Consider the following 140293-nt stretch of genomic DNA (forward strand, 5'->3'; position numbering starts at 1 on the left):
GGCCCCCAGGCGGTCGACATCACTGACCTGAGCAAGACCCAGGAGCAGGGCAAACGCTTCACGTTCATCCGCTCAGACAGCGGCCCCACCACCAGCTTCGAGTCGGCCGCCTGCCCTGGCTGGTTCCTGTGCACGCAGCTGGAGTCCGACCGGCCCGTGAGCCTCACCAACACACCTGGGGAGGCCATCATCGTCACCAAGTTCTACTTCCAGCAGGACTAGTGGCACTGCCACACTCCCGCCCGGGTCCCCAGCTGTCGTGGGCTCTGAGTGGCAGCCTCAGCAGGCAGACTCTCAGAAGGGGCTCCAGGGACCCTGGTATCCAGGCCCCTCAGCTCCCCAGCCTCCATTTGCCCCACGGTGGTCTTTCTGTAGTGCAGCTCAAAGCCCTTCACTGTCCTTCCAGGTGACACCCAGGCCATGCGGCCAGCCTTCTCTACTTCCGGGCTAACTCTCCACCCCAACCCACTAAGTGCCTTCATTCACCTTCTACCACATGGCTCCCAAACCCCAGGGAAGCAGCATTTCCAGGGTTTGTAGCAAAATGGAAAATAAGGATTTCATGATGTTTTTTAAAAGCCCATTTTATCGAATTTGAAGGAAAGTATTTTACTTGGACATGATGTCCTTCTTAGAAGTGGGTAGGGGATCAAAATATCCCTGTATTTGTGAAATGGTGGTGAAAGTCAGTTTTCTTTTTTGTTTCTCTTCCTTGTTTTTGTAATGCCCTAACCTGTAAAAATGAGAAGTTAGCAGACCATGTTGGTCCCTCATTTTTTGTTTCTGAAATGTTCCTTAAGTCTGGACCCTACCACCCCGGCCCCAAGCACAAGCTCCTCTCCAGACCTTCCACAGCTGCTGGCAGTGTCCCCCAGCTCCCAGCCCCCAAGTCACAGCAGCTGCCCTCTCCCCCTGCCCTGTCCCCCTGTCTCCCGAGGAGTGACTCTCTCCTTGACCATTTCAGCACTTGTGACACTGAAGCTTATTTGACAGATGCATGTACGTCTGTCTGTCTGCTCCCAGACTGGAGCAGGGATGTGACTCCATGTGTCTCTGGTCGCTGCGGGGCTGAGCACGTTCCTGGCCCTTAGTCGGTGCTCACAGGGCTGTGTTGTATGTGAGTGGGAAGTTTCCTGCTCTCCGTGACTCACGCTCTGGTTTACAATAAAGCCTTGAAAATGCCTCTTCATCGCTGGCTGTGTCCATGGCCCCAGGCTCAGGGCAGTGAATACCGGGGAACGGCGAGGCCGAAGGCTTCCTCACCTTGGCCAGTCCAGGCATCTGTCCTCTCGGCCTGTCCCTCCTGGGGCTTTCCTGTCCCCAGACACACTAGAGCACATTTCCCTGCAGGAAGATGTGTAGCAGCGTTGTCCCCAAACCAGAAACACCCCAGGCCCCTGTCCCAGGAGAGGAAGTGCCTGCATCGCGTGTGTTAACACAGTGCAGCTCAACAACAGACATGGGGAGCTCAGGCTGGTGGCAAAGTGGGGACTGTCACCCACTGAGGCAGAGAGCACAAACAGGCAATGCTGATGGGACAAACACAGGGACTAAGAACGTGTCCTCCCTGAAGGCTGGTGGCAGTGACTGGGGGACATGAAGGGTCTGGCAGGGGCACAGACAGTCAGGATCCAGGCAGCATGCTGCTTGTCGGCATGGATGTGGCACTTTTGTGTGTGTGTTGTCTTTCAGATTCTGAAATGTTTCACAAAAGAAAAGGCTGCCCCTGGTATGTGGGGGAGGAGGCATCTTGGAGATGATTGTATGGCAGGGGACATTGCATCTGGCCCCACGAGGTGGGTGTGTGAATCTGCAGGAACCACTGTCATTAGATGTCCCTCCCCCAATGGCTTGGAGAGTGGGGATGCTCTCCTCCCTCCTGCCCAGAGTCCCAGAGTCAGGCTCCCCGGGGCCCTGAGCTACCCTGAGATCATCACCACGGGGCTTCTTCTGGGCCGTGTTGGCTGAGATGCCGGATACAGAGTGGACCGAGCACAGGCAGTGCCCTCAGCCTGCTCTGCTCCCCATTCCCAAACTGGACGGCTGCCCGCCTGGCTTTATTAGAGGACAAGAGCTCTCTGCTAAGAACAAACTACATCAAGCAGGTTGCAAGGCAACAGACGGGGAAAGCGTCACTGTCTTCTCTAGATTGTGCACCCTGTGATGACTGTGTCAGCCCATCTCGGTGTCTCTTCCTCGTGTACAAAGTGGAAGCAGCCACGCCTACTCCACGGGGACCATACAAGAACGAAATGTGATGATCCAGGGGACATGTTGCGTGTAACAAAGAGGCCCAGGTGACTGATGTTTCCTCAGTCCTGGTAAAAGGAGGACATTTAAGGCAGGAAACGCTTCAAGGCTGACTGGTGACAACAGCAGCAAACACGTGATTCTCTGCAGCCACCAAGCCAGTCAGACACTTCATGTGATGAGGCCGCACGGTCACTTACAGATAAGTTCCAGGCTCTGGGACTCTAGATCCACTTCCTGTTTGCTGTGCGCTCCCAGATGTGACCAATCCGGGGAGTCTCGGCTTCCTCATCACTAAAGGCAGGTAACAGCTGGTGCAAAGGGGCCAGGTTACCTCATTAAATCTTTGCAGTAACTTCCTGCTGGTCATTAACATTATTTTTGCTGTCATTGGTCCTGGAAGAGTCAGACCTCAAAAGAATGCACTCCAAAGTCAGGCTGCTTTGAGCAAGGTCCCCAGATCAGCAGCAGCATGTGGGACCCCAGGCCTCCTACCGGATTCACTGACTTACCAGGTGGTTCCAGCTCCCTGAGGACACGACACCTCCCTCAGGGCCTCCTGGCTGGGGAACATGTTCTTCAGGCCAGGATGCCTGCCCCCCACCCGCTGCCCCCCACACACACTCCCAGGTTCCCATGTTTCCTTCTGTGATGCCTCATGAGCTCCCAGACCAATGCTCCATGCCTGCTGGGTGCTCGAAATGTTTGGTGACTAAATGAAGTGACCACTGACATACCAACAGAGGCTAATGTCTTACCTGGGTCAGAAAATTTGAGAAAATGGGGACTCAGGCCAGCAGAATTTTGAAAGAAGCTTAGAGAAAAGGACAGGCCTGGGTGTGGGGAGTTCCCAGGGTTCAGGGCTCTCAAGGAGCAAGACACGAGCACAAGCTGTGGCACACACAGGCTTAGTGGGTGACAGCGTGAGGGGCCCTGACAGCAGCAGACCGCTCAGTGGTAGTTGCTGCTCGGGAGGGGGGCAAAGGGCTGGGGAGTGAGATGGGAAAGGGCTCCTGTGTCTGGTGACGCACTCAGTAGTACAGTGAGCTCTTGGGCACAGAGATGCCAAAGGACAGCAAAGCTGGGGGACAGCAGAGCTGGCCTGGGCTTCTCCATAGCTGGCAGATGTCCGGTATGTGAAGCAGGCAGGCTCTAACAGCTAAAAATCTGCTCATTTGGATGATGTTTAAGACAAGGGATGTGGACATATTTGAATGTGGCATTGCGTAGGCTGCTGAAGAACTCAATCCCCCAGGGCTGGTGGCAGAGGCCACCTTTGGCTCGTTGATGGAATTCGAGGTCTGGATATAGTTTGGGAAGCCTGGCCTGGGCAAGACATCCATATGATTCAGAGATGGTGTGCAAGGAGGATGAGAGGTGGGGCTCAGGTGTGAAGGGAAAGCACTGGGGGAAGGGGGAAAGACTGGGAGGAGCGTGGCTTCAGACTCAAAGGCTGAGTCAAGTCCCCCCAGCTGGCTGTCAGCGCGAACCTACCTGGAGCTCAGCAGGAGCAAAGGTGGGAGATGGCCCCTCACCTTGCAGAAATGCTCTACCAAGTCACGATGTATCCCAATGATATTTTAATTTCGGTTGAAGGTAGAAGTTTTCTGCTTTTTCAGGCACAAGGCTGGTTAAGACACACTTGAAGCTTCACTTTTCCTTTATTGGCATAAATCGTGCTCTAATAGTTGGTGTTAAGTTGGGGTAAAATTCTTGCAAATCTTGAGGGAACCAAATAATTTTGTTTTTTCCCCTCATATAACTATTAAATCTCTAAGCCATAGTGGCAAATCTCAACATTCTTTATATTAAGCCCAGTGCTCAGAAAAGCTTGGAGAGATAGTGAAACACATCTGTGGGGTTCTCAGCCTCAAAGGGAAAAAAGCTTAAATAGAGTGATGTCCAGCTTCCAAAAGCTCCTGTGGCCTCTGGGTCTCCTGGGGCGGCAAGTATGAGGGGGTAAAAGAGCAGTTCAAGAAATAACCACCAGGGGTCAGCATCTTCCCGACGATAATCCACACGCCGGCCTTGATCTGTGGCCGGCTCTATGGCCCTGTGCCTGGGTGATTGACATGTGGAATTACCCCTACACTCGTGTCTGGGGGAACATTTGCCCCAGACCTTCCCCAATTCCCTCCTCCCCTTGTTCATCGGTGTCTGCGCCAAAGGCCATCTCCCCAGATAATCTCTGAGCCTCCGTGCTCAAGGTGCCCCAGTGGGCTCCAAGACAGGGAAAGCATAGTTCCTCAGCTCAGTACCACTAGGTGGCTGCTGTGTCCCCAAATAGCACTCAATGCTGCCCTGAGTCCCCGGTGAAAAACTTGCACTTGGATCGTGTTTCAGTGAGACACACACTCTCAGCAGAGGCAACAGTGTGCAAGCGAGTGAGTCCCACCAATCAGGGAAGAAACACGGAAACTGTGCAGAGATGCGTCCCTCGCCTCCGGTCCGTGCCATCCACGCCGTCCACACTGCCCTCCCCATCCACGCCGTCCACACCATCCATGCCATCCGCAGAACAACTCTCCACTGCCTGCTTTTGGGATGATGGCTTTTGATTTGTAAATGCATAATCAAATGTCCGCATTCTGTGCCCAGCACAAAGGACCCACCTGCCCCAAATGCCTTTCTAAGTGCTCATCTTTCAAAAACAATAAAGTGGCTTCTTGCTTTGAAATGACAATTGCCCACTCAACTCTCCACACCGTGTTTTCCAGGAGATTGAGACGGGGCTGGTCTGGTCTGATTCCCAGCCTCCGAGCTGGGGGCGTCTCCTCCTCCTGCTCTGTGACAAGGAGGTCCCCCAGCAATGCAGGCTCCTCAGCCTGTTTTACCCCTGACCACCTCACACTGCTCAGCCCTCTTTCCCCAGTCAATCAGGAACAAGAGAATAACATCATATTTATGACTTACCCCTTGGAGGGTTTCAGATAGATAGAATCTGTGGCATTAACATCCAGCAACATGTCTCTTTTCTGTCTTGGAACGTAAGGTCATTTAGTTATCACCCTCAAGTCTGCATGGCAGTTACCACTCATGGTCTCCTAGGGACGCGGGGGCGTTAGATTCTGAGCCATCAGAGCCATTGAGGAGTTCTAAGCTAAAAGCTGAAAGGACTTGGTTAGCACTTTTGACTGAGGTACACTTTACAAACAGTGTCACTCAGGATTTATACATATTCAGCCTGAGTTCTGACAAATACAGACGTTTGTGTAACTACTGCCTCACCAAAAATGCAGACTGTTTCCATAACTACTGAAATCTTTTTTGTAACTGCTCCCCCAGGGCCATCCTGCACTGATCTTTACCCCACAGCCTTCCCAGAAAAGGACTCAGACCAAACGCTCTTTTCTCTGGGTTTCTTCCTCTCAACACAGCGTTTCTGAGATTGACCCACGTTGTTGGGGGAAGTCAGAGAGTGTCTTTCTCATGCTGAGCCGAGTTCCAATGTCTGAGGATGTAACAATTGCAGCTGTGGACTTGGGGGCTCTTGCCAGTTTCATGCATAAAGCAGGTGTGGACATCCTTTCGGGGAGTCTTCTGGTGGATGTTCATTTCCAAGTCTTTGGGTAAACAGTGAGTAGTGGAGCGTCTGGGTTAAATGGTAGATGCGTGTTAGCATCACAAGAAATTGCTGACCGCTTTCTAAAGTGGCTGCACCGTTTTACATCTGCAGCAGTTTCTCCATTTCCTCACCAATGTTTCGTATCACCAGTGTTCAAACTGTAGCCTTTCTTGTGGGGTGAAGTGGGATCTCACTGCAGCTTTATTCTGCACTGATGAGGTGGGGCATCTGTCACGTGCTGATTGCCCATTGGTTCATCTGTTCCTGTAACGTGCGGTCGAGTGTTTCACCATCGTTGTAACTGCGTGTTTTGGTATCTATTATTGGTTTGTGGCAGTTGAATATAATCTGGATACGATTCTTTCATCAGGTATGTGTTTTGTGAATATTTCCTCCCAGTCTGGGGCTTGCCTATCCATTTTCCTAACGGGGTATTTTGATGGACATAATTTAAAACATTTTAAAATAAAATCCAATTTATCAATTCTTGTTATCAAGTTGTAAAAAATCTGTGCCTCCCTCAAAGTTGCAAAGATTTCCTCCTGTTTTCTGCTAGATATTTTGAAGTTTTAGTTTTTATTTTTAGGTTGAATTCGTTTTTCTGTGTGGCACAATGTTCGTTTTTTCCTTTTGAAACAGGCTTATTGAGATATCATCAGTCACATGCTGTACAGCTCACCCATTTAAAGTGTACAATCCTGTGGTTTTAGCTTTGTGATGTCAATTTCAAGTGTCCCGCAACGCGGCTGAGGGAGGCCTGGAGAGCTGGCACAGGATCTCTGGGTGTGTCTGGAAGAGATTAGCTTTAAATCAGTGACAGAGTGAGCAGACTCCCAAGGTGGGCCCCTTCTACCCGCTGAGGCCCCAACAGCATGAAAGGAGGAGGAAAGGTGGTTTTGCTGTCTTTGCTGGAGCTGGGACTTGGGGCCTCTTGCCAGTTTCATGCATAAAGCAGTTGTGGACATCCTTTCCACATCCTTTCTCCTGCCCTGGGACACTGGAGCCCCTGGTTCTCAGGCCTTTGGACACAGAGTGAGACTTACCCCACTGCCTGTCCTGGTGAGCCAGTGCCTATTGCATATGTGCATGTGCCCTCCTGCTCTATTTCTCTGACCAACCCTGACTAATACAAGTATGTTCATAGGTTTGTGCAGCCCTCACCACAATCAATTTCATTATTTTTATCACCCTCCCCCAAATAAAAACAAAAACTTTATCTTTTAGCTGTCACTCCCCATTTTTCCTCTACCCCAGTCCTAGGCAATCGTTAATCTTTCTGTCTATAGATGTGCTGAAACCAGACATTTCATGTAGGTGGAATCATGCAATGTGTGGTCTCTTGTGACAGCACAATGCTTTTGGAGCTGACCCGTAAGGTAGGTAGTATCGGTTTGGTGTTATTTAGCCATCAGCTGATGGACATTTGGGTTGTGTCCACTTTGGGCTGTTCTGATTAATGCTGCTGTGAACATTCATGCACATATTTTTACATGGACATGTATTTCCATTTCTCTTGGGCACACACCAAAAGTGTGCTTGCTGGGTCCCGTTACAGTACTTGTGTGTTTAACCCCTGAGGAGCTTCCTACTGTTTGACAATGGCTGGATCCCCCTCACCCCACCTGCAGGCTGCGAAGACTTCAGTCTCTCCATGCCTCCGACACTCACTGTTCATCTTTTCACTAAGGTCAGCCCAGTGGATGGAAGCCTGACCTCACTGTTTTGATTTGCATTACTCTGATGGCTAAAGATACTGAGCAACTTTTCACATGCTTACTGGTCACTTGTATGTCTTATTTGGAGAAATGTCTATTCAGATCCTTTGCCCATTTTTCAGTTGGGTTATTTGTCTTTTTTTTATTGAGTCAAAACATTTCTTTATATATCTGGGTACAAGTCCAGGATCACTTTTTACCATGCAGATTTCTACGTGTTCCAGAACCATCTGTGGACTTCCCTTTCTCCATTGAATTACCTGACATCTTTGTCAAGAGATGCCAATTGACCATGCATGTGTGGATTTACATTTAGACACTCTGTTTATCTATCTTTACATCATTTCAGATTGAAGCATAGTGGTGCCTTGGTTTTCAAACGTAATCTGTTCTGGAAGACCGTTCGAGTTCTGAAACATTCGAAAACAGCTGACAGCGAGGCCTCAGGATCTTGCACTCAGCAGAAGCCACGTGATATGTTCGATTTTGGAGGCATATTCGAAAACTGAAGCATCTACTTCCAGGTTTACGGCGTTTGTAAACTGAAATATTTGTCAACAGAGATGTTCGAAAACCGAGGTACCACTGTAGTTCCTAATTTTCCCTGTGATTTCTTCTTTGACTCATGGGTTACTTAGAGGTATACTGCTTAACTTCCAAATATTTGGGCATTTTCTAGATGAAATACTGTTGTTCATTTCTAGTTTAATTCCACTGTGACTGAGAAAATAAGATCTATATGACTTCAACCATTGGCAGTCAGATTGTTTTTAGTCAGTCTGTGTAGCTGGGCTTGGTCAATGTTCCACGTGCACTTGAGAAGAATCTGTATTCTGCTGCTAGGGGTATAAGATGCTAGAATGTCATTTTAGTAAAGATGACTGGTAACATTTAAATCTTCTACACCCTTACTGAATTTGTGTGTACTTGTTTATTAATTAACGAGAGAGGTGTTAAAATATTCAACGGTATTATGGATTTTATATTTCTCCCTTTGGTTCTGTCTTTTTCTGCCTGATGTTTTTGGAAGTTCTGTGGTTAGATTCAGGCACATTTAAGATTGTTAGGTCTTCTTGATGAATTGATCCTTTTATCTTTGTAAAATGACACTTTATTTCTGGGAATACTCCTCATATTGAAGTCTACTTTGTCCCAAATTAATATAACCACACCAAGCTTTGTCAGGCTTACTGCTTACATTGTATATTTTCCCATCCTTTTCCACCTGTCTGTGTTTTTGTATTTAAAATGTGTCTCTTTGAAACAGACAGGTGTGTCTTCTTTTCTTAGCCATTTTTACATGCTCTGCCTTTAAATTGGAGTGTTTAATGGGGTCACTGATCATTTTCAACCTTGCTATTTATGTCCCCTCTGGTTTTTATTCACTCTTTTCTTACTCTCCTGTTTCTTCTTTTCAGTAACTATTTTCATATGCCATCGTGCACATTACTCTGCAGGGATGTTATAAAGCTGTATGGGAAGAGCCTCTCAGCAATGTGCATGCCTTTTCCTCTCCCTCCCATGCTATGTGCTTTTCTGGTCATATACCTACTTCCGCATGTGTTGTTATCAACCCCCAACATGCTATTGTTTTTTATTTAAATTGTCAGGTGACTTTTAAATCATTTAACATGACAGTCTTTTCTATTTACCCCTCTAGTTCTTATTTCTAGCTTTCGTTGTTCCTTTCTGTAGATTCTTCACTCGTCTTATAGTCTTAAGTCTTAAGTTCTTCACGCGTCTTATAGTCCGGGTCTGCCAGTGGCAATCACTCTCAGATTTTGCTTATTTGAAAATGTACTTATTTGGATTTCTATTTAAAATATGTTTTTAACTGGATACAGAACTGTAAATTGATAGCTTTTTTCCCCCCTCTGTCAGCACTTTAAATAGGTATCCCATTGTCCTCTGGCCTACATTGTGTCCGATGAGAAATTAGTCACCGTTCCTCTCACTGGGTCCTGGTATGCAGTGTGTATTTCCCCCTTGTGTTCTCATAAAATTTTTCTCTTTATATGTGTTAAGTCAGGAAATGTGAAAGGACCTGAGATTTGATTTTTCTCTGCTAGTAAGCCAGTGAGTTGGTGTGTCACCGTTTTCATGTCACTGGGAGGAGACCAGACAGTTTATGACCCTTAGCAATGGCAGAGCAATTTCATTGCATAGGTTCCCTACACCAATTCCCACAGGGCGATGTGACAAGGGCCAGATGTCACCTACACGGACAGTGGGCCATGTTGCAGCAGAGGAACCCCACTATTGGGAGGGACACTGACAAACTTATCCGTGTCCTCTACACAGGGGAATCTTGAGGCGTCTCTTCATTCCAGGGTAACGGAGAGAGGCAGGAGAGGGAGATTCCATTCCCTGGAGCAGATTTGTCTACATTCCACTTAGTTGTTTATTTTTAAAATAATGGTGATTATATTTCTGCTGAAATTCCCACTATCTTCACCCATTATATCCATCTTTTGCTGTAGGCTCTTTCACAGCTTTGTCATGGTTTTCATTTTTAATTCTTTATCCTGTGATTCTAACATCTTACTTGTCTGCAGGTGTGATATTGTGGTATAACAATAAATATACATTTGGTGTTTGCCCCTGTTCCTGACAGAGCTCATAAACACCCTTACAATTTCATGAGTGAGGGGTGATAGGGGCATCTTTTGTTTTAATATTTGGTTTTCATTGTATTGTAAACATTGTGAATGATACAATGTAGATGATCTTGGTTCTGTTATTTTCCTCTGAAGAGTTCTAGCAGGAAGTTAAAATACTGGAACCTCAGCTTGGCTTTGTGGAGCCTTGGTTTTTGATTTTGGATGATTTTCTTTTGGCTTTGTCCCTAATTTTAGGATATATTCCTTAATACTAGGGCATAGGCTTTACTTTTTATGTGTGGCTATTCTGGGGTCTCAGCGGACAATCCAAAGTGTTTACAAAGCCCCTCTTAGATGGCAGGACTGGAACCCCAAATTCCCCAGCTGTAGACCACTCACAGCTCGAATGTCCGCCCAGCTGCTGTTTTCCTTCTGATTGTTCAGATTCTCTCCGGTGTGTTCACTCAGGAGGCAGCAGAGCATCTGCTGGCCTCGTGTGCAAGGGGAGAGCCTCTCCCTTTGTGGCTCCCCCCTTTCCAGAGTTTTCCCCCAGGGAGCCCTCATCCCAGCACCAGTTACCTCACACCTGTCGGCCTCATTCCACCCGACAGGGCCTGCTCAGTGACTGACACGCACAGTAGGTACACGACAATGCCTGTAGAGTGAACAAATGAATTGCTAATAAGTTGCAGGATTGCTGACCTAGCATCCGGGCCCATCTAAAAAGGACAAAGCGTCAGTGCTGCGTGGTGACAAAAAGCATGGCCTTTGACAGACTGACCTCGTGGGTGGAAGGGTGCGCGGGGTGGGGACGCGGCAGGGGGGATGCTAAGGAGTCAGCGGAGACCAGCCCCGGGTGGCCACGGTCAGACCGGTCTGACGGCTACGCCCCGCCCCGCCCCTCTTTTCTTTTCCCCTCCCTTCCCCTCCCCTCCCCTCCCCTTCCCGCCTCTACCGGCGCGGGAACCAGTACCTCCCGCGAGCGCACCGGCGAGCTGCTGGCCCAGCCCCCGCGGCCGCCGCCTGCAGCCCTTGCTGCCCCCGCACCTGGCAACCTGGGCACCTGGCCATGAGGCGCCCGGGCGGATGGGCAGCCGGAGCAGGAGCCTGGCGGAAAAAGGGTAAGGCGGTGGGGAGGCCGGGCTGGGGGGCCCACCGGCCCTACGGTGCGGTGCACCGAGCACGTAGTGCCCGGCCTGGAGCATCGTCCCGGGCTGGGCCGGGACGGTGAGGGCAGGGAGCCGGCAGCCCGGAAGAGCCGGCAGAGGCTGCAGGAGGGTCTAGGGCGAGTGGCAGGTACGAGGACAGCAAAGGACGCTCGGCTGTGCCCCACCGGGAGAGTCGCCCCAGGCCCGGGCGCGGTCCTCCGCCAGCTCCTCCAGCTGGGCCTGGTGGACCTGAGCACCCAGCCTGCCGGAGAGCAGGGGCGTCCCTTAAGGCCACTCAGTGTTGGACCCGGGTCACCCAGAGGGCTTGCGCCTGCCTCCCTGCTCCCATTGTTGGTGCCTCAGTGGCCCCAGCCGGCCATGACCAGGCCTGCGCCGAGGGCCCCTGCCTACTGGGGGCCTGGCGGGCAGGCTGCCCCCCAGGAGAGCATGGGATGGAGGAGAACCCCTCTTTCCCACCTCCCTTTATGCTGCCCCTGCCCTTGGCCCTTCTGGGTGTTACTGGCCACAGACATTGGAGACATTCGTAGGAAGATCAACAGTGTCTGCTCAGCTGACAAACTCACACACCCTCCTGGGGCCCTTTCCGGTCCCAGAACTGAGTCTGGCTTGTCCTTTCAGGGGACCATGGGGCAGCAATGTGAGTTCCTGCCCTGTTTCTGCAGGCTGCATGACGGATTTTGTTGCTCTGGGCAATGCCCTCACCCAGACTCCTGGCTCTGCGCATGTTTAGGTCAGGAGGCCAGCATCAAAGTGAAGGCCTGGGCTGCCCTTGAACCTTCCCCAGGCGCAGAGTGATGGGTGTAATTAGCAGCTAATTGTGTGTCTCTGAGCCCCTGTGCATAGAAACACCTAGATGAGTGTAGTCCGTGGATAGTTGTGCGACTCATTCTTTTTTCCAGACGTGGTTTTTCTTGTGTGGAGGATATGAAGAAGAGTCATTCATTCATTCATTCATTCATTCATTCAGCAAATATTGACTGCAAATACGCAGATGGCCCATCATTTCAGAGCAATAAGTGCTATAAAAATGAAACAAACAGGGTGGTGGTGGGCAGACAGTGGGACAGGTGACAGCACCTGGCCCTCAGCTGGAAGAGGCAGCAGGCAGACCTTCTGAGTCAGGCAGGGATGTGGGACCATCTCAGCCCAAAGCCCTGGTCACAGCGTAGGAGGATGTCTTGCCACTGTCAGCAGGACGCCGGCTGGCTACAGGGGGCCGGGAAGCGGTGGTGGGCCGTCCCTCTCTGTGTCCCGAGAGTGTATTTCCTGTTGGGGGCCTAGTCTAAGGCAGACATTTATGCTTCCCCAGAAAACATGTTCTGTTTCTCCTCGCTCATTGTTCATCCAGGTACTATTGATGGCCTAGGTGTTCTAGGCTATATTCCAGGTGTTACGGGTACAGCAGTGAACCGGACAGCCCTTCCCCTCACAGAGCTTATTTTCTGGTGGGGAGAAATGACAGTGAACAAGAACAGCAGTGTTAATGTCATGGCAGATATGGCATTTTATAAATGCTATGAAGAAAAGCAGAGCACCTTATGGGGTTTGAAGGCAACTGGGCTGTTGTGTTCAGTAGAGACGTCAGGATAGACTATGCTAGGGGACAAGATTTCAGTGAGCAAAGCACAGTCAGGTGACTCTGGGGAAGGACATTCCAAGTAGAGGGAACAGAATGTGCAAAGGCCCTGAATTGAGAACAAGGCATGAGCTGTGCTAGAGGAACATGACAGAGGCCAGCAGGCCTCTCAGAGCTTCTGGTTAGAGGAGGCAGGGGTGGGCTCAGCCTGACGACCACAGGCACCCAGGAGAGCAGATGGTGCTCCCAAGCAAACTCAGGGTCAGGCCTGCTGCTTGACCCCCAAGCAGGGGACAGTTGATCACCAGAGATGCAGAGTGTGTCTCTAGGCAGGACACTTGCTTTCCTCACACCCAGCATTATGTGCCAACAGGGAGAGCTGAAGTGGGGGCAGACCTGTGCTTTTCAAATCAGTAAAGACACTGGAAACTGCTGATGGGGAGAAGAACTGTTGCCTCCTAGGAACATCCCAGTAATTTTTCATTCTTAAATTGTTTAGGTGATCTCATTAGTCAGCTTGAAGGGAAGACAGGACATTTATTGAGCATGCACCGTGTGCCAGCCTCCCACCAAGTGCCTTATGTGCAGACACATTGCCCTCACAGCACGTCTGTGCAGGGTGTACCAGCACTGTCCCCGTTTCACAGATGAGAAAACCGAGGCCAGCCTTCACACAGCTGCTAAGGGCGGAAGTCAGGTCACAGTCAGGTGGCTTTAGAGCCAAGTGCTGGGAGGGAGAGACTGGGCTGACAACGGACTGGGGAGGTTTGTCCCAGGGGAGATGTTTGTCCTAACGCAGGGGGGCAGGGGTCGTTACAGAGCCAACAGGGGCTCTAAGCCTGGTCTACTCCACTTTTCATTCTTTTTCAAGGTGATATTTGCATGGGTTACAATTTGTTTTAAAAATATTTTTAAAGGTAATATTTCCATGTGTTAAAAATGTTCTGACAAATGTTACTTTAGACAGGCCTTGGGCACACAGCGAACCATCTGACTCCCTCCTGTCCTCGGACCCCAGTTCTCTGTTCCATTTCTTGAGAAAATGCCCCAAATGATGTGTTTTTAAACAAGCACATGTGTGTATGCACACACCCCTCCCCTTTCTCTTTCTTACACAAACGGTGCTAATACTCGGGTCTGTACTTTGTAATTTTAATATACTACCATTCTGAGTCCGGACGTACAGATGTACTTCATCCTTGCTGTGTAAATGTGCCAGCTCCCAAGTGGAGGTCAAACAATGGGAGGTCCTCAGAAGCCTAGGGGGTCCTCTCTGGCTTTCGGGGTTTTGTCCCCATGTTTGTGTGTTTGCAGTAACAACAATTTTTGGAGCTTACTTGTACCTGTGTACTCGCTCACTTCTGCATCTGCCTCAGCACGAGGAAGCCACAGATGTGGAGTCATTATTGAAAAGCCATGTGTGTTTTAGCTTTTGGCTGATCTGCTTTCTGGCTTTCCAAGACAGTGAGACTTGGTCCTGAGTGGTTCCTCGGGGCTCCACCAACTGTGTGTTGCCACTTTCTGCTCCTGCTGGTTTGACAGAAAGAAACGGCGTCACACTCAGGTTTAATAGGTGTTTCTTCATAGTGAGTGGCATCATGAGTCTCACAGAAGTTTTAAGCTATTTGTCTTCCCCTTTCTGGGGCCTGTTCATATCCTTGGACTGTGGTTTAAATTGGGTTGTTGTCTTGTTCCTTTTTTGTTATTGAGTTATAATCACCCATCATCTCTAGCCCCACTGACTGCCTCTCACTGCCGCCCCAACCCTCACAGGCGGCGGCCACTCTGACACAGTTAGGATGCATTTATCCTCGGATCTGCATGTGCGTTCGAGAAGCAGCTTTGATTTACATGTGCATGCTGAACTTGCACACATGGCATGGAGCTACGAATCATGGTCTTGTTCTTAAAGCTGATGCTGTGTTTTAGAAGGACCTCTGACCGCTGTGTGAGCTTAGAGGGCGCAGGGCACTCCATGGTTGGACTTACTGTGTCCTCATCTAACAGGTGATTGTCGTTGGCTTAATCGGAAAGGTCGGAGAAATGGCATTTGGGGCATGTGCCTTAGAGGATGGGGAAAGGGAACGGAGCTGAGCAAGTGGCAGCACAGGGACACGCTGACTAAAAAGCCCTGCGACACTCAGGAAAGCCCCGGGGATGCTGGGGTCACTCAGGGTGTGGGCATGTGGGCCCAGGAGAGGCTGGGTGGGGGAATCTCAAACGCCAGGATTGGGCTTTGCCTAAAGGCACCAGGGGAGAGGCAGTGGGGCTGGGGATCATTTAGCAAAGGTTTTCAAGGGCCAGAGTGGTCTCAGGAGGAGACGTGGGGTGGACTGTGGACGTGGACCCTAGAGGCAGGAGGTCCCTGCAGTCTGCAGACGGGAGAGGAGCAGGTTCTGAGAGTAGTGGGGCCAGGCGGGCCAAGGTTGCTAAGTCGGGAAACCCGGTGGTGTGATGGCACAGACAGGACCTAGGCATGGGAGGCTCACCCTGCTGGGGGATCCCTGTTGGCAGTTAGACCTCCTGCAGGCTGCAGAGGGCTCTGTGAACCTTTGCTGACTAGATAGGACGTGACTATGTGGCAGTGGGTGAGGTTGCCCAGGGACAGAGCCCAGGCATATATGCAAGAAGTGGATGGACAGGCCCAGCCAGCCAGGGACGCCTGGTGCCCCTTCGAACTCTGCCCTCTCCTGGCCGGAGGACCTCAGGAAAGCATCCTCTCAGCAGGGCCCCGGCCAGGGGTGGGCTGTCCTTAGAAACAAGGATATGAAGGACGGTCCCTGGCCCTGGTTTCTGTCAGGGGCCTTGGAGGATGCGTAGGAGAGCTAAGGCAGACGGGAGATGAGTGGCTCAGGAAGCACAGGCAGGTGGGCTCTGTTCCTTGGGATGAGCTTAGACTGGAGCGTGCTGCTCCCTTGTCCCTGTGGGTGACTTGATCTGTAGAGTGAGGATCAGCTCCTGCAGGCACAGAGAGGGCACTGGCCTGGGGCCTTGTTGCTACAGGCCGGGTGAGTGTGGACACCCCCAGGGGAGTGCGCTGCCCTTCAGCTGTCCCAGGAAGCGCCCGCTCTGTGTTCTGTCTGCCTCCTTCCCTGTGTCACTGTGTCAGCACACCTGTCCTCTGTTTTGCGTAGCACCTGAGCCTGGCTTTCCTGCTAATTGTGAGCCCGGCGTCCTGTTCAACACTTAACGACAGGTCACAACTGATGAGCATTATTAGGAAGACTCAGTTTTTCTTCCAAAGGAGTAAATGCTTGGCACAATTTTTGGCACAGTTTTCCACCTATACTGTTTGGCACATTTTCCACCTTTATTATTTTTCCTTGAATACACACAATTTGAAAAAATAACATAAAGTAGCATGGTCTTAAGCAAATAACTTAAATGTACTTTAGCATGGTCTTAAGCAAATAACATCTATGAAATCATAGGTTGGCTATCTTGGTTACTTTAATTTTTTAAATTTTTTTAAGGAGGGCACAGCTCATAGTGGCCCATGCGGGGATCGAACCGGCAACCTTGGTGTTATCAGCACCATACTCTAACCAACTGAGCTAACCAGCCACCCTTATGTCGATTATTTTTATAATGCAATTCAAATAAATGTTTAACTATTAAAAATATTTGTTCTGCATCCCACACACACACTCAGGCAAACCCAGCTGTGGCTGCATAAGAGTCACAGAGGAGGTAATCTCTGCTGTGAAAGACAGGAAAATCTTTTCCTCTGCCCTCTTAGATTTAGTTACTGGGGACTGTGAATTAAACTGACGAAAGACAGATGAACAGTACAAAAGGGTTTATTGGCATATATAATCGACCAACCAAAGAAGTAGCTGGGTTGTGACATGGCTAAAGGCCATGTACCTAACTCAGCAGGGGAAATGGAGGGACAGAAAAGGCTCCCATTGGAAGACAGATAGGTTTCTGTGGGCCACACGAGTGGGTTTCTAGAAAAAATGGGTGCTAAGAAAGTTTGCGGGGATGTTTGTGTCCATAGGTAGGCATGCTCTTTCAGTCCCTCTGGGCCATAAATGTCCCCTGGAAGAAGGATTGAGGTGGGTTTCATTGAGTTCCCCACAGAGAGTAGGGCTGCTCTGAAGAGGAATTTATGGCAACCTGTTTCCCAGAAGTTGCTATTTTTATCAGATAAGGGAAGCTCTAAGAAGGCTGCTTTTTGCATCTGTCAAATCTCAAATGTCTTTGCCTTAAATAGTTTTCATACTAACTCTGGAGCTCCAAGTGAGCCCCCACACCAGTATCAGAGAGGTCACACTGGCAGCCACGTGAGAGGTGGTGACGGTGAGGGTCCAAACAGTGACTGCCTGGGCAGACCCTCTCACACTTTTCCCGTCCCATATGGGGGCTCAGCCATCACTGGTGATGAGGACAGAGGTTGGCATAGAACCTTCCAGCCTTTGAAGTGAGCAGAAATATTCGATCAGTATTTAATGTAACAAATATAATTTTCTAATACCTTTTTTCTGCTGATGATAAACATAATACATATTTATTTTAAAAAATTGGGTACATACCAAAAAAGCATAAAGAACTTAACTGTGTGTACTGTTACCACACACAGAGAGCCACCATCAACCAATGTTTAGATATTTCATTACCTAAATACACAAACAAGTTTTTAAAAGTTGAGATAATACTGAATATGTAATCTGTTTTCTTAATAATATACCGTGAGCATCTTTCCAGTTTACTAACTACTCTGCAGAAACTGGGTAGTCACATGGCTGTGTGGCTGCAGCACCGTCCCCTTATCTAGTCCCAAGTGGCTGGTATTGTCCAGGAAGCGTCCTTCCATTGTAAGTACTTTCACGTACGTATGTTTCGGCAGATGTTTTGCGAGTGTCTTCTGGATGCCAAGGTGGCTTGGGGACGCAGGTGAGTGATTCTAGAGTCCCACAAGTGGACAGACCCTTAACAAGTGGCTGCAGGTAAGGTGCCGATCTAAGAACACACTGAGTTGGGAGGGAGCCTAGAAAGGAGCTGGGGCCAGGGAGCTGTGGCCTGGGCGTTTGTCCACGGTCAGAGAAGGGACAGCCCAAGGTTACTGTGCCTACCAGATGATTGGGCAACCAGATCCAAGAGACAGAAGCTTGCTGTTCAGTTTCAAAATCACTTCCTGCCCCAGGAAAACAAGGGTAGCGCCAGTGCCTAATGTGTGCCGGGAGGCTGTGATGGTTTGTGCAATCAGAGGCTTTAGGGGTGCCGTTGGCCCAGGCCGTGGGCTTACGTCCCAGCTCTACTCCATCCCCAGGGAGCCCACAGTCAAGTTGGCCAGTGGGACTATAACCTCTGACCTGGCTGGGGAATATTGGGAGGCAGGTGTCCTATCTGTCCTCAGGCCTGAGATCTGAGAGAAATGGGCCTTTTCTGGAGGAAGCAGCATGTGGCTGCCCTACGTTCAGGGACACGGAGCCCTTTGAGGAGCTTCTGGCCTGGCTGTCATCCTGCCCGCGAACTGGTGCCCTTAAAAGGACAATGGTGAGCTTGCTCAGCTCCAGAATTTTATACGTTTTAAGTTGGAAGAAGTGAGTTCAGACTACACTGTCAGCAACCCTGTGGACGTGGAGGGAAGGCTGCTCCTTCATGCCCTCTGGACGCAGAGGGCAAAGGGTGAGGCAGTCCCAGTTCAAGTCCAGCCTGAGTAACTGCTCTCACGCCCAGTCTCCTCACCCATCTGTAGTGTGGTGATAATGACAGCACCCCACCCAGACTCACAGGAGTGGAGAGGCTGCTTGCAAAGGGCCCCTCGGTTAAGGCCAGTAACCAGCCAGGCACCCTTCCTTTGCTGCCTCTTGGAGGGCAGACCTTGTGCTGAAACTCCCAGAGCCCCTACCCCGGGGAATCTGCTCCCCTGCTGCTCTCAGTTCTAAGACACCACTTCCTCACCTATGCCCCGTAGCTTCCTCTGCAGGCAAACAGGAAGTCTCTCACCTTGAGGGTGCAGGCGGCAGGCAGGGCTGCCTGGCAGGGCTGCCTGGCAGGGCTGTGTGTCCTCTGGGCCCTGGGAAGGGGAATGCTGGGTGGGTGTGGAGGGGCACAGGAGATCTAAGCTCACCACTGGCAGGGCCTCGGGCCGGAGCCAGTTTCCCCTTCTGTGCCCTCATTGGAGCCACATACCAGCCGTCCTTGCGCCCAGGGTCCCCCAGCCAGAGCCATGCACCTTGCAGTGTGGAAAGGAGATACAATTCTAAGAACCAGAACAGAGCTGACAGCTGCAGGAATCTGGACATCTCTTCCAGAAGTTTGCTATAAGCCATGTCATAGCCCCCAAACACACACACCGTCATACCCGAGGCCAGGGCCTGGAGCAGAGAGAGAGATGGGTCCCCTTCCCATGCGTGGGTCTGGAAGTGGTCAGGGAGCAGGAGGAGATGAGGGCGTAGTCACTCCTCGTGGCTGTGGAGCCAGGCTCTGCACAACCTGGGTACTGTCAGGTGGGGGACCAGTCCTGGTCTTTGAGACATTCACAGTAAAAGGGCAGGTGGACCCCTGACCCTCGCCTGACCAGCCCCATTTCAGCCACAGGGAGCGAGGACCACGGGGCCTGTGGAGAGGCTGGAGTGAGGCGGTGGGAGACTAACCCCCATGCTCAGCTCATGGCCGCCTGGCTCCTGCCCCGTCACAGCCCCTCCCCGCTTGTCCATAGCTGCCCTGTGGCCACGTTCAGTGGTCACTTTGACTGCGTGGCCCCTAGGCTTTGCAGTAGCATTCGGTAGACCAACCACATCCTCTTTAACCTCACCTCCTCGCATCCTCTGTGACGACATTGTCTTCATGTCTCACTCTCCTCCTTGACAGTGCAGCCTGCTGCTGGGCAGGGCCCCTGGCCCTCAGTGTGGACCCCTTTCTGCTGGTTTCTGCAGCCCCCCCTTCCTGTCCACTCCAGCCATGGTGTCCAGTTGCCTGCTGAGTATCTCACAGGCATTGCAAACCTAGTATTTAAAAAAATCAAATTTGATTTTTGTCTCGTAAGCCTCATCTCCCCAATTGTGTCCCATTCCAGCATAACCCATCGGCACCTATCGTATTGCTACAGCCACAAATCCAGAAGCTGCGCCTACACCCCTCTCCTTTGCTCTCTACAGTCCCGACGTGGCAGATCCTGCCAACCACCCAATATATACCCCGAGTCCTCTGTATCCCCTCTAAGCCCCATCTGCCTCCCCAGCTCACTGAGCCCCTGTCTTCTCCATTCAGCAGCTGACCACCTTAAACACTAGCAGAAATGCTCTCCGACCTGTCATCTCCCTGATGACCACTGGGGACCTCAGGACCTAGCCCTGCTGCTCCTGCCCTCCCCAGGTGCCCAGGCCAGCTGCTGCAGCCACACTGCCACTCCTGTTCGCTTAATTCAGGGACCTTTCCAGCTTCAGGTGACGAAGTAAACTGCAGTTTCCTCTGCCTACGTTGCCTGCCCCATGCTCTCCACACGTGGGCTGCTTCTGGTTTGTAATCTGTCATTGATTCATTCATCTACTTGTTTAATTCTGTCTCTGGACGCTCTGTCTGGACTGGACGCTCCTTGAGGGCAGGGGTCTCACACAGGGACCATGGAACTGAGTCCACAATCCAGGCCCGAGGGGGCCTTACATGCTGGCCTCGGTGACTGAGTCTGGGCGTACATGCTGGGCAGTGTTGTAAGCGCCCAGACAGAAGGAGCAGCTGGGGTGGGGGTGGGGGTGGGTAATGATCCAGGTTCCACTGAGTTTGAGGTGCCCGAAACATTTTCCAGTCCAGAAAAAACAATGGTGGTCCTGTCCAATATGGGGTACATGTCCAGGTTATAACCACAGCTGACACACTGTCTCATACAGTGTGTCCTGTTCTACCTCCCATCATAACTAGGAATCAGGACTCTTAGCCCCCCAGGAACATGGCCAGTGCAGAGCCCACCCCAGCCTCCACCCCCACCATGGCCCCTTTCCCTTCCTGTTTGCCTCCCTACCCACAGGTCCCAGCCCCAGGTCTAGGGCTGCAGGGAGCAGCGAGGCTGTGTCCCCGTGGGAGGAAGAGGCCATATGGCAGGGAATCCCAGGCTCCTGGGGCCCAGAGTGTGTGGAGAAGGGCCTGGTAGTCATGGCCCTGTGGGCCTGCCTAGGGGGTGCAGCTGGAGAAAGGCTGGGGTCACCACCCAGCCCTCTGCACTGAGGGCCATGTGGCCGGTCTAAAGGCCCTGTGTGTGTGGAGGGTCTCCTGGGAAGTTAAGAGTTATGAGGACTGGAGCAGGGGCGGGCAAGTCAGTGGTAATGAGGCTGGACTGGTAACCAGTGTACAGGGAGACGAGACAGCATGTGGCCCCAGCCCAGCTCATTTTCTGCTCACCTGTGGCCTGTGTCCTACAGATGTATGTTGGGAATTCAGCACAAGGAACATACAGCAGTTGGTTCGTGTACTCAGAGGCTCTGAGCTCTAATCCAGCTGTGCACCCCTGGGCAGAGGCTCGGCCTCTCTGAGCCTGCCTTGGGAATTGTGTGATGGGGACCCTGATCCCTCTCCAGGAGGTAAAGGGAGTGGCTGGGGTGCCACTGGGGAACACTGTGACTACCAGACAATTGTATTAGGTCAAAAAATCGGACTGTTGATTGCCCGAAACAGAAAAGAGCAGTTGCCCCACCCGATCTCCTGTGTCCCCCGGGGTGCTCTGAAGGGAACTGAGAGCCGGGAGGATGAGAACCTGGTGACAGAACCACAGCAGGAAGGGGTGGGGCCTGTCACAGCCCAAGGCCTGCACCTTCCCCTTTCTGTCCTAGGCCTTGGGGAGTGAAGGGCATCGTTGGCGGGTTCTCTCTGGCCCAGATGGGGGCCCTGGAGAAGGGGCTTGGGGGCACAAGCCTGGGAGCAAGGCTTCTACCTGTGGGCAGGAAGTAAGTGTGAGGCACAGAGCAGTGGGGAGCCACGGGGAGGGGTGAGATTCTCTGGGGCAGCAGGGAGCGGAAGTCGGAAGCTCCCGCACCACGGTCACCACGCTTACCACTCTCGGGCAGACGGTGCAGGGACTGCTGCTGGGCAGCCAGATCACCCAGCCTTTCCTGGGTCCTGTGCAGGTGAGCAAAGTGGGCCTGCTGGGGTGGGCATGGGTGGGAGCAGGGGGAGCAGGGCTTGGTAGGGTCACTTGTGCCCTGGTGGCAGTGACAGTTGGGCAGGAAGGGGGCAGCTGGGGGCCTTGCTGTGCACTTTCCCACCCCCTTCTCTCTGTTCCCCTCCCCATTTGGCCTTCCTCGGACTCCTGCCCAGCCTCCCCAGAGCGGTTAGGGTCTGCAGTAGTTAAGATAGGGGGCATGGTGACTGCTGTGGCTGGATGTCCAGTGGGTGCTCTTGGGTCAAAGGCCTCAAGTGAGTCTTGGCCCATGACCTTTGAGGGCCAGAGGTCAGACAGGCCGGGTTTGTGTGTGGGATGCGGTCACTGCAGGGAGCTTTGGGGGGCTCCCAGCCCCACTCAGAGAGGCTGCTTGGAGGCTGGGACCGGTTTATGCCTGCTGATCTGAAGGGCAGCAGGGCTGGGTCACTCTGTGTCCCTGTGTGGGGCACTCTGAGGCTTTCAGGTGAGGCCAGTCTCCTGGATGGAAGCCCCTCACACTGCCCCTGTTCTGGAGCCTGAGATGTTGTGCTGAGAGTCACTCCTTGGCTAAAAGGCTGAGAGGGGCGACCTGTCGTTGCCTGAGGACTGTGGGGCCTCGGCCAGTTATGAAGGATGGACCTCAAATGGTTTTTGTCTCCCCAACTTCCTGGGGCATCTACAGACAGGGTAGATTCCCAGCTCAGGGATCACAGCTGCTGAGCTGTTGGTGGAGTTTGGGGAAAGAGGTTGTCCAAGAAGGGGTGGGAAGGTCAGCCTGGCCAGGGCCCTCCTGGTGATTCTTGCCCTTCCCCGGCTACAGCTGGTCTGAGACCTATTGGTGTTCTGCCCCCATCCCCCTGTCCCCATCCTCCTCCCCCCATCCTCCTGTCCCCATCCCCCTGTCCCCATCCTCCTGTCCCCATCTCCCTGTCCCCATCCCCCTGTTTTCATCCTCCTGTCCCCATCCTCCCTGCCCCCATCCTCCTGTCCCCATCCTCCCTGCCCCCATCCTCCTGTCCCCATCCTCCCTGCCCCCATTCTCCTGCTCCCCATTCTCCTGCTCCCCATCCTCCTGCCCCCATTTCCCTGTCGCTGTCCTCGCTGCCCTCTTCATTCTTCCTTCCTGCCTACGTCCTGGCTGATCCCACCACTGGGTCCTCAGTACCTGGGAGCCCCTCCCTCCCTGTCTTCCTCTCTGTGCACATTTGCCTGAGGCTCCTTCGTGTGGCAGGAAGTGGGCCTACCCTAAAAGTGTCTTGCAGTGCTCAGGCCACAGGTTCAGGCAGGGACATCAGTCTTGCAGCTCCAGACGCAGGACTCAACCCTTGGCTCCTACTCTCTGGGATGACATTCTGGTTCCTGCCAGGGCCGTGCAGGGAGAGGACAGGTCACTCCCTAAACCCTGGACAGGCCAGGAAGGAAAACGTTTCGAGGGCAAAGAGAAGGAATGTTTACAAATGTGGAAGCTTAAAGGGTGAAAGGGACTTGGGGCAGCTCTGGAGGAGGCTGAGGGCGAGAGTCCCCGCAGGGCTGCCTGTGCTGTCAGGAACCATGTCTGCGGGTTTCTTTTTGCTTCTCCGCCTGGACCTGCAAAGCTGCAGAGAGAACTGGGCGTGGTAATTCTGAGAGCAGATATGGCCCAGCCCCCACCCTGGCGCTCAGACCCATTTCCGTTTTACAAGCTGTGTACTAGCTTACTCCATCTTATTCTCTTATTTTACAGACGAGGAAACAGGTGGGGTTTCTGAGCAGACTCAGTGGCTGGTCAGTTGTAGTTAGGATTTGAGTCCAGTCTGTGAGCCTCAGATGACGATGTTGAGCGGGTCCTCCAGTCTCGTCTGCACCCAGCTGCTCCTGAGAGGGGGAACCCTCATGAGCGTTTTTGGCTGCTGGCCTGGCAGGAGCACCTAGGGACAGCTCTGCCTTCAGGGTGTTGGGCTTCCTGGGAGGAATGTGATTGGCTTAAGGGCAGCCTGGCCCTTGGGTCATAAGGTTAGGATGCTGTTGCCTTTTCAAGGTCAGGCTCCCCAGGCCTTCAGGGAGGTTGTTGAGGCTGCTGGGCTCCTCCCCACCATCCTCCTCCTCATTGTCACAAACACCTCTCAGTGCTGGCGGGTGAGTCTTAGGGGACAGTTGGATCTGAGGGACTCCTCATAGGGAGTTTGTGACCTCCAGGGAGGTACAGTGGTGGGAAGAATAATGCTGGAAGAGCCGTCTTCCCCAGGCACCAAGTGCTCCCTCTCTGGTATCCAGAAAAAAGCTACTGCAGCTTGCCCACATTCCCCCTTCACTCCCTGGAAGGACCCTGTTTTCGTGGGAGGGCCTAATGCACATCTGGTGTAGAAGTAGCACGGACCCTGTGCACATACACACGCTCAGAAGGACATGTTTGCAAAGCTAGACGTGTGGCACTCCCTCTTAGAAACTTGCAGGATGCCCTGCCCCCTTCCCTGCCCACTATGCCCACTCCCTTATTGGCACCTGAACCTTTCCTGTCACGCAGGGGGTGATGTTGTGTCGTCCAGACAGAATGCACTGACCCACAAGCCCGACACTTTCCGATGCAGGTGTGGGGTGTAGAGGAACAAGGACCATTGGGAAGGGGTCCGGGAGGGGACAGCGCAGCCTGGGGAGCCCGTGTTCAGGTCCTCATAACCCGGGTGCTTCTCCCCTGAGCCCTCATCTCCTAAATGGAGTTGTTTTCCTAGTGTCTTGGTCCCCTGCGGGCTGCTTGCTCAAGGAGGCTGCAGTGGGGACATGCCGCCTGCTCCCACTTGGTCACCCAGTGGGCGAGCGTCCACTCTCTAGGAACCCAGGCCCAGCTTAGAGCTCAGTGGGCACCTTGACCTGCTTTCCCTGAACCAAGCTGCCGGCTGTAAAGAAGGACTAGCCGGCTAGCCTAGGGAGGGACGCAGGCCCGAAAGACAGGCGCCTCAGGCAGTGGACGTAGGCAGGCGGTGGCCTTCTTTCCTGGGTGCCTGCTTCTCCCGCGGAAGACTGTTCTTCTTCACTCTAGTCTGTGTCTGTCTGGTTGCCACATGCGTTGGTCTATGTGTCATTTTTGGCTTGCCACTGATTTCATGCTGCTTTAGACTGCCAACCACCTCCACCCCTCCAATCCAGCTCCCCAAGAGGAGGTCCGATTCAGCCAGTCCATCTTTCTCAGTAAGCCACTTGGGCCACCTTCAGCCCTCAGATGAGTGAACGGTGGAGATGGTGGAGTCAGAGAGAAAACATGGTGCAGTCCCCCCTCCCCCCTGCAGGGCTGTAGAGAATAGTGTCCCCCAGCAGGGGCCATGGACGTGGCAGGCACTCCCAAACTCGTCTGACACACTAGATGTGAGCTCTCAGGGATGGCAGCCCTTTGCTGACCTTTATTTGCTTTGGGCACTTCCAGGGCACAGTGGATTCCAGTTGCCCCTGGCCAACACACCCTCTGACGCACACCATGGGATTCTGAAGACGGACACTCCTGGGCTTCCACACCCTTGTACTTTGTGGATGATGGGTGATGACAGACTGTCTGAACACCCCAAGCCCATGGGACTTCTTAACATCTGTTTAGGAGATGACGTGCAGCCCCCTCCAGGAGTGCACCCAAAGGGAACACCCCAACTTTCCTGGGAACATGCCTGGGCATCTGCCCCCACTGATCTCACGAGGCCAGGTGCCCCTCCCAGTGGCTCCAATGCAGAGCCCACGGACCTGGGGGCCAGCCCGTCCCCGGGGGACCCAAGGCAGAACCAAGGCACGTCCACGCAGGTGGTGTTCTGGGCGGGCATCCTGCAGGCCCAGATGTGTGTCCTGGACCTGGAGGAGGAGCTGGAGAAGACCGAGGGACTCAGGGCTGGGCTAAGGTCCTGCCTCCCCATGGCCCCTGTGGACTTGCCCCCCTTTTCCTGCAGCCCTGCAAGCCCTCGGGACTTGGGCCTGCTCCCTAGTCCACCTGTGGAGGAGGCCTCAGGGGAGGATAGCAGTGAGCCTGAGGGTGAGGACCAGGACCTGCTGTGGCCAGGCAAGGGGATGCCGGGCTCCTCCCTGGAGTGGGGTGCTGAGGAGGAGAGTGTGTTCTTTGACAACCCCCTCTTCCTGGAGAGCCCCTGCTCAGACTCTGCTCCTGGAGCCCGCTTCTCCTGGGAGACCCCAGACGCCTGCGCTGCCATGGGGCTTGACAACCCACATACCCCTGAGCCTCCTGTCCTGGCCCCGGGAGATGGGGCGCCATGGGGGCTGGGCGAAGACCCGGATGGCAGGGAAAGCATTGCTGACTCCAGCGGGCACACCACCCCTCCATTCTCTGTGCCCACCTACAAATCCCACTTCTGGGCCATGGTGGACACCACTGACCAGGCTCCCACAGCACCTCCTGGCCGGGGGGACAGTGAGGTAAGCCGGGCCTTGGGAACAGATCCAGGGCTGTGCATGGGGACATGGATGAGCAGGCCTTGTCCTGCACTCCACAGTCACTGGGCCCAGAACACTCTTCAGATGCCCGGGCCTTTGGGAACCCTGGAGTAATAGAGCTGGAAAGCCAGCCCAGTGTGGCCTTGAGAACTGTGGGAAATTCTATGCAGGCCATGATGCCAACTGAACACGATGGCCCTTGCGTCCATAGTGTCTCTGTCTCGCCAGCTCTGAGGGCGGTGTCTGAACACTTGGAACTGGCAGCTCCTCCACTTACAGTCTGTTCCCGGCCTTTCTCAGACGCTACCCCTCCTGCCTCCCGACTGTAGCTGCAGGGTCAGCTGCCAAGGGCGACCTCTGCCCCTGACGGGAGATGCCCGAGAGTCCTGCCCTGTCTTTTCTTAGCGATTTCAGCATTTTGCTACTTTTAACTCACCATCTTTTATTCCCTGTCCCTTCCCAGTGTCAGTAGATCAGACCCATATGTGACAATGGTAGAGGTCCTGGATATCAGCTAGGACAAGTTACAGGGACAAGTGTGGGAGACAGCAAGGAGCACGGTTTTCCCAAGGAGGCCTCTGTGATGAGATAAGGGAACTTAAGATGGCTGAGCAGGGCTGAGACTGTCTGGTCTCCTGGGTCCCAGAGAGCAATGCAGACCTGTTACTCCAAGATCAGAGGGGCTTCTGACTGGCTGGGGTCTCAGTGTGAGTGGGCCCTGGAGCCCTTGGCTCCTCAGAGGGAAGCCTGGGAGCCCCGCCCAAGGCCTCGGGCTGTCACTGTGCCCTCTCCCCCTGCCATAGCACAGCCCCTCCTTGGGCACAGCCTCTCCTTGACTGGTGCTGCAGGAGGCAGGGCCACCTGGAGGACTGGCGAGGGAGAAGGATGGCAGAGAAGATGGGTAGTCAGTGGACATGGGCCTCGGTGTGGGGCGGTGCCCCACGTCCCCGCTGTCCTCCTCTTCCCTCCTCTAAGGCTCCTCTGGCGGATGGTCTTGACCCTGCAGCATCCAGTGTGGACAAAGCCTCAACCTGGGAAGAGCGACCTGTTGGCTCTAATCCTGACCCTGCCACCCATCATGTGCAACCTTGGGCAAGTTACCTCCCCCCTGAGCGTCACCCCCATCTGTAAAGAAGGAGCATGAGCCCATGATTCCAGGGCCTGGCCTCAGCACCCCTAGGATGTGGGCCTTCTCTGGCTTAGGGCCCAGGCCGGATGGGAGGACAGCAGGGTGGGCTCTGTGTTCACAGCCGTGTTCCCCGCTCTCTGCATCGACCCCCTCACCTCTCAGGGCCTCCAGGCCTCACGGACACCCTGTGCCTCTCTCAGCAGGCCCTGCCCAGTGCCGAGGGCTGGCACACAGAACAGGGTCCTTCCTTGCCCGAGGTGCCTCTCATCTCCCAGGACATAGGTGAGACATACCGTGGGGTCTGGGGAATTGGGTTGTGGGAGGATTTGCATCTGTAGGGGGACAGAGGTCATTCTTGGATCCCTGGGTGTCATTAGGGGTCCCATTGTACTGTGTTGGAGCCAGACAGACTTGGGGTTAAATCCTGCTTCTGCCTATGTGACGCCATCAGGACCGTGGGTTTCAAATACTCACTTTGCAGAGTAAATGAGGAAATATGCAAGAGTGGTTTAGTAAGTCCTAAGCCCTGGTTGCCTGAGGGCTGGAGTCCTGGGAGCTCTATGCAGTCTGCCTCTGCATGTGGGAGGTCACTGCCCAAAGGAGGGACAGGACTTGCCCAGCACAGGGAGGAGCCCCACGGAGAGCGCCTGGCGGGTGGGCCGAGGACTGTCCTGGCTCTCTAGGATCCTTGGCCTTCAGCCTGCTGTTCACCCTCCAGCCTCACTCCATGCTCTTCCGCAGGTGACAGACACGCTGAGTGTCCCCAGGAGGCTGCTCCCTGCACCTCAGCCCTTAGCCCCTGGGGGGGCCCAGCCCCTTCCCCAGAGCCTAGCAGCCCTGAGTCTGACAGCAGAGGCCCCAGCTCCAGGCCCACCTCCGAGTCCTCCCCAGAAGGCAGCCCACAGCCCTGGGGCCAGCACGCCGGCAGCATTCTGCCCATGTGGACACCAGATGCTCCCCGCCCGTCACTCCTGGAGAAAGGTGGGGCAGAGCCGAGTTCCCTGGAGAGAGCAGCTCCAGAGTCTGGGGAGGATGTGAAGAGTGAGGGGAGCAGCCAGCCGGACGTGCACCGGACCTCCACAGAAGGGTGAGTGTAGGACTGGCTGGCTCTGGCTGCTGCTGCTGGGTGTGTCTGGGAGGGCCCTGACCTGGGAGCAGGATAAGTGTGCACTGGGACTGAACACACCCATGTCAGCTAAGCCTGGGCTATCTGCCCGGCCACCAGCAAGGTTCTGAGGGAGACGGGAGAGTTTGAAAGCACCAGAAACCAAAGAACAGACAGTCACACACGTGTGCCGAGGCAGGGCCCTGCGAGACCTGTCCAAGGCTGGACAGCAGGGGGGCAGTGCCCAGAGTGATGGCAGTCATGCCAGGTAGGTGTGAGGCGTGGGAGGTCAGAGCTTGTGGCATGGAATCACATATGCTGTGAGTCTGAGGAGGTGTCCGGGAGAAACTCATGCCAGAGCCTGGGCCCAGGCTGCTGGCTCAGATCTCGGGAGGCCAGAGCACCAAGGGGGTTGGACTAGGACCAAGGGATAGGGTCTGGGGCGCAGGTGGGACCAGGCCAAGTGGGAAAGCAGCTGAGGTCTGCCCCCCGGATGCTGCGTGGAGACGTCAGCCCCTGGGGTCTCCACATGGGGAGGGGCTTTGTTCTTGGGCTGGCTGACAAGGGGTCACCTGATGCTGCAGTGACTCCCATCGCAGTGTCCCTAGGTAGAACAGAACCCATCAGTGTCAGGGTCAAAGAGCTGTCCTCCTCGTGCATCTGGAAAAGTGCTGTCTCTGGAGACAGCTGTTCAGAGGCAGGGTGGTCAGAGGGGTCTCTCTGTATAGACCCAGAGTGTTCATTGTACCAAAAGTAAAGTTAATTCAGCCCACAGTGAAATAAGTAAAGCCTCCTAAAATGAGAACCATACTTTCAGAGTAAATGATATACTAAATATTCTATAAATTAATGTACTTAATCTTATGTTTAATATAATATTGGAGGTTTAATTTTCCTTGCACGAGCTTGCCCAATGAGAGGCTTTCATTCACACTTGACTTTCACAGTGAGATCATAAAGGTCTTTCTGATTTTATTTTAATAGCAGCTTTACTGAGATAAATTTACACACTGTACAGTTCACTCATTTGAAATGTGTAATCACATGACAATTTATTTTTGTTTAGTGCTTTTCCCCCCAAAGTGCCTCTCCACCTAGATGCCCTTATAGTAACGACAGTAACCGACGAGGTCATTTTTGTAAAGGTGTTCAGGGCTTCGTCAGCTGACCACCCAGACAGTTCTCTCTGGAGGCGCGCGCGTCCTCCTCACGCCCCGCGCCCCACTGCTCCTGGGAGGGGTGCCCCCAGTCCCCCAGCCATGCTTCCTGGTCTCACAGCATCACTCCCATGGACTTCATGAAATCGTAGGGACTTTTTAAACAAGATTTGTAATTTTGCTCTTCCATTATGTTTGTTCTGCCTCGCTGGGTGTGTCTGAGTCTCAGGACGCAGCGAGAAGTTACCGGCAAGGACACTGACCCCGCCAGGCCAGAGCCGGATGTGTTAAGTGGAGAGGGCAGTCTGTCAGTGAGCATTCTCGTACTATGGTTTCTGCTTCTCTGCACAGTTGCTCACTATGGCAGTGTGGACAATGACCATCCAGTAGACAAGGGTGCCTGGTTGTGATGTCACAGGGCAAACCGAAGGGTTGAGTAGAGATGGGACGCGGGGACTTCTGAGGTAATGTGTCTGTGGGGCTTGCCAGCTCACTCCTGTCCCGCAGTAAGGCCCTTTACCACAGTACAAGAAGGAAAAGGCTGGAAGCCACCTGAAGCTCATCTAACTTCCCATTCTTGCCTCCTCCACGTCTTTCTCAGCTCCAGAGCTAGCAGTGGGGGCTGGGGCTGGAGGGCAGGGAGTGGCAGGCAGGGACCCTGAAGGCCCCTCCATGACTTGACCAAGAACCCTTTCATGTCCATCCCAGTGGGAGTCTGATGACACCGACGGACTTTCCCAGGCCTCTGGAGAGCCCCATGCCCCAAGTGCAGCTCCCAGAGGAAGGCCAGAGGCCACAGGCTGGAGACAAGCTGGCTAATGGCGTTGGGACCGACAAGCTGGCCTGGGACCTGGCCTCTCGCCTCTATCGCCTAGAGGGCTTCCGAAAGTCGGAAGTGGCAGCCCACCTGCGGAAAAAGTAAGGGTCTCTGAGCCTGAGCAAGGCCAAGGGTGAGGCAGGACAAGCTCCCTCCACTGGCCACCCCTCCCTGTCCCTGTGTCCCTCCAGCTGACCTCTCACCCCATCATGCCTGTTCTGGTATCACCCTTTCTCATACCCGTGACCCAGCTTGGAGCCACTGGACTGGCAACTTTGCCTCTCTGCCCTGATCCCACGTATCTCTCCTACCCAGGAGACCAGACCCTGGTTGATCCTTGCCCTCTCAGCCCCCTAGACCCACCTGTCAGGCCTTGGGATGTGTGCAGACCTTGGGGCCCCTCTGTGCCTGTGGCCCCAGCCCAGCCCTGACCCCACTTCCCTCCACAGTGACGACCACAGCAGGGCTGTGGCTCAAGAGTACCTGTCTTTCTTCCAGTTTGGAGGCCAGAGCCTGGACCGTGCCCTCCGGTAACGCTCCGCCCTTTGGGGGTGGGCTGTGGGCTTGGGCCATGCCCTCCGGTAGCGCTCCGCTCTCTCTGAGGTTGGCTGCCGGTGACTGGGCTAGCAGCCCACCGGGGCCTGACTCTGGCTTCCGTGCAGGGGCTTCCTCCAGGCCCTGGTGCTCAGTGGGGAGACCCAGGAGCGGGAGCGAGTGCTGTACCAGTTCTCCCGACGCTTCCACCACTGCAACCCTAGGCTCTTCTCCTCAGTAGGTAGGAGGGCAGGGTTCCTGGGTGCGGTGGTTTGTTTGGGGGATGGTGAGAATTCTAGCATTTGGGGGTTACCCCACCCAGTGCGGGCAGAGGAAACGCGGGGTCTGGTTGTAGCCGCTTTCTCTCCACTCGGGGCAGATTCGGTCCACACCTTGACTTGCGCCATCATGCTCCTGAACACTGATCTGCATGGGCAGGTGAGAGGGTGGGGAGGCCGGGTGGGTCCCAGAGTGGCTGGCTGGAGGGTGCCAACTGTCCTTGTCTCCATGACCACAGAACATTGGGAAGAGCATGAGCTGCCAGGAATTCATCAGCAACCTGAATGGCCTGCAGGATGGTGGGAACTTCCCCAAGGAGCTGCTGAAGGTGTGACGCCCACTCGGGCCTGACTCTGCCTAAATGGCCTTGAGGGACAGGGCCTGTTTAGTGGAGGGACTGAAGCGTCTGCTGGGGTCTGTTAGTGTGTGCACGTTCTGTTCCCAGTGCCTACCCTGGACTCTGGGGCTGGGCCTGAATGCCCATTGAGCTTCTAGCCCTTCCCACTCTGTCAACCCCCAGCAAGCAGGACGGCATGTGGCTGATTTCATTTCCCTTGCAGAGAACTAGTTCAGGCTTCACTCACCTCAGGCTGGGACTACAACCGCTGTGGTCATCTTGTGTCTCCAGCTCCCCCCACAGTGCACGGAGCTCGGCAAATGCTCCATAAGTTGTCACGTGTGTGGGGAGCGCGGATGGGCTCCTTCCTGCTCAAGGGAGGAAAGCAGACCCCCTCCATCAGATAAAGTTGGGCTCCTCGGTCCACCTGTTTGCTTCTGTTTCAGAGCCTGTATTGGTCTATCCGAAGTGAGAAGCTGGAGTCCGCGGTGTAAGTGAGAGCCCTCCCCAGCCCTCCAGGACTCTGGGCAGTGCCTCTCAGAGTGGGGTGGGGCCAGTCTCAGAGTGGGTACAGCCCAGGTGACACCTGGGGTTGCTGGAGGCGGAGGCTTGGGGGCATGACAGGAACTGATGGGTTGGCTTGGAAGGACTCCTTCTGGGTACCCTGGGGTGTGGCTCCCCAGCAAGACAGGGTGGGGTTGCTGAGGCAGTGTGCACCTCCTGGTGGCCTCTGCACAGTCAGTACCCCAGCCAGATTGTCTCTGTCCAGGGACGAGGAAGACGCGGCCAGACCCGAGAAGGCCCAGCTGAGTACCCTGGCCGGCAAGATGAGCAACCTCTTCCTCCAGCTGGCCCATGACCCCACAGTGCCCACGTACAAGCAGGGCATTCTGGCTCGAAAGATGCATCATGACGCAGATGGCAAGAAGAGTGGGTGTCTGCTGTTGTGGGGGCCTTTGTGTGGGGAGGGTGTGGGGGGCAGCATTGCTCAGGGACACCTGCTGTGTGCACGGTTGAGGACAGGCAGCCCACGTTCCTTCCTCGACGGTGACTGTGTACTGTATAAGGCGCCTTGGGGGAGGGGGAGTGTGCAGATACAAGAGGGGCCTAGCGTTTCTATCCCTAGAGCCCTGTGGTGAGGCAGGGTCTGAGTGGTATCTTGGGGCTAGTCAGGTATGGGGTGTGGAACGGGGTTTTGTTTCGGGTGGGATGTGGGGGGCAGAATGGTTACGGCGTCTGGAAAACAGTGGGATCGGGGCTGAATCTTAGAGGGTCTGGGTATTGGAGGTTGAGCAGAGGGCGTACCCCACAGAGAGGAGCAGGCAGTTTGCTGCAAACATGGGGTGTGTGAAAGAATGGTGGGAGATGCACAGAGCTTCACTGCAGAAGGCTGGAGGCTTTAGAGCAGGGCAATCATGGAGTCCCAGATGGGGCTGGTGGACACCAGCCAGGGAGTGAGCATTCCACGGGCCTGAGCGAGGCCAGGGCTCACTGCAGGGAGACCACCTTCTCCTGCCCAAGGGCATGAGGCTAAGGGATGGGTTTACAAAGTGGAGGTCACCTTGCAGAGGGACCAGAATGATGTCTGAGCAGCGCTGTGCTTGTGGGTGGGTAGAGGTGTCCGGAGAGGGGATGGCCTGCCTGAAAGTCACATGTGTTGTAAACAGTTCTAGTCTGTTTTGGTTTCCACGTGACTGCCTGTGTGAGATATGGTCCGTGCGTGTTTGTGACTGTGTGTGTTTTTACATCTGTGTGTTTATGTGCACTTGGGTGCTGGGGGGCTGAGCTGGTGTGAAGGGTGGGTGGAGGGCCTGGGGGTGTCTGGGTGGGGTGCCCCCACCCACCTGTGTGCTCTCCTGGAGCAGCGCCATGGGGCAAGCGCGGCTGGAAGATGTTCCACACCTCGCTTCGAGGGATGGTCCTCTACTTCTTGAAGGTAGGAAGGGGGTATACACCCAGATGGGCAGGGTGGGCAACTGATGAACAGCTCTTTCCTGAGTCGCTGTGCCCTGTGGCAGGGAGAGGACCAGGGCCCTGAGGGGCAGATGGACGAGCCTGTGGGGGTGCACCACTCACTGGCCACACCGGCCACCCACTACACCAAGAAGCCGCACGTCTTCCAGCTGCGGACTGCCGACTGGCGTCTCTACCTCTTCCAGGCACCGTGAGTCGGGTGGGAAGCAAGCAGAAGAGCCCCGGCTTCCTATCCCTGAGCCCTGCTCACCTCTGGTGGCTTCTGGCCTTGCCCTGGTGGAGCTGCCAGTTGAGCAGCACACCTCAGATGGGCAGCGAGAAGGGTGCCGCGGCCCACCCTGCCAGTGTGTCAGTCTCCTCCTTGCAAGCCCACGTCAGTCAGCCTGCCATTCCAGGAAGTCACTAACAGTTGTCATGCTTTGATATTTGATGTAAAATCTGTTACCTTCCCTGATTTTCCTCTTTGGTGGATGAGCAAGACCATTGGCACAGGTCAACCTCTCTGCCAGCTTCAGGGTTCTGGGTTCTGAACCGCTGTGAGAACACGAGAGGTGGGGGGTGGGAACGGCGACAGCTCCGACCCCAGGGCCCTGGGGACACACGGCCTCTGCATCCACAGCACTGCCAAGGAGATGAGTTCCTGGATCGCACGCATCAACCTGGCCGCGGCCAGGCACTCAGCGCCGCCCTTCCCCGCTGCTGTCGGCTCCCAGCGCAGATTCGTGCGGCCAATCCTACCCGCCGGCCCGACCCAGAGCTCCCTGGTGCGGCCTTGGGGCGGGAGGAGCACGGCGGGAGGGTGCAGGATGGGTCGCGGGGTGCAAACGGACCGAGGACAGAAGCGCGTGGCTGCGCACCTGGCCTAGGGAGGGGGAGGGGCTGCTTCTCCCACCGTGCCCCCCCCTCAACCCCCTCCCGCTCCCAGGAGGAGCAGCATCGATCCCACGAGAACTGCCTGGATGCCGCCGCCGACGACCTGCTGGATCTGCAGAGGAACTTCCCGGAGCGGCGGGGCCGCAGCCGCGAGCTGGAGGAGTACCGCCTGCGGAAAGAATACCTGGAGCACGAGGTGCGGTGCTGGCCGCGTCCGCCCCCTTGTGGCCGCTCCCCGCCCTGCAACCTGCGCTTGGGGCCGCTTGGGGCGTGAGGTGCTGTGTGCGCGCAGGGTGTGTCCTCGGGTCCGGGGACACTGAGCAGCCGCTTGTCTGAAACACTCTTAGGGACTTTACTTTTATAATTTTTTTCCTCCTAAGTTGAACGGAAAAACTATCTTAGCTGAATTATTTCTCCTAATGCCTATCTAATAGTAACAGGCTGTATTACTTGCCTGGATTACCTTGTTAAAATATCTAACAACTCTGGGGTAGGGACTATGATCCTCATTTTATAGATGAGGAAACCAAGGCACGGAGAGATCAAACAAGTGTTCCAGCCTGGTAAATTTACGTGCTTCTCCAGTCATTTGCAGTCTTGACTAAGAAATGACCTTTATTAGCTCTATGACCCATGCTGCGATGTTTTAACCCCTCTCCCCCACTCAAATTCTGCTTTGGCCTGACGTCAGTCATATTCTGGGACCTGAGCAGGAGGGGTAGGTGAGGGGCAGTGTGACAACAGAGGGGTCAGAGGCGATCCAGAGGCAGAGAAGGGAGCATCCGTGTTGCCTGCCGGCTGTGCCCACTGAACCCTGGGACTGCCCTCTCCCTTCCTGGCTGTTGCTGTCCTGTGCCCCACCCGACCTCCCAGGCTGGGATGGTGACCCAGTGGGATGGAGGGAGGGAAAGCACTGAGCAAACTGGGAACCAGATCTGGGGGGGTGCTCGTGACAGAGGCCTTAGGAGTGCTGAGCAGATGAGGGCAGTTGTCATCACATTCTCCAGATGCCGGTTGTCAAAATGCTGTTCAGGGCAGATGGCCGCCGTCTATATAGCTGCACAGATCTCAGGCCTGCTGGGCCATGGATCTCTCCGTGCCTGGGAGCTGTTACGTGTTTCCCCGAAAATAAGACCTAACCAGAAAATAAGCCCTAGCATGACTTTTCAGGATGCTCGTAATATTAAATAAGCCCTAATGTGTCTTTTGGAGCAAAAATTAATATAAGACCCGGTCTTATTTTTGAGGAAATACAGTAGGGCTTATTTTATATTACGAGCATCCTGAAAAATCATGCTAGGGCTTATTTTACGGTTAGGTCTTCATTTCAGGGTAACACGGTAGTTCCAACGCTACCCCATGTGGGCTGATCATATTATAATCCTGTCCAGGGAGCGGCAGGTCTGTAACACACCTTGCTGTGTTCTGTAGAAGCTGGTTGCTCAGGCATGACACAGACACTAGCCATCGATCCAGCTGTCTTTCTGCAGAAGTCCTTACCTCCATAGCTCCCTGTGCACCTGAGCTATCTGTCCCTCTCAGTTCCCGCCTCCTCCCCTCCTGGAGCCAGGTGGTGCTAAGGTGGGGGTGCCTGTGTTGCAGAAAACCCGCTATGAGATGTATGTGCAGCTGCTGGTGGCCCGTCTGCACTGCCCCTCGGATGACCTAGACCTGTGGGAGGAGCATCTGGGGAGGGAAACTGGAGGCACGCAGGAACCCAAACCCAGCCTGAAGAAGTCCCACTCCAGCCCGTCCCTGCAGCAGGATGAGGCCCCCAGCACAGCCAAGGTGAAGCGCAACATCTCAGAGCGTCGGACCTACCGGAAGATCATCCCCAAGCGGAACCGCCATCACCTGTGAAGCAGTCACTGCACAGACTGGCTCTGCTCTGGGGCACCCCCGGGATGAACCCTGTGGGGAGCCCTCAGGGGCCCAGGGTGGGGTGAGGCCCCTCCCTCCCTGAAGGGCAGCTTCCTGTCTGAGCTTTCCAAACATTGCTGTGCTTGCGCCCTCCGCGTCAGGTCCTCAGCTGCCCCAGGCCCTGGACACTCCCGAGGTGGGAGGGATGTCAAGGATTGGGTTGCACTCCTGCAGTTTGCCCATGTCACCCTCCACCCCTCTAGAATCCAGAGGGCCCCCGGTTCCTGGGCCTGGGGGCAGCTCAGCAGTTGTTTGAGACTTAGCATAGTGGGCCCTGAGCTTCCAGGAGAGCCTGGGCATCAGAGGCCATGAGGACGGTCTTGCTCTGGGAATCAGGTGACCTTCTGGGCAAGGCCCTGGAAGACCACAGCCAGCCTCTTGTGGCTGAGGGAGCAGCGTCATTCAGGCTTCCCATGGAGGGGACAGCTTTCTAGGCAGGGCTCAGTGAGGCTAATCTGGAACCTGGGCCTTTGTTTCCTCTTCTGAACTACCATGGTCCCTGTGTGCCAGCGGCAAATGGGAGAGGCCCTGCCTCCCATGCCCAATTGCTAATCAACAGAGCAGAGCCAAAAGCCAAAAGGTGGGGGCTCCGGAGCTCTGCAGGAAGCCCTAGAACAAGGGGCCTTTGTGTCCCCAGAGCCAGAACGGAGGCCCAGACCCCCTCACACACACCCCATCCCTTAAAGCTCCATTCCCCAAGGCCACCAAGCCTCCTGCCCTGGGGGCCCCTTCCCTCCTGCCCTGCCCAGGCGGGAAGTCCCCTTGAGCTGCCCTCTGGCTGCTCCCAACTGGACCTACTATGGAGGGGGATGGCATTCAGGACACTTGGATCTGCGGCTGTGCCTGTGGGAAGGAGGCTGGGCTGAGGAGCAGCCACCATTGTTTCTGTTCACCCAAGTGTGCCTGCAGGCTGCCCGCCGAGCGGGGCCTCTCTGCTGCCCACCTGCCACCTGCTGGCGGATGCACTGCCTCTCTAGCCTTCCTGCAGGCCCTCCTCCCGTCCTTGCTTGTAACCAGCCCTGGGACCTGGAACTCCACCAAGAGGGGCTGGCCTTGGGGGGCATGAGAGGTGTCTGACCAGGGACTGGGGCTGCGCAATGCACCCAATGGTGTGTAATAAATACAGACCAGTGAAAGAGGTGTGCACAAGTGTGTGGGGAGGGGAGGATCAGGCAGCTCTGGGCAGCTGGGGCCACCTGCGGGTGTCAGGTTGCCTCCCTGTGCCCTGCGGGCACACGTGTGTCTGCATGTGTGTAGAGCACTGTTCGTGTGCAGGAGTGACATTTACGACTGTCAAAGCCGGAGGGGACCTCAGAATCATTCACCCACTCCTTTAGTTACTTCACAAATATTGGCCACTTTTCATGGGCCGGTACTAGGGGACTCAAAAATAAAAGGAACATGTCCCTGGCATACCAGAGGTGACAGTGCTGCCCTCTGGTTCTCAGCTGTTGGCACACTCGTTTTGCTGGGGCGGCGAGCTGAAGACACAGGGGTTTGGATCTGTGGTCTGGGTCCAGGGCGGGGCATGCGCTCCTCGGGCCTCCTGGGTAGCTGTGTGTGCAGTTCGCGTAACAGCCCAGCAGCGTCCGACTGCATTACTGAGTGGACGTGACTTGGCCCAGGACTGGTGCTTACAGCTCAGTGGACTTGAGTGAGTTATTGGCCCCCGCTGGCCACGTAGCCTTATTTGTAAAACTGGAATAAAGGCAGAGGTTTGTGTGCATGCGTGCATGTGTAACACTCGATGCTTCTTTGCTCATGTACGACTGGCACCTCTCTTCATCTGGGCATGTGATGCCTGCAGAGCCAGGGATGGTGGCTGCCAGGCGCCCTGCTGAGCCTGCAGCCTAGGCGGGCAGACTGTGTTGTTGTGCTGCAGTTATGACAGGTGGCCACTGGGTGGCGGGCTTGCACCTTTCTAGCTCGGAGGCCCAGGTGTCCTGCTGCCTCCTGGGCTCTGGGAGCGCAGCTCAGTCTATCCTGATACCGCCAGAACCAGTAGTGGCCTAGGCCCGGCCTGCCACATCCAGACACGTCTCTACCACACAGAGGGAGGGACTTCAGCATCTTCATGCAGATGAAAGCAAAAATGTTTCTGGAGCCTTACGGGCCGAGGCTGGACTCTCCCACAGAATTGTCCCAGGTTATCTACGAAAGTGAAAATAGCCCCAATCCTGGGTGTTGGGCGGGTCAGACCCACAGGCCTGGATCTGACCTGCTTGCCTCCCCACCCCTTTTCCTACAGGATATGGGTCGGTCCATCTCTGCAGGAGCAGACAGCACAGGTTTTGGAGATGAGCTTGGTTCCAGGGCCCTGCGCCGCCCGCCATTACCTTTCCTGGTCTCAGCATCTCTGCTCGGGCTGGCTTTGTGCTGAGGGCAGCATCAGTCTGTTATTCACCAGGCACCAGGGAAGAGTAGCCAGTCACTAAGGCCCAGGCCTGGGTGCACCCTCTGGGGGCTCAGACTCAGATGCAGACAACAGGTAGGGTGTATCAGAGTTGGAAGGAGCTGGGCTGCAGGGTGGAGGGAGGCGATGAAGGGGTCGCGGGGGGCTGAGGCCAGCTGGGAAGGGACCTCGCATGCAGCTCCCCTGAGCTTGGTTCTGAATATGGCTGGAGACCATCTATGCTATTAGTGCAACTCTTCTATAAGTCAAAATAAAAAAAACGAAAAGGGGAAAGAGACAGTGGCTGGGAGCCTCGGGATGAGCTGGCAACCCCACAGCGGGCTGCCTCCACCCTGTCCTCCAGGCGCTCGCTCTTAGGGGTTTCCTGAAGGCCAGGCTCCTTGCGATCACTCCTCCCCCTGTCCTCTGCCTCCATCTCTTCCTGGTGCCCATGCCCTCACCGTTAGCAATGGCTTGTACCTTTACCTATCTGCTTCTCATCCCTCCTCCTGCCTGCACCTATCTGCATTGCTGAAACTGAGCCTGCCTGCTGCTCTGCCGCCACGTCTGTGCCCCTCAGGGGTCCCGGCTGTGTCCATGTACTGTGCACCCCCTTCATCATCTTGCCTTGTGAATACCTTCAGGTGTCACCACCACGAAGGGAAAGGTGGTCTTTCCAGCTGTCTCCTTCCCTCACCTGGCTCCTTGCTCCTGCTCATACCTTGCAAACTGGCTTCCTCCAGACCCTCCCTAAAATGCCACCACCAGAGAGGAGCCACTGATGACCTTTCATCATCAGATCCAGTGTCTTCTCAGCCTTCAGCCCATCCCCTTTTGGTGACCTTTGGCCCTATCAGCCACATGACCTGTCTGAGCTGCACAAGACTAGTGTGATGTGGCCTCGGCAGTAGGCCCTGGAGTGGATGGCCTGGGAGCGGTCCCAGCTGTCCCTTACATCTGACCAGTTACTTAGCCTCCTTTGCTCGTTTGTTTTTCTCTGTGAAAGGGAATGATAACACTGCTTATGTTACAGGGCTCTTGGAGGATTAGGTGGGGCTGTGCATGTAAACGTGCAGGAACGATGTGGGCGCGGGAGGAAAATGGGCAGGCCAGCTGGCAGCACACAGCCTCTGGACCTTGGCTTGGGCTGCACCCTCGGATATGTGAGTCCCCTTCCAGTCTGGTGTCTGTACTCAAGTCACAAGTCTCAACTCAGATGGGCTTTAGCAGGAAAGGACCTTCATTGGTTCCAGTAACAAGACAAACTGCATGCAAGTGAGGCTTACCCCAGGGCTCCTAGGCCAATGAGGCAGGAGCCGCCTCCTGGTCCAAGATGGCCCAGCAACTCCCAAGACCTCCTCTTCTGGGCACAAATCCAGTACACAGGCAATATCTACTCCTTCGGGATTGCAGAAGCCAATTACTAGGGCCAAGGGCTTCAGCCAGTCAGAGCCCATCTTCTGAGATGGGAGTAGGGTGGGGAGGAGGCAAAACCATCAAAGGATAGGGACTGGGACCAGCTGTGGAGAAATTCTGAGTCCTACTAGGAGCGGGAGGGGGAGAAGCCACAGATACCCAGAGGCGACCTCCTCCAGGAAGCCTTCCTTGAGCTCTCTTCCCAGTTACTATCTATCACAGCGAGTCTGTAAGTCTTTCCATCCGTCCCCTCCTTTCTCATTTCCCAGGAGAAGAGTCAGGCTGGTTTCCACAGCATCCCCAGGACCTTGTTCGGGACCTGACACCTAGAGTTGAAAACCGTGAGCCTCAAGCTTTGTTCTCCCCAGCCCCCAGCACTTCTGTCCTGCATGTCTATTTCCTGTCTTTGCTCTCAGACTCCTGAACTCAGACTCCACAGGTCTGGCTGCCTGCAAGACGCTGGGAAGCTGCGGGGGACTCTCCTAAACTGAGCCTTCCATCCCATGTCTGTTCTGACTTTCAGACCCGCAGTTGTAACTGCCTGCAGGACTTGGCCCCTCGATACATCCTCCTGGAAATAGTCAATTTCTGGACAGATGTTACTTATGACACCTAAGTCTGAGCTTGTACTGATTGTGTGACAGCTCGCCTCCCACTTTGACAGACAGCACACCAGGACAGTGAGGGCCCTGGAGGCAGACAGGCCTTCTGTTTTCTGGTCTCTTTGTCCCCATCTGGTGTGACTGGCACAGGGTCGGGAGGCCAATGCACAGAGAATCAAGGGCTCCCTCAGCCAGCACAAGAGCCGGGCCCGCAACCGGACAGCCCTTTCACCTGGCCACCGAGACTCAAAGCCCATGTGCGTCCCCTCACAGTGTCACCCCGGTCCTGAGGCTCTGTCTCCTATTTGTACTTTGCTGATTTACTGCACTCCCTGTAAGCTGTCCCAAACTCCCCATGGAATAAGGTGGGGAATGCATTAATATTTACGATAACATAAACAGAATGTCAATGTGTGTGTGTGTCCTAGGAGGGACATTCCTGAAGTGCAAGGACCATGTTTGTTTGTATAGTGCCTGGCACGGCGTCACGCTGAGGCTCCACAAATGAGTTTTGATGAAGCCGAGAAAGGGACTGGGTTCATGAAGACACAGAGGGGTGGGCCTCCACTGGGCCTCATGCAAATCTCCGAGCAAGGGCCGCCCTGCCCCCGCCTCCCCCTGGCCTCCACACACTGCCCGCACGGCGCTCTCACACGCCCCTCCTGCCACAAGTACCCATAGCCACACTCACACACTTCACCTGACACACCCACCGCCCGGCCCGCAGGCCTGTCTGGGGCCTGGCAGCAGCACGTGGTGTCAGGAGATGCCAGCGGCTGAGCCCTTGGAGGTGTTGTCCCCAAGCGTGCCTTGGCGCTGTGGGGGCCTCCAGCCAGGCGGGGACCAGGCAGAGGGAGGGGGAGGAGAAGCTGCAGAACTCCAGATGCCGTAGTTACAAAGAGGACAGAGGCAATGATCCTTCAAATTGCCACATCTGTATAATCTGCCTTTTATTTTCTGCTTCATGAAGTTTTATTTCCTATTATTTATTCACCTCCCCGCCCTGCCCTCCCCCACCTCGTTCCTCAGCAGGAGACATGCTCAGATGGGCCCTGAGCCCTGGCCTGGGTGGGCCACCCCCAGCCCAACCCCACTTGACCGCCCTTACTCCCCCCCCAGCTGACTGCCTGAGAAGGCTCCTGCTCCCCTCCCTCGTGTTTCCACCCCTGCAGATCCTCCCTCCTCCCTCCAAGTAGAGCTGGAGGAAAGGGGGATGGGCAAGGGGTCAGGCAGGGGAGCCTTGTCCCCAAAGCCCCACCATTGGCATCACCCCTGAGCCGGAGCTTATGGGGAGGAAGACCCAAAACCTGGAATTCAGCTTCTTCCCTGCCCTCTCCGCCCAGGACCCTCCTCTCTTCCTCCAGCTCCTTGGACCTGTGGTCAGGGAGCTGGGCTGGCCCCAGCCTGGTGAGGGGGCTGGTGAAATGGGAAAAGGGTTACCAGACACCACCCTGCGGGGAGGGGCAGCTTCTGATGTGGTTTGAGGCCCTGACCCCGACCCCGCCCACTGTCGAAACAATGAGCAGTTCTTGTCTGGGGGTGCAGGCTGGAGGGGTGGAAAAGGACTCACACATTTTGTGTCTGCTTGCCTAGCACCCTCCTCATGACCCCCTGGGACACAGAAACACAGGAGAAAAACCCTTTCCCAGGAAGAGGGTCCCACTTCAGGCCCCAGGCTGAGGGTCTGCGGTTGGTCCCCAGCGGCTGCTTCTTGGAGGAGACAGGGTTCCCACAAAGGCCTGGGAGGGCGAGGGGTGTGCACACAGCCCCCCACAGCACACAACTCACTCCTCTGTGCTCATTCGTGGCTTTCCCACCTGGCTCTGCAAGTGACTGTCATGAAAGCCTCACATCTAAGCTCTGCCGGTTTTTAGTTTCTTTTGTTTTTTTGTGAGGGGTGTAATCCAACTGGATTCACCTTCTTATCTCCTAGGTGCCTGTCACAGGGTCTGGCGCACAGGAGGTGGTACATGAAAGACTTTCGAATGAATGAGTGTGACTTCTCCTGCCCAGCCTGTATTAACTGTGGCTGGTGAGCCCCGGCTCTGCCCCAGCCTGGCCACCTTTGGACGCGTGCTGTAGCTCAATGAGCTGAGACAGGACCCCAGGGCCCCCACCGCACCCCAGGGACCGGATGCCAAATGTGAGAACGTGGTTTGCCCGTGGTGTTTAGCGGAAAGTTACTTGGGGCGTTGGGAGGAAGAGGGCTTCACGCCTGACCCAGTCAGATGAGCCACATTGCCGTTCCCTGACACAGGCGACTGTGGGATCAGTGTTAGGACTGGACGTCACCCTGGCCCAAGCCTGGTATTTCACAGCTGAGGGAACAGGGTCCCCAAGAATTGTCAGTGGGGAGGCAACACCCCAGGCCCAGGCTCTTTAGCAGAGGGGTGGGGGTAAGGGAGATGACCTGATGACCCGGGCTGGTTAGGAGGGCAATAACTAATAGGCTCCAGTGACCCCACCCCACCCCCAGCTCGGGCCCTGCGGGGGCTAGCCGAGCAGCCGCCCTTGTCCTGCGGGTCCTGGCTGCTTCCTCCCTCCGTGCCTTTCTCTTTTTCCCTTTGGTAGGAGATGAGTTTCCATTCAGACCGAGCTCATCCCTTACGGAGAGTTTCTTTCCTGCTGCACTGAGGTCCCTGGGTGGTTGGTAGATTGGGGTACATGTAGGGGAACCGATGTCGCCCCCACGAGGCGGAGGCATGCAAAGGCAGCTTGCCATTGGTGGAGAGATGAAGAAGCCAGAAGCTGAGTTCCCAGCCAGGTTCCCAAGTTCCCAGACTGTGCTGCCTATCAGTGCTCCCCCTCCCAGACAAACACAAAACCAATGCACAGACATTTATTTATAAATGTGCTCATCTCCCATCCCAGGCAGCCCCTCCGGATTTCAGATTTCGGGGGCAGCATCTGTGTGACTGTGGCACGTGGGCCTGGGCTGGGGGGAGGAGAGGAAGGGGGAGGGGTCTTGGTGCAGTGGGGTGCTAGCTCCATGGTGGCGCTGGTTTGATTTATCCCTAATGAGCTCTCAGCACTTGGCTGCTCCCGGCCTCCCGCGGCCCAACCCCCGACTCCACAACAGCCCCTGGATCAGAATGAGCCAATTTCCACACTGCACAGTCCACTTCACTCACGGGAAGTCACATTTCCCTGGTTGGGCTGTGGGCAGCGTCTCGCTCCCCAGGCTGGCCCGCTGCCACCGGCACAGACAGAGGTGCTGGGCCCCTATCCAATGCCCCACTCCCCCTCCAGGAGACCAGAGTTCCCCCACGCCCCCAAGTCTCCAGGCACCTCCCTGTAGCTTGGTCCTGGCCCCTGCTACCTGGAAAGAGTAGGAGAAGGTGCTATCCAGGGAGGAAGCTGACTGGAGGGGACACATCGGCCCTCCCTGCTACCTCGAGCTTTCTCCAGGAAGCTGGGTGCCCAGCTCCGTTTGAGCGGCTTAGAGATTGGAGGTGAGCTGATGGTGGCATGTGCCTGTGTGAGAAGCGTGGAGTGAGTAGGTCTCTGCCATGAGAAGGTGAAGGTCCTGTTTGTCCCCAGTGCCTCAAGGAGCCGAAGGAAGAGAAGAAGGTAGTGAGGACACAAGAAGTCAGAGAGAAGGGGATAGAGAAAGGGCGTTTCCTGAGCTGGGCCATTCCCACACCCTGGGGACACAAAGACCTCTCAAATGGTGGCAGCAAAAGGAATAATTGCTTTGGACACAGTGGAAGAGCGACTGGGATTAGAAACAAAAAGAGGTTAACAAAGGAAGGAGAAGGCGGTGAGAGAGGAGGTGGCCTCTGTGAACAGGGAGTGTGCCTTCACCAGAGTCACGAACACGGTCAGCTCAGTTCAGTCATTGCTGTAGGAAGGTGACGTGCAACCTGGGCACAGGGACATCAGGCCTCCTTCAGATGGGGGCTCTTCATGACCCAAAGGCTGGAGAGGGGAGACTTAGGGAGGTGTGGGTCAGCCTGGCACTCCTCCTCCAGGATCTGATGCTGACGTGTGGGCCTCTCCTCCAGGACAGCTTGCCTGCTGGGCTGGGAGCAGGTGGCAGTGCCCTAGGTGGCCAGTAACTGTCCCCACAGGCGCAGTGCCTGAGGCCTCGGCACAACCCTGGCCATGTCCAGACACTGCAGGCCTCAGGCAAGGGTGCAGATTCGGCCTTAGGTCAGGGCTCAGTCCTATGAATGACCTTGAAAAGGTCATCTCTCATTCTCAGTTTCCCCAAGTGTAAATGGGGCCAATATCCAGAATCAGGAAAATGGATATGGACAAGCTTTCCAAACAGAAAGACACTTAGGCGATGTGAGGGCTGTCATAACTTCCAAGGGTGAGGGAGCCCCAGCCCGGGAAAGGTGTGTGGGGAGGGAGCAGAGCGGCGCCCTCCGCAGGCCTGTGTGGGCAGTGGCATTAGCTCCCCTGCCTGAGCTGTCCCAGGGTTCAGAGTGTGCCTGGCACAGGAGGGGCAGGAAAGGATATACTGAACCATGTCATTCACAGCACAAGCGCTGCCCAAGTCCCTTTGCCATTCAGCATTGGAGAGGGCCAGCCCCGGAGGCTCCCTGGGTGCCCTGCATCTCAGTGATTCATGGGTAGGGTTCCCTGTGGCCCCAGGAGTAGGTGGGGGCTGCCTCAGGGCCTCAGATGCAGAGGTTCAGGAGTGCAAGGAGCCTCAGGCATAATGGGGTCCAGTGCCACTGCCAGGCTCGTAGCCAGAGGGGAGTCCTGCTGTTAAAGGACCAGCCTCATCTTGCACCCCCTCAGAAGAGACAATGACCAGCTTCCTCTGTGGGAGGGTCCCCCCACCCCGTGGCTCCATGCTCTCATTGGTGAGCACCCTGGCCTTTCCTGTCTCCCAGCTTTGCAGTCCCCGGGGTGTTGTGTGTGCTGGGGGTGAGGACGCCTTCCCTCCGACTCAGCCTGCACACACCACCAGCTTACAGCTGCCTCTGTGCCCCATGCCCAGGCAGGCGGTCACCGCCTCCACACTGATTCTGTTTGGGTGGCTACAACTGGCTGGGACTGTCCCTGTGCTTATTTTATACTTGCATTTTCTGCAAGTATACAAAGCTGCAGGACACAAAGCATGGGCTAGGGGGAGTGCGGCGTGGCACAAGTTACAGCGGGGGATCCAGTCCCAGGGATTCCCAGGCAACCCCGGAGTCTGAAATGGAGTCGTGGTTTATTGAGTTGAGCGGCAATGGTGGGCAGGATTTCAAAAAAAGAAGCAGCGAGGAGAGAAGCCCAGCACGGCAGAGGGACAATTCACTGAGAGGCCCAAGTGCACAGAGGGAAGCGGCCCACACAGAGCTGCATTTACAGTATTTACAATCAGGCCTTGGGACACGAGTCTGGGCAAGTGGGGCAGAGAGGGAACCTACATCGCTGGCTGGGGTGATGGGGGTCTCCTTGCTGGGGCCTCCTTGGTAGGGCTCTGGGGGCCACAGGGGGTCTGCGCCTGTTCTGCCTGGGCCCTTTGGGAACTCTGTCTCCCGCCGTGACAAACCCGTGCTCTTGGCATCCCAGCAGCAGACAAGAGGAGGCCCCCTGACCACCGCTAGAGCTTCCGGTTGACTAGACCCAGCACTCAGCCTGTGGCCAAGGTGGGGGGCAGGGGTAGGAGGGGCCAAGCAGGCCAGAGCCTCAGCTCTGGGGCAGCCCTGCAGGAGGGACCCTCAGGGTGGCTGTGACGTGGGATGGACAAAAGGACAGCTGGGGCCCTCAGCCCACTGTGGGCCCTGCTGCCATACGTCTGGAGCTCTGGGCCGTACCTGTCCCCCCACATTTCTCGTTCTGTGTCTTTTGGGATGGGACTCCTGCCCTCACTGGAATCTTGGAGGAGAGTCCGGCCTTCTCCGAAGTCGTCCTGTGTCTCATGGTTCATTAAGTCAACCACACAGGGAGTGACCCTCAAGGCTGGACTTGTGATTTTCATGTAATAAATAAAGATTCCTTTCGGTGCCGCTCTGGGGCCTGTCTCAAGCCGGGTCCTCTTGCTGCCCCAGTATTCCCACTGTCCCCATGGTGACTACAGATGGTCAAAGGCTGTGGCGGTCGTGGGTGGTGCACTTGGTCTCGGTGTGGAACTGTAATAATACGGGGAACCTGGACACGGCAGAAAGTAACAGCAATGCACTGATCAGAATGGGCCACGGCTCCGCAGCCACCAGGCTCTGCGGACCTTTTAGACACCACGCTAACCACTGACCCCACCTGTCCCAGAACACAGCCCATCTCCTCTCCACTGGTTTCCTCCTCTGACCCAGGCCCCTAAGACTGCTGTGACCTTCCCTGCCCTTGTTTCAGGGAGATAGCAACCGAGAGCAGTGATGTCTGGATAACCACACACACTGGGGGACCATAAGGGTCTCCCCAGCTTTGCTCAGAGGCCACAGAATCTTCCTCCTCAGAACCAGAGGGACTGAAACCCCGACTGGTCAAGGGGACCATGGGTTTGAGGGTCTCCACAGGGAAGGGGGGCTCTGTGAGGGGTGCCTGACCCCCCATGTCTCAGTGCGCTCAGCACTTATGGCTAAACTGGACAGAAAGGTGGCTTGGAGTTGAAGTCATCTGGCAAACAGAGCCCAGGTCAGCCACCACCTCTGCAGCCATTTCTGGACTGCCAGGAGGTAAGGGGAGCGAGGGAGGGGGAGGGGGTCTTGGGGGACGAACAGTCTTGCCAGGCCTGTAACCATGCCCACAAGGTCAGCCACACTCGCACGCTGCTTCTGTGGGGCCCAGGTCAGCTCGAGGTCACCACCCGGAGGGCTGAGTGCGGTTCCCCAAGTTCCCCATTTCTGGGGCTTGGTTTCCTGAAGAACTTCCCTGTGCACCTCAGGCTCTGAGTGAGAAGGGTGTAAGCAGCTGAAGCTCAGCCTATGGGCCTGGCCCCTGAAGCTTGTCCCCATCTCAAGCCACATTCCAGTGCTGCAGTGGAATAGAGGACTTCTGTGCACAATGGGCATGTGTGACCACTCGCTGCCATCAGCATGCTCCCAGGCAGGGGCCCCGCCACTGTCTGCTGCTGCTGGACTGAGAGCCCCTGAGGGCATGGTGTCCACTGCGAGACTTGCCATCCACCCAGACCCCCAAGGCTGAAGCCCTGGATTCTACTCAAAGCATGGATCTTGCAGACGGCAGCAGGGGGAAGAAGGGTGCAGGGGAGTCTCCCTTCTCCAAAGAACCAGACACACCACCTGCCCACCAGCATTATGTGTCACCCTGTCTCCCAGGTACCTCGGCTAACCTAGGCCCCACCTGTCCCTGCACAGCCCCAGGGCACTTACTCAGCAAGCTGGAGTTGGGGAAGCGCCAGGCCTCGCTGTAGGAGGAGTAGGGGGTGTGGCCATAGGCGTTGCCAGAATAGTCACTTCCTGTTGGAGGCACACAGGTGAGAGGTGAGGTGAGCCCAGCACAGCAGGGCTGGGCTGGGGGCTGTGCAGGGCTGGCACGGGGAGCCCTGGGCACAGGTGGAGCCAGGGCAGGACGTGGGACCCTTGGGACATTTGGAAGGCCCTGCCCTGACAAGCTTGGCCCTCACAGGAACCGCAGGAGGTGGGTGTCACTGTGATGTGTTTTCCAGGTGAGGGACTGAGCCCTGGGGTCTGCAGGTGCCCACAGTGCAGTGTGGGAGCTGTGACTCCAGGGCCCAGGTTCCAACCACTTCTAGTGACCCTGGACCGTCTGCAGAGGGACCAAAGGGGGCGAGGTGGACGCCACAGCAGGAACCGGTCAGTGTGCAGACCCGTGTTTTTTAGGGATAGCTGTGCACGTCCCATCAGTGTTCGCACTGCCTCTGAGAAAGTCATCACTGTCGGGAGCTGAGTGCCTCTGCAGCTCCTGGTCTCCTTCCCAGAACCAAGGGAGGCTGGAACCGCTTGGCCTGGGGTCACGTCCCTGCTCCCCACTTCCTGGCTGTGTCACCTCGGACAATCCCTTACCTTCTCTGAGCCTCGGTTTCCTCGTTGTAAAAATGGGGCACATTGTGGACCCTGTCTCCTGGGGTTTTCATGAGGGTTGAATTAGCTAATGTACATTAAATGCTCATTGGTATGTAAGAAACACTCAAGAAATTCTAGTTTTTATTCTTCTCCCATTAAGCAGGTGCCAAAATACAGTGTCAACACCTGGGTTAGGGTCAGTGGGCTGCTTCCTTGCCTGACAAGAAGGCACTTGTACAGGAGGGATAGAAGCCAGGGCAGGAAGGCAGGAGCACCGCCAAGGGCAGTGACAGCAAGCCCTTAGGGGGTGGGGATGTGTCCATCCAACTCAAATCAAAACATATGTGCAAAAGAGGGAGGGGTGGAGAGAGAGGGGGGAAAAAGCAAAGGAAAAAGAAAACGAGGAAATGATCTAATCCAATGATTGGTTTCCCAAATGAAGAAACTGCTACGAAAAAGGGAGTGACAATAGCCCAAGGCCACGTGTTCCCTGAGAGCTGGTACTAGAACCCCCAGCTCCTACTGCAGTTCTTCCTTGCACCCGGCAGTGTGCACTGCCCCATTTACCGCTGGTGTAGCCCAGACCCCCGGCTACCCAGCAAGGGCCCCTGCCTCTGCCCCACCCCGTGCCAAGGCTGCTGGCTCCAAGAGACAGGAAGAGAGGTGGGATGCAGTTTGCCCTCTCGTGTTGTCACTCACTCAACACACATTCACTTATGGAACACACATCTGCCTGCCCAGCACTGTCGGCTTCAGTGAAAGGGATGCTGGGGTCAGGATGGGGCCTCGGAGGGGACCAGCATCTTCCCACCACCAGGTCTGTGCGTGTCCCCCACCCACAAAGGGCCGGCCATCCTGTGTGCTCTGCATCCCACCTCACTCACTGTCCCAAGGACTTGGCCACTACAAGGGAGACCTTCTCCTTTCTGCTTCATCGATCTCTCCCTTTCTAATTCATCAGTTTCTTCAGCCAGCAAAACATGCTCTGCTATCCTCTAAGAATCCTCATCCTAGCCCACGTCCATCTCCAGCTCCCAGCCCCATCTCTGCTCCATGGTCCCCACCTTCACCGCCACACCCCCTGCTTTCGGGCTGATGCCTCACACCCCACATCCTCTACCCAGCCACTCCAGTGGTCACTTGTGTCCACTACCCCGTCTTTCCAGGTGTGCATGCTGACCCACTGGCCTATCCACGTTACCCTCCTTCAGGTTCCTTCTCTACGAGAACTCTAAAGGGTGGAGAGCCGCAGGGCTTGGCATGGGAGCCTTTTGTGACTCCACATCCACAGTCTCTTTCCCAGGATCTTGTCTGATCCTCCGCATTAGATAGCAGCTCTGAACAATGGCAGACATGTACACCTCCATCGGAATGTTTTCCTGACTTCACACCTATGCCGCACCTACTCACTTCTTAAACAGGGGGGATCTTACGTAGGGGGGATCTCGATCCTAATCTGGCCCAGTAGAACTCTTGACCCCTACCTGTCATACACTCTACCTCCACTTCTCCTAGTCTCCCCCACCCATAGTTGCCACAACCACCCAGGCATCTTCCCAAGCCCCAAACATAGAGATCATCCTTGTTTTCTCCATTTTTGAACCCCTATAGCCAATTCACCGTGGATAGAAGATGGGTGGGTGGGAGGATGGATGAATGGATAATGAAAAGATGGATGATGGAAAAATGAATGGACAGATGGATGAATGGATGGGTACATGAATGGTTGGATGGATGGAAGGATGGATGGATGATGGCTGAATGGACGGAAAGATGGTGGATGGATGGAAGGATGGATAATGGAAAGATGGATGATGGAAAAATGAATGGACACATGGACAGATGGATGGATAGAATGATGGGTAGGTAGAAGAATGGATAGGTGGACGAATGGATGGATGGGTGGATGGAAGATGAATGGATGGATGGATGGATGGATGGATGGATGGAAGGATGGATGAATAGAAAGATGGTGGATAGAAGAATGGATAATGGAAAAATGGATGATGGAAAAATGGATTGACACATGGAGATGGATGGATGGAAAGATGGGTGGATAGAAGGATGGATGTGTGGATGGATGGATGGATGATGGATGGACAGAAGAATGGATAGAAGGATGGGTGGATGGAAGGATGGATGGATGGCTAGAAGGATGGATGAGAAGTTATAAGAATGTATGGAAAAATGTGTGTAAAGATGAGTGGATGGAAAGATGGATGGGTGGATGAAGGGATCAAGCTATCTGGAGCTGTTGGATCAGCTCCAGAACTGGTGTGAGGGTCATTAGTTGTGTCGATGTAGCAGGAACAACGACAACGAGAAGACAAAACAAGAAAAGCCTGTGTCTCAGCCTGCTCCTGTGTTGCTGTCTTATAGCTGATGTGGTGGGAAGCAGTGTGGTGTAGTAGGAAGGTCCCTAGGTTTGAAATCAACACAAGTAAGCCACTTGGTGTGGTTATGACTCTGAGCACACCACTTGGCTTTTCTAAGCTTGTTTCCTTATCTGTGTAAAACCAGGCTTATGGGAGAGATAAATGAGAAATAAAGTTAGATCTGTGAATGGTCAAGCATACAGAAGTGCGTAATAAATTATCTCTGCTTTCCTTCTATGACTGACTGAAGGCCATCATTGGCATACCTTGCTTGAAGGATTTATTATGTATGTAGCACATAATAGGTGCTCAATGAAGGTTTATTGATCTTAATAAAAGGAACACCCATTTGGTCAACTGGGAGATTGTGGTCAGTGGTAAGAGATGGACAAATAATTATCTACAAAAAACTTAAGAATTCATTTACTCCATGGAGTTCCTAGAAATCAGGTGAAACATTTAAATAGCATTACATTTTCTGGAAATGAATTTGCATGTAACTTATTGGGAGCCAACCCAGCACACAAGGCTAGGCCCCTCCCTTTTGCAATCCACTTGCTGTGGTTCTGCTGTTTTTGTCTTCACAGCACCACTCAGGGTGAGGGCTTTCTGGAAACAACCGGGGGGCCTTTGGTGAGAGACCCGTGCCTTCCAGCTACCTCACAGGCCAGACTCTGGGCCCTGGGAACCCTTGGCCTGGGCCTGCCCCTGGGATGATTCCTAATCAAGAGGGAAGCCTGAGCTTTAGCTTCCTCCTCCCTCTAAGCAGGCAGCAGGGGAGGTGGGGAGGAGGCAAGGGGGTGGGGAGCCAACTGGAGCCCGGGATTCTGATTGAGAGGCCCCATTATCCACACTCTTGGAAAAATAACCGAGTCTTTTCCTTTTTTATCTTGACCAATCTCATTTCACGCTCCAGAAGAGGAAGGGAGGGAGGGAAAGAGTCTCGGCCAGGAGGGAGAGGAGTCGGTATTCTGTATTTTCAACGCTGCATTAAGCACATTGCCCTGGTAACCAGGCAGCAACAAGTGCCAGCTCAGCAGGTTCCCAGGGAGCCAGAGCACCTCCTCTCCCTCTGCCCAGCACAGCCCAGCCCCCGCCTCACACAGGGCACCAGACTTGGTGGCTGGCAAAGACAACCCCTGGGTGGAGGGCAGGGAGCAGGCCTGGGTGAGGGCACTGTCTCTGGGGTCAGGCCAGGGAGGAGGGCCCAAGGCTGGCATGGGGGTCAGAGCCCCTTCCCCCACTTCCCCTCCCCCTCCCTGGCCAGTGGAAATGGCTGGATTCTACCCTGTCCATCCTTCTTATGTGGCTCCTAGAGAGACAACCGCCCAAAGAGAGTCTCCTTGTGCTCCTCACTTGTCCAGATCTTAACACCCCTGGGGAACCATTGGGTGATGACCATGTTGGCAGACAAAGAAACCCAAATGACGCAGGCAGGACTGCAGGACAGCCCAAATGACGATGGACAAACGCTCCCAGCTGATGTCACACTTGGGTTAGTTGGGACATGGGTCCCACCCATGCAGGGTTGAGTGAGTGTGGGGTATGAAGGGGGCTGTATTTCAGCCATCGTCATTATGATGGTCACCAACACCATTTCTATTTAGATGTTTCAGAAGATAAACTGAGGCTAAGCAGAGTTAAGTGACTGGGTTTATGTTTAGCCCCCAGCGTTTTGTGGCCCCAAGAGCCCTCCAGTGGGGCTCTCCATGGATGGAGGGGTGGGCTGGGATCTGAGCAACCATCTGCCACAGTTGCCCCCTTTTCATAATGGCGGGATATGGGAGCATCTGGGAAGGAGGAGGCCAAGCTGGGGACAGTGAAGGAGGCCTGGTGGTACTGGGGCCTCTTCGCCAGGCCTTTACAAGGAGATCCCTCTCAGGTCCACCCTGCAGTGCCCTTCGGGAAGCCTGTGCATGGGACACTCGCCCCCTCATCCCCTCTTGCTCCACCTTTGGACAACACTTCATCTTGGCAATGCCCCCTCCTCACATCCCCTCCCTTACCTGCCACCATGCCTGCGATGGCAGAAGAGGCATAGCTGCCCTGCCCACTGGTGGGGATGTGGGGTGGGTATCCGGGCAGCGTGGGCCCCACCATCTCTCGTCCTGGAAAGACACAACAAGGAATCATTGGCTGGGCCCCTGTACTTCCTTCCCCTCCCCTCTCCCCTGCTGCATACAGGCTCCACCTCACAGGGAGCACTTGCTATTGCAATTCTGTGGTTATCCCCTGTTCTCATGATTTTATCTCCAGGAATCTCACTCACCCACAAACACATCTTTGATGAGGAGGCTGGGGGCTGTGTCTTCTGGGTCCCCCACACCCTCACAGCATCCAGCATAGCAGCAGGCACTGCTGGCCTAAATGAATATGTTCTAGCCCACTGGACTGAGAGCTCACACCCTTTCAGCCCCAGCTCTGAGCAGAACCAAGAGCAAGGCCCTATGGAGGGTAGCACAGGGCTGGCCTGCCGGCTCATTGCTAGCCTTCCTTTGGGACTCGTGTCAGACAGCGCTAATCAATCACTGAGCCAGAGTGGCACTCCTCCTACTGCTGGCCTGACCAGGGATACAGCCCATCAGATTTACAGGGGACAGGAGACCACCTGGCTACCCCGACCCTGAACAGGAGACGCAGGCTGAGAGCTATGCAGCATTTACACATGGCCATGACCCACACATCTGGCAGTCCCATTCCTGAAAAGAACCATTTTCAGCAGAACAGACACCAGCTCTTTGCTTATCTGTTGGTGACACTGAGTCAGCTCCGTGGGGTCCCATGTCCCTGGCTTCACCTGTGCACCTGTCCATGCTTCCTGTTTGGAGACCCTGCCTGCCCGGGGGTGTGTCTCTCCCCTGCGCCCTGCTCTCCTTCTCAAGTCCTGCAGGCCCAGCTCAGGCTCCTCACCGAAGAGTCTTGCCAGAGGGATGACGTGCTGGCCAGCCGAGGTCATGGCCATCGCCCCAGCACATTGTCCGGAACACACCTTCCACTCTCAGAATGCCCCAGTTTGGAGGATGAATTATTTGTCGTGTTTAAGGGTTTCTCAGCCTCAGAACTGCTGACTTCGGGATCGTCCTCTGCATTGTGGGGTGCTCCCATCCTAGGCCTCTACCCACTGATGCCAGGAGCAGCTCCCACCCAGTGTGACAACCAAAATTCTCTCCAGATGCTGCCATATGTCACCTGGCTGCAGAATGTCCCCTGGCTGAGAAGTGCTGTGTTAGAGTGTGACCACTGTACCTGATGCCTTCTGCCTCTGCCACCTCAGGGGCTGCATTTCCAATTAGGACTTAACATGGGCCCCCTGAGTCCCTGTCAACCAGCTTACCAAGTGCGTCCCCTCTATGGTACTGCCGGACCGACCTTCTTCCCACCAATGCCCATGACATCCTTCGTACCTCAGCCCCATCGGGGTTGTCTGGTGATGACGGAAGGTAAGGCATGTGCCATAGACCCTATAAACCATCAGCGGAACAGTCACTGATCCCTCCTCACCTCTCTTTCTGGAGAGTCCCTGAACACAAGCTGCTAATTCAGGAAATGCTTATGAGGAAGTATGATGAACCGGGCACTTGTGGGAAGCTGGAATGCCAAATTAGCAAGGCCAGGCCCTAAGTCAACAAGGGGCATAGATTAGGGGGAGAGGGAGAACTGGGAGCCAAGCACCAGGGCTCAGAATCAGGACCAGGCCTACTGGACTTATGCCCTTTCTCTGCAGGGGGTCATGGAACCCCAGGACCTCAGCCGGTCTTACCCCACTCCTGTGGCTCGTTTCTCAAGTGCCCTAAGACCAGGGTCTACATTCCCAAAGCCTCAGTTTCCTCACATGTAAAATGTGAAAACAAAGTGGCCTTAGGAACCTTCTCACCATTGCCGTGATATTGTCGGTGGAATTCAGAGCCAGGGTTTCATGCTCCAGGTGGACGCTGATTAGTGACATCAACAGATTGTATAAATTATCACTTGTCACGGGAGCCCTTACATAATAAATCCTATTTGAAATGAGTCGTCTGTGTTCATTATTTGGAGCTGTGTGACTGTTGATAAAAGTGAACACAGCCTCTGAGTTGCTTGACCTTCAATGTCCAGCTGTGACTGGTGCTAGAACACACAGAGGGGACCCGCTGGGGTTCTACAGATGGGCTCAGCTCCCTTGACATGGGATGGGGACGCAGGTGAGGAGAAGGGGACTTCCTCATATTTGGAGTGGCAGGAGAAGGCTGCACAGATTACCGAGCTACAGCCTGACATAAGGGTACTTCTCAGACTGAGCCCTCAGGCCTTGGGCCAAGTGCCTGGTCAGCAGCCTGCATGAGAGGGAGTGACGGGCATGTTTGAGGGCCAGTGGCCCGAGCAGGAGAGTGACCAAAGAGGTGGTGGCCGGCCCAGCTGGACACCTTCTCCACCCCTCCTCCCTTGAGGGGGTCTAGATCTAGGTCAGGTTGTGGCTAAGACACAAGACACTTAAGCTCTCTGAGCTACAGATTCCCGTGAGTCTCATGAAGACCTGAGCTGGGTGACAGGCTTCCCTTACTTTTTGACTGAGTGCCAGGGGCTCCCCGGGTCACTGTGTTGGAAAGGAGCCTGAGGCTGCATCTGTGTGACCACAATGGGGCTGGGGGTGAGCAGGCAAGTCTCGGTTCTCAGGCCATGGATCTCCAGGGCTGCCCCTTCCCCCTGGTCTCATCCTGCCCCCTTCATCTCCTGAGCCTGCTGCTTCTTCAGGCAGCTCATTGGGCAGAGCCCAGGGGACAGGCTCCCCTGAAGCCACAACTCAGTTCCACTACAGTAGTGCCCTGAGTCAGCTCCCATGAGAACTAGCTCCCAAATTTCTCTTGGAAATTGAACTCGTAAGCCTCACGGCCCTGTATTCTCAGGTTTTAATCTTCATTCCTCTCAGTCACCTAATCTCATCCCCGTGGGGCAGAGACATCTGAACCAAATGCTGGCACAGACCACAAGGCCTCCTCGTGACCTTGGCCTCCTGGACATGCCGGTAAGACTCCCTTTAGGGCGGTCCTCTCCCAGACTGTGGACATAAATGTTCCTGCCAGTCCCACAAAACTCTTCATTTCAATTCCTTAAATACACGGTTTCTTCCCCAAGAGCCAAGAACCTTGCATCCTTCATAGAAACGAAGCCATAAGGTGGAGGCCCTCCACGGCGGCCTCGCCATACCCTTTCATCCATTTGTTTCTAAGGCTGTTCACCATAAGTTTATCTTTGGTTTGTAATTCCGCACACAGAAATACACTTCCAGTATGGTCCTATTTTTAAGAAGTTGGCCTAGGGTCGACAGGTCCGCGTCGACTGGCTGTGAAGTGGGGTTTATAAGCCAACACTAGCACCCAAGAAAAATGTTGGCAAATTGTGTAAAGCCTGCTAGGAAGCAGGATCAGAACACCATGAGGTGGAGGAATTCAGAGGGCAGAGTAGTTTCAGACCATTTTATTTGCCCTCTTTGATGTCTGCCCTCTACCTGACCCTTTTCAATTCCTTATCTTGTTCCGATAGCAAGGAGGATTTATGGCAATCCTGAAATCTCTCTGGCAGGCTACATATAATTTTGCACAAAAGGATGGAGGCGGGTAATGGACTCTTTGATGATAAAACCAAAGTCAAAGCCAGCAGAGCTAGAGCAGCCAGGACCAGGTACCTCCAGAGCACTCCTGGCAAGTATGTTGGGACCCCAGACGGGGCATCTGAAGGGAGTGGGGAGGAATGTGGGGTGATCCTACATTCCCCAAACCCGGATACTGCTTGGTCTTGGCTGGTTGGGGAGAAGTCCGGAGCCAGGAAAGTCAGAGCTGCCGGGCTGGGAGAGGAGTGACCTGGGGACTCTGCCAAGCAGCAACGATGGCAGGAGGTGGCAGCACGGTCCTTAGGCAGCCTCAGAGGAGGAAGGTCCCCACAGGTGGGGGCTGAGCTGGCCATGGAAAGAGCAGTCACCAGCTCCCTCCTTTCCCCTTGGCCCTGGCTTCCTTCCCTTTCTTTCAAACCCACTTCCTCCTCCCTTGAATAGGTGTCCAGCCCCCACTTCCCAGCCTGCGGCCCTCCCTTCTCTCTGGGCCTCCCAGTCCGCTCACCCTGGCTTGAACACATGGCAGGTACTTAGGTCCAATCTCAATCAGGGCCCATAGGGGGACGGTCTGTAAGGATATCCAGGCCAACCCCTGGGCTCGGCATGGGCCCCAGCCATCACCGGCCTTGTGCCCAGCCACAGGGCTGTGAACTATGGCTTTTGGCCACCTGCCTGGACCCAGTCCCTTGAGGCTGGGCACCACTAGCTCCTCTCAGAGCCCCTGCCTCTGTGCGGGCTGGGCCCTGTGGCCACCATTGGTCCTCATGGGGTTGACACCCTGCACCTCAGCACCACTGGGCCTGGCTCTGGGCCGCCGCCTGAAGGACACCTGCCGGTGCACACCCTGCGGCTGGTGTGGGGAGTGGGCGTGTCCCCAGACTCAGAGCTGGTACAAGTCGGAAGCGTCCCTGATCGGACTGAGTTTGATGGGGGCGCTTGAAGCCCTGAGGAGGCGACAGGGAGGGAAGGAAGTGTGGGAGCTTTGGGGTAAGGCGTTTCCCTGGGTTGTTCCAGCTACACTTCCTGCCGCTCCCCAGGCTGTGCTCTGAGTCCTCTGTCCTCCCTCCTCACCCAGCTGGTCTCATCGCGCTCTCTGTCCTCTCTTCTCATATCTGCATCCGGCCCTCCGGCCCTGCCTGCCATTCACACGAGGCCCACAGGGAACAGGGCCTCTTCAGCCACCTCCCCCATTCCATTTTCTCTGGCTGACGTCACCCCATGCAGCTCACAGACTTCTCCTTTCATCACTTTGGTCAAAACAAGTGACCCATCTCCACTGACTTCACCCTCTTTTGAAATCCTGAACTCTGAGTCAACACTTTCTTCCTTGCTTCCCGCATACGGGGCTTCCCGTACTAGCCCTTTGCCTCTGTGCCTGCCTCCCCCAAGACGGCCTCCCACATCACACGTTGCTCACGCAAACAGATCCCAGGTGTGCAGTTGGTTCTAAAAGGGGAACAAACTCGGCAGTGGACAAGCAGCCGTTTCCAAGGGAAAGCTTTCATTTCCAGAAAGAGTGGTGAGGCCCAGCACGTCTGAAAACTACTGGTCAGAGGGCCAAGCCCCTTCCTGCTGCCCTTTTGGACCTGGTTCCATGCCCAGCCCACGCCTGAAGCAGCGTGCTCCTGCTGGAGGCCCCTCGGGTGTCTGAGGGCAGAATGGGACACTGCCCCCACCATCATTCCGTCCAACAAACACCTCGTGCTTTCAGCCACTGTCCTGGGTGCACAGGCCAAGCGTCACCTGCCGACACCAGGCTCCCACTCAGGGCCTCAGCCAGGCCCCCTCCCCTGCCCTTCCCCTCTCAGTATAAAGGGGGTTTGCTCAAACACCCCTCAGGTGCTTCCAGCCTGGAATGCTTTGAGGTCATCGCTGACCGTGCCCCACTCTCATCTCCCAAGTGTGTGAGTCACTCTGCTGAGTGTCCTCTGAGGGTGGCACTGTGAAGCCTGCACCAGCGGAGCTCCACCACATGTGAGGACCCAGCTGTGCCTGGCCTCTTTCTTCTTCAGAAATCTGATACAGAAACTGTCTCCAAAATCCAATGACTCCAAAGTTTTTTTCCTTTTTCCCTCTCTTTTAAGTGTTTTACCCAGACCAAGGGCTCATTGCTTCACAGTACCTGGCAGCTGGCCTCAAGGCCAGATTCTGGAAATCTTCAACGCATCCCAGTTCTATGCACCCCCATAGTACCTGTCCCCCAGTGGTCTGAATCTGCTGCCTGCAGACCGGCATCCTGGCCCCTCTAACAGGAAATTTGGGAAGAGGCTGATGGTGGCAGGACAGGGGCGAGAGAGGAGGCTGGACTCCCTCAAACTGGGGGACCGGCCCTGAGGTCCCTCCCCCCACCAGGAAACGATGGCTGCAGGCCCGGCCCTCCCTGTCGTACCTGAGAGGAGGGCCTGGCCCGCGAGCTGCCCGTACACGGAGGCAGCGTGGGGAAAGGCATTGAAGGGCGGGACCGAGGCTCCCGCGGGGACCCCGGAGCTGGCTTGCTGCAGGTCCAAAAAGGCGGAGCTAGATAAAGAGGAAGGGGTGGAGCTAGAACTGGACACCTCGGGGCTTTCCTGCTTTATGGCGAAGGGTGAGTGAGGATCTGTGGGGGGGAGACAAGGACAGAGGGTGAGATGAGAGTGGGGCATGCACAGCCAAGCCATGAGATGGGGGTGCGGGGTGCAGGGCGGGAGGGTCACCCTCTTGGGTCTGGGGATGGTGGGAGGGTGCTCCCCAGGCTGAGAGAGGCAGGGAGCAGCTCCATCTCCCTGCGGTGCCTCTGCCAGGGTAGACAAGGGCCGATGTGCCCACCTGTCCCGCTATGGGGTTGCTGAGCAGACAGTAGGACCCGCGTGACCCACCAGGAGGCCCAGCCGCACAGCCCCTGTCCTGTCCAGGCCCAGAGCCCTAACTCCTTCCTCCTCAGGCCAGCCACTCCCTGCCCTCACCTGCCCTCCAGCCCATCCTCGGAGCTGGGGCCACAGGGCCCAGGAGGCTCCAGGCACCCTACCTGCCACCACGGGGTAGGTCTGATGAGTTGAGAGGTTGCGCCCCAAGGGTGTGTTGGATGGGGTCAGGGTGGCCTTCCCATCGTCCAGGGTGCTGTTAAGCAGGGGCAGTGGGTAGAGACCCTGGGGAGAAAGAGAAGTCAGCTCAGGGGCACCTGGGGTGAATCTTACCTGCAGCCACGTCCTGGAAAACACTCCCTCAGTGTCCCCTGCCCCCACTCACTCCACTTAGCGGGTTCAACAGGTCTTACTGTCCCCCACAGCCCTGCCGTTGTCCCAAGCCCAGGCTCACAGGGCTGGTGGAATGCCAGATGGAGCGGCTCCTTCCTAGGACCGCGCTGCTGGACAGTGGTACCCCTTCTTTGTCTGCTCACAGGGTTTGAACCCAGCCAGGACAGGACGTGGAGTAGAGCCCTCGGCCCGTGGACTGTGCTGAGTGCCTCAGTCAATTCATTTGTTTATTCCTCTCCAGTAGGAAACGCAGGCACAGAGAGGGCAAGACACCTGCCACTCTCCCATAGGGGCGGAGCCAGGATTAAACCCAGGGTCTGGCTCCAGAGCCCTGAACTGGTTAACATCACCACTTCCTACATTTGCCAAGGGCTTTGCCTCTGTTGTCTGCTCCGTCTCCTGGCAGTCATGTGATGTGGGTGAGCCTGGAGCCTCGAGGTCCCTGGCCCTGCCCCAGGCCCTCCCCTTCAGTCACTTGACAGCTGTAGGTCCCACCAGCACAGGGGGGCTCCCTGCCTCTGTCTCCATATCCAGCAAACAGAAATGCTCAGCTTCAGTTTGAAGATGAAACAGGCCTTTCTTCTTTCAACAACATTTTAGAACTCACCTCTCCCCCTCCCTCCCCCTGCTTTTGACACGAGCAGGGCCATCTTCTCAGGTGCTCCCTCCAGAAAGAACTTGTTCAGTTAAAGGTAGGCATGCACCACCCCTCGCCGTGACCCCTACCACCAGAGGCCGAGGCAGCACACAGCACACACACGTCACAAACATGCCATGAGACACTGTGTAAAACAAGTCACAGGTCGCTCCCGGCTACGCAGCAGACAGTGATGCCCACTGAGCCCACTCTCCAAGGAGCCGGGCACCTCCGAAGGTCACCAGGGCACCGTGTGGCTGCACTCACTGACTCAGTGGTGCTCTGGTCCCAGGCCTTCTGAGGGCCTGGCTTCAAGGCAGAGGAGGTGGGGGACAAACTGACAGCCCAGCTTAATGAAACCGAATGCAACACCTAATTTCTAGAGTAAGGAAAGTGTAAAATGCCTTACAGATGTCGCTTCCGTAGCAAAGTACCTGCTGAAATCCTATAGCTGCCCCCAAATCCAGTGGAAATCCCCAAACTTATGTCGTCAGACATTTTGGTGATGCCGCTCAGAACGGCTCCGCCTCCCAGGCTTTCAGGCGGGCACTGCACTGGCATTGGGCACAGAACTTGGCTGAACCCTGGCTCTGCTCCGGCAGCCAAGTAGCTTTGTGTCCTGACCTGTCTGGGCCGTGAGTTTGTCACCTGTGCAATGGCTGGCAGGGCCTGCTGCATGAGGCTGACGTGAGATCTCCATGCACATGGGGCACTGAGCCCAGAGTGCTTGGGGACACGCGTGGTCAGTAAGCAGTTACGACAGGACAGCTGTGTCGGCCACGTGACAGGCTCTCGTCTCTGTCACCGTAACGTTTGCAATCTGTCGGCCTGCTTCTTAATACACTTGAAGAACAGAGAGACAAGCACTGCACACTCCTAACTATACTTGGGAGTGACACTGGCCGCTTCTGCCCCAAAGATGGCATATTTTCGCCCACCCCATCCAGACAGCCTCACCATCCAGGTGGGAGAACACGGTGCCCCTGGGCGGCACCGTCAGCCAGCAAGGCAGGAAGGTACCTTACCAGGGTTGTCCCTGCCCCCTCACCTGAAGCCACGTGGGTGGACGAGGAGTAGATGACTGATGGGGGGACCCGGATGGGGGGACATGCTGGGCCTCAATGTCCCCACCTAACAACGGTGACAGTGGGCCTGTTGGAGTGACACCAGGGGCTCTCCATCCTCCCTGGCCCTGGCTCATTTCCACACAAACGGAGACACTGGGCCCGGTGGTCTAGAGATCCTTGTAGCTGTGACTCACTGCATGATTTCCTGTGCACATACCAGCGTGGTAGGGTCTTGGTGTCCTTGTCACAGAACAGGGTGCCTTGGGGGGCTCAGGTGTGGGCCCAGCAGGTGCCCAGGGCCTCCATGGCGGGCTCCGTTGAAGCCATGTGCTGGCCCTGTCCCCAGCTGCTGACAGTGGTTCCCTCTGCACCCCTTGCCCAGGCCGACTGAAGGACTGATGCAGGTTGCCTGCCCAGCTGTGGGTACTGGAAAGGGCCAAGCTGCCAGATGGCCACGAGAAAGGTTCAGCTGACGGTGGCATCAGCGCCATTGTCCTACTCAGATCTTAAGGGAGTAAGGGCTTGCCTCACTCCTGGACAATGACAGTGTGAGCAAAGAAAAGAGAGCAGACAGCACCCTAAAACTGCTGAGGTGCTGACCAGCGGGGTGTGGGGGTACTTGTGGCAGCTGGCAGATCGTAACTACCAGAGGCAGTGTCCTGGGTTCTCGGTCAGAGTGGAGGGACTCTGCTGGGCCATCTCTGCCAGCCTCACAGAAGCCAGCCCATGACAAGCTGTCACCTACCCTGAGCTGCAGGTGACAATGGCCTTGGAGCTTGCAATTGTCTATGGGTTTCTCGGCTCGGCCGTTGAAACCACCCTTACAGAGCATCTCTGTCAACGGGCACAGGGCTTGGTGCCGGAAATTTTAAGTGTCCCAAAATGCTTCCCACTGTGTTGTCACACCTCTGTCCACTGGATGACTGCGATCCAACATGAGTAGTGACCAGGAGGGAAGGGACGCACTGATGGGCAGGGTGGTGCTTCGGCTGAGTCATAATGGCCGAGCAGTATTTTTCCAGGAAGAGCAGCGGGAGGAAAGGCACTGTACACCAGAGCACGCAGTGTGCCAGGGCAGGGAGGCATGACGAAAGGGCATGCTCACATCCTGAGTCACGCGGGGTCATGGGGGGCAGGCCTGAGTGGCCAGAGGTGGGGCTGCAAGTGCCAGCTGAGGTCACCGTGCAAGGCTTCGGGCGGCAGGACCTGACCCTGCGTTCAGGAGGGGGATGGCACAGCCAGGTGGCAGGGACCCCTGAAAGGGCTGAGATCAGTGTGGCTGAGGGAAGGTGAAAGGCCTGGGGGGATGAGGAGGGAGTGCCAGCACCCACATAATAGCTCATGTTGGGCTCAGAGCCGCACAAATCTTGTGCCGAGGAGCCATTGAGGGGACTTCTGGCTGCTTTGATGGCAGAACCATAGGCAGGTTTGGGGTCCTCAGAGACCTGCCAACCACCCGGCAAACTGCACGGCCTCTCACCTGCTCGCCTTTGGTGTGGCTGGGGGAGGCATAGGCCTCGGGGTAGAGCTGTCGCTCCAGGGGACAGTCGAGCGGCTCCAGGTGGTGCTGGCTGAAGGCGTCCGTGCGGAGGTGTTTGCGGGAGTCCATGCTCAGCCGGCAGCTGTCCTGGTCACCTGACATCCCCGGGCAGGGAGAAAGCTGTCAGGGGCCCCACCCACCTGGGCCAGAATGGGGAGCAGACTCAGCTGCACAGGGACGAAAGGACCCATTGCGACCTTGGGCCGCAGGGCTGTGGCCAGCTCAGTAAGCTGCACGCTGCAGGCCCCTGAGCCTAGGAAGTCCTGGGCCGAAGGGGGGCCTCTGCACCCCAACCTTCCCTCTGCACCCCACACTCACTGTCGTCCATCTTCCTCTTGCCGTCGCTGCTGGGCTGGGCAATCCCCAGCAGCCCATTGATGGAGTAGGTGGAGCCCAGAGAGTCTGACTGGGGTGACTCCGGGGGTGTCACGGCTGAGCTCGGGACTGTAGGGTGTGAGAGGGACGGGGTCAGGATGTGGGGGAGCCCCTGCCCTGAGAGCCCCTACTGCTGGTGGGAGGGGCTCTGCAGTCAAGGCTGCAGGACGTGCTTTCACCCTGAATATCGCAGTGTCTGGTCCCTGGGAGCCTAGCGGGCTCCTACCCCATGGAAGGGCTCGGTGCAACCATGGTGTGTGTGGGACCCCGTGTGGGCACCTACAGGCCCCGTGGCACTCACTCAGGGTGTGTCCTGGGCTCAGGGACTTGGTGGCCACGCAGCTGTCCATGGGGAGGTTGAACGGTTGCTGCACTTTGGTCCGGATGATTCTGTGAGGAAGGGAAGAAAGGCCGGTGGGGACATGAGGAGGAAGCAGGACTGCTGGCTGCCCCACCCACAGCCAATGCCTTTTTGAGCCCCCACGTGGGTGTCTCAAAGGCACCTGACACTCAAAGCCCCACGCTCCGCTCACACCTGATCCATCCTGGTGCTCCCATCTCATGGCGGTGCCGTCGGTCAGTCCGGGCAGAAATGCCTCCCTGCTCCACTGTCAAACCACCATCTGACCCGCTTCCTGGCCGCCAGCACCCCTGTGCACCACCACCCACCGTCCAGGCCATCCACCACCACCCCATCCACGATTGGCCTTTCTGTCCTCTTCTCCCTGTAGCAGACAGACTGGACTCTGAGAGGCAAGCCAGTCTCCTGCTTAAAACTGCCGTGGCATTCTCGTCGCTCGAGGGTCAGCGGCAAGGACACGTAACCTGCACCCCGACCCCACTGTGTCCCCTGCACGGACAGACCCCACCCAGCGGCCTTCACTGGCTGCTCCGTGCCAGCCCACCTCCTGCTCCCCTGCTCTCTGTCACTGGCTGTCTTTCAGCTTCTTGTATAAGAGCCATGGGGCCTTTGCATGTGCTCTCTGAGAGCTCTTGTCCCTCCCTTCTCAGCTAGTTAACTCTTATTCATTGTTTCTTACTCGGGCATCTTTCCCCAACAAGTCACCCTGTGGTGGCCTGCATATCCTCGTGTTCCTGTCCCGAGCAGGACTAGAGCTGCAATTTTGCAACTGTGTGTGTGGGTTAGTGTGTGTCTCCCCAGGTGACTGTGAGCTCAGGCCAAGAATTGTGTGTCCCCAGGGCCTGGCATAGGACAATGAATTGTGTACATACGAATGAGTGTGAGCAAATGATTGAGTAAGGTGGTGACTGAATAACCAAATGGCCAAACATATGAGTGAATGCCTGAATGAGGGCCAGGTCTGCCTAAGAAAAAATCAATTGAAGAAGAGGGCTTTTTCACTGAATAAAGAGACTGTGGAGTGTAAGGAGGGGGAGTTCAGAGAGCACAGCCCGGCCTGTGACACCTGCCCTGTGCCCGGGGCTCCTGGCACGAGGCTCCTTCCCAGCGTTGCCCATAAGCCAGCGCCTTCCCCTGGTGTCTGTCATAACCCTCAGGCCCCTGGCTGCGGTCTGCATGTCACCTGTTGATGGAGCTGACACTAGGCACAGTGTCGTTGTCACAGACACCCTCCGCCAGGAGCCGGTCTCGGATCTCCCAGGCAAACATGGTGGGGTTGTGCCGCTTGTAGTCACCAATCTTCTCCACCACCTTGGGGGTGGCCACCTTGGGCTTGGAGCCGCCAATCACCCCAGGCCGGATGCTGCCGGTCTCGTAGTACCTACTCCATTGGAAACCAAAGATTACCCAGGAGGCAGGAGGGTCTCGGGACACGGACTAGCCCTCGGTCCTCATCCTCTGAGGCTTCTGGGGGCAGGACGTCACCCAGGGCTGGCCTTGGACACTTGCCGTCCAGTGGCTGTGTCTCCTACATGGGCAGGTTGTGCTGCTGCCCAGCCAGACCTCGCCCCTGGACGCTTGCTTCCCCCTTTCCCTCCCCTCCAACCAGCCTCCTGTGTCTGAGGCTACCATATGTGGCAGAAGAGTCCCCTCTGAGAGAGAAAAAGTTCACGTTGATGCTCTGTGAATGCCGTCTCACCAAGGCCGTTTCCTCTGTCTCACTTCTTTTGGCTACAGCGTGACTCACTCTGTCCTTGAGGGTCCTGCTTTTAGCCCTCACCAGGAGGTCAGCTGGGGTGGCTGGGCCCCCTGCCCTGTCTGCCGGGTCACCTTCGCTCCCTGTCCCCCAACCCACGCTGTGTACCAGGTTACATGGCTCAGGTCGAGGCCACTCCTCACGGACTCTGGAATGCTAGCCACGTCTGGATTTCTGGCCATGTCCAGCTCCTTAGGCTGAGCCTTGTCTCCCTCCCAAGCACCTGCTTTGTCTGATCCATGGCCACGTCAGGATACCCTCCCCTCCTTGGTCTGGAAACTCTGGTTTCCTCTACAAGAAATAACGTCTGCTCTTGACACTGTTGCCACTCCCCAGAACTCAGCTCCTCTCTGGGACACGTGGGCCAGCCTGGGTCCCCTCTCCTGACCGCAGCAAGAGCCACACTCTTCCTAAGTCCTTCAGTCAGGAAGCCAGAGCTCCCAGGCTCAAGCAGCTCAAGCCCATTTGCCCCTCTGAACCGGAGCACCTCTGGATCCTCTTGTGGGTTGGGGAAGGGAGGCAGGTCCCCCGAATTGACTGGGGTCCCAGCACTTTGCCTCAGGGGCCGTTCTGATGGGAGAGGCTGCATCAGCCTCGGGCTGGGCGGGCTTTGCTGTTCCTAGTTCCCCAAACGTCTGCTCAGTGGTTCTCAACTCTCTATAAAACCTGGGACCCAACCCCTAAGGTTTTGCTTTGAGGGTGTGGTCGGGGCCCTAACCTTGACTTTTTATTTAGTTAAAGCTCCAGGTGGTGCTAACATGCGGGGAAGGCTGTGAGATACTGCTCTGGGTTAGTGTCCATGAGTGTCACCTGTCGTCTCATTAAGCTCCCAGCATTCAGGCCTGTGGCAGGTCTGGGGGAGGGAGGGTCCTGGGGGTTGCGTTCCATCAGGCTACCTGGTGGCTCTGTGGAAGGTGCTCTGGGGGTTACAGTCTGAGAAGCAGGAACTCAGATGCCCCTTGTGCAGTGGTTCGACTTGGGAGCCACCTGTGATCGTGTGTCCCCTGCCTAGTGACTCCATCTCCTTTGGTCTCCACAGGGGGCAGGGACTTTGGGGACAAATGTCCTGCTTTGGGAGCAGAGAAGCCTCTGGAAAGTGAGGCACAAGGTGAGCAGACAAGGGGATAGGGAGAAAGGAAAGGGTGGGAGGGAGGGTCACGGGCACACCAAAAGCAGCGGCCGGTTCCAGAGGCACCGCACACCCTCTCTGGTCCCGAGTCCCGGGAGGGAGGTGGCTGTGTGGCGGTGGAACGTGCGGGAGGTGGAACGTGGTGAATCTCGTGCTTACCTGCCCAGGATCTTGCTGACACAGCCGTGGCTGACACGGAGCTGGCGGGAGATGTCACAGGGCCGCACGCCCTGGTGGGCCAGGTCCACGATGCGCTGACGCACCACTTCCGGCAGGGGTCTGCCGTTCACGAAAGCGCCTCCCAGCTGGTTCAGCCCCCCGTGGCCTGAGAGGACAGCACCATTGTCAGGCTGGCGGGCCACTCACCCACCTACTCAAACACAGTCTCAGGTGACCCATGCCCCTGCCTCATGGGTTTATCAAAGTGGGGCCAGACCACCAAGAGCCTATTAACACATCACGTGACCGCTGCTGGGGTGGGGGGTGTGCAGGGGTGTGGACCCACAGAGGGGACCAAGCCCAGGCGCAGGAACCACAACAGAGTTCCTAAAGAAGTTCACACTGAGACTGAGAGTAGGGAGGGAAGAGAGGAACTGAGTGAAGGGAGAGGGACCAAGGCATTTCGGGCAGGGGAACCCCAGGCTGAGGCTGACAGGGGCCGAGATCGCCATTCTGATGAGGACACCGAGGCTCAGAGCGTTTTAGTGGCTCGACACAGAGGACCATGTGACTCCGCATGTGTATGTGGCAGCCAGGCCCAGCCAGGACCTATGGCTTCCACTGGCCCTACTGCCTGATGTGGGTCCTGCTCAGAGGCCACTGGCAGCACGGTCTGGACATCAGGACATCTGTTCTCAGCAGGCCAGGAGGTGGTGACTAGCTGCGATGGTGGGGTCCTGGGGGTGGCAGTCGGGGAGCAGGCAGGCGGGAGGAAGGCAAAGCCAGGCCTTCTGCATGAGCCCGTTAATGACTGTCGATGGCCTCTGTTGGGCACACTGTGCCCATTAACGCCCACTGACTTAGCACATTCAGAACTGCATGCAGCGTCTCCTCAGGGCCCAAGCTGTCTTCAGCACGACACTCAATTTCCCTTAAAAAAAAAAAAAGCCAAAGCCTGTGGCCTGGGCACTAAGTCAGAAGGAAAAGCCCTTCGGGCGAACATAGCAGGAGGGACACAATGACCCGTCTTCCTGGGGAGCTTGGGCACAGTTTCCACCTTCATGTTCTAGGCAGCTTGTCCCCATCTGAAGGGCTGTCAGTGCCACCCAGATGGCTGAGAAGTGGCCCGTGTCCTGAGCGCATCCCACTGGCTCCTCACTGGACAAAGCTGGTCCCTGAACAGTGGCTGCAGCCATTTGACCCTCATTCCATCCTTGTTGCCTTTTGGCTCTTTGGGGTGCACACACTGAACACAAGGGGGCGCCAGACGGCCACCCGAACCCAGACCAGCCGCCGCGTGTCCAGTTCTGTTCCCATTTCCCAGAGCGGAGGCCCCAGGTCACCCAGCTGTGCTTAGGTGTTTGTGCTAGGGCTTCTGTGTCAGGGAGCGAGGCTCCCACAGGTGGGGTTCTTCATCCCTAGATAGGCAACAGGTTTTAAAAAACAAACACTTTTGGGTGGCATGAAATGGGTCTTTTGCCTTTAAAATTATCTCCCCTGTTTCTCCATTGACGCTGTAAAGGCCAATTTCTTCTATCTTCTAGAAGGGCTGACCAGGACCCTTAGAACCCAGCCGCTGGGCCCCCCACAAAAGTTGTTAACGGGGTCGGCTAGTGTGGGTGTGAAGGGGAAGACATGCTCGCACCACTGAATTCCGAATTCTCGGTGCTTTGCTTTGTTTTACCAGCTTTGTAGTGACTTGTGCGACTGTGCGGAGAGCGGGGCCAGATTCCTGCACTGACGCAATCTGTTTTAATTTTATCATTTGGGAAAGCAGGGTTTTTTTCAGCCTTAGTGTTTTCATCCATTGAATAGAGCTAAACAGACTCTCTGGCCATCTGCTAGCCCATAACAGCTGCTATAGGAAGATGGAGGTGAGACGGGACAGTGTGTGCTTAGCTGAAAATCTGGTATAAGCACAAAGGTTTTCTAATTCAAGTAGTCACATGGTTGCGTGTTACAGCCTAAGCTTGGCCCTACCACTGGGGCAGTGGCCCCGTCTTTGATAAAAGACAGGGTGCTGAGCACAGTGAGCTTCTGAATCAGAGTGTCTGAGGTGTTTCCAGGCGGGGGACGCGCCACTGGTCTGAGGCCACGGATGGTGAAGAAAATCTAGGAGAACAAGCAGCCACTTGTATACCTCCCCCCAGGCCCACCTTCTTCCAGAACAATACTTCTTATTGTTTGCATATTACAATCCTCATTTCTTTTTATCTCAACATAATGTACCCAGTGCTCACCCTGAATCAGGCACAAAGCCCTGAGGGTGCCAGAAACCAGGCCCGTGAGGGAGTTATAATCCTTGGTGGGGGGATGTAATTCAATAGTTGGGAGGTCTTCTGCCAATATGGGCGCCGGAGGTAAGTCCAGAGGCTCCGGCACCCATAGTGGCAGGATTACCAGGAGGTGAGCAGTGGAGACATCTGGTCAGGAAGGAAGCCCATGCACAGGGTCTTGGCGCTCTTGAGACATGGAAGATTTGCTGCGGCTGGGGACGCGCAGGAAGGAGAGCCTGAGCCAGCCTCTGGCTGCAGATGGAGATGGCCCCTCTGGCTTGAGTCCCTGTGGTGGAGGGACGTCTGTCTCTCCTGTGTCCGGTGTGCGGGAGTAGGCTCCTTTGGGTGAGTCACACCAGATGCCCAGAGGTGGATGCCGCCTTCCTTCCTGCCTTCGTGAGGGCCGCCCACCCATTGTACTGACCACCTTTCTACGCAGCTGTGGATGGCAGGGCTTTGAGGCCGGAAGCGAGACATGAGTGGGAGCCCCTGGTTGGGCCCAGGGACGGTGGGGACCAGGACGAGGGCCTCAGCAAAGGCCCTCTGCATGGTCCGGCGGGTCGTGGGCGTGAGGAGGAGGACACGGTGTCTGGTCGGGCGCAGAGGGCTCTGCGTGTGGAGGTCCTCAGACAGGTGCTGCTAACTTCCCGGGGCCGTGAGGACTCACGCGCCCCGCGGTGAGGGCATGTGGGCCTCTGCAAAGCTCTTGGTGCAGCCTGCCGTCCCGATATGTACACTTAGCAAAAGTGACTATTTGGGGACATCTTAGGACTTTCTTTGATAATTTCTTTACCCCTTACAGGCCCCGAGGTGTACTGACAATGGAAGGGGAGAGTCTCATTGCCCAAAATCCTTGTTACAGTCACTGACACCCAAGCCCTGAGGATGTGGTTATGGTTTTCCTGTGCCCCACAGTCCTTTGCACAAGTGTGTCATGGCACTGGTGGCAATGAAGTGGCCTTATCTGTTTACATTCCTGTGTGCGTTCTCCTGTGTACCCAGCACCTGTCACAAACTGTAGGTAATGCTTCAGTGAATAACACACATGACAAACACTTCACACATGTGAGGGTACTGCGGTGCTGGTGAGGGGGTCCCCACATGGGACCCCCGAGTCCTAGACTCAGTTCTTTTCCTCTTGTCCCTGCTGTCTGGCTTCTCACGCACCTACCCTAAAGTGACAATGGTCCCAGGTGTTGTTCTGTGAAAATTTCCATGTGACTACCTGGGGATTTTTGCTTTAGCTCCAGAGTGTTGTGGTGACAGTCTGAGTCCTGACAGGACGAGGGTGGGAGCTGGGGTGTCCTTTAAGTCATGCTGTGCCTTTGGCCCTGTGCAAATGCGTGGCGGGCACAATGCCACCTGTCTCTGGCATCTCTGCCTGTGGCCTTGTGTCCCCAGCATACTCACTTGTAGGCTGTGATCTTCCTATGTGACCTTCCAGCTGTCCCCCTTGGCATGAACCTAGTGTTCCAACCTCTTCCACCTTCCAGCCCAGGTCTGCGCCCTGGGCCCTCCCGCATCCGTGAGGCTGTGGGTCACCCGGCACACAGGCCCTCGGATGAGGACAAAGGGACTAGCACCCTGAGAGCAGCACCCACGTCTGGCTTCAGCCCCGACCGGCTGACCCTCTGAAGGGAACTGGAGAGGAAACGGCAGCCCTTTCTCATTGCCCCCTCATCCCGTGTGTTCTGGAACCGTTCTCCATCAGCTGTCCTTCACTCCTGTCACATGACTCACCTTCCCTTTCTAGGACTTGCAAACACAGTGAACCCCCCCTGTGCTGCCGTCCAGCCCATACGCACAACACACACACACACACCCCTGCCTGGCTAGTTTCCAACCAGACTTCTCAACAAGTCTTCCTACCTGCTGGTCCTACTTCCTGCTTCCTACTTCATATCCTCCTTGCGATGTGGTGGTCACCTCGCCGTGTGCCTCAGGCTGAGCATGTGCTCAGACGCTTGGTGACTCGGAGGCACTTGGTCCTCCCTCTCAAAGGGCTTTCCATGACAATGTGTCTTCTGGTTCCTTACACCTTCAGTCTTGCTGTGGATTCCTTCTAATGGCTTCTCTGCCCTCCTGTGTCCCTTACATCCATTTCCTCGGACTCCTCTTAAATCTCAGTGCTGTGGACACTATACACAGCTGCCCTTGGTGATCCTGGCCACTTTTACGTTCCACTTCCCATCAGAAACCTCCTCTTTGCTAATAAACAGGCACCTCCTCTCCTGCTGTGTGTGTCCCCTCCACCTGAATCTTGTCCCCCTGTCTTATCTAGTCACCTCCTAACCACCCAGTATCGTTCAGCACGGTCACTTCCTGCAGTGTCACCGCACAGAGCAGGTTAGGGCTTCCGCCCAGGTGTTCTCACAGCTCCCATTGCCTTTCCTTGCATGGCACGCTCACATTTCAGTTTCACGTTTATTTGCATGGCTATACGTACAAGCAGTGACTCTACACTCACCAGGCTGAAAGCTCCACGGGGACAAGACCATGTCTGTTAAATTATAGTAATTACATTAGGTGTTCAATAAATATATACTACACGAATTAACTAACTGCCTTTAGCTTCTTCTCCTGTCCCCATATGGAACACTCACCAAAGCGTGACATTTCACCTCCTAAACATCTACCTAAGCAGCACCGTCCAGCCGTCCCATCATGTACACACACGTGCTCGTTTACCCACTGGACGCTTGTCTATGGCGTGTCTGTTCCTGGCCAAGCACTTTGCTTGAACTGATGACGTGGCATTGATCCTGCCTCGTGGAGCGATCAGTCCACACACACGAGTAAAAGCCATTCTCAGTCGAATAGGGGCTGAGGACAGCAGGGTGTGGCATTAAGGAATGTGGGTCCTGCCTCATCCTAATGGGTGAGGATGAGAGATGGAATTAGTTCCAGGTGACCAAAGTCTAAGTGATGTACACTCCGGGATGCCGATGAGTGGGGGCTGGCTAGACCCCTGCACCCAGCCTTACATGTACCCCTAAAACCCAACCAGAGCATGTCACTTCCCTGTGTAAGAAACTTTCGGGACATGACCCGTCACCTCGTGATGAAGTCCAAGCTAGCAAATCCGGAGGAAGGTGCCCGCGGCAGCTAGCCAGGCTGGCCTCATGTCCCAGCTGTCTGAGCCTTCAATCTGATGGGGGAGCGTCTGACTCTTCCCCATGTCCTGGTTCGTGCTTTCCTCTGATCAGAAGCCGATTCGATCGATTTATACTCACACTTGAATTAGTTCACGAAGTTGCCTCCTACAGGAAAGCCTCCCTGCCTCTCCTGACTATTGTCTCCGGTACTTTATTTTAACCACGCCAGGGCACATCTCTCCCATTACATGTAGCAGAATGCAAGTGTGTATTTATTCTGTGTGCCCCTGAGGGGTGAGGGGCTACTCCATCTTGGAACCCTAATATCTAGTGCAATTCACAGTAGGAGCCCAGTAAATGCTGGTTGTTTACTGAAGGGAAGGAAGTCGGTCCAAAACAAGTTCAGTGGAGCCCACACATTCTTTGCCCTGAGCAGGACTCTTAGACAAGGGCTGTTTACAGAGGGGTGCAGATGTCACTGCCGGGAGCAGAGGCTTGCCCTCCTACAAGGCCTCGGGGGCACTGATGAGGCTGTCCTCTTGGTTCTTCCCTCAAGCTCCAGCATCAACACTACATGTGTCAGGCTCAGGTCCTGTGAGGAGCCATATAGGCTGCGAGGAACCGCCTCAGCTCCCAGAGGGCTACCCTCTGAGTCCTGGCCAATCAGAGAGTCCCCTGGGGTCCTGGGAACAACAGGATAAGAAGTCTTCTTGGATCAGTCCAAGGGTGGAAGGCACGCACCACCGGTCTTCTGTCCTGAACAGTGAGAGTGCTGATGGGGGGAGGTGCACAGAAGTGGACAGTGCACCTTCCTCTAGGTGGCTTGTAGCTGGGAAGCAACCAATGTTAGACAGAAAAGAAGAGGAAAGAGGGGAAAGGGGGAGGGAGCAAGGCTACTATCAGTATGCAGTCCCCTCCCTGTGAGTCAGCGTTTAGAATGCACACCTGTGGCCAGGTGTGGGTGTGCCCACGCTGGAGCCAGGTTGGATTCTCCTAACAGTCCTTGCAGGGGGCACACTAGGCTTACTTCACAGGTGACACACTGGGAACCTGCAGCAGCTGTCTCTTCAAGCCTCCACCATGCGAGCTACTTTCCAAACAAAGCCTACTTCAAAATCTTCACCAGGGTTCATTTTTCTGGGCCCTGATTTTCCCTTTTTCTGATTTCCTTTAGTGAGAGAACGGACCTATTTCTGTTATAGTTGCCCCTCTTCCGTGTTGGTTTATTCCCACTCTCCCCACCTTTGCCCCTGGTTTATCCTCTGTCCTGTCTCTTCCAGTTGCCTTGCTCTCTTTGATTTCCACCCCTGCTGATCTCCTTTCTCCCCCGTGCTCATAGCCTCCCAGCCCCTTCCCTTCCCAGTCCCTGCCCAGCCACACATACCAACCCTCCCACCATGTCTCCCACCCTTCACCCCACCAAGATTTCTCTTCCCTCTGCCACTAACTGTCTGTCCGCTCCCAGCACTGTCTTTATTGCCTGCATGACTGCTCAGGTTCCTCTCCCCTCAAAGGCATTCACAGCTCGCTGTTATTCTTGTATTAGCATTGAACCCATTAAAGCTAATTTGTTTGCCCTAATCTCCATTTATTTTTCCCTAGTTGATATTAGATTTCCGTTTCCATTGCGGCAGCATGGTTTTCTCTTTGTCTTCCTAATGGTCTGCCCCCCTCTCTCTTCCTCGATTAATCTGGTTGGCTTCCCTGGTTTCAAGGCCTTTCTCCACCTCCCCCAGCCCTTAGATTAACCCTGTCACCTCCCTCTCAGGATGCCTAAGCCCAGTGGATTTTGGGGGATGGAGCTGCTGCAAATATCAATAGGCCTGTGAGCCCCTTAAGCAAAGTGTTCCCTGAGGAGAGGCCCTGCCTTGTCTGGACAACTCAGGGGTCACCAAGGCCAAGGGTCCCATGGCAAAGTTCCCTTTGGGGCAGTCTCAAAGATTTCTGGAGGCCTCTGCAAGCTTTCTCAGATCCTATAAATTATACCAGTAGGCCAAGCCCAGGATGGGCCACTTTCCTCTCTGTCCCCATTTCCCAAACTGGACATATTCCCTCCCCCCTTCCTGAAGAGGTGATGTGGCTTTGTGGGTGGCTAACCCTCACCCTGCACTGTCCCCTGCACGCACCCCAGAAGAAAAGCCTTCCTGGACCAACTCTCAGAACCCCCACTGTCCCCCTGCCCCTCCCACCACCCTGAACAGCACTCCATCTGAGTCTCATTACCAAGGCCTTTTTCTGGGCCAGTGCTCTGCCTGCCCAGTGTCCCTTCTGACTCCCGCAGGGAGGAGAGCTGAGCTTCCCCCCTGGCTGCTGCCAGCATCACCCCGGGGCCCGGCCAGTGTCACTTTCTACCTCTCATCAGGTCCACCAGAATCTCTGGGCATGGTATCCCCAAATCTGAATTTTTAAAAAGCTCCACTGCTGGTTGCCCAGAGTTTATATCCACTCAGTGGATGGTCAATAAATAAATAATGAAAGCATTAATTGATTGATTAAACACCGACTTCCATAGCTGGACGGAGGTCCCTAGAGGTTGTCCATCCCGGCTCCTTCCCACTGAGTTCTGGATGCCCCAGACTCCAGCCCAGGCAGTGGGGCCCCTGAGTTTGGGGGACAGTGGAAGTGGCAATGCAGGTGGCAATGCTACACATGCACTGAGGAGCCGAGAGTCTGCACAGACCACTCTTTCTGGGCCCAGAGGCCTGAGAATGCTAATGCTATTTTTCAAAAAATGGGCCTATACTGAAGCAGTTTTCAGTTCATTAGATGTCAGTTGAGTGAGCACCTTCGCTGTGTCTAATAATATTCCAGGCTGTGCGTGCAGGTGGCTTCTGAACAGATGACACAGTCCTTGCCCTTGAGAAAGGTACATGTCAATAACCTTTGAGAGTGTCTAAATCCACTCACAGGCACTGTCTCCTGCAGCTCTAACCCCATGGAACACCCACGGTGTGTGTGTGCGTGTCTGTGTGTGTCTGTGTGTGTGTTTGTCTCTGTGTGTGTCTGTGTGTGTCTGCATGTCCACGCATGTGTATGTGAGGTGCAGAGCCCTCAGGGCAGGGAGTGGGCAGGGGGCCTGCAAGTCCTTAGGAGTGACACAGGAACAAATGAAGAAATGCTATTTCAAGCCCAACACATCGAGCAAAATCTGTGACAAAACTGCGCATCTGTGGTTCCCACACCTGTTGAAGGCACATTCCTGGAATGTGGCACCGTTGCAAAGAGGATTATACTTAAAAACCTCTTGCTGCTGCCCAAGGAAGCTGGAGGGGACAGAGGGGGACGGACACAGCCTGCAGGACAGGGAGATGACCCATCTAATGGCACAGCTCAGGCTCACACTATTTGACCTCAGTCCCCGTGTATTCCACATCCAGGGTCCTTGGGGACCCCGGTGGCATCTTGGCTGGGGCCACCCTGGCAGACAGAGGGGAAGAGACGCTGGAACTGGGCAGAATGGGCTCTGGACATGGCACACCCGAAAGCTTTCCGGTCCTTTTATCCACTTGCTTGTCATTTTTATTTTCATGGTAAAAATGTGAAGCTCTTTTCCGTGGGCCCTGGGCGTGGGGAGCTGAGTGCCTCCTCTGTGGAGCTCTGGGGTGGGCACAACAGGAAAGGCTCCAGAGAATACGCGAGCTTCCCCTTTGTCGCTTCCAGACTGAGGCTCCCATTGCTGGGGGCCCTCGGACCCAAACCTGCCGAGAGTCTGTTGACTCTGGCTGGAGTGCTGACAAGACCAACAACACGCAACACACGGCTTGTTTGGGGTTGGACTGTGCCCCCCAAATCTCACACATCCAAATCCTGGTCCCCAGTGCGTCTGAATGTGGCCTCATTTGGAAAAAGGATCTTTGCAGATGATCAAGTGAAGAGAATGTCATTAGGGTGGCCTCTAATCCCAAGTGTCCTTAAGTGTGGGTGACACTGGACACAGAGACAGGGAGAACACCATGTGAAGGCTGCACTCATGCTGCCACAAGCCAAGGGTCACCACAGATGCCACCAGGAGCTGTTGGACAGGCCTGGTGCTCACCGTCCCTCACAGCCACAGAAGGAACCCAGCCTGCCTCATCTGCTCTGGGACTTCTAGCCCCCAGAGCTGGAAAAGCATGAAGATCAGGTGTTCCAACCCCTCAGCTGGTGGCACGTTGCCACTACAGCCCTCTGTCGGTGAGCCCGCCTCTCTCAGGTCACCCCCTCCCCACAGAGTCAGCAGCCTGCTGTCTACTCCTGAGCCGGTGTCCTCTGCCAGGTTGTAATGCAAGAGTATCCACACATCAGCAGAGGCTGGGCCCCAGGCCGCCAGGCTTATAGGTTTCTCCCCCACTCAGAACGTTCTGGACCCAGTCAGAAGGTTGGCCACGAACCACCTAACATTTGCCAAACCCGTTCAAAGTGCTGTCAGGGCAGTGATTCTGAAATTTAACTCAGTTCAACAAATAGCAACTGGTCGGATTGGGAACAGGTTTTCACACTGTGCGAGGAGCTGGGCTGGCACTTTGAGCCCCGTTTTGTGCCTGAAGATGACAATTTGGAGGTTTCATGGCTTGTGCACAGCTAGGGGCCAACCCAAGACTGCGTCTGCGTCGGCCCCAGTCCTGAGGTCCCTGGGAGCAGGGTGCTGCACCAGGGGGAGGGCTGTGTCCCCAGAGGGCTGGAACACCTGTGGCCAGACCTCCCACCTACTGGTCTGCAGCACAATCCTGACTCCAGGCTCCATGGGTACAGACAGCCCTGGGACGTCCTGATGCTGGAGTGGACACCACAGTAAGAAGCCCTGTGCTGAGCAAATTAAAAGGAGAGCTCTTTCTTTTAGCAAATATTCACAGATCATCTGCCGTGTATGCACCATGTGCCAGACATTGTTTGGGCAGCTTCCCTCCCGACCTACAGAATCCTGTAACTGCTGGTCCTCACAGGTGCTCTGCCTATGTGTGACTGGCTGCCCTGCCCAGCCGACACCTAGGGTGGGTCCCCTGTCAGGTCAGATTTGCCTAGGCCGGCCAATCTGCTACTTCAGTGGTCACTGCTGCCCCATCTCGCCGCCCTGCCTCTGAGCCCAGGACAGAAGGATGCCCCAGGACCGGGGATGTTCCTCAGCCCCACAGTGGCCACTCTTTATAAAACAGAAGAGGAATGACAGCAACATGACATGGGAGAAACAAATGTGCTTTGTAACAAAGCTCAGACATAAAGTTAGGTCCACTGGCAGAACAGCCAAACATGTTATTGTGCAATTACGTGAAAACTGCTACCGTGGACACTTGTGAAGCCTTCGCTGTATATGGGATTCGTGTGACGTGCTGGGGAGGTGAGAACCAAGTTCTTACTGTACTTGGCTCTGAGCAGGACCTCCTGTGACACGATGAGATAACTGGACCCAAGTGGGAGTGAGGGGCAGAGAGGCTCCAAGGGACAGCCACCACAGGGGAGGGCATCAGGGGGTCCTGGTGGACAAGGTGAGACTTGACCGTGCATGTGCGAGCGAGGCCCCCTGCATGGCACAGGCATGGAGGTTGGGAACAGACTGGGCTGGGACCCGAGCTCACACATGGAAGCAGTGGGAAGTAGGGTCAGGTGTCACAAAGGGACCTCCCCGGGTTGCACACCAGCCATCTGCCTGCAAATGCCAGTTAATTATTGGATTGAAAGGAAGTACAAACAGAACTCTAGGATTGTTCTGGAAAATCATCAGGCTGGGAAAGGAGAGAAACCAGAACGTTCAACGGTGCAGACCCTCTAGCTCATGCAGAATGTTCCCACGGCTATCCCTAAGGAAGAGAACACAGAGCCAAGCAGGATGGATTAAGTGGGTGGTGGATCTGGTAAGAGGGCCGAAGGGGACATGGAAATAGACGCCTGTGTGTGCGCCGAGCAAGGGCCCACTGCCCAGGCACCAGGACATCTTTGCCTGCCTGTCAGAGCCCACAGCCGTCGTGACCCCGACCCCCTTGTCTTCCCGTTGCTGTCCTCATCCCTGCTCTCAGAGCTGACTCTGGGCTCGGGCTACCAGCTAGGTCCTGCCCCTGGCCAGCAGGCTCTCACCCCACCTGCAGCAATGCCTGTGTTCCCTGGTCTGCAGGGTCCACAGCCCCTGCTCACCATCCCCGGGGCTCGCACGTGTTCACTGCCGAAGTGGCTGCAGAGCTTGATGCCCCTTGAAGCGACCAGGAGTTAGAACTCAAGGTCTGTGTGGCCAGGGGGGTGTCTGCACGGGTGACAGTACATTGTGACAACCCGTGTGACTGAATGTAGGTGCCATGAGTGATCATGCAGGGTCCTATGGCAAGTGTGGGCATGCCAGTGGTCGGGGAAGGAACCAGGTGCTCCTTTAAGAAGTGGGGGTGGGGGGCACCAGGACACCCTTTATGAGATGCAGTGAGACTACAGGGGACCCAGGCACAGGGTCCACACTGAGCACCCACCCGGGACAAACAGGCCAAGAAGGGATGAGTGGGGACATCACACGACATCGAGGGCTGGAAAGAAGAGCGTTTAGGTAATGAACCGAGTGGTCTGTGCACTGAGGAGAAAAATAAATCACGATTTCTGTAGGTGGTGCTATGGGCTGATGTTTACATCCCCCCAAACCCACACATTGAAGCCCTAACTGCAGTGGGGGATGGTGTTGAGAGGTGGTGCCCTTGGGGGCATCAGGGTTCGATGAGGTTGTAAGGGTGGGCCCCACGGAGGGGTTAGTGCCCTTCTGAGAGAGGGAGAGACAGCAGTTCTCTCCAGGCACATGCACCGAGCAAGACCATGTGAGGACACAGCGAGAAAAGGCCGTCTACAGCCAGAAAGGGGCCCTGACCTCAGATGGGCACTCTGACCTCAGATGTCCAGCCTCCAGAACTGTGAGAAATAAGTGCCTGTTGTTTAAGTCGACAAGTGGTGTTTTGTAGTAACAGAGCAAGCTGAGAAAGGTGGTGGGACGGGGGCCTCAGGGTGATCTTCAGAGGAAATATCAGGGGGAGGTGTCATGGCCCCAGATCTGCCCCAGAGAGGCTGGGAGTGAGACAGAGGGGAGGCTTGCACTGGGTGTGGTGGGCACGTGGAAGCTCAGTCACAGGAGATCGGGGTCCTGTGTGCATGCTTACAGTGCCACAAAGCCACTGGGTTTCCTGAGGGACTCACACGCGTGCCTGGAAAGGAGGTGAGAGGTGGGGCCCAGGGGCATGGCCCTTTTCAGTTATCAGTGATGGAAACGCTCCGGCCGCCTCTGACGCAGGCGTGTAGGGCTCATCATTCCACACGGCCAGCATGTGACATCAGGCAATGCCAGCCTCACATCAACACCAGCTGTCCTGGCCCTGGTCAGAACATGGGCACCTGGAAGGTGACACAGTGCTCTGTCAAGAACCCCACAGACCAGGCTGGATGTGGCAGAGGCTGGAATGAGCGGCTCCATCAAATCTGAGGTCCCAGGGGCCGGTCACATGCGGTCGTGGCCCTTAAACAGACAGCACGACACTCTCCCCTCAAAGGACTTTCTCCACAACTGTACGCCCTCCTGCCACTGCCGTGGTTTGTTACATCCCTGCTCACGTTTCATGAAATTACCAAAACACTCGACCGAACTCACGAAGCCCTCATGACAGCAGTTTATAATAATCAGCGTTGTGCACACAGACTTTGTGAAGTCCTCCTCATGGGTTCATGTGTGAGTGCTGTGAGCGTGTTGGACAGGTGTGTGCGCATGTGTGCACACGTGTGTACATGTATGCACATGAGTATGTGTTACATGCATGTGTGTGTTGGACACACGTGCGTATGTGTGTGTGCACGTGCAGGTTTCCCCAGTCCCCACCAGCCGTGTGGCGGCCCCTCTGATCCCCGGCCTGCTCAGCCCCCACTCTGCCCATATGTGCTCTGAAGGCAACCCGGGGTCAGCACAGCCCTGCTCTGCCAGGTCGCTGTGGGGTCTGGGCACGCGGCTCTGGGCGTCTGCGCCCTGCCTGGCCCATACCAACTTGGGTGCAGCACATTTTGTGGTCAACAGGAGCCCACAAAGCTGTCAAAGTGTGCGGCATGTCCTCCCAGGCGCTCAGGCAGCGTGAGGCTAGAAGGCGAGAGCCGCAGAGGTAAGGGGCCTGCACCATGTGGAGGGCAAAACAGGCCTGAAACGCAGCGCTGGGCGCTGGGGAGCGGGGAGGAGAGGGCTCACGAGGGCCCAGCCTGCGGTGCTGGGTGTGGGGCGCCTGCCACCAGGCATCTCACAGGCAGGACTTCAGTCCGTTGCCAGCAGCCCCCGGAGGCAGGAGCTACGCGTCCACATGACTGAGGCCACTCAAGTGTCAGCGGTTGAAGAGAATTCCCACCCAGAGTGTCTGACCCTGATGGGGCAGCCAGCAGCGGGGACAGACGTTCCCTGGCAAGCCAGGCACCATCATGTGGGGGAGGGTGCTGAGCAACCGTGTGTGTGCTGTGGTACAGACAGTGACTTCCAGGTGGGGACGGAGCAGCGTGGGCAGGCACCATGTGTTCCTGGCCCAGGGTCCCCCAGGGAGATGGGCACTTCCAGCCGACAGGACCAGCCAGGCCCTGAGGACAGCAGGTGTGTCACTGCCAGCAGGACTCCCTAGAGCTGGTCCCACAGAGAGGGTGCCCCCGAAGCCCACTTAGGGGCACCTGTCCAGACAGCTCTGTGGCCAGCAGGACAGGGGACCATGGGGGGGCATGGGGACTTCTTGGTATGGATACTGTCATATCATCACAGAATATGGAGACTGCAAGGACCCAGGACTCGTCATCCTGTCAAAGAGAGAGGAGGACCAGATGGCCATCCTGTGGTCGGCATACCTCTGCAGGTACGGGGGTTAAGCTCAGGCATGTCCAGCAAGCGTTTTCATTTGGCAGAGGTGGCATCTCTCCCCAGCATTGGCACCTACAGCTCTGTTCGGCGTTGCCAGGCTAGCTGGCCCCACTGGCTCCATTGGTTCTGGGCCAGCTAGCCAGCCTGGCCCAGAGCCAGTGGAGCCCCTCATGGCTCACAGGCTGCCCGTCTGGAGCAGGGAATGCCCCAGGGCCCAGCAGGCTCAAGGCCGAGCAAGCCTTATCTGGCGTTGGCCCCAGTGTGGACATCCGGGGTGGCTTCCAGACAAATGGCTTTGTGCACCCGCCAAGCAGGGTGTTACTCCAGGCCTTGCCCTGAGCCGGCTTGTTCCGTCTGATCCCTTCCCCCTTGGTGCTGGTCTGTCCACCTGAGAGGGACTCTCAAGACTCCAGCTGCCGCCCCTGAAGGCGCCTGTCACCATCATCCACCTTGACTGCATGGCAGCGACTGCTGCCATCGCTGGCATGGCACCCTGCACACAGCAGGTGGCCAGTTAAACTGAATTGAACCACTGGCCCTCAGATTGCAGCTGCTCCTAGCAGTCCTCTCCGACAGCCTCCCTCCCAGCCTCACTCCCCCTGGTTCCCACCTGGAGGTCAGAGCCAGATGCCAGGACACCCCATTCCTGCCACCTCTATTGTGGCAGCACACAGCCATCTCAGTGCTGGAGAACAAAACAGAGCTGGGGCTGGCGGTGTGGTGCTCAGCTCCTCACAGGCTCTTGGGCCAAAGCGGGGGGATTGTTGCACAAAGTTGGGAAATACAAGACGGGTGCTGGGGAGGGAACAGAAGAAGATGGAAGGTGAAAGGGGTTTAATTTTTTAAAAATAAAAGTGTGGTTCTGAGTCGCTTACGAGCAAATATTCCTGTCTTAGCTGCACACAGAGAGCTGCGCCCTCTTTGGTTCATCTCCCCCCAAGGCCAATTCTAGAATGTTCTGGTAAAATGAAGCACAAAGTGCTTTTCCAGGTGGCCTGCTGATCACGGCCACGGGCTCTGGACCAGCTCGACCCACCACCCTTCCCTTTAAGGCAACAGCCTTGGGCCAGAGGCCTTTGCTTTCATCCACGTGGAATATTAAATGGTCTGCCATAAGTTTTAACTGGAACAAAGTTTCAACGCTACGTTTCAAGTTATTCACGGAGAGTATCACAGAAAATATCAAGGAAATGTAAGGGTTGGGCATCTGTCCTGGGACTTTGGGAGACTGCCCCCTCTGGTAACAGCAGAAATTTCCTGAGTAGCTGCTATATGCCAGGTGAGGGACCTGGTCCAACTTTCAGGACTTCCTGGAAGTCCTGCACTGTCCTGGTATTTTATACAGGTGAGAAAATTCAAGGCAGAGGGAAAGCTGACTTGCCTCGGGTCACACAGGGAGAGAGCAGCAAGGTCGGGGTGAAGGTCAAAGCCCAGGCCTGCCCCTCCTGCTCCCATGGAAATGGGGTCTGCCACGGATCTGCTCCACAGCGACTTCACCAGTCACCCTCTTGACACCTCACTCCCAGAGTGTACTCTGGAATATGGTCCTGCTGTCTTGGAGAAGCCGGGGAATCACAACACACAGAGCGCCCTGAGTCTGTGTGAATACACAGTTCCCATGATGACAGCAGGCTGAGCGTCACCTTGCCATCCCCCTGGCCTCCCTGCTGCGCTGGTCTGACAACAACAATATGTCCCAGAGGACTCATCAGCACTAAGTACTCAGGTCACTCCAAGGCCACTTAGGAGATCTGATGGGAGGACAAAGCTGATGAGTCTGTGGCCGAAGGCAGGAGGAAGCACAGTTAAAAGAAGGGGCGGAAGGCATGACATTTTCTTCCCTCAAGCTGTCTGCTTGGACCACAGAAGTTGTCACATAATAAATGTCATCGGCTCCCACCAATGTTACAAGTTCAACTCACTGGGCAAAAGCACAGAACTGGGTTAGAACCTGAGTGGATGGACCCAAGGACGCATCAGGCCAATGGAGCCTGAACTTGGGTAGCTGGGACCCAGCACCACGAGTGCCTACTTGCTGCCCGGGCAGGGTGTCCGGTCACGGCCCCTGACTTCATTCATGACTTCGTGGGCTCCTCCCAGTGTTTCTGAAGCTAATTTCATCCCCCCACTGACCCATCAGTCTCTGACACGGGCCCTGCAGGGAGGCCGCACGTGGCCTGGACACCGAGGACTAAATCCCTCTGTGGCCTGTGACGTATTGGGGTTCCCGCGGAGAGTTCCCTTTCTGCAGTGCAGGTGGGAACACGACAGCCTTAGCGGATATGTTCAGATGGAGCCCCATCTGCCTTTCCTGGGGGCTGCTCATCTCCATCCCCCTCACAGCGACTCCAGGACCGGCATGGGATAGGGGCCAGCACTGAAAGGGGGCTGTTTTAATTGACGTGGAGAGTTGAGGCCATTGCCAAGGAACAAAGCTGAGAGAAGGCCCTGTCTGTCACCGCTGCTGGTACAGGTTCTTGTGCCTTGTCACCAAGGGCTCCCGGTGGAGTTGCAGGTGCAAAAAATCCTCCTATTGCTACAGGGGTGTGAGGAGCTGGGCTCTGGGAGGGGGCAAGGAAGGAGCAGAAGTCGGATCAGCCTCTCTGAGCAGCGGTTCCATCCCCCATAAGAGTCAAGGCAGTTCCTGCCTGGGAATCCTGAGACCCAGCTCTCCCACCAGGCCCACGCCTGTGGCTAGCAGATCACACGCACACCCCACTGCCGGAGGACTCACAAGCATAGGGCACGCGCAGCCCTTCCTTTGGGTATAAAAGTGGCATTGGCAGAGCTGGAGCAGTTGTGCTGGGCCTTCGCGATACTTGGCATCTCATGTGGCATTCGTGACTAAGGAAGACGCTCAGGGATCAAACAGAGACAAGAGGCAAATGTCCCCAGGGGACAGGCCTCAGGAAGGACACTCCTGGGGAGGGAGCTACAGTCACCATAGAGCAGACTCAGTGATATGACTTGTGCCCCATGAAGAGTGCTCTGGTGTGTGGCCCCTGTGAGAGACATGTTCTTACTGTGTCCCACGTGGCCAGGGCAGGGGACTGGAGGGGCTTTCAGAAACCCAAACAGGCATGTGGACCCTGACTCTGGACCAGAGGAAATAATTATGAACCCCAAAAGAGTCACGTGAAAATGCAGTGACCCGGATAAATAAGGAGGGGTGGGTGCTCTGCCCATGCCCCTGACCCAGAGACTCCATCCAGGGCCACTGACCGGGGGCTGGATGAGCCAGAGCAGCCTGGACTAGGGTTCTCTGCCCCTCTTCCAGCCCCTCTGCAAACAGCCTGGGCTAAGGCGTTTCAGGGTGAACCCAGAAAAAACCCAGGGAATGGGGGGTGGTCTCCTCTGTTCACAGGTGCTTTACACCCCTCAGGCCTCTCTCTGAAGGGAACCAGACTTCCCCCCAGAGTCTCAACTACAACGAAAGAAGGTGCAGTCTCACCCAGGGGCACATTCCCCTGCCCCCACCTTTAACATCATCTTTTTATTCTTAAACGACATTGTTCTCTTTGGTTCCTTGTGTATCCAGAACCACAGGGCTCAGAGCTTTCTCTTCACAACTGGGAGCTCGGCCCCTCATGGACTGACAAATACAGAAGCTTCAGAATGCTAGGAGCTGAAGATAGACCGACTGTGAGCACACAGAGAGAAACACATCCCTGCAGAGTGAGCCCAGCAGGCTCCTCCCGATATGGCCAACTGCGACTGCCTGAGGTGGGGGGGGGGTGCTGGAAGCCAGCACAGCCAGCAGCCCTGTGCCCCAGAGGGACCAGCTGGGCGTCCCTAAGCACCGCAGTCTGACAGCACAGCCTCGCTGGTTTCAGCCTGGAAATGTCCCAGGTGCTTCCTTCTTCTCGTCCAAGGGGGCCTCCTCGCCACCCCAAGTGCTTTGTGTGCATGTGAAGTTCCCCAGGGAGAAGCTGGGACTTCTCCCAAGTAGAGGGTGATCACTAAGCAATCTGATAGAATATTTGAGACACTTTTCCTATGAAAAATAGATATTTTAAACACACCTCCAACACACACACACACACACACACACACACACACACACACACACACACATTGTTTTTGTGAGAACCAATTAATAAATGCTAATTCATTCAGGCGTATCTCCACTAAATTACTGTTTCATTTCATTGCAGGGAATTTTCCATTACCAAACTCTCCCTTGCTGATTTTTTTTGCATTATTTATATATTTTCATTTTCACTAATAGTGAGGTCGGTATGCGATATTATCTGCTGTTTGTGCGTCTTAAATTTCTTTTTTATCTGGACTGTTTCCTCATTCTTGCAGCCCCACGTAATCTGGGAGAGACATCACTAGGAGCAGACGAGATTTTACACACAAGTGATTGGAAAGGGTACTGGCTGAAGTTAGACTGACAGGAGGGCATCCTGTCCGGCTGTGACCCTCATTTCAGATGTGCACGCGTGTGTGCGAGTGTGTCTCTACTCTGGGCTCATGTGGACATGTTTTCCTATGCCAGTGAGTCACAAGACTATGCGTGAAAAGATTGTGGGGACACCACCAGGAGTGAAGATCACAAGGGCTTTAAAAATAAAATCAACGACACAGATCTCTTTATAAGCCCCCAGAGCTCAATGCATTGTTTCCTGCCCCCTTTTCATGGACACAAATCAGGACTTTGACATCTAGACACCTGAGATCCAGACCAGCGGGCTCTCTAAGATCGTGCCTCTTTTTATGCCTAGAAAAGTAGAGGGTTCTGGTGGTGGTTAGGGATTGCTTAGGGGCTGTGGCAGGAATCGTGTTCCAAAGGATGTGTTCTGACGTAGTTTCAATTTTCTTATATTCCATGGTCAATGTGCCCTGCACCTGGCTACCTTCGGTTCTGAAATGAGTTTTTTCCTCTTTCTTCTCCAGCCACCTTCTCTCCCTGCCCCCACCACTGTGTCCTTTCTGTCTTTCTTTTTCTCTTTATTCTTCCCCTTCTTTCTCTCTCTTTCACAGTTAACATCTGGAGGATGTGAATGATTAAACTGTTTGCTCTGAGGCTTAGGTATGAAAAGGCATGTCACCATAAGTAAAGTTTCACCTTTATACCCAACTCTATCAATAATTAGAGAACAAGGATGACCATCAGTAAATCTTTCTTACCATTAGCTCTTACAAAAATGATGCCATTTCTTCTGAGTATTCTAAGTTCTGTTGCTTTTACTTTTAACAAAAATTAATGACAAAACAGAGTAACCTCCCATGTGAAGTCAGCACCTAAAGGGATTGTGGGGTACTGTATATCCATGGGAAGCACATACCCATGAAGCATGTACCCCATTAAAATTCAAGATTTGAGGCCATCAATACAAAGTTTTCTCATACTAATGTATCAGCAGATGCTATCCTTTGAACGAAAATATCTCTTAGTAATTAAAATTCCATGAGATTGATTTTCGTGCTATGTTCCTTCACTTCCTTTGTCCTCTTCAGCAAAATTAGGGAGTCCTTTTGGGTATAGACAGATAAAATTAATTAACTTCCCTTCTACCCCAAAAAAGTCCCAAATAAATGCTTCTAATAGACATCAAAAAAAAGTGTCAATTAGAAATAATTACTTCTTATCAATCAGTGGGGCAATTAAAGTGACAAAGCTTGAAAGGATACTTATCTTAAAACTAATTCACAAGGTAGCTAAATTATCTCCTAATTAACTTGCACTGAGGACAGGGGGAGGATGGACGTCTTGAAACAAAGATGGATCGAGGAACCCAGTACCTCTTTCTGTTCCTCCTGACGTTTCTGTCCCAGGAAGACCTTATTTTCAACCGAGGGGAGAGATCTGGAAGAATAGACACCCTCCCCAAATGCATTCGGCCCCTTTCTTTTTTTTTAAACCCAGAGGAGAGCACGGGCTTCACATCTCACATCTAGGGAGTTATAGGCACTCTCCTCCGCAGTCTAAAGTCTGGTTACCATTTGAAAAACCGACTTTCAGGAGCTGGGCGACCTGGTTGCTGCAAGTTACTGCACAAACTTTTAATGACAACCTGCTTGCTTTTTTAAACTCTCTTCTCCGAAAGCACATTGTGTATGTTTTAATATTTATGTGGGGTTTCTCACTCCTCATGCATCTTTGACTGTTTAAACAATGTTTTTGCTTTAGAGGATCTTTGTTCCTCGATGCTACAAAATTCCCGCTGGGTTTTACGAAACCTGCAGCCCATTGCTAACCAGCACACACCAGAATGATTCACTATTTGCTGTCCACATCCCTTTAGAATAAAGCTGGAGAAAAACAAATATATTCAGACCTCTCTGCAAAGCAAGATGAGTCGAGGGTGGGCCAGCAGCCATGGGCATGGGTGCACAAGACACTCGGGGGCCAGCTCCTCTCTCCTTGGAAACGGTGTGCCCGCCGGTTCCCCCGAAGGGCCCAAACGCCAGCAGCCTGAGCCCCATCCTGCCTCAGAGGACACTCAGATTGGGGTCTCCAGCTGAAGCCCCTCAGAAATGGAAGTGCCAGGAAGCTGCCTACACCTAAGCGAGAAGTGGGCTTAGGAAACCAGGAGGGGTCAGTTTATGAATTAAGTTGTAAATACTGGCAGCAGCTTCAAGTAAAGGAAGGGTTTGCCTACAGAGGACTTAGAAAGGGAGCAGGGCAGCGAACCCCCTGAGTTGCGTTTTAGGCAATTCTCTTCTGTGTTATTAGCATTATATTAAGACAAAAGAGAAAGTCTCATTCTCCCTTCTGCTCAGCCTCTTTTCTTTGTTTTGGGGAGGGGGAGAAGCCCCTCTGGCTCCGAGGACTGAAAAAAACGCCTCTGCCCTATGCGGCTCCCCCCAAACCAAGGGCAGTTTGCATCGAAGCTCTCAGGAAACTGCGCATCATCTGGGCCTGTTGCTGATTTAAAATAAAGTAAAAATAAATAGTATCTTTTTTTTCCTTTCCTTCTTTTATTCCTATTTATTATAAGGAGTGCTTCTAGAATGAAAGCGAGTAGCAGAAACAAAATCAAGTCTGCCCAAGGAACCACGGCTTCGTCTTATTACTTGAATGGTCTGGTCCAGCGCTGTAAATTTGTAAAACTCCTACCACCGCTAGAGAGGTCAGGGGGAGGTTGGGGGGCGAACGACTGGCATCGGAGTGGAAGCGGCCGGACCAGCGCGGCGTGGGATCCGGCACTCGGCGCGCTCGGCCTCGGAGACCGTCCTGCTCCGAGGCAGGCCGGCGCCCGGTATCCCGTTTTAGGCTAAAGTCTAAGGGACGAAAACCTAGTCCTCGCCTCAGAAAGTGCACGTGACGCCCGGGCGCGGCTGCACAGTGGGTGCCGGGCAGTCCGCTCGGGCCCTGGCTGCGCGAAGGGCCGCGAGTGTCGGCCCCGCGCCCGCAGAGGGTCGGCAGCGACGGGGCGGGCCGCCGCCTCGGTGTGCGCCGCGCAGCAGCCGGGAACCAGGCCCTCCGCTCCCGGTGGCCGTCCCGGCGGTGCCGCGGCCCCACGCCCGAGGCTGCGCGCGGAGCAGGACCGCGGCCCTCGGCTAAATGGAGATCTCAGCCGCGCGCCCGCTGAGCCGACCCTCCTTATTATAACAAATGTCCCGTTTGCCGAGCGGACTTCATATTCGCCGAGAATTCATCGGAAATATTGATTTCCTCTCACTTCGCCGGCCCAAATCGATAGCGCTGCGCCCTGGCCCCATCAATCGCCTTCCCCGCGGCGCCCCGGCCCCATCCATCTCGGCGCCCGGCGGTGTGTCCGCCCGCTGCCCACACTTCCTGCGCCCGGCGCGCCCGCGGGCCGGACCCCGCTCCTTCCCGACGCGGTCCCCACCCCCGCCCCGGCCTGGGAAGCCGCAGGCGGCCGGGCCCCCGAGCGCCGTTGGAGGCCCTGAGCCCGGCGGTGGAGGGGCTTCGGCCCCGCCGGCAGCTGTCCTCGCAGGCCGGACCCGCGCCGCGATGGGCCAGAAGGGTCCGAGCCCCCGGACGCGCTCACGGCCCCAGGCCCCCGAGCACCGGCTCCTTTCCCTCCGGCTGGAGAGCTGCGCGGGGCTCAGGATCGCGCTCGGAGAGCTGCGGGCGCCCGGACCCGGCTTAGAGGTCGGGCCAGGGGAGCTGCGGGTCCTGCGGGGCGCGACCCACGGCCTGAGCGCGCAGGGGCCCATTCTCAAAGGCCACGAAAAACAGGGTGGGCGCGAGGGAGTCTCTCTGGTCCCAGCAAGAGCTCCTCGCCGCTCCGCGTGGTCCACAGAAACCAAGGCCTGGGAAAGCGGCTCCGCCAGGCCAGGCCGAGGGGACCTCAGGGCCGGGGAGCGACAGGGCGGTGGCGGCACAGGCCCGGCCCAGGGCCCAGAGGCTGTCTACCTCGGGGTCCCGCGAGCCCGGCGCGCACGCCCCCAGCCTCGCCGGCCCGAGCGCACGCACAGCCGCACGGCGACGCGGGGCTCGGGCTCGGCCGCCAGCGTCCTTACCGGATCTGATGGAATTATGAGGCATCGCAGGGCCGCTCGCTGCCCGCCTGGGGCTCAGGGCGTCCTCACGCAGGTCCCCGCCGCGCCCGCCGCGCCGCTGCCCTGCAGACCCAGGAGAAGGGGCATCAGATGCATGTCTGCCGCCTTAGACCTCCTCCCAGGCCCTGTCCCCCTGGCTTGCGTCGCGCGGCAGCAGTCGGAGGGTTTTAGGTGAAGTGTGGCCAACCTCAGCCTGGCCTCGCACACACATGTGTGCCTGGCCGAGTCCAGGAGTTGGGGTTCGCCCGATTAAGCCCCAACTTCAGCCAGGGTACCCAGCCTCATCCAGTTTAATTTGGGAGGGAAAAGGCTTCCTGGGACCCTTTCCCTTCTCTTATCACCCCTCGATCCCAGTGACCTTGCAGCAGACCCTGGGCGGCATACCTGATCTGGGGCCACAGGCCCTCACCGCCTTGGTCCTCTGCCAGGGTGCCCTGGGCCCGCTTCTGTCCTCGGTCCCAAGTTTGTTCCCATCCACCCGGCATCTCGGATTGGTTTTATCCCGCCAGGGCCCTGAGGCAAGGGTCTGGAGAGGCTGGCAGCCCGCGGATTGGCTGGCTGGGTGCAGGGGGTGCGGGAGGGGAGGATTTTGCAAGGGGGACATGGCTGAGTGGGCGCAGGAGTTAGAAGCATTCGCTGCAGCTTCAGCTTCCAGCGGAGAAAGGAGAGGGAGGCAGCTGAGCCCTAACTCAGCAGGCCTGGAAATGTTCAAGGAGTGGGAGACGGAGGCCTGGGCCTGAGGATGAGGGTCCCTGGTCCTCCGGGTCACTGAGAGACATGGCCACTGTGCGACACCCTGTCCTCTTCTGTCCTGGTCTGCTCCCTGGCAAGCGGTCTTTTCTTTATAGGAGGGACTTCCGTTTTTGTGTCTGGTTTGTAAGATAGAAGCTGCTCACGGGGCTGGAGGCCGCAGGTCCCACCTTGTCACCACTGGGAGGACCACCTTCAACAGCCCCTGAGCCGTCCCGTCCTCACCCAACAGGGTCCACACCCTCACATCACTAGGCCCACGGAAACAGTGACACAACCCACTCCACAGGACTGCCGACACACACAGTGCTAGCCCTCTTGCTCCTGAAGGATTTTGAACTTGGGACAAGAGTTTGGAAGACTGGCAGTGAGGGCCTCGATTTCACTCAGTGTGGAAGGGTGTTAGAAAGGGACAGGACTGAGGTGACCTCTGGCCTTGTCTGCAGGAGTCACAGCCTCAGGGAGGTGGGAGCCTGGGTCTCCTGTATGGGACTAAGGAGCCCTTAGTGGTAGCAAAATCTGCCCCTCCTTTCTCACAGCACAGAATCTGTGTACAGGGAGGACCGGGGGAGGGGGCAAGGCCCTGGGTGCTTCTCCGGTCTCCGGCTGGGCTCTGGTACTCAGGGTTACAGCTGACAGGACGGTGGTGCTCGCTGGTCCGGAGGGGCTGTGCTGCATAGAGGTGCTGCTGTGCATTACAGAGGCCAGAGGTGCTGCAGTGAGAGGGAGTGAGCGGGCAGGGAAGCCTTGTGAATGCATGCGTTTGTGTGTGCACATGTGCATGTGTGCATGCATGTATGCACGTATGTCTATGTGATAATACACACACTGAGTGAGAAGGGAGTGAAGGGGCAGGGGAGCCTGGGGTCATTCAGCAGATATGTGCGTGTGTGTAAGAATACACACATTTTTTAAATTAGAAAAACTTATCTCTCAGGTTAATCCATTCCTCCTCTCAGGCAGCTTCTCTCTCTCTTTTTTTTAAATTTAGCAGAAATTAATCATTTTGTGAAAAGAAAGAGAAAAGAATATGTATGTCCCCAGTGGATTCTCTGCATTTGCAAATGTCTCTAAACAAGAACCGTAGGTGCTTTACTGTTTTAAATATTTCTCCAAATCATTATCTACAATTGCTCTGTGGTTTCCAGGTGTGTAGACACCCCACCTCTCTGGTCAGACCCCAGAGAAACTCTAATGGTGTTGAGATGAAAGTGACCTCAGCAGAGGTGCTACCAGTAACTGGCAGCTGTGCCCCTGCTGCTGTAGGGGAGCCGTGGTTGACGGGCCACAGAAAGGCTACCCCAGGGACCTGAGCCCCAGGGAGAGCCTGACAGCCGTCATCTCAGGAGCTCTGCAGACCTCAGAGGGGCCACCCAAGGGAGAGGGGTGGCTGAGAGATACCAGCAGCCATGAAACCCACATACCCATTCTCAATGCTTTCCTCCAGTTCAACAAACAATCCCCCTCCCCCTCTCCATTTCTGGCAAAAGTTCTCAAAGGACAAAAAGGGCAAGTCATCACAACATTCCTGTTCCATTTGTGAGCTTATTTTTTTAAGTCATTTTCATATGAAAACAGTGTGCAAAAAACACCTCCACACACTTTGAGTGCACCCCTTCCCCAGACTGCAGGTGACACAGCAGATGGTCAGTTGGCTCTGCAGATAAGTTCTGGAGTTGAGGGGCCCCCAGGCAGCTGGGACGCAGTGAGCCCAGCCTCCAGCTCTGGCCTGCTCTCTGGCATCAGTGGGAAACAGGCCTGGGGTCCCTGCTGCTTCCTGGTTTTTTTCAACCAAGGCCAAGAAAATGGTATTAACAGCACCCCAAGTCCTTGGCGACAGCCTCCTCTGCAAAATGAAGGGGTTGAAAGTATATATTTATATATATTTCAAAAATATCACATTCTTTTCTCAAACTTTAAAAATTAATCTATTATCCTCTTAGTTAAGTATAAAAGTCTCAAACCTTTCTTTGATGTTACTTAAAATTTCAAAATAAACGTATCATTATGACTAAGAGACTCTAAGACCGGTGGGCAATTTAGAACGTAGTTTTTAGAACCACCTTCTCTTCCAGCTCTTCTCAGATTTGATGCCTGTAAGCCTTTCATGCTGAGATTATCAGCTGATGACCTGTGGTTTAAGCCCAGTTATAATCGTTGTTTTTAACTCAGTGTTTTTCCAAGAAAATTTAATTAGTTGCCAGTAAAAAAATAAATAGAGAAGAGACAGGAACTCTGGCTTGCCTTTAAAAATTGGACAGATCTGGCCACAGACCTCAGTGTTTCTTTGTGCAAATGAATATCCTTTCAGGTTTAACATCCAGAGTTTAATATAGATTTCAAGCAGCTGCCTAAGCCCAGTAAGTAGTTTGTCACTTTGTAATTTTTGGTTCATTGGCTGAGCCTTCAAAGATGGTCTTCCTTCGTAGGACTGAGCTGAAATGCACCCAGTTGGTGGCAGGGCTGGTCAGGGAGGAGACCAAGGGCATCTGTCCCCTGGATGTGGGGGTTTTGGTGCTAAAACGCAGCTGTGCAGGAAAAACCAGGATGAGCTGGGAAGCAGGTGGTTCGTTGGGGCCCTTCACAAGCAGCTCAGAACTCACACTGACCACTGGGCAGGTGTTAACTGCACCTCTTGGCCCAGGCTGCTTGGCCCCTTGAACTCCACCGTGGTCTGCAGCCTCTCCCCCTTGAGCCGTACCCAGGAGAGGCCAGCCTGGGGGAAAGCCCCAACTCTAGGACTGAAGTGCACCCTTTGGGAAGAAACCTCCACTCTGCTTCATTAGGAGGTGAGTGTTTTTGCCCGGTGGCACGGGGTAGGACCTTTCCTATCTCTGAGCCTCAATTTCCTCTTCTGTGGGTTGTGGGTACAGGTAAGAGGGAGGCCCCCTCCAACCTTGTGAGGTGAATAGAATTATGGATGCGAAAGCCTTTTCAAAGGGCAGCTCTGCATAGAGTTAATTATTATCAGACAACAAAGGCAGGCAGGACTTCCAAGAAGGGCAGAGTTAAAACTCCACTGAAATTCTGCTGCAGAAGTCGGTTCCTTTAATCCTTTCCCCAAAGCACTGTGAGTATTTCAAGCAGCCACCTGAGCCCCTGGGTGATGGACAGGTGATTTCCTGTTGGCAAGAAAGGGGCAGGGAGTGCTCCTCTGTGTAGGGTGAGTGTGGGGGCTGCACAGGGGCAGGGGTGACTGTGAGAGGACCCAGAAAGAGGGAGCATGGTCAAAGGCAGAGGGGGACCCCAAGGGTACAGGGCACCCTCTCCCTGCAGACTTGCCCAGCTGTGCCATAGCCACATGGGATTTCTACCCTGTCCCCACACCTCAGGAAATGGCCACTGCCTGCCCTGAGGCCTCCTGGTAGTTGTGCCAGAGAATCAATCATTAATTACCCCATGCTCCTCCCCTCCCCTCAGGCTTTCCAAACCCACAAATAGAAATACAGGTCCTGGCAGGTGAAAGGAAAGGGCCACCGGTTGTGGAGAGCAGTTTGGAAAAAGCCACTAGTGGCATTTGTCCAGTGGTTTCGGGTGGGAGAGGTGTGTCCTTGCCCACCTGCAGGCCTGGTGGCTGCCCTTTGGGCTGCTCTTGGGAGACCTGCTGTCTCAGGGCTTGAGCCAGAAGGACCCTCAGGGAGGGAACACAGAGGAAGGTGACAAGGAGAGGAAAGGGGTGCACTGTGGAGAGGAGATAATACAGATCAATTGTTTCTCTAGTAATAACAGTTTTTTAAAAGTTACAAATAATGAGCCAGGCCCTTTTGCAATCCATTTTGCAGATGAGAAAACAAAGCCCCAGGAAAGTGAGTGCCACGTCCAAGGTTCTCAGCTGGTTGGGTGGATGATTTAGTGTCCTAACAAACACTGGTGACCCAGGCCTTACCTTGAGTGTCAGGAATTCTGCTCTCCCCTGCCTGGTTCCTCCCTCCCCAGCACCTACACTCTCCCTTCCGGAAGAAGATTCTGGAACCCAGGGAGTGGCCAGGGTGAGGTCAGACCCCCTTGGCTAGAAAACTTTCCTGCCCCGGGAGAGGGGAGCAGAGAGGGGAGCGGGTCACTCAGCAGGAATGCCCTCCCCTGGCCAGGCCTCTGCATCCACCCCAGAACAGCAAAAGTCAGGTCCCAGGAGCCCCCAGGCCACCCCCACTGAGTGAGCCTTCCTCCTGAGGACTGTGCCAAGGAAAAAACCCCAGCACGGGGCTCCTCAGCAGGCCCAGAGCAGCTTTGTTGTCCGTGGCCTTGGCATGCCAGACGTTCCTGCTCTTGGCAGGAATCACAGAACAGAGCCCGCCCTGCCCTGACCCTGGGCAGTGCCCAGGGCCCTGCTGGCTGGGGAGTGGGACTGGCCCTACCCTGGAAGGAAGGCTGGGCTTCTGAGCCCCCGCGTCTGGAGGAGCAGCCCTGAGGGCTTAGGGCTTTGTGCCTGTTCCTGTCTCTAAGGCCCCATCCTGGGGGTGGTATGCCCTGTAGCAGGATGGACACACCCTCACTGGGGGACTGAGCACGGTGCTTCCTTCAAGTAATAGCAGCTACCTGTCCTACCACTGGCGAGTATTGCTGAAAGCCGGGGACTGTTGCGTGCCTTCCCTAGAGCCACTTTATTTTCACAGCACCCCGTGAAGCAGAGTTTTGGGGCCACCAGGACATAGAGGCTGCTCTGGGTCACCGGGGTGCCAGCAACCCCTGGATCTGGAGGCTGAGCCCGCGTCCTTACCACCACCTGTGTTTCCAGGGCAGGCTGGTGTAGCAAGAGCCACAAGGAAGCCACTGGAACAAACTAGAATGCAGACTAGAAAGGAGGCAGCCAGTGGCCTGTTGGAGGAAGCTCCACCCTTAGTAAAGGGATTTCCACATCCCAGGCCCTACAGAGGACAGGGAGAGAGAGGACAAAAGAAACCAAAGCCACCACTCCTAACCAAAGTCCTCTTCTCCTGGCACAGCGTGGACACCGCACACGTTGGTGGCAAGACTGAGTGCATCACCCAGCTGCACGGTTTCCTTTTTTTTTTTTTTTTTTTTTTTTTAGCTTTTCAGCTTTATTGAGGTAAAATTGACAAAACTGTAAGATACTTAAGGTGTGCATGATGGTGATGATATAAGTACCTATTGTAAAAGGGTTCCCTAGATGGTTAACTCACATGCCCATCACCTCACACGTCCACCGTTTTCATGGTGACATTTTAGTTCTACTTTTAGCAAATTTCAATAATGTAACAGCCTTCTCAGCTGTGGGCACCTTCTAAATTTGGTTTTAGGACTCTGCACTCAGGCATATCGTCTTTGTGTGGCAGTTTTTCCCTTTATTTGTCCCAAACTCCCGTCCTTGCAGCTCATAGACTGTGCTATGCCTTGAGGACTGAGGTTTGCTTCATTTCCTGTCACTCAGCAGACTTGGGTCCATCGGCTCGGAGACGTCCACTCTGTGGACATGGCCACGCGTCCAGAAGGGTCCTGTCCAACTTCGGTCCTGGTACTGCCCTTCTGTAATGCAGACACAGTGTGGGGGTCACAGCAGATCTCAGAGCTGGGAGCCTGGCACACTCCAGCCCAGCTGTGTGACCTAGTGCATTCGCCCCACTTCTCTGGGTCCCAGCAGTGACACTAACAATGGTACTTGTGTTGTGATGACTAGTCAAAGTGTGTGGGACACCTGGGTGCTCAGTGAATGTTAGAACTGAAGGTAAAACTGGTCACAATAAAGACATGGAGGGGTGGTGTCACTGTCACCAGACTCAGGACAGGAGGAGGCGCCGACGTTTTCCACTGGGGGAGGGGACAGGGCAGGAGGAGAGCTGAGCTTGCAGGCTCCTGGGACAAGCAGAGCTGAGGGCCCCAGGCTTGGGAGCTGCCGCCTCCATCCCACCGGGCTCTGGGTGTGCGCTCTCCAGGCTGGATTCAGAGTGCCCAGGCCTGACTCCAGGACCCAGGAACAGAGCCTCTGCCTGAAAGGGCTGCTAAGTCCTTCAGCCTGAGATGCCTCCTCCCAGAGAGCACACCTGTGGCTCCAGGGGTGGGGCTTAGCACACAGGACTCCCTTCCCGGGAGGGCAGGCACGGGGCTCAGCTTCCCTGGATGGGATGCCGTCTGACCTAACTGCCACTTCACGGCTCATTGAGAAGCCAAAGTCTTCTCCAGTTTTCTTTCTGTTTTCACTTATTTATTTTAACCTATACACATAATGTATCTTAAATAATTCACTGTGAACATAAATGTCTCTTCCTTCAGCCTCAGGTGACCCTATTATTATCTGATGCTGTTCCTTGCACACTTTTCACATTCATACTGTGTTTCCCTGAAAATAAGAGCTAGCCGGACCATCAGCTCTAATGCGTCTTTTGGAGGAAAAATTAATATAAGACCCAGTATTATATTATATTATGTTATATTATATTCCCAGTCTCATATTAAAATAAGACCAGGTCTTATATTAATTTTTCCTCCAAAAGACGCATTAGAGCTGATGGTCCAGCTAGGTCTTATTTTGGGGGAAACATGCTACCTGTGTCTATTCTGTGAAAATGAGGACTTTGCCCCAGGGTGTGTGTTTGGTACCCAGCAGTGTACAGCATGAAGTCTTGCTCTGCAAGTTGCTTTTAGTCCCTTACAATGTCTTGAATGTCTTTCCACGTCAGGACGTGTAGCTATATTGTTCTTTCCAACTTCTCCATCAGAGTCCAAAATGTGGATGTTATGTCCTAGTAACTGGCCCTTTTCGATAGAGATGTCTCTCTCATCTTTTTCTCATCAAAGTTGTTCTGCAGTGAACTTTTGTGCACACATGTGCACATTTCCCTAGGAAAGCTGGAAATGAGAAAAGGAACTGCAAGAGCACAGGTGGGTGCCTGTGAAAAGGAGTGATGGTCTTCCCACAAGCCTCCTTTGCCTTCTCTTCTCGTTAATCTTGAATATTCCTCTGAAGACTGAAGGTCAGCGGGCAGGCAGGTGAAGAGCGGGTGCTGGCGAGCGCCCCTAGTCCTCCAGGCGGTGAGCATGGTGCACAGTTCAGGCAGACATCCTGGCGGGGGAAAGCTCTGCACCCTGAGATTACCCTTGACTGCCCAGAGCTAACCAGGGAACAAAGACAGGCTGATCTCAGCCCCCGAGACCCCAAAGCCACCTTCACAGGTCCTATAGGTGACTAGTTATGTCTCTCCTTCAGGATTCAAGAGAGAGCTGAACCCCCATGCATGTGACTCAGTCTCCCTATTCCAGAACCTGAGAAGCTGTGAACTCAGAGAGCCCTGGCTTTTTGACACAGCCCTGCCGTGAGGTGTGGTCTTGGAAGAGTCACTGTGGTTCTCAGGTTCCTTGCACTTAGTTTTAAAAAAGGTGTATAATATTCACATCCTATAAGCAGGGTGGTGTGAAACTGATTTGTAAACTGTTAAGAAATGGAGCAATGTGAAGGAAGATGAATTTGGATCAATTATGATGTGAACAGAAGGCCAGGGCCTCCTCAGCAGGAGAGCCCTCTCTCCCTTCCTCCTCTCCCTCCCTCTATTTCCCCTTCTTGCCTCTGTCTCCTCCTTCCTCCTCCCTCCTTCCTCTCCCTCTTTCCCTTCCCCCTCCTCCTCTCCCTCCACCTCCCTCCATTGCCATGTATCTCCTCGTACAAATACTCATCTACTCAGTGCCAGGCACTCTGCTAGGACCTGGGAACACAGTGGTGACAAAAACAAGAGTCATGTATGTCTTCATGGAATAGACAGGTGCTTGCAGGGGGCAATGGGGTTGAAGTGGAGAGCATACCTCACAGCTCTGTCTGTTCTGAAGGGACTTCTAAGCAGAGACGAGAAAGAGGAGGTGGAGACAACCTGGCAAGTAGAGGACCAAGGAAGTGAAGATAGAATGTTCTGGTATGGGCAGAAAAAAGGCACATGTGAAGGTCCAGTGACCGGGCACCGGGCACATTTAGGGAACTGAATTCACAGTAGTGGGAAATAAAGTGCAATTACAGGGTGTGTGAGCATTGCACACAGGTGTGGTGAGGGTGAAGACTCAGGACTGGAACGGGCTGCAGGGTTAGATCCCATGTCCTTGTAGGCAGGGTAAGGAATTGGGACTCTATCCTGAAGAGCCAAGGGGAGTGTGTGAAGGATTGCTCCAGGGTAAAGGAATGGCCAGACCCCATTTTAGAAAGCCCTTCTGGCTGCAGTGGGGGCAGTGGGGACAGCAGGTTGCAGCTGGGAGGCTGTTCCCATAACTCCCTGAGGGCTGATGGGAGCATTGGGGGTGGGGAGGGATGACGACAGGGACAGAGTAGCGGACACATTGGAGTCAGCTACAGACTCTCGCGGTCCCCTTGGACTACACGCTGTGAAGGCCAGATCCAGTGTGAGCACTGGCTGTGCCCGGCCTTCCTGTGTCCTCCGAAGGGCTCCCCAAACGGCTGGGCAGGAGAGTGGGGAGCTGCTGGTGCAGGACGGACACTGCGTAATGGCTGATGGGATGGGAAGCAGGCTGGGCCTACGGTTGCCCAGCGTTTGGGTTTCAAATCCCACCCCACGTGGACGCTGGCAGCACCCCTCAGGCTGAGGGCAGAGCAATGTTGACTGGGTTGAAGAAGAGTGGAAAGCTACACTAGACATGTCTGCGTCTATAGGACCGGGACGAGCCTTGACTGAGAGTCAGGAGCTTAGGGGCCCAGACTTGGGACCTTGGGAACTTGGGGAGGTCATTCAGCTTCCCTGGGCCTTGGGGTCCCTGTCTCTAAAGAAGGAGAGTGTGGGAGGTGGATGGTGTCCTTCCTGGCTCTCAGCTTACAGTGCGGGGGAGTGGTTCCCAGATCTGTGCCCCGAGCAAAAAGCACTCTCTCCACACCGTGTTTTCTCACTTTTTACAGAAAGTGCTAAAGGACAGCTTCCTTCTGAGTCTGATTGGGTTGGCTCTTGTGCATGTGTGTGTAAGCACTTTGAAACTCCCAGGGTGAGTCACACTGTGGACCGACGCAGCTCTTCACAGTGAGGAAATGCCACCGCATCTCTTACGTCATTTACCACACTTGGTGGCGGGTGTGCTGGGTCGCTATTGTGCCCACTGTGTAATAATGTACGATACAGTTTTGATACGACCCGTTACCCTGCATCTCAGAGCAGGAGCCAGGTTCTAACACACCCAGTTCACACTCAGAGCAAGACGACTTCCCACACTGGCCTCCAGGCCCCACTCCGTGCACATCCCTCCTGCAAGTCCTCCCCTCTTCCCACTTCATTCTGCTCCAGCCACACTGGCCTCTCTGTCCCCAGGTCCCCCAAACTGGCCCCACTAGAGACCTTCTTGTTAGCTAGGTGCTCACCCCTCAGCTCCACGTCGGGGATCAGCTCACCTTTCCAGTGAATCTTCAGTCCCCAATTGCAGCCCTCTCCCCTGTTACTGGGCTTACTTCTCTCCATCATCTGACATGCTACACATCCTTTACCCAGGCAGGTAAGGAGCAGTTCTTTGCACTTCTGCGTCCTCCGTGCCTAGAGTAGTGTCTGGCACATAGGGGGTGCCCAGTAACCTTTGTGCTGGCATGATGTTTGATGGAAGGGGTGTGAGTGGCACAAGGTGGTGACCTCCCTGTGACAGCATGCGTTCAGGCACTAGGCACAAGCGGTTAACAAGACAAACACTGGCCCAAGGGCTTAGCTGTGTGCGCCCCTCATTGGTTCTCGGCAGCTGGTGGTTCAAGCAGAAACACAGTCACTTTAACTTTTACCCAGGGTGGTGCCTGCCTGACTCTCCTCTGTCCCAGGCAGCAGAGGGTCCTCTGAGTAGATGTACATGGGTGGTGGGTGCAGGCACAGGGAGAGGTGTACAGGGAGTGGCTCTCCAAGTCTGGGCAGTGGCAGACAGCCAGACCACCCTCCTCCTCTTCGGCACACAGTCCTGTTATCGAAGTCTCCAGAACTCTGGGCAAAGGTCACAGCACCTGCTGCCCACAGGACATGTGACTATTTAAGCACTGCTGAGTTGGAACAATCAGGTCACTGTGCTAAAAATGCAGGTCCCCTTGCCAAGCAACACCCTGTTCCATCATTGCCAGACCTTTGCTGGATGCTGATTTTCAGGGGCCTCAAACTGGGGAAGGTGTTGTCCTAGTGGCCCTGGGGAGGAGGGGCCTTGTCGGAGACCCTGGGGAAAATAGATGGGAGAAGGAGGCAGTGACACTTACAAGACCACTACTGTTTGACTCTTGGTGACACTCGGACATTAAGCATTGTCCTCCAAAGTTTGCTTTGAGTGGTGGAGATTGGATCACTGACTGATTTTTTTGTGGAAACACAAAGGTTTTCCTCCTGTCATGACTGGGTCTAGGAATCACCAATAGGTACACGCCGAGCGGAGACATTCCTTTACAGAACTGGTCCTTGGCAGGCCACTAGACAAGGAATTGGCCACTGAACTCTGGGTTACCCTTTCAATCGCACAGAGCACGGGGGTAATGAGGGTGACGCAGCATCAGACCGAGCTGTCAGGGAGAACATCTCAGCTCTTCCACTTTTAAGCTAAGTGGCTTTGGGCCACCTAACCTCTCTGAGCCTTCATGTTCCCATCTATAAGATGGGTCTCGCACAGCACAAGTGTGTTTGTCACTGTCCTTCTAGGAGTGAGGAGCTGCACCCTGCAGACCCTCAGGTTTACCTCCACAAGTCATTTGGTGACTATAAGGAATCCTGCCCTGCTTGGGGCACTTACTTTTGTCACTGTAGGTGACTCTAGGAGAGATGGTGTGATGAGGTGTCACAGCGATCTTGCTTTCAACAGGCAGGTGAGGAGGAGTGTGCCTCTGCTGGGTGGACTGCAAGATCCTCACGTTCCTGGTGGGCAGTGAGTGCAAACGAGATCTGAAACTGAGTCACACCACCTGGGGCCTGGCTGCTCATTACGGTTTGGAGACCCTGGTTCTGCTCTGTCACGTCCTCAGCTCACCTTTCCACACACACAGAGAGAGACAGTAAACAGCAGGCATCCCTGTCCCCCTCACCTGCAGGACAGGTGCCCGGCGCACCTAGATGCCCTGACCATCAGCAAGGCCCTTGAGGCCAAGCCAGCGATTTCTGTGCCCCATGTTTTGTCTTTCCAGAATCGTCTTCCAGGGGACACCCCCACACCCTGTGAATGGAGGGGCATTGCAGTTATTGGGCACAAGGGCTGTGTGTAGCCCATTTCCACATGCTGTCCTAGGTGTCCTCATCCCTGAAGAACAGGCCCTGAGACCTTGAGCTCTGGAGTTGGGTGGTCTTGGAGGCTCTGCTCTGCTACTTATTGTGTACCACACGAGGGTTTAGCCTCCTCTGTGAGATGGGGTCATTTCAAGGGCTGCGTGGGGGTTAACTGCAATGAGATAAGTAAAGCCCACGGCACAGGGCTTAAGGGCTCTGCACATTTCAGGGGTGAAGATAAGATGAAGTCACGCATGCTCTAAAAGCCTCCCTAGATGTTACCCTGGGCCTCACTGCTGCTTGGAGCTCAGAGCCTGACTATTTCTCACTTGCCCGGTCACATGGGGTCATTCCCTTCCACCAATTTCCATTCTGGGGTCTGAGAGTTGGGTCCCCAGGCAATGGGCCAGCCTGGCTATGTTAGAGGTATTCCAAGGGACAGAATGGCCCTCCATTCTCCAGTCTCACCCCCAACATAGCAGGGGTGGGCTGCCCCCTCCTCTGCGTGTGATGGGGGGGGGGGTTGTGGGACCAGCCCAGGCCCAAGGAAAGGGTGAAGCCTGAGGCCGGCTGGTTCTCTCACTCCTGCTGCCTGGGCAGCCAGTGACCTGTTCCAGTTCTCTCCTCCCATCTGCTGGTCTCCAGGTGCCTCCCATGAATTAAAAGCATTTCGCCTTCATTTGCATTCTAGCTGGGAGGTTCACAGAGCATTGTCACAGTGTGGTCCAGCAGTGTTCCAGGACATCCCTCTGAGCCCTGTGCCCCATCCCAGGCTCCCTGCCCCCAGTCCACAGGCAGCCCACCCCTCCACACTTGGGCCAAGCTGCCAGAGGTCTGCAGCCCCTCCGCCGCTGCCTGGCTTGGCCCCCGCCCTCCCCCAGGAAGCGCATCACAGATACTCCTCAGTCCATCGTGCAAGCCAGGCATCCTCCTTGCACCTCTGAATCCAGGACAAGTGGTGTTTTCTGGTGACCTATGTTTGCGGGACACTGGACTGAGACCCCAGCTGTTTCAGGAGAGTCTCAGCTCCTGCCTGCCGGGAGAAATGGTATTGGATATTGCACAACAACCCTGAGGTCAGTGAGAAGTCCCCTGAAGGGCCTGTCTGCAGAGCCAGGGTGCTGGGCTTCAGAGGAAAGGAGGGCACCAACTGCCAGTCATGCTAGGCCCTTCCTTACTAGTATTCAAAAGAATATTCTGGTGCTCAGAAAAATCAGGCAGGTACACCAAGGTCATTGTACACACTGGTCCTTCCATCTTCCAGATTGTTCTGACTCTTCTTCCCTGCCCATCTCCAACTCAAGGTACTTTTTAATGTTGGGGACTTGGTCAGTCTCCTTTCTACACTCTCCTCTGGTCCACCCCAAACTTCTCACTTCAGCACTCCCTTCTACACAGGTAACAAATGTGTCTTTCTGGCTTTTCTGCAGAGCTCAGGGCAAACACTGCCACTTGGAAATCACTGAAGAGCCTCAAAGGTCATATACTCGTATGCCTGCATAGCACCTCCTCACACATGCTCACACACGCATGCAGACATGCACGCACACACATAGATCCACACACTCATACACACGCACATGGACACACATCCTGGCACATGCACACACGCATACACAGATATGCACTCACATACATGCATGCACTCACACAATGCACACGTGTACACACAAGCACACACACACTAGCATACACACACCCTGACCAAAGAAACAACTCGCTTCTCTTCTCAGCTTCTCGATCAGTAATACTAACACCACCATCCTCCTGTTCTTTGTTTTCCAACTATTCGTGTAAGTCTTTCTGAAATTGGTTTGAGGCTTCCAGAAATACTGTGGCACTTCCAATGTGGAACCAATCCCCGGAGAGGTGCCGTATTGCCATGTTGTGATCCCATCTTTTGATGCAGGCTGTGAAGCCTGGGGAAGTCTGGGCCACAGCGACTTCTATTGGCCAAGACTCAAAGCAACAACAGCAAAAGCACAGGTGATGACAGCCCGATACTGCAGACACTGCAGGCCTGGCTTCGGACCCAGCGAAGCCCAGAGCCCCTCCTCTCCCGTGTGCCATCTCTGTTGGAGTGTGCGGCTCCCCCTTCGGTTCTGTATTCTCCCAGAGCCTCTGGCAGAGTGCCTCACACATAGCTAACTTCCTGTGGAGGTGGGGGACCATGGTGTTTGCTGGGTGCTTGTCTCAGCCACGGAAGCTGACATGCTTGCATTCAGGGTCTGTCAGTGAGCAGTTGGAGCCCCTTGTCTGCGGCCTAGCCCTGGAGCCCGCACGGCAGTGTGTGACGTGGGGGGTCAGTCCTGCTTCTAGTCCTCCATTCCATTGTTCTGATAATGGGGGACTTCACCAGGGCCCCCGCGTGGTCCTCTGACTTGCTGTCTACTTTTATTTACCTTCTGGACTCAGATGGCCATTCCTGGGCTGGGCAGAGGGGCCTCCACAAGCTCAGCAGCCTGCAGTGTGCACTGGAGGGGGCGTGGGGGGGCAGTATTGTTGCACATTCGTCCTGTCGCACTCCTCAAGCAAAGTATCCTGGGAGCTTTTAGTGATGGGCAAACCCTGGGGTCTGGAGTGATGACCAGCGGTATTCAGTGCTGCCAGTATTGGGGATTTTAACCCTTTGGGGACCTCCGGTGTTCATATGTAGCCTAAGTATTTGTTCTGTTCTGTTCTCAAGGGTCCTCTATGGCCTCTCTCAATAAAGGGAGCCTCTCATTGGACAGCTGTCACTCACATAGTCATGTGACTCTAAAGAAGGGCCTGGCTCTCAAATTGGGGCCTGGACTGTGCCTTGTCCTGATGCAGCAGTTTGTGTACAGCAAGATGGACCAGGAGTACAGGCTTCATCTTCTGTTCAGTTTGTCTTATTCATAAATGTGTGAATATGTGTGAGGGACGGGTGCCCAGGCTCGAGGTCCAGGCACAGGGACCTGATGGTTCCAGGACACGCGGAGTTGTCTGGGAAGGCCTTTGGAATCTGGGCTGCTCACTCATGGAGCCCCAGACAGGGGTCCAGGCGTTGCAGACAGGTGAGAACTGCGTCTCCCAAGGCTCAGGCCTTCCTGTCACATGAAGTCTCTCGGACCCAGTGTTCTTGTTCTCTGACTCTTGATGCTCTGCACATGCGGTCTGACACTTAAGTTCACAAACTCATCCTGGAAAAGGTGCCATGTACCCCATTCCTGAATATCACTACGGTCACTTTCAAAGTCCTCCCCTTGGGAAGCTACGCACCGACACCAGCGCCTAGTCCACCCTTCAAAGCAATTTTGGAACTTTTTTCCTGGAATGGCCATCAGAGCTGTCATTGTATTACCCTTGATGTCCTGAATGTCAACAAAATGTCTTCCTTTCAATATTTCCTTTATCTTCGGGTAAAGAAAGACGTCACTGGGGGCCAGATCAGGTGAGTAGGGAGGATGTTCCAATACAGTTATTTGTTTACTGGCTAAAAACTCCCTCACAGACAGCGCCGTGTGAGCTGGTGCATTGTCGTGATGCAAGAGCCATGAATTGTTGGTGAAAAGTTCAGATCGCCTAACTTTTTCACGCAGCCTTTTCAGCACTTCCAAATAGTCAACTTGGTTAACTGTCCAGTTGGTACAAATTCATAATGAATAATCCCTCTGATATCAAAAAAGGTTAGCAACAGCGTTGCAACAAATTTGCGAACTTAATTGCCAGAACTCGTATGGCCTCATTGGGCCACTGTCACATAGGCTCTGGCGTCAGAGGGACATAAGGACAATAGGAGAGGGTGGCAGTGGTGAGGCCAGTGCTTGTGACTTCCTACTTGTTAGGTGCTTGCTGGGCAGTAAGTCATGTGACCCTCTCAGTAGCCCCTAAGTTATGCACTGATCTCTTAATGCACACTTGAAGAGTTCTCACTCAAAGAGGTTAAAAAGTGTCCTCAAGAGACCCAGAGCCTGGCTGCACTGCCGGGGGAGCTGGGACGTGTGTGCTCACCGCCCAGGTGGCCCTTCCACCTGCCTGGCCAGGCGGCTGTGCCCAGCCTACCTGCACGGCTGGCAAGTGACACGCAGAGAGCGTTGATTCCTGCCTGACAGGCAGAAGATAAACAGCTTCCCGTTAAATCTCACTTAACGCTGATATTTATACATTTATTCAGCTGTGTTTACTGAATCGCGAGAATGCCTAATAACATAACGCGCTTCATCTCACATGTTCCTACTAACGAGAATGCAAGTATTGCTTAATTTTTTTTTTTTTTAACATTTCGTTTGCTTCCCTCTCCCCCCATCTCCTCCTGTAGTGGCTTGCATTTCAATCTGTTGCCTAATTCTGGAAAACGTGGCCTCTAGTGAAGAGAGGACCAACACGAACCTGAGATACTCGTTGAATGGAGCCCTGTCCCCATAGGCAGCTCACTCATGAGGTCGGTGCCCATGGGCTCAGGGTGCCACAGGGATGGAGCACATTGACATGACAACAAACGCCTATTGTAATTTTTGCTGCCATTGGCGGAAGCTGCACGGTGTGGGTCAAATTTGCAGTATTTTGGGGTTTTAGGAAGAAGGAATTTAGGACAAAGGGCAGAAGCTAGTGTCCTTGGCTTTAGAGAGACAAGGATGCTGGGCACAATGACCACAGGAAATAGGCAACATTTGTGAGATTGTGGTGCATGTGTGTGTGCATGGTCGTGGTGTGGTGTGTGTGTGTGTCTGTGTGTGTAAGTGGTGTGTGGTGGTGCGTGTGGTGTTTGTGTGTGGTGTGTGTGTGTTTATCCGTGTGTATGTGAGTAGTGTGGTGGGTGGGTGTGTATGTCTATGTGTGTGTGTGTGTGTGTAGACAGCATGAGAGTGCAGACACTACTTTTACTGTAGTTTGATCTGCTCCCTATTAACATAAATGCCTTCGCCTGGCTGTTGATCCCACTAAAGTCAACTATGCTGGCTGCTGACTCACCAGGCAGCCTTCACCTGGCCAGGATAAGCCCCAGAGCAGGGCAGGGAGAGGTGGCATCTGGAAAGGCATTTTGGCCGTAGTCTGATGATGGGGAGAACTGGGACGGTCTGTGTTGGGCTTGCCTGCTCAGGGGTGGGTGGGAGAGGGATAAGGGTGGCCAGCTGCTTGGCCTGAGGGGTAGCGTGCCAAGCGAAGTCTGGAATCAGGTGCTGGGGGATGCTGACCAGTGGGGCACACATTGGGGTGAGAATAGAGGGAACGGACGCCCCCAGGAGGACGACTAGGGAAGGACATGGGACGCAGACCTCCAGCTGGCCCTCCCCCAACACTCATGGTGCTGCCAGAGGAGAGGCCACGGGGGACAGACCAGCGCTGTGGCCCTCATCCTCCTACACCTCTGTGGGCTTTCTGACTCTGCCTGGGTGGCAGGTTCTGGTCTGGAGTCCTGTGCTGGGAGCAGAGCAGGAGGTGGGCATGGTGCTGGTGGCAGCTCCAGAAGCAGATGTCTGCCCTTTTCTCATTCGAAGCAGAATAAGGCTGTCCTCTGGGGCCTGGCATTTGGAGGACTCGTGCCTCGTGGCATTATCCGGGCAACCCCCCACACCCCACACCCCGGGAACCCAGGCAAGCTGGGAAGTCTGGGGCCAGGACAGAGGCCCCTGCTTAGTGTCGGAGGCCCAGTTTCTGCCCGGGGCAGGCAGTGGACAATGCACCAAGTTCCAGTCTGCTCATCCCGACTGTGCCCTGCACTGAGTCCTGTCCCTGTGCGGTTAAGGGCACTGTGGGGACAGAGCCAGGAGTGCAGTTTCCAGGCTCTCAGCCTCACATAGAAAGGAGCTGGCTCAGGTAGTAAATGGCCATCAACTGTGATTGGATGGCCATCAGCTGTGGCTAGTTGGCCGTCATCTGTAACCAGTGAGCCATTGGCCACTAATATAACTGCTGTGGCTACACTAGCAGAAAATGGGGGCTAGCAAGAAGGTGGTGGCTGAGCTGGCAAGCGATGGAGTGTGGATTGCAGATTCTGTGGCTCCTGCTTCCTGTGTCTCCAACCCAGCCGCCAGCGAGACTATGGAGGTCTGACTCCCCTACCTATGGCTCCGTGGGTGTTCCTTTTTGGCTTCACCATATCCTGCATTCTTATGTGGGGAGCGGGAGCTGAGACCCCGCACGACAGGCAGGCTGTCACCAGATGACCAGTAAAGCCTCTCTAGCTCTGTCTATGGCCTAGGCAGCCATCTACGGCGCAGGCCTGCGGGTTCGCCTGGCAGTCCCCTTCCCAGGGCCAGCACATTCTGGTCCATTTTGTTTGCTTCCCTGAAGGTCGAGGGACAGCAGGGAGGTGGCCTGGATATCAGGGGTCCTGGGTAGCACATGTCTCTGTGAGGAATTTGAGGAGTCAGAAAAGAAGTCCCAGCCCCAGCCCCTGCCATGTCCTGCTTCCTCCTTGGAGATTCAGTCCTCTCTACGTGCAGTGTGTCCCTGTCAGCACATGCAGCTCTGTGCCCATTGGCGTGGTCAGCCATCCAGGCTGAGCTCTACTGGCTGCAGACCCAGGAATTTCCTCTTAACCCCCCTCAGGGCCTGGCTCTGTTTGGGATTCCCTCAGGAGGGAAGGAAGGGCTCTCATCCCTGGCTTTTGTGCTACCTCTCCCTCCCACTTCCGCTCCCTGCCTGCTCTGGGTGACCTTTCACCCCTCCCTTGGATGTCCCTCAAAGGCAGCTCCTGGGGTTAATAACTTCGGCTGGCAGCCCCACACAAAGCCAGGGCCAGAATCCATTGTCCCAGGGACAATGGTTGAGCTGCCCAATAATGGGGCCTCCACAGTGTTGTCTGACGTCCCAGGTTGCCCTGGTGAAGGGGGAGGGGCACAGCCCTGCCCTGCCCTCCTGGGTCCTCCTCCTGAGGCAGCAGGATGGATGTCACCCAGAGACACCCCAGCACACGCAGCTCTGTCCCCAGTGGGAGCACCTCCCAGGTTAACCATTGACTGGTTCTAGCCAATGGATTTGGGTGGGGGCTCTCAGCCTGCCACCTGCAGTAGGCACTCATGACATTCTGGGCCTGGTCCCACCCCCTTCCTGGCTGTGTGACCTGGGGAGCTGGGTGAGAACCAAGAGGAGGGCTGTCAGCAGTTACCTCACAAGGGAGTGTCTGCCACCCTCGGTGGCCACCGCGGTGGGTATGGCTGGCCGCTGTGTGAGTGAGTGGCCCTTCCTCAGCTATAATTTCACTTCTTATGCAGGCCCCTGCCTTGTGTCCCAAACCAGACAGTTACTCAGGGACAAGGACACTCTGTCACATGCTGTTTCTCCACCTGTGCCCTCTGCCCTCTGCACAGCGCTGGCCACTTGGGAGCCTGATGAAGCCACAGGACGTGGCTGCTGTGTTCTCAGCCCTGCTGTCTGTCTGATTACCTGGAAAGCCTTGAAAACCCCGGGACTTCTGACCTATCCTGTGGCCTGTGGCAACGGGACCGTGTGTGGGGTGACATACCACCTGTCAGTGATGCCTGAGCACAGCCTGTCCAGGGGAAGAAAGGACTGTGACATGAGACGTTCTTTACTTCAGCTTTATTGTCACCACAGGATTTGGGTTCCGGGATAGTTTTCTTTTTGAATCAGCTTTATTGAGTTATAATATAAATATACCAAAACGCACCCATGCGAAGGACACAGCTCATGAGTTTTGAAAAATGTGTACGTCTGTGTCACCACTGGCACAGAATCATCTGTCACCCAGAAAGGCCCCTGTGGACGTGTGGTTTGCAGCCTCCCAGCTGGCTTTGTGCTGCAGCCTCTGCTCTGAAATCCTAGGGCAGTGTCTGTGGCTGGTGCCCCTCACACCCCCTCATCCTCCCCCCCACAGCAGGCACAGCAGTGGCCCAGTCCCGGGGTGGGGGCCACAAGACCGACAGGCCTGTGCCTGGACCTCCAACCCTCCCCTCAGCCTCACCCAGATTCTTTTTCCTGGAGATGTCTCTCGTTACTGCTCACATTTTGCTGACTTCTGGCTCCAGATCCATGACTCTGCCCCTGGTTGTGTACCTGTCACCCCTCGGGAGGGCGGGCCCCTTGGCTTTTCTCTAGGGCTCACTTTGGATTCCATCTGCATGCAGGCCGTACGCACCACACTCTGTCTACTCTGGACTCCATGTAAAATACCCTTAGATAAGGAGCCCAGACACGCATGTGTCCCCCAGGACTGGAGGGACAGGAGGTGCAGGGGCACAGAGCAGGAGGCTGCTGGCGACAGCACCCCTCAGCACCCCCGCCCAGCCTCTGACCCTCACTTGAGTGTGCTCAGCTGTATGGTGGGACACTCATTTCCACCTTGTGGTTTGTTGGGCAGTGTTTGCTAAGGGCATGGCTCTGTGACTGTTAGCAGACTGGAACTGCAGGCTCCCTGGAGGGCTGGATGGTAAGGAGAGATGGTGGGAGAGGGGACACCAGCTGTACCGGAAAGATAGGCCCCAGGCACAGTGGACACCCTCAGGGGGTGGAGACCGTTCTAGAAGCATTACTGTTGTCATTGCTGCTGCAGGCTCTGCACGCACCCCGACTGTCATGGACCCCACAACCTGCACTGTTGGGAGCCCACTCCAGGTCAAGTGCCAGGGGCTCAGAGTGGGTCCCAGAGCAAAGACTGACATGACCAGCACTCTTTTAAAATTTGGGTGGTCTTGCCACCAACAGGTCTTGTCCATGATTATGAGACTGCGTCCAACCACTCAGGAAGGACAGGAGTGAGAGAGGAGACAGGGTCCTGACCTTTTGTACAGAAACATTATAAATCCTTAGAATTCCCACGCTGGCCATGCAGAGAGCAGCGAAGACCCTGCACCTCACAGTGACATGAGCCTCATGTCACACAGCTGCTGCGTGTGTTAGTAAGAGTTGTATGGACTGTTTGCACTTACCCTGAAAGCTGACATTCTGAAGAAATGCAACCGGCTAGGAGAGCTGGACAGTAGACTTCCGGGGGCACTGTGATTGTCACAGACTTGTGACATCTAATCCCAGTGTCCTCACCTTTATCTACAGACACGTTTATCAGTCATGACTAAGGTCAAGCTTTGGCTCACAAATAGGATGATTAAGGGAGAAGGGGGTGCGAGAGAAAGCAGGAAGCTCACAGATTTCCCTAAAGACACCAAACAACAGCTAATCAATAACCAAAGTTTGGGCCCTTCTGCACTAATCCTGACGGAGAGGGTCAACGAGGGAGGGGAGGGAGCAGTCGGGCAGGGAGGGAGGGTAGGAGGTGGACACTAAGGTTCTGCCCAGGCGGGACAGCCTGGTGGGGCATCAGTGGGGGGGGGTGAGGCAGCCTGCAGGAGTGAAATACGTGCATGGCCAGCTGTTTGTAAGTTGGGATTACATGGCGGTGAGGGTCCCGTGGTGGTGGCGTCAAGCTGTTCTTCTAATACCCTTATCTTAGGTGGATTGGTTGTTTTGTCCCTTCACCCAGCATATATCAACTGGTCTACAACTGTGCTCCAGTTTTTGGGGTACAGTGATGAGTATAGACAGTCTCTTCGCAGGAGCTTAAATCACGTAACTTCACAAATGCCCGTAAAGCCGCATGGTGATAGATGGCGAGTGTGGTCCTTCCTGGAAGGGTTTGACCTGTCCTCTCTGAGGAAGTGACGCTTGAGCCCAGATCTGAAGGACAGGAACCATATGCACTGGGAACTGAGAATAAGCCGGTGGGGTGGGTGGCAGCAGGTGCGTGGAAGGAGGGTGGTGGGTACAGGCTCCCTGAGGTCAGTGCTGTGGAGGTGACACAGGAAGGAAGTGGGGCATAGGAGGTTACAGGCGAGGAAATGGAGGCTTAGATAGGGTGGGTGGCTTTTTGAACAACATCACACAAGTCAGAGCAGGCCTGGCACTCATTCCTCATTGCTGGAAAGACATGGGGTCCCTGTTGATATTTCCACATATCAGGGACTTTGTTCAATGTGCATACTTGCAGAATAACATCTTATTATCGCGGAAGAACATCTAACTATCGCTTGTTGAAACAATATTATGGGTTCCTGATCAAGCACCTAGAAAGTACATGACACCATGATTTGTCTTATGCTAATATGAGCAGTAATTAAGCATTCACACAACAGTCACATTCTTGCTTCAGTGCCATGCACGATTCTGGACCCCTCTGGTTAGTGACACCACACCAGCAAGAATGAGACGTGCCTCCGTGTGTGGGCGCATTGCCCCCCATGGCGTCTGTGGTGCGGTGCAGGGCTACGCACCGAGCACCATCCCCACACAACCCACATGGTCTACAAGCGCCTCTGTACGTTAAAGTTGGGCAACTCACATGGTAACCTGAAGACTCTTCCAGAACCAAGTCTGATGTGTTCTCACATTTGTATAACACGTTTTCTTAAAGCAGGGCATAATGTACTATGTCCCAAGTCATTTATTAAGTCACCTTGAGGACTGACCTTGAACATGGTAACAACTTTTGCTGTCTCCAGGTGAGCAGGTAGGAGGTGTATGGAGTAGAGTTCCACCTGTGTCTAACCTGGCAGTTAACATATATGGTCTACACCTGAGGTGGTATATAAATGGGTTGACTGGCTGTCTACGCCAGTTTGGAAAGCTTCTTGGCAGAGGTGATCCAGGACGATGGAAGCTGGATGGCTGACCTTCCAGATCACCATCCAGCCACAGGCCACATCTGCAGTGACTTTCCCCTCCCTGGCAGGATGGGCTTTGTGCTAAAAGCCACCTGTCCCGCACTTTGGGGTCCCGCACTGGTTTCCTGAGCTGTCTGCTCTCATTGGCACTGCCTGGTTCCTTAGCTCGTGACCTCCAAAGCCACCATCTGAGCCCTTGTGGCTTCTATGTGGGCACTGTGGCTCGCCACACAAACACATCTCACAGCTTTTGACCTCCACTGTCCTCTTGTGGACATTTCATCTCTGCCCTTGGCTGGGGCGGGGGGAAGTCCTTGATAATTTGCAATGTGACAATCTTATTCTTCCTTGAAGGACTCAGGGTACTGAATGGGTGGAGGTCTGAATGATGGACAGAGAGCTCTGGAAACAAGCAGACCTGGGTTTGGATCCTGGCTCCACCGCCTACCAGAAAACGACTTGGCAAGTTATTTCATCTCTCTGCACCTCAGTTCCCTTAACTATTGAATGGTGAGGAAAATTTCCCTCTCATAGTGTTGTAGGGAGGACTTAGTGAGAGAACATACACAGACCATCTGGCACATGGCAGGTGGTGACAAGTCCCATTTTATTATGAACGGGTGGCACACACAGGAAAATCCTGACAGAAAGCCTAAGAGACCAGCAGAATTCTGTCAAGTTCAAGGAGCAAGTGCAGAGTCAGGAATGAGAGATAGTTCCCATATGTAAGAAGTGGGGCAGACACTGAACAGATTTGGCCACTTGAGGAAGGGGGAGTACATTTGTCACCGAGGCTGGAAATTCACTGAGCACAGGCTGTGTGGCCCCACGGTGGCAGCAGTGGCCTTTTAAGGACCCAGTAGTGGAAAGAGGAGTATGCTTCTCAGGTGGAGCAAGCCCTCTGACCCAACCTGGAAAACTCCCCCTGCACAGTCTGATTGGCTGTGTTCTTCCAACCCCGAGATTGTTTTATGTGTCACTCAGTTGACATCAGTTGTTCTTATTTCAACCAAAATAAATTTGAGTCTATGTCACTGTGTCTAATACATGGTAAACAGGGAGCTTGCTTTGTTTCTAAGGCTGAACTTGCACTTGGCTTGTCAATCATTGGTCTCAGCAGGTCTCAAGTTTCATAATATAAAACTGTGATGATTTTATTGACCACTTAACATAGGTTAATGATGATTGTTTTTATGAAGGTCAGCAGGTCACCCTCTGGACAGTGGGTTGAGCAATGTCACCTAAGTCTTAATCATAGATCATAAAATAGTAGTGCTGGAAGGTCTCAGAAGTCGTGTTGTCCAACCCTCTCATTTAACTGGATGGAGTGAGGCCTGGAAGGTTAGACTTTGGGCAGAAAAGGCCAGCAGGACAGAGAGACTGGCCCCAGGAGGCGGCATTGCTCCTGGGTGATCCGTGGAGGAGACCCATGGTCTCCTCACAATCGCGGGACATGGGCCTTCCAAGTGCTAGGTACAAAGGTGATGCTGGGGCTGGCTCTGTAAGGTCCCGGGTGTTTTACCGGCTGGATGACCTCTGAGACTTTGACCAGCTCTGACTTTCTAGGGCACGTGTTTGTATGGAATGCATGATACTGTACATGTAATAATTTACCTATTGGCTTGCATTCTTTCTCCTGTAAAAAAGAGTCTTGAAGACAGGGCCACATCCCTCACCTTGTCTCTTCTACAGCCTGGCCTGTTGTATGTACTCAGTAGAAGGCCTCCTGGATGAACGGGTAGGTGAGCACATCTGGAAAGTGTGTGACGAGCACTGACCAGGTTCTCCACACAGACTGAGGTAGAGAGCAGAGCAGACTCATGTGGTCCACACTTGAGGAAAGACCAAGGTGTAAGTGGGGTGGGAGAGGAATTAGTCTAGAATTGAAATGATGAGAATAGTAGCCTAAGGTTTTATTGAAAAAAGAAAAAAAATTCTTGCAAATGGCGTTGCAGCTTCCTGGCTCAAGGAGAGAGTTTGTAAAGACTGGACATGGGACATGGTGTCACTTGGCTGGGGGCATGTTTAGAGGTGAGGACAAGGTTGGATCCACCAATTGTCCAAGGCCCTGTCACCACGTCCCCACAGCTCTGCCAGGAGACCCAAGCATGGGGAGCTGATGTCCCATGTCAAAGAGAGGACAGAGCTGTAGGAATGCATTTCTACTTGGCTCACACCTCGGAGGGCTGCTTTCCTGCTGGCTACCCCCTGCTCCAAGCACAAAGCTCCAAAGCTCCAAGCACAGCCCCACAGCCATCAGCACGTGCCAGCCACATGGAGATGATCCAGTCCCCTGGACATCTGCCAGGCCAGAGGATCCTAGCCCTGCTCACGGTTGTCATCTGAGCAATCTCAATTGTCCAAGCGAGTTTGCAGCTGTTACTTCTCATCAGAAACACAGGGTGCTGAGGGGACAGGGCTCTGCCCCCAGAGTGACAACAGAGAATTAAGTCTGCTTCCCAGGCCCCCTTGTCGGGTCTGGAGGGAGAAGAGCGCAGGGAAGGGCCTCTATGCTGTCCAGGGTCATCCCCACCTGAGAGCGCCTTGAATCCCTCCTCTTCTCCTCCCCTCCCTTCTCTCCTCTTTCTTCACTTTAGCAAGCATTTTCTGAGCGGCTATGAAGTGCGAGGCCTCACGTTGGGGGATGTGTGGAAGGAGGGGACACAGCAGTTGACAGGCTCTGGCCTCTGTTTGGGAAGAATTTGCACACATGAACTTCAAAGAGCAAAGCTGTGTGGAGAGCTAAGTGTCCAGCCCGCAGAAGAGTGTCACGGGCAGGTCCATGCGGCGGGTGCTTTCCTTGAAGATGCAGGGCAGGTGCAGCAGGAAATCAGAGGTGCTGCTGTGGGGGACATGTGAGCCGGTCCCCAAGGGGGTGCTCTGAAGTGAGCCCGCCAGACGTGGTTTCTCGCTGATTCTCACACTGGGAGGGTCACCTGCAGTGATGTCACAGGGCTGCCTCTGCTCCAGAGGGTCCGTGAGACTGCAGGGGCCTGTGCTCTCCTTCAGGCAGGCGGCCTCAGGCCTTGAGTGCTTGCGAGCCACAGGGAACTGAGCCTGCCTCAGGACTCAGTGCGTCAGACACAGTGAGCACTGCTGCGCCCAGGAGCAGACAACACCCAGAGTTTTAAAACTATGTGTTTTAGAAAGGGACTTCAGAATGTCAACCACGTGTCTGTCAGCAGAGAGAAGTGCAATTTAAAGGGGGTAAAAACGCCTCTGCACACATTTTTCACAGAGCAGCAATGCCATCTGGGAGCCCTGGAAAGCAGCCTTTTGCGGGCTGTCTGGGAGGGTTTCCTGGAGGAAGGCTGGCCTCAGGGCCAAGCAGCTGGCTGGGAGCATGGGGCAGGGACGCGTGGCAGAGGCTCTGCGCCTCGATAGCAGTGTGAGGCCCGGCACACATGTAAATGAGCCAGGATGTGTGTGCAGACAGTGGAAGGCAGACAAGACAGTGGAGAGGCTGAGGTGAGGGTCACGGAAGGGCCTGGGAAGATGTGTTGGGACAGAGCGGTTGCTGTGGTCCCCTCGCTGGGGCGCTGAGGTGCAGGGCGCTGCACGAGGGGCCCCGGGCTGTGAGCAGTCACGGCCCTTCGGGGCTGTGGGTGGGGACGGCCCAGGAGCACGGACTCTGAAAGTGGCTATGGTCGCGGCACCCTGTGGCCTTGGGCAGGTCACCTCACCTGCCCAGTGTGCTCCCATCCCACCGCTACAGTGACGCCCAGGTGACGTAAGGTCATGAGGTCTGAGCAGAGCAGAGTGGGCAGCTTGGAGCCTAGAGTAGGGGACAAGGGTGTGGAGCAGGCACTGGGACTGGGACAACTGAGAGAGACAAGAGGAGCTGCAAAGTCAGGAAGCTGATTTATTGTTTGGGAGTCGAGACAAATATAAGGGAGAAATAAAAGCAGTAGCCATTACCGGGGGCTTAGTGTGTGCCTACTGCTTCATACCTAGGGTCTACCTATGGGGTGGCATGATTACTCTTATGACCCCACTTTATGGGTGGGGAAGCTGAGGCTGGCAGAGGGGACAGGGTTCCTCCAGGCTAACATTTTCCGTCGCGGTGCACCTAGAATTCCAAGGCTTGGTTTTTTTTGCTCCGCCAGAGCTCTCAGTGCCGCTTCACGCTGATCACGCTGAGCCTTCACCTGGGTCTTCAACAGTGTCGGTTTTGCACAAGGAGCCTGCTGGGAGCACCTGCTGTCCTCAGGGCCAGACCTGGGGTCAGCGACCATGAGCGCATGGAGAGGTGGGAGGGCTGGGTGCCTGCACCAGACAGAGGTGGACAAAGAGGCCCTTCACTTGCAAAGACCCTCCAGCATTTGCCTCACCACAACCCTGGGAGTTAGACATGGATTTTTCAACCCCCATTTTCCAGTTGAGGCCAAGAGAAGTGAAAAGACTTGCCCAGGGCCACCAGCTGGTTATGGTCAGAAAGCGGGACCTGGTTCGTTCTCTTTCCTTGGGCTCTGCTGCTGGTCAGGGTTGGATATGGGGGTCCCCAGAGGATGCCCGCTCTCCAGGGATTCAGAGGGCAGCAGGTGTGGCTGTGCCCCAGGAGCTGAGGTGAGAGAGGCATGAGGCTTGTCCTCAAAGCCCTGAGCCGGGGCAGAGGTCTGAGGGCTGAGGGTCTGCCTAAGAGTGGCACAATCTGAGGCCAAGCAGAGGACAAGGCCAATGTCACTAGGCCCCTCCAGAGCCTGCAGGGTGTGCAGAAGGCAGGGCAGGCACCTCAGGTCTGTGCCTTCTCATCTGGGGGTGCTCAGGCTTCAGGAGGACCTTGGTCAGCAGTCTGTGGGAGAGTCATGCCCACTGGCAGGTACCCAGCCCTGGCTGCTGTGGAGGGAACATGGGCTTTGGAGACACATTGCTCTGGGCTCAAACTCCAGTCTTGCCATTTCCCAGCTCGGTGATTTTGTGTTTTGTTTGCCCTTCCTGTAAAAAGGGGTAACAGCAGCTTCTTTACAATCATGGAGCGTGAACGAGTGATTCTAAGTGAATTTCACCATTTTCATGAACACACTGTGTGCCAGCTTTCTCCAGATGCTGGGCATGTCCTGTGACCCACGCAGACAAGAGCCAGCCCTTATAGTGCAGGCTCCACAGGTACCATTTCAGTCTGTGAGGTACCTGAGTCCCCCACGGACTGTGGGCTCTGTCACAGGACCCAGGGATGAGATGTGATGGGAGAAGAAACAGACACGCAGCCCTGCTCTGAGCCCATAGCTCCTGAGCCAGGCGGGAGCCAGAGGTGGGAGGTAAAGCTGGGGGCTGGGAGGAGGTGGGGGTTGGGCCCCGCCATGGTCCCCCCATCAGGCTGCCCTTGCTCCAGAGCGCAGAGAGCTCCCCTGCAATGATGTCACCAGTGTTCAAAGGTTTCTGGGGGAGACCAGAGGCAAAGCAAAGTCACGGGGCTGTGCTTGCGTTGATAGCTGCTAGCTGCGGGGTCAGAGAGCCTGGCCAGGATCACAGGCTGTGGGGGCACAGATTGGAGATACTTCCGTGGGCCCTCGGCCAGGGTCACTGACCACAGATGCTGTAGGGAGGCTCCTTCCTAATCAGCGGCCTGCTCTGTGTGCTCCACGCTTTTCCTCTTGGGTTACCTTCTCCAACACTCCCAGGCCTGGGACTAGGTATCACCCGTTTTCAGGTTAGGGAACAGGCACAGGAGAGTGAAGTGGCTTGCTTATGGCCACACAGGAGGCCATCATGCTGGGGTCGTAGGTCCCCTGTCTGTCTCCGTCTCACACACACACTCACACACACAAAAACACAGACACACGCATGCGCACACACGCACACAGACACACACACGCATGTACGCATACACGCAGACACACAGGTGCATGTGCACACACATGCATGAAATGCACTGACTGGACACTTTCCCTCGAGCCTGACTCACACAGTGGACGAGGATGACCCACTGGAGCCCATCTTGCATCTGTCCACCTGGGGAGGTGGCAGGGGTCAGGTGGACGGGAGGATGGTGACAAGAAGCCCCATGACAGGTCTCCTGCAGCTCAGGGCACTGGGTGGTGAAGCCTCCGTGTGTCTGCCCACCACTGTTTTCCCCGCTCTCTTCAAGAGGTCTGTCTCCTCCGTTCTGTTAACGCCTTCAGATCTGTCCGTCCTCCTCTTCTCGCTTGTGGCTTCTTTCCCCTCCCCTCCCTCTCTCCCTCTGCCCTCCTTTCTGTCTTTGTCTCCTTCCCTCCTTTCCTGTCTGCTTCCCTCCCCTGGCACCCCTCCTCCACTGCCCCCAGCCTCCCCTCCCTTCCCCCTCCCTCTCAGCTCTTGCTCTTTGGTGATTTATTACTTGCCCTGCTGCTTCTGACAAACTATTTGTAGGAAAATGAGATTTGGTCTGCACTGGATGGCTCCTCTGGGAGGCAGCGTGTGGGTCGGTGTCGGGCCCCCCCCTCCTCCCCCCGCCCCCCCGTGCGGCCCCCACCAGAGCCCCTGGCGCTCAAGGAGCTCTTTAAGATAAATGAGCAAAATTAAGAGACTCACTGGGGGAAGAAAGCTCTAGATGTTAGTGAGAGTGCCTGTGCCCGCTTTCCTCCCAGAAGTACACCCACATACTCCGCTGAGAGTCCCCATCTGCTCAGACCTGGGTCTCCTGCCCCCAGCACAGCGTGCAGTCTGGGGTGCATGTCCCCACCCCCACGGACATGAAAAGGGCACAAACCTTTCCAGCAACAGTTGGGGTGGAGCAGCAGGTCTGCCCTGCAACCGCCCCATTCCCCACCCCACCCCAGGCCAGGTGACCCAGGGCAGCAGCATGGGCTGCACACGTGGGAAGCAGCTCTAGGCCCGTGTCTAGGCACAGGCTGCTCCCCCTATACCTGACCCCGTGGGACCTCAGCAGGTTCCTTGTCATGCCACAGGTCCACTCTGGGGACAGGAGGAGGTGCCCTGACAGAGGTGCCCCGTCTCTGAGGCAGGCTTAACTCCTGGCTGTCTGGGAAGCAGTCGCTGAGCCCCTAGGGTGGGGTGGCCGGTGGATCTGTGGCTCTCCTGCAGGACCTGGTGAGTGGACACTGCAGGCCCCCAGGCCACCCCTTGGCCTCTGCTCTCTGAACACAAATGCAAGAACCCCTTGCAGGCTCACGGCTCCATTTCCCACCCATCCATGTGCACTAGAGCCAGTTTTTCAAACTGTTTTTCTTATTTTAAAAGCAATACACTGGGCGATAGGTTGGCTCAGTGGTTGGAGCACGGTGCTCATAACACTGGATCCATAAGAACAAGTTGTGACATATTTTAAAGGTTGACAGTGCCAGTGGCGCCTTCTAGAACGTTGCAGGTTTTCAGGCCATCTGAATCTGCAAAGCAGGGCCTTCTGAGAATGTTCTGGAAGCAAGAGAGGTAGATAAGGTTTCGGTTCCTGTAGGAAGATAGTACTTGAAGAAAAGGCTTATTTGGCTTGAATCTTGTTCACACGTCTGCAAATGAAACGTGAGCTACACTGAAGTGACAGGCCAAGTCCCCTCTGGTGGTGCTGCGTGTGTCCCACGATGCCGTTAACGACCTGAAATGCCAAACTTGGACGTGATGGGGTCATCCTAAGGGTCCAGGGTGGGAGGGGTCCGGGGGCATGTGAGTGAAGAGGAAGGGCCTGGAGGGGTAAGGATAGAGGCTCAGCGATGCCCAACAGGTACCCCAGTGACCAGCACCTCTGAGGACTCCGTCTGCATGTCTGGAGCATGTGGTCTCAGGAAGGCTGGAAAATGAGGCAAAACAACTTGATAATTTGCTCTTTGGTTCATGCTAATCTCAGCACTTTTTTTTATAAAACGTGTGTGACTCCAGTGAGACCTCTACTGCGGGAGGCCCCTTCCAATCGATCTTTCCTTGGGGCCTTTGGAGACACCTATGTCACTTGTTACATACTTCAATGTCCCAGCTGACTGTCTGAGGTCATGGGAGGGACGAGGGGTCCATGAACTATTTTCAGTATTTGGATAGTATTTAGATTACCTACAATAAAGTGTCTTGGGTTAATAAAATGTCAACTTGCTTTGCTTTGGGTTGATTTATGCCAGCTCGGTGAGAATGCTTACCATCTCTGACGGGTTGCTCTGACTGACAGAGTTCTAGGTCTTTGATTCATAAATGACAGGGAGTGCTGACTGTTTGTTGGAGAGCCTGAGTTCCCTAATCATTGAGGAGTCAGGGCTGGGTGCTGAAGGGGACTTTGATGGGAGCAGAGTGGAGGGCAGCAGCGGACAATGTCACCCGTCACCCTTTCTGTACTGCCCAGCAGCCAGAGGGGCAAAACCTGCTCAAACAGGAGGATGCTCTTGATCCTGAAATTGACAGCCTGGTGGGGATGCTCCAGGAAAGCCCATCCAAGTGTCTCCCTCCCTCCGATTATGGAGGAGGGGGAACATCTGTCGAGGGTGGGGTGTGGCGAGGGGAAAGGCACGGGTGGAAGAATGGGGACCGACTCGTAGCTGCTAATCCAGTGTGGAGCCTCCCACTTCATTTCATTTTGGAGAAAAGATGCAGAGAGGGGCATGGGAAGAAAAAGCAATGCAAACACCACAATCCCTTTCCCAGATTTGCTCTGCATAAGCCAGTGTTTTTAATAAGAAATTCATGAGGCCTCAGTCCCCAGCAACAGAACGGTGATTTTTATAGGGCCGGCGTGAGGAAGCTGGCGGGCACGGCCCCCGTCACATTAAACTGTCTCAGTGAAGAGGCAATTTGTTTGATAATTAAGAGTTATAAAAATATCGGCACAGAGTGGTTAACCTGGGATATCGCAAAACCAATCTGAATTCTAATGCTGTGTGAGCAGTGAACATCGTGTCTCCTGCCCACACCCCGCATCCTGTCGGCAAATATCTGAAGAGAAAGGTGGAGGTTTTGAGAGCCGTGCTCTTCCCTCCGCCTCACGCAGGTGAGGCAGCCTCGGGCCTCCAGACTCTGCCGGTCTGGCAGCCAGGAGCAGGCTTGCAGCCTTGTGGGGGAGCATTGGGAACGTGGCCCTCAGACAGCTTCCTGCCAGCCACCCACGCCCCTCACACATAACACCACCCAGTGCTGCCAGGACTCAGTCCTCTGCTCACGGGCACACCAGGTTCTTCCCCCTTTAGACCCTGTGGAAAGCCATCTCTGGAGCGCCCCCACTAAGGACCTTGACGCCCTCACCCTCTTCCCCATCCCATACCTCTCGCTGTGGCCTGTCGTGCGTTCTTTGACCTCCCCTGTGTCTCCTTCTGTCACTCCTCTCATTATTTCCATTTACCGTCATCCCTCTCCCTTCACCTCCCGGTCACCTCTTCCCAGCCTCTCCTCCCATAAATATCCATTCCTCCCTACAGATAGATCTTTCTGAAACACGCTAACCAATTAATTTCCTTTGTACAGGGCGCTTCCCCTTGCCAGGCCTTGGTCGGTAGCTGAAGGGGACATGGCATGGAGAGGATGGTGGTCTCTGCTGCCTGGGCACTCGTGATATGTTGGGAGGGTGGGGGAGTGGAAGTGGTGGAGGTGGTCCTTTTCAATCAGGGTGCAGTGAGGTAAGGTCCCCAGGGGAGGCCCGAGGGGAAGGCAAGAACCTATCACTGGACGGGTCAGCCAGACCGGACCTCAGAAGGGAGGCACTGACAGGTGGCAGCTAGACAGCTACGTGGAGCAGAACACATGTCCCTGGGCAGGGAAAGGCCTGGTGGGAGGGTCATGGGGAACTTCTAAGGGACCGTGAGCCGTGCAGCCTGGCAGAGGCACTTCAGAGGTGTCTGGGGACGTGACCAGGTGTAATTTATAAGGAGCCGTCTTACAGATCAGCAGGAACTCCCAGGTGTGGTCTGGGCACCTGGAGCCCTGTGGCCCCTTCAGGCCAGCAACGCGACACTCGCCTTCCTCTGCCTTTTGTGTCTGCCAGGAACGTGTGGTGTTCTCTTTCACACTGGGGACACCTGTGCCCCAATGAGCCAGCATTCGCTATGTGACTCGTGCTCCAGGGTGCAGGTCCCAGGGTGCAGGGTGACACGGGCACTCAGGGTGGAGACGGTGCCTGTGCAGTAAGAGGCCACAGCCTCAGTCCACAGCACCACTGACCTTCAGGAACCTGCCATCTGCTGAATTCTGAGGAAGGATCTGGAAGAATGCCCAGGTTACCTGAAAGGTGACTGCTATGTCCCTCCCTTTTCCATGTTTGCATGAGGCCTGAGTTTGTTCCTTGGATTGAGACCAAAATCAGAGCAACACGTTGCAACACGCTGAGCGCAGAAGCGGAGGGGAGCCCAGCTGTCTTCCTCTCACAGACGTTACAGACACATGCATGGGTGACGTTCAACTCACCATTTTCCATAGAGGTGTATTGTCTGTGTGAATACATATTCTGTACATATGTAGGAATGAGTTTATCGTCACTTTTAAATGAATTAATATAGTTTTCAAATGTCTCAGTTTTGATTTATAGCATTAAATGTCGACACCTGCAAAGTCCAGAAATGAATGGTCTTGGGCTGCTACATAGTTTTTAGAGTGTAAAAGCTGCCTGAGATAAAAATGTTGAGAGCTGCAGGGCCAGGACACGTCTGTCAGAGTTTATCAGTTACAGGTTTGAGGTTGGCATGGAGCTAAGGGCCCATTCTCGGGCCCACCTCTGTCCTCTGTCCCTGTTTCCTGCCCCCCACCTGCCCTCGCCTAAAGCAGCCCTCCTCCTGGAAGGTCCCTCGCTCTGGGAACCTTCCACTACAGTGCCTCCGCCTTCACTTCCCAGATTCCATTCCAGCAGCCCGCCTCCCTTTCTGTCAGCTCTTATCGTCTTCCCCTCACACTCCCTTTCTGGTTCTTCATAATTCTCTCCCGGACAAGCTCCCGAGCTCCCAACATTTCTTGAGGCTGCAGGCTCCTGACCTCAGCTCACCAGCTGCATCTCCTTGTCTCTTTGACTTTGCAGAAAGAACTGTCTGCTGTCACTGGGGCTGAGAGCCCAGCTTGGGCTCTTACAGCCACCAGCCCAGCCCCCTGTGAGAACAAGGAGGGATGTGTGGGTCAGGGGAAGGGACTTCACACGTGGTGACATGGTGGCTTTGCCCAAGTCCCTCCGTCTCTCTGATGTTTAGGTCCCATTTGTAAGGTGAGGGTAACAATACTATCTCAGCAGAGTTCTCAGTGAACTGAGTCAGAACATGCGAGAGTGAGTGCCCTGTAAGCCTCACTGTCACTGTCAGAGTGAAGCACAGAGGCAACTGTGTCCTGGGCGCTGCAAACTAGCCCGTGCTGTGTCCCGACTGAAAATCACTGCCCATTGCCGTCTAGGTCCTCTGTCCTCAGATCTTCAGGGACAGCAGACACACCTGGAGAGCTTGCTGAATGTAGGGTGGCCCCAAAACTCCGAGGCGTGGTGTGTGGCTGGGGTTCACACGCCTGTATTTTAACAAACTCTGAGGCTCACCCAACATTGTCCTATCTGTTTCCTGGATTATCCTGAGTCTCACATTTTCCCAGTGTTTTACGGGACTGAAGGACCTGCTCAGGTTGTATTTGACAATACCTTTTGATATTATACGCATTATATTTATTGACTGGCTGGCTGGCAGTGTGTCACCACGCTGTCACTAACCTTCCTCAGCCTCTCCTGCTTTAGCAGAGCAAAGTGAGCAGGGAGCCTGGGCACCTTGTCATTTAACATTGCTTTGCCTTTAGAGTGGGAATGGCCTGTCTCAGGGCACGTTGTGGGAATTCCATGGGCTAGTGCGTAGGGCGCCTTGGTGACTTGGCACCAAATTCCACTCTAAGTCACTGTCCTTTGTGAGAAGCCGGCTGCCTACCCACAGAAAGGAGGGACTGGAGGCTCGGTCTCCAAGGCATCCCTGTTTTGTCCTGCCCTGCGTCCCCGCCCCCTAAAGACAGAGCTAGTCAGGTGGACACCAGTGATGGGCTCCTCACCGTGTCTTCCCCTCCTATCTGGGCGTGAGCACGTGGAGCCTGCGTCCTCCATCTTCTGCCTCCTCATCGCCCCCAAGCTCTGGAAGCCCGTTGCCTCGTCTGTCTGCTCTTCCTGTGTCATTCTTTGGACTCGCATGATGTGCCTTGACCTGGAGGGTCCTGGTGTCATGTGTGTGTGCTGTCCCCTCACTGCCTGAGATCCGCATGCCTGGTGCCGGGGGCTGGACAGGTCACTGTGGGAACTCGAGGCCACGGCCCCCCATCACATCGGCAGTGCCTGGGGTCACGATGTTCTCAGGAACCCCACTGTCACTCCACTCAGGCTGTCTCTTGAAGGGTGGCTGCCACCACTCACGCTGGATGGCTGAGCAGCTGCAAATGGGAGGACAAAAGGCTCCTGTCTGTGGCTGTGTTATAGGGTGCGAAGCAGCCTGAGGTGTTACAGGCTGTCACTCCCACCCGCGGCCTCCCTGGGAAAGCTGGCCTCACTCTGTGCGGCGCCGTCCCCACTCCTGAGTTCTTCACCTCAGTGTGGCCCCACTTCACCTCAGTGCCACCACATATGCTTGTGTGTCCAGACCCAATGCTGTTTCCTCAGAAAACTTCTAGTCCAAATCAATCAGAAGATGTTCCATGGTGCAGGGACCCAGAGGCCCACCTGGAAAGCATGAGAGGGGCGAATGCTCCCCGCTCTAATATTAGTGTGGACACCACTTCTGGGGGTCAGGGCTGCAGTGTGCACTGGGGGTGGATGCAGTCGGCCTAGCCTCCTGAAGGAGTTACTTTTTCTTTATTCTCTGTTTGCTAGTTATTTATTTGGAAGATGGCATCACAGGGCAAAGCTAAAGGGAAAGGGAGTGTTGATGTGTTTTCCAGACGGGGTGAAGAAAGAAGCTTGGGTCACAGAAGCAGGAGGAGCCCACGGGGAGGTCACCAGTGAGTCCCCACAGGGTCCCTTGCCCAGCTGTCACCCGGGTGCCCCCAGGGAAGCACAGAGGTCCAGGGGAAAGGGAGCGAGTGGGTGGTGGGAAGATGGGGCAAGGAAAGTTCCCAGAGTGCCTCTGAGGATGAAATGGGCTTGAGAGTCCCCAGTCAGTCTGCAGAGTTACTGTGTTGATCTTGGGAAGGCAGGACACAGGTGACCCTGCTTCTCTAGGAGCCAGAGTGGGGTCATTTGTGCATTCCCTCACCCCTCGTGTCATATACGCTGAGTGTCGCTGTGACTGTGGAAGCCACCACGCGCCGGGACCAGCAGTGGGTGGCCGAGACAAGACCTTGGGCCTGGGTGGCCACGCTGGGAAAGGCCATGTGACACACCAGAGGGAGTGAAGCCTAGGCAGGGAGATGAAGAGCAATGGCCGGGGTCCCAAGGCTCACAGAGCTGCTAGCAGCACAGGGAGCGGGAGGCTAGGTCTGCAGGGAGATAACAGCTCTGCTACAGACGGCATTGCTGTGGGTCGTAGGTCAGCCCAAAGACCTGCTGCACAGCCAGAACCGAGGGAGGACAGGGCCAGGGCCCAAGGCTCGAGATGGGGGTTGAGAGCCAGAGGACAATGGGAACAAGTGAGCCGGGAAGACGATTCATTTGCTTAAATACTCAGCAAGTGCCTGCTGTGTGCCAGGCACGGACCTGAGCCCTGGGTGCTGTGACAACAGGCAGGAACGGCATCTCAAATGATTTGTGTACAGGAAGAGAACAGGAGATGTGAAGTCATGAGTGGGTCTAGGAAAAGCGAGCATTGGCCTGGAAGTTCAGCCCGCAGGCCAGAGGCCGGGAGAGGGTCGCTAACACGGGGTCAGTTAGGGACTGAGCAGGTCTTCTTTAGCGTGACTAGGGGCTCATCTGCTGAGACCACTGCTGCCAGGTGTGCGGAGACCCCTGGCTGGTGAGCACGTGTGCTAGCATGTGCGTGTGTGACTGACTTGTGTGCACTCGCCTTCCTGTCCCTCAGTGCCTTGTACTTTTCCTCCTCTCAGTGACCTGAACCGTTCCCTCCTAACGTCTGCCTCCTGTCACCCCACACCTGGGCTCTCCCCTTAGCTTTGCTTGCACTGCCATGTCGTAAGTGCATTTAGGATTTGCAGCCTTGACACTGAGCGGGGGAGGGAGGGGAATGGTGGCCCACGGGACACACAGAATGCAGGATCTGCTCCTTCCAAAAGAAGCCCTCGCCCGGCACTTTGGAGAGAGCCAGGAAGGGGTCTTATGCATATTAAGAGAGGAAAAAATTCTGTGCCTTATGTTGTTCTGGTAGCTCTTTTACGATCAATCATTTAATCTTCAGCCCAGCCCTACGATTATCTGTTCACTTTATAGCCGAGGAAACCTTGCTCTTTTGTGTTTTAAGTTTTCTTTGAAAGCCGAGAGAGGGCACAGAAAGAAAAACGTACAAACCTGGAGGCTGGTTTCATGTGCGTGGGTGGCTTCACTGGCTAACCATCTGGGTGACACACCTAGTGCCTCCTCCTGCCCCCGCCGGCTGCCAAGAGGATGACCGCGGGGGTCTAGGCCCCGGAGGGTGTCTACCTCCCGAGGGAACATAGGTGACCCCCAGACGAGCAGCAAAGAGGGCAGGCACACAGGGGTAGAGTCACAGATGCACAGTGACCCCGCTCACTCCTGAATGTCCCCAGACTAGTTTTCTCATCTCTGATAGGACCCAGAGCGAGTGAGTGACTGCTGGTGAAGAGCTCTCCAGTGACCGTCACATTGTGTGGCTCAGTGGCTGTCAGTGTGGTTATTAAGGTTCACAGTGAGGAAACCGGGGCACACTTTCCTCAAATATCAACGGCTTGGGGGACACCTCAGCGGACTTTGGATGGAGCTGAGATCTCTCCCTGGCTCAGAGCCCAGCTGCCTGGAGCCCCTTCTGCTCGATGTGCTGCGGGAGACGTGTGGCCACAAGTGCGTGGGGACTTGTGTTTCCCGTCCCCAGGTCCCAGTCCAGCCTCGCCAGGGTTATTCACCGGTCATTCTTCTCAGCACCCGCTCCTCCCAGCCCCACTTTGTGCAGGGGCTGTTTCCACCCTTGGCTAACAACTGGGGTAATCTCCACTGCAAACTCCCAATTTCGGTCATTTATAACTGTCTCAAAAGTTATCCACAGGGTGAAGTTTTCCTTATTTCATCACAAATACATGGAACTTTTTTTTTTTTATTTGAGGGGCAGATGAACACGAATGAGTGAAGATGAGAGGCGGGGGAGAGACAGAGAGAAGAGAGATAGACAGACAGACAGAGAGGGAGAGAAAGGGAGAAAGAGGGAGGGAAATGTATTAAGTTCCTTTCGTGGTTGATGCAACTGGATCGATCAGACACTTAAGGTTTGGGACAGGCTCACATGGGGCTAGTGACTGGTCTCAATGTGGAGCCTCCCCCCCCACCGCCGCACCAGGAGCAGTGAGGCTGAGAGATGGACCCCAACCTAAGCGTGACGGGAAGAGAATATGAGAGGTGTGGGCAGGTGGGCTGTGTCACTCAGGCACAGGCCTCCCAGCAGTTTGACCTAAGCACTTAGATCTGAAATGTGGGTGTCTAAGACCCTCCTGACAAGGATTTGAGTGGAAATCTCCTGTCATGGTGACTTCAAAAGGTCCCAGGGGAATGACACCCATTCACGAATGTTAGCCGCTAACATCTAGACCAGAGGAGCTCACAGGACACAGGAGATTAGAGTCTGGGATAGGCAGGAAGTGGTGGGCTGAGCCCCTCAAGACTGGTTTGCAGGTCCTGGCAGCTCCACAGCTTGGGGGATAGGGACACTGGACAGAGGGGAGCACAGACAAGGAGATGGGCAGGTTTTGCAGTCTTCACTTTCTCCTTGGCCCTGTCCAATTTTTTCAAGACAAAGGGCTTGGGAAGGGAGGTGGGTTGGGTTGTGGAGGAGATGAGAAGAAAGAAAAATCAGGCTATTATACAAATGGCCGTATATTACAGGGTAAAATATAGAAGATGTAATCTGAAGAAATTCACATTTGATGGGAAAAATCAAGGGTTGCAGAAAATCACCCAAAGACCACAAGAAACTGACTGTGCCTAAGCCACAGGGACAGGCGCTCAGACACACAAAATCAGTGCCAACAGTGCCCTTGGCTGGCCAGCTGAGGACACGGTGTCTGCCTTGTTAGACAGCCTGGGAAATCTCTTCCTGCCGATGCCAAGGAGCCAGTGACAACCCTGAGGTGGGCTGTGGGTTCTGCCTGCCCCTGTCACCACCATTTCCAGTTTATAGACACACGGAACTTGTTCCTCCTTGTGTCCTCAGGAGAGCTGAGTTGGGACAAGTCCCCAAAGTAACTCAAAGGCCACACACCAGACCGCCATGACCACCATGACCACCACTTTGGCCCTGCGGCTGCGTCTGGCTCAGCTGACTCTCCTCACTGTCTAGTCCTCACCTCACACGGCGCACGTCTTCCCTCCTACGAGAGGGCCTCCTGAGGAACTCACCAGCATGGCTGCAACAGCCTTGGGCACACTCAGGTCAAGATTCTTCCGGGAAGTGTCAGCCCTGCTGTGACAGGGTCCAGGCAGGTCCTTGGCAGACAGGTGCTTCTCAAGTCCACCTGAGGACCGTACCCAGCCAGTGTGTGTCCGGCCAACCAGAAACTACTGCTCCAATTAGCGGCACCGAGGAGGCAGGCCAGGGCCACAGCTTTCCTGAGGACCAGCTCTGCGAGAGCTGCAGCAAGGAGACTCCCCAACTTCTCGTGACACCACACGAGGCCCAGGACCGCCTGATGCCTGCCTGGCTCAACACTTGCTCCTGAACCCCTGCACCAAGTTACCCTTCACTCGAGGTCCCCAGCCTTTGTGGAAAGACTGCTGTCAGGCACAGGGATGTGGGGTCCCCAGAGGAAGAGAGTGATTTGCGTTCCTTAGCACGGACATAATACAGGGTAACCATGTGAAGAGGCAAAGATCTCTTGTCAGACCTACGAGCCTCACGATGTCCCTTCTTCCTGCTGTGTGTTGCTTGTGGGCCACTGCCCATGGCTTTTGCTCTCTGTCCCCACCTCGCAAGCCCTCTTCCGGGCATCCCTCTCTCCTTCCTTGTTGATTAGCTACTTCATGCCTCACACTCTGCTGGGATGAGAGGTGGGTGGGGAAAGCCGCTGTGCACACACGTGACTGTGGTAAAACACGGTCAGTGACGTGATGGAGGCCTGCCCAGTGTCCTGGGGACACGCAGTGCTGCCTTAGGGGCCACCAGGAGAAGCTCCACCAAGGTGGGGACTTCTGAGCCACACTTTGAAGAGTGAATGGGGATTTTCCAGGTGAACAAAAGTGGGAAGGGCATTCTCTGCAGGGGGACAGGGGTATATTGGGGGCCCGTGGGGGACAGTGAGGCTCTGATGTGCCCAGAGCACAGTGTGGGTTGGCTTGAGGGACGCAGGAGTGTCCTAAAAACGTAGCATGTGACCAGGGTGTGGTGGGGCCTAGGTGTCATGTTTAGGAGCTGGCATTTTTTTCAGCACATGACAGAGTGTGAGAGGGAGCCATACACAGAACTTTTCTTTGAACAACATTTCCTGGCTGGCAGTGCTGACGGAGCAAGACTCAGGGTGGGCCTGGAAAATGTGTATGTAAGAGTGTTTGATCAATCAACTGACCAAATATTTGCTAGCGGCCAGTGTGTGTGCTAGGGCCTTTGGTGGGCACGCTGAGGCTGCAGAGGCTGCGTCATGGCCCACACACCACTGGAGGGCGGAGGGGTACTCACTTAGAAGACAACGAGCGAGGGGCCAGGACTGCTGCACAAGGTCACGTGGTCCATGGCTGCGAGTCACGTGTGGGCGACACCGGAGAAGGCTGGGTAGGCTTCCTGCAGGAGCTGCGGCTGAAGGACCAGTGAGGAACAAAGGCTTGAATGGAGCATGTGTGCACAGTGAGCTGGACGTATGCTGGGGTGCTGGGCAAGAAGAGGGGTGCAGACAGGAGGTCACAGTGGGGAGGGCTCGAAGTCTGGCAGAGCAGCACACGACCTCGATGGGCAATGCCCTTAACATGCCACTAGGAAAACCCTTCCTGCCTCACCACCTGTGTGGTGGTCTCTGCAGGGCTCCTCAAGTAACCACCAGTCTCGGGTGGAACACACACAGAAGCAGATAACTTCAGCTGTGCATGTCTCCAACTGTTGGGAAGTGTTGCTGATATCCAGGTCATTGTTTGCCATGTCCACTGGTTGCAGAGCCCTCGTCAGCTGCAGAAAAGCTCTGCAGATATTCAAGTTAAGTTCAGAGTCTTAGCCTCTCCTCTTCCAAACTGGAAACTCTCAATTCCTTCAACTGCCTTTTCCCAAGGAGGCTGTGACCTGGGGTCCCTTCCCAATTCTGGCTGGTGTTTGATGGCACCCCAGCCCTGGATTGTCCTGTGAAGTGGGATCGCTCAATGCTGTGCAGTCTGGACACAAGTGAGTAGGTGGTGACCCGCCTCTGTAAAGTGACTTGGGGGAAATGGGGTTTTGTGAAACTAGTCATGCCTCAGCATTCAGGACAACTGGAGCAGGTAAAAGATGGGACCTTGGCTGGAGCCCACACAGAAGAGCTGGATCTGGGGACGCATAGGACAGAGCGGAGCCAGGAGACGCTTCAGAAATTGGGTGAATGAGAAAAATGGCAGTGGTGACTGCCCAGGTGGCAATTGACTGGGCTGTAGTGGGGCCACAGGGAGGGCTGCAGGAAATGGCACTGAGCTTGCCACAGGGGTCCTGAGGTGCCTGCATGTGTACCTGGGAGCCCAGGTCAGAGATTGGCTTGGAGTCAAGAAAGACAGGGAACCTACCTGGGAGGAGGAGCTGTGCAGAAAGGTGTCAAAAGATGTCCGTGTGTGCAGGCTCGGGGACAAAAGCGCCTGGGTCAAGCCATGAGCTGCCAGAAGTGCAGCAGCAGCAGGTGCCAAAGCAGCAGGGGGCTCCTAGAAGTGGCAGTGGTCAGTGACCCCACAGACAAAGGAGGCCATCCACTCACCTTAGCCAGGGGGCGAAGGGGGATCAGCTTCAGCAGGAAGGTGGGGGCCAAATAACCCTGGGGAACATTCAGGGGACTGAGTGTCCGCTCCCCCTCCCCACACACCCGCCTATCCCACCACTATCTTCCTAACTTCACTGCCAACTTCCCATGGCCAAGCCAGCCGCCCAGAGTTGGTGGTCTCCTCAAGGGCAAGGCTGAATTTCTTCCCCAGGGGAGGACACGGGCAGCTCACTTCAGGGTGTTCCCCTCAGGGGAGACCAGGCCACCTCAGGCTGCCAGTCCCCATGAAAGCAGTACGAGTGACACCAACGCTGGGCTGGTTCTGCTCTGGCACTGGCTGGCTCGTGGGCCCTGGGGGCGCAGCTACTGCCCACATCTACTTTCCTTGGCTGAATGCCATGGTTTCTGGAGGGCAGAGGGCGCCCAGAGAAACTGCACCCCCACCTCCTTCCGTCAGCAGTGCCTACCAGGGCTTGCCCACACCTGCTGCCACCCTTGACAGCCCTGCTCCTGTCCCCTCAGCTCCGAGCAGCAATCACTCCCCTTGCCCATCAACTTCTTCCTGCCCAGGAGCCTGTCCCAGGCTATGCCAGGGGCAAACGTGCCTGTACAGTTTAAGGGGCTGTTTTCAAGCTTCCTAGGGAGAGAGATCCTGGAATTCCAGCAACCAGGAGATGGCGTGTGCTAGCCCCACTCCTCCCAGGATGCACTGGGAGCCTGGGAACCAGGAGGGCGGGGGCGGGGGGGCTCAGCTGAGGAGCTCAGGATTTAATTCTATGCATCATTAAGTAGCCCTCTGAAAGTACTGTGGCCTATACATCATCCATGCTTAGTAAACAGCACGCTGACATTACATTAGTGGCTGGAAATGAATTTTCTCTTTTATAGGGAAATTGGGAATCCGCCAAGAAGAAAGAAAGAAAGAAGAAAAAAACCCTCAAAACCAATTATCTAGGCATTTATGAGTTCCACCCTGGTCCCTCTCTCTCTCCTCTCTCTCACTCAGATGCAAAGAAGCATTTAATATTTAATATATTAAGAAAAGAAAGAAACTTTGATAGATTATATGGAGTCTGGCATTAATTCCCTCTGCCCCTCTTTACTTCCTCACTCTTCCCTCCCAAAAACCCACGGCTGCTTCTAGCTGACATTTAAATGAATTAAGGTGTTCCAATTTCCCTAATAGTGTTGACATTTTGGAAATACTTCTGGCTTTTTTCCCCTCTCTTCGAAATAATAATAATAAATAAATACTGGAATGGATCTTCCCAACCCCCTGACGGGGGCTCCAGCCCTATCCTGCTCTCCAAGGCTTATGGGGCTTCCATTCTCCACTCTTATTTACAGGATACAGGATGGGAGAAGTCACAGTCCCCCTGGGAGACACTGGGGCTGGGTGTGGGTGTGGGGGTGAGCCCGCAAGAAGGAACTTTGCTGATCACTAAGTTATTTCCTCCCTGTCTTCCAGGAGCTTGGGCTGGCGGGAGATGGTGCCTCTCGGGTCCTCTTTCCCCAGCTGGCGCAAGGTGGTGCTTCCTCCCAGCATGGCCATCCTCCTGCACTGACCTGGCCAAACACGCCCTGCACTAGCATTCTCCTTGCTTGGAACAGAGGCCCGGCAGCACCATGGCGAGCTCCAGAGAAAGGGTGGGTTGCAGTCTGTGTGCCCACTGTCCCTTGGAGCCCAGGAAGCGTTTCTCGCCCTATGCTGCCACTTGTTCCCATGTCTAGACCCCAGGGTTCCGGAGTGTGGGTCCACGTCGACTTTATGTCTGTCCCCCAGCTCCTGGCACACAGTGGGTGATGCTAAATGTTTGTCTGACGGAAGGCAGACAGGAAGGGAAGACCACCGGCAGCAGGAGTCTTCACTGGGGGCCATTCTCAGAGCCTTGACTTCCCATGCAGCCTCCGAACAGACTCCATCAGCAGCACCCTGAGTTGCAGGACGCCCGGTCTGTGCCAACTCCTTTCCAATGGCTCTCGTCCTTTGTTCTCAGAGTGGGTAGAACCACCTGATGGTATCTGACAGTCCTGTAGAGATGCCCTTATGAATATTGACTGGAAGGGATCGAATCAGATGGCCCTTCTCTGTCCCTTAGCAAGGGCTATGTTACCTCTCAAAACTCAGTTTTTCTTATCTGGAAAATCGGGCAACAGCCTGGGTCCGAGGGCTCTGTAACGATTGTTACAGGTATAGCACACATTCGGGTTCAGACAGTGCCAGAATACGGCGAGGGCCCAGCAGTGTGGCTGTGGTTAGCACTTCATCCTGGAGCATTCACCCATCAGGTTAACTGGCCAAGGTTTGAGACTATTCCTAAAAGGAAGGAGGAAAGAAACCATCAGAACCAATTGCAAGTTCTAAACTACTCTCTTCCTCAGCTCTTTCACATTTGATGCAAACAAGCACTTAATGTGTAAACAAAACCAAGCAACGCGGGTAGATTTTTAGAGGAGACATTTCCAGCAGTAGCTGCTTGAAGAATTTCAGTGGAATCTTGGTCACCACAGGGGAATTTGTACAGGACTCATGCGGATGGAGAGACTAGAGGTGTGAGCGATCCACCAGGGGCCACACTTCCCTGCATGCCATGTCCACCTCCTCACTCACCTGTTTCAGCAGCTCTTCCTGGCCTTGTCACCTGCCTGTCCTTTCCCAGGCGCCCTGATGTGAGTGTTAAACTCTCTCTCTGCACAGAGGGATGGGCTGCGTCAAGAAAAAGGGAGCAGAGGCAGACACTCCTGGGCCTTGGGCAAGTGACTTCCTTTTATGAACCTCTGTCGCTTTGCAGGTAAAAGAGAGATAGTGTCACCTCCCTTTCAGGACCTGCATGCAAGCCAGCAAGAGAGTGGGTGTGAAACAGTCCTGCATACGTGGAGCAATGAGGGAGAGTTGCTACCAGACCCTTGTCTCTGCTCCTTCAGACCTGCAGGTACTTCCTGCTCTGCCTGCAAAGTGCTTCCTTCCCCACCATCCTGCCTGCTCCTCCATCCTACAGTTCACGCTCCTTCCTCTTTATTGAAAGCACCTGTGCCCATCTGTACAGCACAAGAACAACCTTTCACCTGATCCTGCTGCCTGCCCCACCTCCCGCCAGCCACTGTTCTCCTCCCTTTCCTTCTGTGACAGGGAAGGACAAGAAGTCACCCTGCTGGCTCATTGCCTGCTCTTTCCATAACTCCTGCATTTCTTCCCAGCGTCTGCCTACAAAACAGCGAACTTGTCCACCTTCTCAGCTCTCACCCTCCTTAACCCTCCAGGCCCTCCTGCTTCTCCAGGCTTCCGCTTCTCTTAGCTCTCATTGCACTTCACACTTTCACCGTTGAGCACCTTTCCTGTAGCTTCCCGAGCTCACTACCACTCACCGTTCTCCGTCTGCCTTCTGAGTCACTATCGTCTCTTGCCCCACACGCGTGGCTTTTCCCAGGCCTAGTCATCTGCCCTCTGCTCCACCTCAACAGGGAACCATCGTCTCATTTTACTCCATGCCGCTTGCACCACACCGGAAGTACTGGATTCGCTTCCAGGTTCCACCATCTATGGGAATTATTACCAACTCAACGATATTCAGCGGACGGTGCCCAAGACAGCGAAGGAGCACAAACAGCCCATCTCAGGAAACACTTGAGAAAATGGCTGTATTTAATCCGCACAAGAAAAAATTCAGAGGAAACACTCTTTGCTGTCATGAAACATTTGGAAGGATGTAAAAAAGTTTCGTTTACTGACTTGAATCCCTACAGAAGATAGAATTTAAACAGAAATTACAAACAGGCAGATATGGAATCACTAGCCAGCAATACAGCCCGGTCTTGTGAAGAAGGCATTAAGAGCACAGGCTCTGCAATTGGAAGACGTGGGTTCAAATCCCAGGGCTGCCACTTCTGAGCTGTGTGAGCCTGAATCGCTTTGTTTCTCTTTGCCTTCACATCACATCTGTAAAGTGAGGGAAGGTAATGGTGGTCATTTTGACAAAGATTTAATATTCTCTGTGCTAGACACAGTGTGGGACACAGACCAAGTTGTGTGTAGTGGTGACATGGCCAAGGGGGAGAGGTAGGCGCACACATGGGTGATTGCAACAGAAAGCAGAGCCCTAAGAGGGGACATCTATGAGGGCATATGCCATGCTGAGGGGTCGGGAAGGGAGCAGTGTCACACCTGGGCATGACGGGGGCAGGGCTTGTTCAAGGACTGGCAGATACCCCATCAAACGGCAGCTGGCTGGAAGCCGTGGTGGTGAAGCCAACCTCGTGTGCCTGTCTTCCTCAGAACTCGTGCCGCTCATGCCTCACCTTTGCATGTCATGGGAAGGAGCTTTTCAGCTGACTCTGTACATAAAGCTGTATCCCAACAGCATGTGAGCCCAGCAGCCAAACCTCTGATCCAACGGGCAGACGGTGGAAGCTTCGGGGCAGAGTGTGGCCCGAGGAGAGGACGTTGGACAACATGTCTCCCGATCAGGAAGCCAGTGAGAGGGAGCAGTGGGTCTTGATCTGGGCAGCTAGAGTCCTGTACATGTGTCCCTTCAGGTCCACGGTCGAGAGCAGAGCCATGTAGACACTGGGCTCCCCGAGAGTGAGTGACCACATAGCATGTGGCACCATGGAGGCCCTCAGGTGTGTTGTGGACCTGGATCAAGAAGACGTGTGTAGACATTGGAACAACCTGCACTTCTCACTTGCTATTTTCTGGTGAAGTGCTCAGCAATTCACACACACTGGTGAGTGTGTAAGAAAATCATTTCTTTGCATTTTGATATTGTAAGATATTGTTTGGATTAAAAGGGCAGGAACAAATTGATGGATTTGAACTTTTTTTCTTTTGGCTTGGAGATGACAGGGCAATCCATCAGACAACTTTCTTGGCTCTCTGTGACATTTCAAGCTCAAATGTTATATATAGCTTTCTTATTTTTTTCTTTTCTCTCTTTTCTCACCCCCTGGCTCTCTATTGAGCTGTGCCTCTAGGACCCACCCTGTACACGTGGCTTCTTTGACACTTGTCACACACAGGCACTCAGTGGAGGTGTGGGCTGGTGGCTGGTGGCTGGGAGTACTTGAGCGAGCCTAGCTGGCCATGCTGGAGTGGAGGTAGCTCGCTAACCCCCCAGCAGTGCTGCCCCCCCAGTGCCCTGGGGCATGCTGCTTGTTCCCGCACTGCAAGTGGGCCCTAGACAATGCGTCAGGATGCACATCATGTGATATCAGTTGCTGGATTGTGTGCAAAGAAAAATGACTAGAAGTTAGAACCTTGGCTCCTTCTGTTTCTGCCACCAGCCTTCGCCAAGCCAGAGGGAGCAAGTATAAGAATGAAATGGCACAATGGCTGTGGACACACAGTGAAAATACAGAGCGCAATGTGGTGATACACCTCCTCTGTACTGATTACCAAGTCAAACGTTAATTATCTCACAGTGTTAGTGGGTCAGGGGCCTGAGGGCCGTATAACTGGGAGACTCTGGCTGGGCTGGGCGTCTGCTGCCAGGCTGCCTCGTCATATGCGCCTCCCTGTGGGACTGTTTGAATGCCCTGGGAATGTGGCAGCTGGCTTCGTACAGTGAGCGGTGCATGGCAGAATTCGCAGTGTGCTCTAAGGTCTCGGCTCGGCAGTAGCAATCATGATTTAACATCCACCTGCTTGCACAGGTCAGCCCTGACCAATGGGGAGGGAACAGCCACAGGGCACACATGCCAGGAGCTCATCTTGGTGGCCAACATCCACAGTCTGCCTCAGTTTAAATGGTTCCTCTGGGAAATGGGAAACGTAGCTGATTATGTCCAAAGTCTTCACTCTGCAGCCACGTCTCTGGCCGACGAACCTACTATGCTGCTACTGTCCCCTCCCATCTGGCTGAAATGCCCACTTTTGTGGTCAGCCCCCAGCCCCCATTCCGTACCACACACTCAGGTTCTGGCTCTAGCGGGTCCTATGGAAATGGCTGTGTGCTGCGTTTGAGGATGGTCCTGGGGGTCCTGGGGTGGTCACCCCATTCCAGTTCATTCAGTGCACCCTCATTTCATGTGCTATGGGGCCCGGCTTCGAGAGTCAGTGAGGAGGTGACTGACGTAGGCAGGAAGGGAGAAGAGGGTCAAGGTCTTCAGCTTTGGTGATCTGCCTTGCAGTTTGTTTTCTAAAATGTGCTTGTTTTGGGGCTCTCTGTCGGGTTTGTCCACTGTGAGGGGGACGTGGCTGTATTATCTCTTCTGTTGTGTGGAGTGAATAGCTAAGGCTCAGAAAGTCCTAACTGGGTATTTCCTAAAATAGGGAACACAGGAGAAAAGATTCTGGGTGGTTAAAGCATGGAGTTTAGCTTTAAATGTTTTGAGCTTGAGGTATCTGTGGGATACTGAGCAGGGCTAACATGCCTCCATGAGCAGTTTCCAGACGATGAACTGGGTATGGAACAAGGTTTGATATCCTGATGGTTGTGCTTCAGCCGCCAGTTTCTGCACTCTCCAGCTTTTGTGCTGTTTTCTGTCTTCTTGGTCCCAGATGTCCTGGGTGGGCTTCCTCAAGGCCACCCTCCATGGACTCACAAACCCCACTGTCTTGGTCACACACAGCTCTGAGGGTCCCACCAGCCAACTGGGAGCTGCTTCCCTGTGGGGAGGGTTCTGACTGAGGGTCCCACAAGCCCCATGAAAAAAAAGGCAGGGGCAGCTGCAACAGCGAGTTCTGTTTGCTAAGGCTCTGGGCCTGGGGCCGCCTTTACCACTAGTCAGCTATGAAGTAAGAGAATGCCAAGTAAAGGTGTCTTGGGACCAACTCCCACAGCTTTGGCCTTTTGCTGGAGCCCCCCACTCTGTCTCCACCATGCCAGCTCCAGCTGATACCACACACCCCAGTGACCTGAGCACCCCCACTGCACAGTCTTTCAGAAGATCAGCAGAAGTGAGGCTCCTTAGCTCAGGCCCCCTGTTTCCCCCCACAGCCCTGAGCAGCTGCTTCTCCAGCCTTATCTGCCCTCTGCCTCCTCCGAAATCTGAGAAAGACGGAAAAGGGGAAGTAACCTGCTTTCCCAACACAAATAACTCCACAGAGCCTTCTCAGCAGTGACCCTTAGCCTGTTGTGTCAGCCTCGGGCTGAAGGAGGAAGGAAATAGCCCTGCTATTGAGTATTTTTCTTCCCCTGTCAAGAAGATCAGAGGAATTGAGACAAGGAGAGAAAAGGAGTCAAAGCACCCTGTTGCTCCTTCTGCAGGAATTGTATGGCTCCCCTCCCTCCTTGGCTCTGAGTAAACACCTCCCAGCTAAGGAGGACCCGGCCCAGGACCACTCCAGCCCGGCCATAAATAAGAGCCCTCCACCTTTCACTCTCCAAGGAGAGAGGGCGCAGCTCAGAGGACACTTGAGAGCTGGGAGAGTGCTCATGTTAATTGAATCCCAGTTTCCTTCTCCCCAGCCGGCTCTTATCTTTTTAATTACACAGGCCTTTCATCTTCCTGAGGACTGGTCCCTGTCACTGATGCATGATCCCTATTAGAGATAGGGGTCTGCTCAGGGCAGTGGGGGTACAAGCACAGGACTTTGGAAACCCGCACTCTTTAAACACTCGGACTTACCCAGAGCGAAGCCAGCCTGAGGCAGGCACACTGGGCTGCTCTGAGCTCAGGTGGTGTTCTAGGGGCTGCCTGCACCTGAGATTAGGGACAAGAGCCTCTTACAGCCACAGCTGTTGTCGTGGCCCCAACAGCTAAGGGGCAGGTGAGCACCTTGCAAGGCCTTCTCGGGAAAATTAAGCCCCTGTCCCATAGGATGTAGGCACCAAGGTGAGAGCCCAGTATGAAGGGACACTCTTTCTTAAATGCTGGCTGTACCTTAGGTGCTGTGAATGGAGATGTGTTCTCATGGGCTTCCCTTAACATCAGACACACCTCATCTCCAGGTGACAACGGGGACATTCGCTGGAGTTACCTTCCTCTTTCAACCCCTGCCCTCCCAGCTGGCCTGTCAAATGGCTACTGAGTTGTAAAGGGATACTTAGGAGTGCAAAGAATAGGTCCTATAGGAAGGGGTTTGACTCATTTCAGGTGTTTGATAAATGTTTGCTAAATAACTTGTTAAACAAGGGTTCTGAGAGCCATTCAACTTAAAACGTGAACTCACAAGTATTTATTAAGCAATTACAGCACCTCGTTTATAGCTTTGAATTCTATTGGAATTAATATTCCTGGGAGGCAAGGTGGCCTTTGAGGTCCCTTCACCCAGGCGGTTTGTCACATGCCACGCTAGCCCCTCATGTGTAGAAGGACGGGACAGGCCGAGGCCCACAGGAGCCCACTGCTCAGGTGGGGAACAAGATTAATTTTGTTAGTTTTAAATAGAAATATATAAAAATAAATATGTGTATATAAGACAAATATGTATATTATACATGCACTGTGCAACTGTGTCTGTATAAATGCATACCTAACACAACTATATAAATATACATATTATGTGTATGTACACACATGTGTATGTATATATAGAGAGATGCTTATCTTCAGGGAAGTCAGCTTGATTTCAACTGTGTCTATCTATCTATCTATCTATCTATCTATCTATCTATCTATCTATCATCTATCTATCTATCTCTTTCACCTTCTATCTATCTATAACCTACTCATCCTTCCATCTATCATCTATCATCTACCATCTATATACACATAACCACCCGCGCATGCACAGATGTGCAGCTGACATTACAGGTGACTTCTCAAAAAATAGGAGCCCACACAGACAGCATCATCCGCCAACTGTACACCTGGAGTGTGCATTTGTGCAGGTTCTGAGCTGAGCTCCACATCTCACCTGCCTACACAGCCTACACAGCCACCTTAGAGCTTATGGAGGTGGCCTGGCTGTTCCTGACAATGGCCACATAACTAGAAGTTTCAAGAATCAGGATTCCGACCCAGGTCGTCTACAAAGCCTGGCCCTCAACCCCAAACCCCCTGACAACACTTCCCTACTTGCTTAAAACCACAGTTTGCTCCTGAAAGTCTGTACCTCTGGCCACAGGCTCCTGCGAGACATAACAAACCTGGACATGGTCCAGAGAAGAGCAATTAAAACACTCAAGAGGAAGGCGAGGCTTCTGTTTGAAGACAGACTTAGCAAAACCAGTCAAGTCTGGAAGAGGAATGGTGAGTCTACAGGATAGGAGGGTACAGAGAGGGGGGAGACAGCTGTACCTGCCAAGGGGGCACCCACTGAAGCTTAGAAGCAGCAGTTTTAGGACAAT

General features: G+C 54.7%; 3 protein-coding genes across 15 annotated transcripts in view; 2 read left to right on the forward strand and 1 right to left on the reverse strand.

Annotated features, from left to right (window-relative positions):
• Positions 1-2604, forward strand: part of IL1RN (interleukin 1 receptor antagonist) — a 13302-nt gene extending 10698 nt beyond the window's left edge. For both annotated transcript variants that reach the window (XM_081068831.1, XM_081068830.1), the window contains one exon: positions 10-2604. In XM_081068831.1, the coding sequence (XP_080924957.1) occupies positions 10-222 (213 nt within the window). In that variant the 3' untranslated portion in view covers positions 223-2604. The remainder of the gene's footprint in view (positions 1-9) is intronic.
• Positions 2605-11084: 8480 nt separating this feature from the next.
• On the forward strand, positions 11085-41220 carry PSD4 (pleckstrin and Sec7 domain containing 4). Of its 9 annotated transcripts, none has more exons than XM_081069712.1 (22): positions 11085-11251; positions 17725-17771; positions 21881-21940; positions 25352-26340; positions 27334-27450; positions 27688-27769; positions 28229-28574; positions 30458-30667; positions 31016-31096; positions 31229-31538; positions 31618-31707; positions 32163-32206; positions 32486-32646; positions 33582-33652; positions 33735-33880; positions 34310-34454; positions 34616-34759; positions 36166-38629; positions 38732-38971; positions 39909-40038; positions 40561-40632; positions 40731-41220. In XM_081069712.1, exons 1-18 carry the CDS (start codon positions 11217-11219, stop codon positions 36421-36423), a joined length of 3336 nt encoding a protein of 1111 aa, XP_080925838.1. In that variant the 5' UTR covers positions 11085-11216; the 3' UTR covers positions 36424-38629; positions 38732-38971; positions 39909-40038; positions 40561-40632; positions 40731-41220. The 9 variants fall into 9 exon arrangements, with proteins under 9 accessions (XP_080925838.1, XP_080925839.1, XP_080925843.1 ...); XM_081069713.1 differs by having other exon boundaries at positions 40815-41220; XM_081069717.1 differs by having other exon boundaries at positions 31229-31341; positions 31480-31538; positions 40561-41220.
• A 2497-nt stretch (positions 41221-43717) lies between these two features.
• On the reverse strand, positions 43718-90508 carry PAX8 (paired box 8). Of its 4 annotated transcripts, none has more exons than XM_081069088.1 (12): positions 90086-90167; positions 89663-89764; positions 67038-67203; positions 65177-65374; positions 63934-64022; positions 63576-63701; positions 63198-63352; positions 59785-59905; positions 59170-59297; positions 53200-53301; positions 48165-48251; positions 43718-46983 (listed from the first exon to the last, which is right to left on the reverse strand). In XM_081069088.1, exons 2-11 carry the CDS (start codon positions 89685-89687, stop codon positions 48165-48167), a joined length of 1197 nt encoding a protein of 398 aa, XP_080925214.1. In that variant the 5' UTR covers positions 89688-89764; positions 90086-90167; the 3' UTR covers positions 43718-46983. The 4 variants fall into 4 exon arrangements, with proteins under 4 accessions (XP_080925214.1, XP_080925212.1, XP_080925213.1 ...); XM_081069086.1 differs by having other exon boundaries at positions 43719-46983; positions 59170-59376; positions 90086-90508; XM_081069087.1 differs by having other exon boundaries at positions 43719-46983; positions 59170-59376; positions 65177-65377.
• Positions 90509-140293: the final 49785 nt, after the last annotated feature.

This window comes from Rhinolophus hipposideros (genome assembly GCF_964194185.1).
Source record: "Rhinolophus hipposideros genome assembly, chromosome: 12".
Lineage (NCBI taxonomy): Eukaryota > Metazoa > Chordata > Mammalia > Chiroptera > Rhinolophidae > Rhinolophus > Rhinolophus hipposideros.

Excerpts from the sequence above, each read along its gene's own strand:
- PSD4 (XM_081069711.1), top strand. The coding sequence starts at position 11,217 with ATGGGCAGCCGGAGCAGGAGCCTGGCGGAAAAAGG. Across the intron at positions 32,647-33,581 it reads TGACGCAGATGGCAAGAAGA|CGCCATGGGGCAAGCGCGGC; the intron begins GTGGGTGTCTGC and ends CTCCTGGAGCAG. Across the intron at positions 34,760-36,165 it reads AAGAATACCTGGAGCACGAG|AAAACCCGCTATGAGATGTA; the intron begins GTGCGGTGCTGG and ends CCTGTGTTGCAG.
- PAX8 (XM_081069086.1), bottom strand. The coding sequence starts at position 90,305 with ATGTCCCCCTTGCAAAATCCTCCCCTCCCGCACCCCCTGCACCCAGCC. Across the intron at positions 65,375-67,037 it reads GTCAGCAAGATCCTGGGCAG|GTACTACGAGACCGGCAGCA; the intron begins GTAAGCACGAGA and ends CCAATGGAGTAG. Across the intron at positions 63,702-63,933 it reads GAGCCCAGGACACACCCTGA|TCCCGAGCTCAGCCGTGACA; the intron begins GTGAGTGCCACG and ends CACACCCTACAG.